This window comes from Rhipicephalus sanguineus, chromosome 2 (assembly GCF_013339695.2).
Source record: "Rhipicephalus sanguineus isolate Rsan-2018 chromosome 2, BIME_Rsan_1.4, whole genome shotgun sequence".
In the NCBI taxonomy this organism is placed as follows: domain Eukaryota; kingdom Metazoa; phylum Arthropoda; class Arachnida; order Ixodida; family Ixodidae; genus Rhipicephalus; species Rhipicephalus sanguineus.
Window position 1 is genome coordinate 40,949,780 of NC_051177.1, and position 144,179 is coordinate 41,093,958.

At 45.4% G+C, this 144,179-nt stretch overlaps 3 protein-coding genes and 1 long non-coding RNA gene across 4 annotated transcripts in view; 2 read left to right on the forward strand and 2 right to left on the reverse strand.

Annotated features, from left to right (window-relative positions):
- LOC119381550 (inverted formin-2) overlaps positions 1-2,373 on the forward strand; it is a 13,173-nt gene extending 10,800 nt beyond the window's left edge. The window contains exon 12 of the mRNA XM_037649325.2: positions 2,264-2,373. Coding sequence (XP_037505253.2) covers positions 2,264-2,373 — 110 coding nt within the window. The remainder of the gene's footprint in view (positions 1-2,263) is intronic.
- Positions 2,374-11,108: 8,735 nt separating this feature from the next.
- Positions 11,109-69,530, reverse strand: LOC119382796 (inverted formin-2). Its single transcript, XM_049412324.1, has 16 exons — positions 68,856-69,530; positions 56,888-57,163; positions 53,772-53,944; positions 40,108-40,187; positions 34,570-34,813; positions 33,400-33,832; positions 32,588-32,647; positions 32,342-32,536; positions 31,379-31,542; positions 29,552-29,716; positions 28,376-28,633; positions 24,195-24,373; positions 23,468-23,588; positions 22,869-23,033; positions 22,154-22,235; positions 11,109-11,312 (listed from the first exon to the last, which is right to left on the reverse strand). The coding sequence occupies exons 1-16, from the start codon at positions 69,217-69,219 to the stop codon at positions 11,203-11,205; spliced, it is 3,069 nt and encodes a 1,022-aa protein (XP_049268281.1). The 5' UTR covers positions 69,220-69,530; the 3' UTR covers positions 11,109-11,202.
- Positions 69,531-106,050: 36,520 nt separating this feature from the next.
- Positions 106,051-106,863, forward strand: LOC125757482 (uncharacterized). The gene is made up of 2 exons (XR_007415257.1): positions 106,051-106,282; positions 106,781-106,863. It is a non-coding gene; the product is annotated as an uncharacterized LOC125757482 (long non-coding RNA).
- A 6,128-nt stretch (positions 106,864-112,991) lies between these two features.
- Positions 112,992-144,179, reverse strand: part of LOC119382797 (sterol regulatory element-binding protein 1) — a 41,782-nt gene continuing 10,594 nt past the window's right edge. The window contains exons 5-17 of the mRNA XM_037650653.2: positions 139,839-139,971; positions 139,382-139,505; positions 136,927-137,271; positions 134,589-134,767; positions 131,788-132,046; positions 130,614-130,786; positions 126,795-126,960; positions 125,567-125,654; positions 124,560-124,784; positions 122,199-122,364; positions 119,834-119,995; positions 118,946-119,069; positions 112,992-114,214 (exon numbers count right to left, since the gene is read on the reverse strand). Of these exons, the coding sequence (XP_037506581.1) occupies positions 114,009-114,214; positions 118,946-119,069; positions 119,834-119,995; positions 122,199-122,364; positions 124,560-124,784; positions 125,567-125,654; positions 126,795-126,960; positions 130,614-130,786; positions 131,788-132,046; positions 134,589-134,767; positions 136,927-137,271; positions 139,382-139,505; positions 139,839-139,971 (2,350 nt within the window). The 3' untranslated portion in view covers positions 112,992-114,008. The remainder of the gene's footprint in view (positions 114,215-118,945; positions 119,070-119,833; positions 119,996-122,198; positions 122,365-124,559; positions 124,785-125,566; positions 125,655-126,794; positions 126,961-130,613; positions 130,787-131,787; positions 132,047-134,588; positions 134,768-136,926; positions 137,272-139,381; positions 139,506-139,838; positions 139,972-144,179) is intronic.

The window sequence follows — 144,179 nt, forward strand, 5'->3', positions numbered from 1 at the left end:
GCAAGTGATGTGGGCTGATAACACTGTTTTGTGTTTTTTTTTTTTGCAAATAAGTGCTTTGCAATCTTTTTTTTTTTTGTCCACGTGCCGTTTCCTTATATTCTGTCTCGTTTCAGAAATAAAACTTCAGTTGTAAGTCAGCGCTTGTCTGTGATTCTTCCTGGTCCTTCGTCCTTTTTTGCGCTGTTAATAACATTCTACTCACATCTCACGCATGCAGTAGGGGGGGGGGGGTCAGTCCTGGCAAGAATATTGCGTTTTACTGGTCGAATTAGATTAGAATGGGCAAGGTTAGTGAGGACGCCCCCTCTCCTCCCCTTAATCATTTAAGTGAGGTGCCTAGTCTACCCCACCTTTACTCGGTCGAGACGCAGGTTTTTCACTAAATGGCGGCCGAGGAACCCTGATGTTGCACTTCAAGAACTCTTTACTTCCCACTGTAGCCCCCGGAAAGTCAGGGACCAATGGCAGGTCGCTGCGAGAAGCATGTCATCGCTCGAATTACGAAAATTCGAAAATTTCGAATAACAAATAGAATAGTGTTCTATTCGATTCGGTGTTCGAATCGAGTAGTGCGTATTCGAAATACCGAATATTTTTCGAATAATCAACGACGAAACATGCTTGAAGTAACGAGACGTTGGAGCAGTGAGGGGTAGCTTTTCTCGTTTTCGTCGTCGAATTGCCCAGATGCGTGCAGCCCACGTACTTACGGGACTATCGACGCTAGACTGATCACAGGATGAAGGCGTTTTTGCTTAAAACTCCGGTGTCGCCGAAACGACACTGTCATCAATCCACTATCTGATGTTAACTCACGGAAATTGCTTAGTGTCTATGTATCAGTTTCAGTTAAAAGGTGTTTTAAAAGTACCATCTTGAATACTGTAGTCACTTCTGTATTTCAGCCTGCAGTTACAAAATATTTCGAAGGCTCTTGTTGCTGCTGTGTACGAGTTTGCTCAGTTTAAATAAATGTACTTTTTGTCGGTTAAGAGTAATCGTGATGTTCCTTGATTAAAGCTTGTGAATATTTCTTTCAAATACGATGTTATAGAATTCTTAGGCTGTTTTGAAAATTGTTACCTTACCAGTCTAAGGCTGTTTTAAAAATGATTGCCTTACTACTCGAAAACTATTTTGAGCAGTATTCGGTTTGTATTCGTATTCGATTCGGTGTCATCACTATTCGATTCGATTCGATTCTGAAATTCACTGTTCGCGCACCCCTACATTCTGCATGTTACGTGCTAACAGAAGTTATACAAGCAAGGAACAAGACATTGATGCAACTATAGGCATTGATAGCTTGCACGTGAAGTCATGGGCGCATAACATGGCTACAACATGGCGGCTTAGGTGACGTCAATGCAGTATAATCACGATTTACTTGCTCCATTGTGATAACGACGTCGCTGGAACGTTATTGGGTCTCTGTGCGGGAATAACAAAGGAACCAGCATGCGATGTACTGATAATACTAACGTGACATCACAAAGTTTGCGTCCCACCATGCTGTTGCTCCCACGTGGCTGTTTCAGTGATGCCAGTGCAAGTGTATTGCGAGTTAAGCGTGATTTGCTTTAGCTGCTAGGAGCTGTAAAAGAATCAGAGAGCGCAGTATTAGGCAGAAATTCCCAAACGGACACTAAACAGAAAAATATGAATTCATTCGCATTAATGAACTACCAAAAGCACCACTCTTGCTGCAACGAGACGCTTTATAAGCAAAAAAATAACGGGCCGAAGGTGACGCTGTCTTGAAGTTTCTGCCCCAACTCGTCGTGGCGTCGTAAGTGAGCCTGCAATGATTTTTTCTAGGTGAAAACGAATTGAATTGAATTTGTTATAAGAAAGCCAGGGACTTAACATGGTAGTTTTTTTTCGTTATTATTTTCAATGGTGTCAAAATGCGAAAAAAAAAAGTTGGCATCCATGACGTCACTCAAACTCAGCTGCTGCGATTTCAGTGCGGAATTCCAAAACGAAACTTTTTTCCTATATTTTCTTTAGAATATTGAGCCTCTGATCGCAATATTAATGACAATAGAGTTCTCAGCAAAGTAACTTCTTATAAAGTGATTTATTGTTTCACACTTTATTGTCCTTTTAGGCGAGTAGAATCTCCTGCGTAGTTGGATTAGGCCTGACCAGCAACGACGTATTCAAAGGTTTTTCGTAAAGTATGCATGTGTAACCGGTAACTTAGAAAATTGCAGTGTTCCTACAACGTGACGCATTTTTTTTTATTTTATTTTCACAGGACACGCAAAGAAGCCGACTTCCTCCTTCGTAGAAGAGGACTGCCTCGTCGACCGCCTTCTCGCCGAAATCCGACAGGGCAGTTTCAAGCTACGCAAGACGCCCGCCTAACAACGCGCGCACGACGGCGGGCACAGCAGACTCAAAATTTTATTTATTTATGTTTCGCTCCGTGTTTTTATGCAAATAAACCTAATTCGTCTATCTTAAGATTTACCTGGCTCTTTACTGCCGGATTCATCTATACGGAAGTTGCCAATCGTAGATGCTTCTGCCCTTTGTCCTGACTTCCCTTTGTTCGTGTTCTTGTGCTAAACATCTTCACCCATAAACAGCTGAAGTTTACCGGTCAATCGCAACTATATAGGCGACAAAAATAAACTAGGTATTGGGGATAATGTGAAACGTGATTTTGTAACCGTAATTGTTGGTGAGCGAGGGCTCTTATCACATTCGTCGCTTCTAAACGTAGCGATAATAAACTTGTCCTCACCTGGTGCATTTCGTCTCCATCTAAATGCGACCACCGCGACCGGGATCGAACTCGTGACCTCCGGGTCAGCAGCCGAGCACCGTAGCCACTGTACCACCGAGGCGGACGAAAAATATACTGAAAAGGTGCGGCAAATGTGTTGGGTATATTTCCTGAGAGCTATCTGTCAGATAAGTGCCTAAGAAAATATCCCGGAAAGCGTCAGAGGACCTGGAATCATGCTGTCTCTCTTTGCTTTCTTTTTTTTTTTTTTCAACCTCCAGGACTCCAGTGTCCGCTTCAAAGCTTTCAGTCGAACTATCGAACAAAGATTCATGAGAGCGTTGGTAGAACTGTGGCTTACCTCGGCGTTTTCGAAGGTGGTGCTGGACACCAAGCATTCAGAAAGTCGTCCTGCTCCGCACACAAGCGCGCGCTGGAGCGTAGCACGAGTAACCCGCATGATGTTAGTCGTCAGTCGCGAAAAATGCGAGCTTGCGTAGCCCTCGCACGAAAGCAAACAGCACCGACACAATACGCGGTTGCGGTCAAATGAGCACTGAGGAGGAACAGAAAGTGAAGTCAACTACCTAAATTCACCCAAATCGAGAAACCATGAGAAACTTCCAGGGGCGTTATCACCGGCAACGATCTCGCTCGCTTCTTGCGACGTCATAGACCCTCGTGGCGTACATTCGACTGCAAGGGTGAAAGAGAAAGCTTACGCAGCATAAACTACCGACACGTGCCCAGATGTTTCGCACTCCTCGGTAAGCCTTTCCCAGTTTTCTTTCAAACCTGCCTCTAGCGTGCTGCGAAAGCGTCGGCAGAGAAGCACAGACGAGGCGGTATTAGAGGCACGGCGCCGTGACTCTGTTACAGCGTAAGAATAAAAAAAACTCAGATTTCCCCTTATGCATTCGCCTAAGACGACTCAAAGGCGAAAGCCATTTTCTTCTTGTTTCTTTTTTTTTTCAGTCGATGTACTGATACTCCCCCGTCCCATTCCGAAAGCTTTCTGCCCCTAACGTGGTTTTGCTCTGCCTGCTCTGCCTGAGTTAGTCGACTCGTGAGTGAGTTTGACGACCATAGGCGTATCTACCGGGGGGGGGGGGGGGGGGGGGGGCAAGGGGGCGCCAGCCTCCCCACTGAGAAAAGTTAGGGGGGTGGGGCCCCCCCACTTTCGACAGTGGTCACTGTCAGCCGCACACTGGGAAACCAACAACTGAGGCGAAGTTTTACTTCTACACAGCAATCACTTAATTATATAATGAAATTTATCCTGCGCTTCTGCTGTGGAGATTGTCTCCTGTGTAGCGATGCATAACTATCGATAGCACTATCGACATTATCGATAGTTGAGTTACTATCGAACTATCGATGGCAGAAAAAACTATCGATAGCGCAATCGATAGCAAGTTTGATAGTACGGTATCGTTGGTAGGAAATCAACTGCGAAAACTCCTTGGAGCGTAAATTTCGTTCCTCGAGTGCGTGATAAATGGTGGAGCAGGAGGAGGTGGCTGATGGGTAATAAAATTGACATGCTTGTGATCTATGACCAGAATGCTTGCTGACACATGATAATTAAGTTGAACTGTTCATCTGTAACGGAAAGGAAGCCATTACATATGGCGGAACTGCGTGGCTTCACATTTATACCATATCCTCTGATTTCAAAGTAAAAATATCAAGTAGTAATTGTTGGGGTTTTGTGTCCCAACATAAAGGTATCAAAAACTAAGTTTTTTAATTGTAAGATGTAACTGATTGTTCTAGAATATGAATTTTTTGGATGGACATGATCCGGCGTTTTCGCTGCGGAAATAATTTATTTCTTTTGCCAAAATACTCCTTATAAACGAACGAAGTATTGTTGATAGTAGGCTATCGTGAATGTTTTGGCAATATCGCCGGCCAACAACGGCACAATTACTCACAGCACTATCAATAATATTACCTGTAGTGATGCTACCGATGGTACTATCGATTTCCCTATCGACAATACTATCGACTGTTTATCGATAGTAGTACTATCGATAGTTTGCTTACACTATCGATATCTTCAAAAAAAGAAACTATCGATGCTATCGATAGTCCATTTACCGATAGTTTTGCATCAATACTCCCGTGTCTCAAGACCACGCACTCTAGGTTCTCTGCTGTGCAGGCCGCCTGTGCGGCGCTTTCGCGCTGTCCGCTACAGCATTGCAGAGAAGGCTACCGCTGAGTAGGGGCTCTTAAAGGGACACTAAAGGCAAATAACAATTTATGTCAGAGTGAAAGCCCAATGTATGACAACTTCTAAAACGGCAATATTATCAACAGCAGTGCCCTACTTACCCAGAAATTAAGCTAAATGTATCACATGACGAGCGCCACGAGTGGGACATTTTCGAAGTGATCCGGATGACGTAGGGAAGTCGGCCTACAATAAATCACTAGTAATCAAACTAGCAGCAGTAAAAAAAGAACATTCCGAGCATCAAAAGACGTAATAAAATGCTGTTTGTTCGTTTCCGCTTGATTCATGGAAAACAAAACCTCCGTGGCGTTGCCATGGGGAACGGCGCGCGTGGTTCAAAGGTTCCGTTTTCGCCGAGCTGTGCCTCGCCCGTCTCAGTGGTAGTTTCGGAATCGCGTACTGCCGTGCGTGTTTTGCGCGCTCGTGAAGGTCGCTCTGACAGAAAGTTCGACAAAATGCCGCATGCGTGTGATATTGCCGGATGCCCGAATGGTGCACAACGCCAGTGCTGCAGCAAGGAAACCGGTGTGTCTTTTCACTGGGTGCCGCGGAATGAACCCTTACGCTCGAAGTGGCTTATAGTGTCATGCCATTGCGCCTGTGTGCTAAACAGTCAAAACCTCTGCGTGTGTGCTCGCTGCACTTTCGTACTGAGGATTACGAGGCCAACCGCAACTTGGTGACGGCTTTGAATGTGCCCATCTGAGCAAGTCTTTGCCGCAGCGCCGTTGTTGCTACTGTGGGTCCCGCTACTTCCGCTCGGCTGCTACTAGTGTCGGCGGCCGCGCAGTAAAAGCGGGCAACGTTGGGCATGGCAGCAGTGACGTATGAGAGTCGTATTTTCAGGCGGGAGATTTGAAGCGCGCTAACGCGATGCGGACCACTAAAAACGTGATTTTATTTCAAAATAAGCACTTCCTTGGCACAAAAGCAGCGCTACGGGGTTTCTGGACCGCTATTTCAACAATCAACGTCGACTTAATATTTGCCTTTAGTGTCCCTTTAACGTTAGAGCATTCTGTGATGATTTTATTCTGCTCTGCCTGACCTAAAATTTACACCACTGGCGAAGAAAATACGGGCAGGAACCAGTAAAAGTTTTATGGACCGATCAAACGCTATTCCTGTTTAAGGAAATTAATTTTCTTTCATCGGAAAGGAATAGCATCACCGCTGTTCTATATCCCAGCTGCTTTAGTCTATGAGTGTGCAGAACTGTTGAGCGTTTTAGTTGGGCTGCATTGGGGGAGCTAAAGAATATTTCCATTTGGGTTTTCGATTAACCTGCCTCGCCTTGCCAACGTTTTTAGATTAATCTAAAAACGTTGGCCTTGCTTCGCGGCGGCTTGGAACGAGGCGAGGAATAAAGCAGTGGACTCGAGTACATCGGGAAGCCCAGCTTTGAAGCTTGTCCCGCAGCTTGATCTACTGTATCAGGGAAATGTTCACGGTCCACGGTTTTCTGGACAAAGAATTGTTAGGGGTTTAACGTCCCAAAACCACGATATAATTATGAGAGGCGCCGTAGAGGAGGGCTCCGGAAATTTCGACCACCTGGGGTTCATTTTAACGTGCACCTAAGTCTAAGCACACAGGTCTCAAGCATTTTCACCGCCATCGAAAGTGAGGCCGCCGCGGCAGGGATTCGATCCCGCAACCTGGGTTTTCTGGACTAAGGAGACTGAGTTGACAGCCAGGCTAGTTGGTCTTGAGTCATCTCGAGTTGACTTGTACAAGGCAAAATACAACTCGGACGGCAAAGATAGCGCTGTTTATTTCTCTCTCTCCGTTCCTCTCTCTCAGAAAGGATGACTTTACATAGTTGTACATGCGTACAAACAGCTCAACATCGTCATACTACAATCGAAAATATTTTTTATACTCATATGAGTCCATCTCGTCAACTGCTATAAACAGCCACTGCCAATGTGATCGGCGGGCAACCTTCTTGAATTACATTGAGAATGAGACACTGTCCGGCTATTCCAAAAGATGTTTACGTATTGTTCAGCATAGCACTGCGCTGTTCAGTGTGCACACGTCATTTTAACACCGCGACATTTCACAAATTTGTGACGTCGCGTAACAAGCACGTGATTTTAAAGCCCATCGAAAAATTTTTGACGAATGGCGAAGAACCAATGGCCAAAAGTATACCGTATTGAAAACAGTGTTTTCTCTTATGTTTTATGCAGTCGTGCATGAGCGGTCATCGCGCAATGGATCATTTTGGGGTAATTTGTTGCATCGCGTTATGAGTAGGTGCTGCGTGCATGACCCAGAAAATATCTACCAATCATAAACAGCTAACGACCAATGCAGAAGGAAACAATGCCGAGTAGTGTAACGTTATAATAACCCACATTTTTTCAAAGTAAATCTGTCCTAACACCGTTTGCATAGGCGTACTTCCTTGGAGGGGCCGGAGAGCCTCCCAAGCAAAGTAGAAAACAAGGCAATATATTGCTACGTGGCGCCAACGAAGACAAGACCAATACAACGAAGACAAGACCAATGAGGTCCTATTTGGTCTTGTCTTCGTAGTGTTGCGCTGTTTTCATAGTATGAAGTTCGCACGCTCCAAGCAAAGTTGCAAGTACAAATACAATGAGTATAAAGAACGTACTACGCCCCTAACGCTACACATTCTTACTTAAAAAGAACTTGCAGTTGACAAGTTAGCCGTAATAGTAATAACAATCCGCTAGAAACAATATTTTGACTAGGAGCAAACACGACAAAATATGAGATACGCAAACCTGAATATCTGCAAGAAAATGTAGCACTAATTACTGAAAAGAAAAGGTGCAGTCACTGTTACCTACATTAAAAACACGCAGTGACTGAGCAGCTTCTAGACGTTAACGACATTTCATTGAATGATACAAATCTATACTACTGTGGAGGCCGCCATCGACATAATTGTAGCTATGCATAAAGTTGTGTGGGTAATATGAAAAAGTATTGCTTGCAATACTATTACATGCATGACACGTACATGTATGGTTGTCCCAGTGTATGCTACGTAGAGCTGACTGTACTTTTCTATAATGTTCTTAAAACATTGCTAACCAAATTATCTCTCTCTCTCTCTCCCTCCCTATATATATATATATATATATATATATATATATATATATATATATATATATATATATATATATATATATATATATATATATATATATATATATATATATATACGGTGGGCGCTGTGGGGGAGCCTGGCCCAAACAAAACTACAAAAATAGAAACAAAAAATAGAAAAGTTTGAAGAGGCAATAACTTGAAAATGCATGGGAGTTTTCAGGGTACGGATTGTCTCTTTTCTAGCTTTAAGCTATTGATTTGTGGAAGACCTATTTGACGACCTTGCACCACTATGAGAGCATCTTTTTTTTTGTTTTTTATGCAAATAATCTCGCAGTTTGCAAGAAAGCGGAAAGTATGCAGGTAAGGAAAGCCCCCTGGCTTTCTTCCCAACGCACCACCGGTTGGTCCTTGACGCTCCAGCGGCAACGTCGAAGCCGTGAGTCGGCGGCTGCTTGTAAGAGATACCACGGGTTAAGGGCGCGTGGTGATAAACAAGCTCGTAAAAACGTGGCCGCCTTCTGATGCCACCACCACCTTCAGCAGCAGCAGCAGCAGTAGGGAGCATCATCCAGACGTCCCTAAATGTCCGCGGCGTCGGGAGCCACGCTTCTCCAAAGGAGGCGTGTCAACCGATGCGCGAGTAAAAGGGGCGAGCAGGCCGACGCATTAACGCCACCGAGCGATATTCCTGCTGGCAGCAGCCCTTACCGCACAGCGCGTGCCGCCCTCGTATGTGTCAAGTTGCGGAGAAACACGAGGTCACGGCGCGCGCCTCGCGTGTAATTGGCTCCCGGCTATGATTTACAACCGAGCCGGTAATAGGGAAAAACTTTCTCGACGACAAGACCCCTCATCAACCCCCCCACCGGAAACACTGCTCGTACCGCATTATATTTCTCGCGCATTTTTGCTTTGTTCGTTTGCGTGCTCGCGTTTGTTTTTTTTTTTTTTTTGTCCAGTGGAAGGTACTTTATTATTATTTCTTGAGTCATACCTCAAGCCCTCGACTTTCTGGGCTTTGCGTATCTTACAGTTAATTTTCTTGTACTTTATCAAGATACCAACCATCGTCATAACTGTCGTAAGCGATTGGAGAGTGCGTTCCTTCTAAATGTGTTCGTAAGTGGTACAGTATGCCTTAGTAGAGGCTTCCGTATTCACTTTTAACGCATACAGGTCTTTAACGAAAATCTAACCTAACTGCATTCAGCATTCATAAGTCGGCAGTTAACACGTTCTCGATGTTTTGAGCGGCGTAAAGCAGCATCCACTAAGCCACAGGATAACATTCAGGATAACAATTAAGTAATATGAAATCAGGTGTAAAGACGTTTTTATTTTATCACAAAGCCTTTCTTCTCCGCAGGGCCGCATGACTGTATAGAAATCGCTCGCAAAGAAGCTTCGTTTTCTTGCCCATCGCTTCTGCAAAGTAGCGATCGCTTCTGCGATCGTTCCTTCTAGAATGCGCTACGATTTACGTATTTGATAAGACAGGACACCGAAAAGTCTCAATACGTGCAGTGTTTACAGAAACTTAATAGAGAAAGCTTCCTTATGCATATCTGTTTCGATAAAAGCTAGAGAGGTAAACATTTCACATAAAGCAGCCCATGTTTGGTGTCCGCAATCGCAACCGCTCCGGCCAAGAAAAGAAGGGTTTCCGAGGACAAGGGTTCCCTCGGAAACCGGAAACCCTCCTCCATCATGCTCCAGCGTGGACGACTAGCGCCATCTCGGGGACAATGAGCTCCGGCAACGCGCGGCGGCGCGTTGTCAGAACTGGTCGCGGAGGCCACGCTTGCACACTCAACTTTTCTTTATTGTGATAGCAATTATATGGACAGTCTCGGCTGGATTTTGCCGTCGCGTCCGCCATCATGCACCGTATATGTATGAGTACGTATATATATATAAAAGCCCCAAAGAAAAATAATTCAGAAAACCGCTTCCCAAGCGCGGAATCGAATCAGGGACCTCTTGCTCCGCAGCGAGTGGCGCTAACCACTACGCCACGAAACGCAGATCCCCCACGTAGCTAACGGCGAGCGTTATATACACGCCCTTTACCGCTGGACGGACTCAGAGACGGCGGGCGCTTATAAGCGTTTCTTCATTACCAGCGAGATGGCGCTAGGAGCGCGACGGGCGCATTTAAAAGTCGTCGGCGAGCTCGCCAAGCTCGCTCGCTTCTTATATTTGCGCAGGGAGAACCTTGCCCTTCCGCTGTCTGCTCGCGCGGTTTTCTCGTGGCGAGGGGAAGAGGGATGTTTCAAGCTTTCACCGTGATGTCCGCGCTCATGTTGCGGAGCGTAGGAAAGTCACTCGAGCTCAAGGGACGCCGCTAAACGAACAAACAGAAGATAAGCGCGAACTATCAAGCGTCACAGCTCGACACTTGAAGCACGCTAGTTTCCTTCGCTGCTGTGGCCGCCTTTGAAACAGGAGCGCTGTTCAAACAGAGTGTCCATTGGCGAGCCTCACTTCGTATAGCATTAGTTTCTTGCTATCGCATTCATTGCTTTTTTTTTTTTTTTTTTTTGCATGGACGTCACGAGGTCTCGATCCTGTATATCTACGGCTTCACTGTAAAAAAAGAAAACAATCTCCAAAGAGCAATTATGGCACCGTATGCTACAAGTCGATAATCGCTCAGTAGCCGTGAATGTGAAGTGCCCGGTTCACTGACAATTCTAGCAAAGAAGAGAGAGAAGGAATGTAGGTAAGGCAGGGAGGTTAACTAGACAATGCGTCCAGTTTGCTACCCTACACATTGGGAGGGGGAATAGAGGAGTAAAAGAGGATAGACACATGTCATGTCAGAAATTATGTTTAACGCCATATAGGGTATGTATAACAGCATCCCGAATGGAACTTTTAATTTTTCTTTTCCTCATCTAGTAAAAGTAACCGGTTAACCTTCAAACGCATAGTTCAAGAACACGAAGAAAGGGAGGCAGGACAGGCGGTCAGTCCTGAAATCCAGGATCAATTTCCGTTGAGATGTATCGGACGCTAAGGAAATCGTTAAAGCTTAAAATTAAAAAATAAATTTTATTTGTTTAAAACCACGAAGCAAAAAAAATATTAAAATGTTGAGTCTGCTGTGCCCGCCGTCGTACGCGCTGTGTCAAGCGGGCGTCTTGCGTAGCTTGAAGCTTCCCTGACGAATTTCGGCGAGAAGACGGTCGACGATGCACTCCTCCTCTACAAAGGAGGCAGCCGGCTTCTTTGCGTGTCCTATGGAAATAAAAAAAAAGTTCGTTAGATTGCGAAAACACTGCACATTCATTTCTCAAATTAATTTAAAAGAATATGTCGTGGTGGTAAGGCCTAATACAGCTAAGTAAGAGAATATATTCGCATATGAAGGGACACTAAAGTGAGACGCTAAGTCAGTTTAGACTGAAGTTGGTCTTGAAAACAACTATCGTTAATGTTGCGATAATAGGATCAATATTAGGAGAGCAAACGAAGGTGAATATTTCATTTATGAATTTCACGCAGAAACAGAGGCGTAGCAACAATTTTTTTAAGGAGGGGGGAGGGGACGGTTTCAGCCAACTTATGTATGGTCTGCGCTTGCCTTTGTATGCGCATGTATATATATACATGTGCAAAACTGGAAAATTTCGGAAGCATTTGAACGAGCCCCCTCCCCCTCCCCGGTGCTCCAACGCAATAAACCCACGCACGCGAGTTACAGCGTGACGTCACAAATTTCAACTTTGATTTCGCATTTTGATCACATTGACTCAATAACATTTCTAACAAGCTTTCCACAAGTGTCTGGCTTTTTTATAAAACAATGCGATTCGTTTTCACCAAAAAAAGCCACGTAGGTCCCAGCAGACGCCGTTAAAACATATGACGTCACGGCTAGTTGGTGCGAAAACTTCAAGGCAGCGTCGCCACTTTCCGCGCCATTTTTTTACTTACTAAGCCCCTTGTAGCCGCAAAAGTGGTGTGTTTGGTATTGCGGAATGGTACTTTACTAACGCAAATGAAATCGTCTTTTTAGCTTTAGTGTCCCTTCAGAATGCCGCGACCTCTATTTCATCTATAGCTCCTATCAGCTAATGTACTTCACACTTCAATCACAATAATTCCTACAATCTGCATCAGTTTCTTGTTTCCTACTTCTATATAACTGGTGTTAGCACGTAGCATGCAGAATGCATGCATCCCAGTGTACTCATATGTTCCAGCTATACATCATTCGTGCCGCAGTAACACTGCATGCCATTCGTATACCACTTGCATATATACAAATACAAGCAACTATGCCACATATGTTTCACGTCACGGTGGCATGCACCCAGTTTACATGCATGTTCAACGATACTTATCTCCCTGTATGCTCGCTCTCCATCTCCTCATACACAAACATGCACTTTCCTCTCGAAAACGTCATGACAAATATACGCTCGCAAATATGTCACAATCAGCATGCAGAAAAAAGAAAAAATAAAAGAAACTGCGCCGTTCAGGGCGATGTCGGAACTGTAGAGACTGCAGGTCTCATTTCACCATAATAAGCATCATGACAGTTCCCTCACCTTACCTTTCATCTACAAACCACGTAGTAATTACCGTAATTACAGCTGTGCAGAAAATGCGGTTGATTCTTCAAGAACTAATGCACCACTTAGGATCGTATGTTTTTTAAGGGAAACCCGGCGTTTTCAGGTGACAGTCGAGACACAGACAGCCGTCGATAGGCGGCTCACGTTTTTCTGATTGCAAGTCATTGCAGTATGTCTTTTTTGCTAGTCATGCCGGATTTAAACGGTACCCCTATGTCTCGCAACCGGCACTGGAGGTATATTGTGAACCGTTTCAACCCATAAACTTGAAATAGTCTTAGACGTTGTTGATGCACCATTTACTATAAAAGTGCACAGCAACGTAGAACATTGTCATTGGCCACAGAATGAACAGGCCTCGATGTTGACAATCTGTTCGCACCAGATTTTTCAATGTGAACTCACAATCGTTCACCGAGGAAGCATCAAGCAAGTAAGCGTCTGATTTCTGCGCAGTCGCCTGATCAGCTTTTCAAGGTGATCCAGAAGACTTATGTTGGGAAACTGATAGAGCAGAGTGCCACGTAGTTTAAGCAAGAATAGCAAAGAAGTTTGTCAGCAAAGTGTGTTGGTACTGGACGTACGCGCAAAGCTTCAGCGTGCAGGTTGATTGCTTCTAATAAAACTCTCTACAATTGTGTCAGTGATTGATCGAATGTCATAGATATGCTCTGTCCCACAGGAGAACTAAAATAATATACCACCTCACTTACGCTTCAGTCGTTCTATACGCCAGCAATCTTCTTTACAGATGGGCATAAGAATTTAAAAACAAACAAGTAGAGCTTTAGACAATGCTTCAGTATTTCCAGGTATGCATATCGCCCTAAGTGAGCGATAAGACACGGAAACAATAACCTTTTTCTAAGAACTCACAATTCTCTGAATTTGCATTATTTCGCGGCAGCTTACATAATTTTACGCATGAAAACTCTGGGAAAAAAACAAAAACCGATTGCCGTTTTGCATATACTAGATAATTTTCTAATTCCTGTTTGTTTCATTAATTGATTATCTGATCCTTTGATCATTTATGGATCTAATGAATGCTTCATCGGTGTCCTTAATGATGTTCCAAACTTACAGCCTTTTAGAGGGATCGCTATAACGAGTGCGTTCGGTTGAGCAGAGGCACGCAGTTCAGATGCAAGAGAATCGACATGCATTTATGCTTGCTGTGGCTCAAGATAATTCAATTTAAAAGCTGGGTCATCAATTAAATAAGGGCTTCAATAAAGCTTATGATGTTAAGAATGTGGATATAACTTGACACTAGCTCCGTGGCGTCTAGGAGAGGGGTGATAATAGCACGGCTCATAAAAAAATGAATGAGCGCGGTAACTCTAAACCACCTGTTATTCAATGTCAACGGAATCGAAACACATATACCACTGTTAACGAATGTCGACGGAACACAAAATGGCGTGTGCACAACCTTACGTGAAAAGCCCCACGTGGTCAAAGTTGTAATGAAATTGTTGGTCACAATACTTACAAAATAAAACTATGCAAGTCTGAGACGTAATGTCTCAAATTATTATTAAACTTGGATAACACGTGCTCGATCACGCAACGGTGGAAGTATTTTGACTGGAATATCTAAAGTTTTGTAATACTAGGTTTTTATGCCCTCAGCAGCTAAGCAACTACCTCATTCTGCAATCTTCCGGTGTGTGAAATCGTGTTACCGCCACTTGGTGTCCCACACCTTGCTCCGCCTGGAATCTCGTGACGTCACATCACGCTATGTGCGCTACCCAATGACCACTCTTCCCTGCAGGGCACTCGTACATTAGCTTTACGACACCTCATCTCCATACTTCCTCTATTATTCCGCTCATACCACGATATTTTTGGGCACTGTAGGGCACCCGAGTAAGCATTATTGAATACAATTATAAGATAGCATTCATTTCGGGGGCGTTTATCACTGCGTTGTACTGTTACCATTCTGACGTGCCACTGTACATCGGCGGCTGCTAACATACAGGTGATACGACTTGTCTAACGTTAATTTTTTTTCAACGACTTGCAAGTACCACTACAAAAGCAACCACTGCGGTCAGTCAGTTTCGATGATAAGCCTTCCATTCAGACAGAAAGGCAGACCTTTGCTGTAAACGGCTGCCCTATTTAACAAGTTAGGAAATAATTACCTGCGAGTTAACTCAGTTTTACTTATAAATAAATTTTGTGGCCTATTCCTTCGTTTCACAGATACATAAGAAATTAATGATCGACTGAGCAACTGCGTACGACTAGTAAACTGGCAGCCTAACCTGAATCCTAGTCATGACAGCAGTTGAGAATACGGCAGATCCTACATGGACATATATCATTGATGTGTTAGTCACAAACGGTTACTGCAGACCCTGTAGAGTGCACAATGTTTAAAGATGCCATTTCTCGACCACAGTCATCTCGGTGAAAAGGAATGGTGTGCAGCGATCACAAGTTTTTCCGTTCTATGATTTGTAGATATGTATATTTTACATTTTAAACTGAACTCATCTGCTGACATTATAGCTGCAGAAGCACTGCTACAGTCTGTGTAACATTGATCAGATAATCAGTGTTACTCTAACAAGGTCTCGTTGTTTTATGTCAACCGGGCGGCTTCTTTGGGGAAGGAAACTGAAGTGCTTCTAATAACTCCGACGCCAAATTATTCACATCCAACAGCCGTAAATAGTGTCCAAATTAGCCTGAATTACTGTACTGATTGATCTTGTACCCATTTTTTTTTCTTCGCATGCAGCATTGCGTGCGTGTGCTACTTTCTCATTCATGGTGCCGGGACAGTGAGATGGTCATCTCTGAAGAAAATGAAAGCAAGACACGGGAGGATCGTGCACATAGCAAGCATCGAGAGTATTATTTGCGTGCAGGCATGCAAGAAATACCACCCACCAACCAAAGAGGTTACTGTTAGCGTCATACGTTTCTTTGAAGCAGCTGCATCAGAAGCTGGAAAGACTGTGATGGCTTTGCTTCTGCCGGAAGACAACACACAGCTTCAAAATATGAACGTGAACAACAAAATTTTAAAAACGGATGAGCACAGCTGCAGATGAAAGTAATAAATTGCCGCTTATTAAGACGTGTTACACGGAAGCAGCAGCGAAAGGCAAAACACTTACTCAGAAGCACAAGGCAACACTTACAACGTTGTTTGCCTTCTTTCCTACGGCAAGCGTCTAAATAAAATCAGTTCTCGGTATTTTTCTGTATTGGATGTCTGCTGCAGTTGCTTTGAACACACTCAAATCCACTTCCCTTAGCACTCTTTCGGGAAGGCATTAGCAATGCTGTGTAACAAGCTATAGGATCAACATGGTCACTTTTTAATATGAGGCATTCCGTATTAACGAGAAAGCGTTTCCTGGCTAGGGTGGTGAAGCGCGCCAGCTAGCGTCCGCAAAAGCCGTGTCCGGAAAGCACGTGACCTCTCTCGTAGTGTGCCTCATGACGCCATTTTTTGCCCCGCGTCTCGTGCCTCTCAGCGCAGCTGCCGTAGAGGGGTGAGACGCCGGTAAGAAGCCGTGGGCTAAAATATGGCAGCCGCGCCGCAGTAGACGCCGCAGATGTCCTCACCCTGGACAAAACGCGCAACAAAACGCGAGTCTCGCGGGAACTGGCGCCGGCGCCGCCAACAGCAATCACTTCCAGCCGCTACGGTGTAGTAGAAGGGAAGCCCCGCAGCATAAGTTGGGGGATACCCCAACTCGAAAGGGGGAAAGAACGCGCATAGAAACAGTCAGCGCACTACATAAGCGCGCCGACGTCAGCAGCAGGTGGCCGTCGACGTAGCGTATACAAAGGGAGCGCGCCCTTGTCTGCCGTATCAGTTGGCCTTCAAAACAACTGGGACAAACCACTATGCTTCACCACTCCGTAACAACAGCCTAGCCAAAGGAAACGCTTTTGTGTTCTAATCTCACAAGAATGTGCTTAAGAATCTCCGGCAACGTACATCTGATGCAACATTTATCCTTTCTCTGATCGTTAGTGCAAGGGAGTGCCGAAGAGTGTGAAAAAAAAGCAAGCAAGATCTAGCATCAATAATACATCGTTATTGTATAAATGTTTTATTGGTGAATATAACTTAATAAACAGTACCTATCGCGTTAACATAATCATTTGTTTTCTCCATATAACTGTTCCAGCCGAAGAAATGCACTTGTGCTGAATACAAGGCGGCCATCTAAGAAAGGTATCAACAAAGATGAACAAATGCCACAATCGTCCAGCCGCTCGCTATTGTAATCCCGCCCTGTAAGAACACCCCAATCGAGACTCCCTTTCCTGTGCCATCCGATTTCTAAATATAGCTCCCAAAAGCAATAGTACCATATATTTCAAAAACTCTAAACATGTTGTGATAAGGAAAGCTGCGACTGATGGAGAGGTATTCTCGAACATCCACTGAAAAGGTTCGTTACAGCAGTTGTAGAGCAAAAGCACACTAGCTATGATTTTAAATAGTCTAATACTATCATTATTATTAGTAGCTATAATGCGCAAGCCACTTTCGCTGTTTCTGTGATTGCCATGGCTTATCAACAGAATAATTTCCTGGGCAGGGCAACCTACTTCATGGACAAGGAGCTTCCATCTTCAAGACAGTTTACGTCGTGACGTGGCAAAGCACCGGTTGTAGGGCCTACCTATTGTTAGAGGAGCCTAACTTGCATAGCTCCTTCAGCATGATGTGTAAGGTTTACTAGTGTAGTAGTGTAGTAGCGCAGAAGACAACACACAGAACGTATGCGTTGAAATCATTAACACGCACAAAATTTCTTATATCTAATACTGCAAGACACAAAATAGGCGCGAAAATGTCACTTTTGCTCCCTGCGGATAATGACCATTTTAGTAGTGCGTGATACAGAAACCTTACTGCAATAGTAATCATAGGAACAGTCAAAGCGAAAATTTGCTGTCGCCGGGAGGCTCCGTATAAAGATGAGATGAGATGCGTGATGAGATGCTATCGTGCTCCGCGCGCAGTACGCTGTGAGGTCGAAGGAAAGTGTGCGAGGGAGTACTCAGTCTTCCCAGCGAGGCCAGGAGAATGTGGGGATGGGGGGATGTTGCAGTGCGCCGTAGGCGTTGAGCGCGCGCGAACGAGTGCGCCGTAGCGGAGCAGAAGGGGAGAGGCAAGAGCGCGCGCGCGGCAGAGTTTAAGGTGCAGGAAGAGCATGCGTCTAATCTGTCACCCCGGTCGCTCTCGGTCGGCCGTTGCTCCGCGCTGCGACATTCGCACCGTCTAACTGAAATGGCGTCACGTGCGCCAAATCCCGCGTGTAATCTGCGGAAACTGCAAAGGCTAGGTGAGCCAAGATCGCTGGCTATTTCGGGAGCGTGGTCGTCGAGCGTCTAATATTGGAGGTCGCGTTATGCCAAAGAAATGAGAGGCAACGCGACGCGTCTGTTCACTTCAGTTTCTGCTGCTTATCGCGCCAGTTTTTTGGCATCCAGCATAGGCGTGCGCACAGGGTGGGGGGGGGGGGGCAGGGGGGGCGGCCGCCCTTCCTCATCACCTAAGAGGGGGGGGGCGCGAAATCTGCCCCGTACATTGAACCTTCTAGTCACCTAAGGGGAGGGGGGCGCAAAATCTGCCCCATACACTGACTTAGTTGGGTGGGGAGGCGCTGCGATGAACCTTTGCCCCCCCCCCCCCCCCTGATGGGGAACCCTGCGCACGCCTATGGCATCCAGTGTTGTCGGTCGTCGGCGAGATGTGTTCGTGAATGCCTGTGTGTATGCGACACCGAAGTTTTTAGCTTATTTCGTATGCGAATGCTTGCTGCAATATATACGGTCGAAAAATTACGAATCCCTACTTTGTGTACGTTGTCTAACGCATTCATATCGCTAAAACGCTTCGCCTACCGAGTGAAGCTCTTTTCTTCTTTTCGACACTACGCTTGCTAACCACCTCTTTGAAAGGCCAGGCTGCAGCATGTATATGTTTGGACGCCATGAATACCAAATGGATTCAGATCGCCGCATCCATCGTGCTTCTCACGATGCGATTGTTTTCTTTGTGCTTTGTGGTATTCACTTGTATACGCGGCGAAGCTTCGTATCATCTCCTATAATATCACAATGAGAAAGGTCACACAGCTCTCTGGAACAAGCGTACCAGTAGCCGTCCTTCGAGCAACAGCTATAGACCCTTACTTTACACTGTGCCCCATAGAGGTTACATTGAGCGGTATGCATACTAAGCTTTACGATAAAAGGTACGGGATCAGGAAAAAAAGTGAACAGTTGACAAACGATTCAGCAGTTGTATTTGTCAGGCTCAACTTGTTTGAATATCAACTGTTGGAATAATTTGTTTGAATATGTGTGATTATGTACAGATGTATGTTATTTGATTTCGGGAGCCGAACATGGCAGTCAGACTAAATGAGTGCATTGAGACTGGAATGAAACATGGCTGATTTATACTGTTCTAGCTGCCATAAACTGGAACACCAGCAAACGTCTGACCTCGCTTGTATAATGATAAAACTAATAATTATGCTTTTTGAGCAGCTATAAAGCAAGGAAACCAGAAGCAGACACATGCGAACAGTTTTTGTCAAAGACATATCTAGCGGTGTCAAACCTTAGGCTACGTGGTGGTTAGGGTTGCAACAACTGATACGCATCTAACAACTTTTATTATCTACGAACCATTAGTGCACGAAGGATGTATGAACTCAATGAGTAACTGTTTACAATCTGGTGTGCTGGAGACAACATGGCCCAGATACTAGATATGGCAGTATGCTTGCAGACTACCATTATATAACTTATGATCCCTTCTCCTCAGTGTATTTAGGCCTAGTCACTTCAATTACCTCTTCAGAGTCTAGCAGTGCCACAATCATCACATCGGCCGTTAAGCGAGGCACTGACAGTAATAAGCATCTGTCGTTAGACGGCAGCTTACAGATAAAAACTTATGTCGATGTTTCCCACTTCCCAATAATATAAGGTGTGGATAACGTGTGTCCAGTGGCTTCCTCAGAAATTGCGAATGCGAACCTGGAGACTGAATGACACTGCTACTTAATGCGCATGCTGTGTAGATGGGGCAGATTTGGCGCAGCCACCGTTTCCCTTTAGTGGGCTGTCATCAAGCCTTTTTCAACTGACGAGGAACACCTGATTCCCTCAAGAAGAACAATGCGCAGGACTTCCAAGTGGCAATGCGCCTCACAATGTTAATACCGGAAGAAGAAGGAGAATTTTATTCTTGGAAATTCGCGCTTTTTTTATCGTACGAGGACGGACTGAGTACACACACAAACACAGAGAATTTTATTCGCCATTTAAGCTTCAGTTGTCACTACGGTGCTATTTGGCATAAGCATTTCCGGTGCAATGTATGAGTTACGGAAAGGTTGACTGTTGCTCAATCTGAATATCCGTTAAAATTGAAAATCGTGGCGATCGTCAGTCCCTGCTGATGGGCTAATTTTAACAATTATGCGGATCTACATTTATATTGGTTTACATTAATGCACAGGTGCAAATTTTACATTACCAAAAAGATTTGTTGAGGTGAAATAGAAAAGCTGAATTTAACTGTAAGTAGCGTGTCACTTCAAAAAAATCCCCTCCGCAATTGCGGATGTATTACGGTTTTCATATTCACATTGAAGGGCTGCTTTAGTATACTACTTCAGTAAAAGAGTAACTTGAACACGATCTATTTCTAATGCACAATGGTTAGGAGACTGCGACACAGCATTTATTTAACCTGCGCTTGAAGCAAGAACTAATTATATGTTAATTTGAATAAAGCTATCGAATCAATCATCTAGTCTTCGTACAAAGCAACCCAGTAGCATGTCTGCACAACGGAAATTGACTAGACTTGAACATTGCAGATTAAATGGCTTTCTATTTCGATGGCGGCATCTAGTGTTTGCTTTCTAGTTCAAGCAGTCACGTAAACTTGCGGACAGCAGGTGTCAACCTTGCATTGACACCGAAACTGACCTAGTATGTGGAAAGTCCGACTATATTTCAAATTATTTAAGACATTCGTCATCGATACATGAAATTCTAGCTGCCAAACCTTAGCAAAATGGCTGCTCCTCTTCAAAGCTCCATGTGATTATTCGCATGAGAAGTAGTGCCGTATTGAGAGTCTGACAGCAGGCCGAATAGTGTGTGATGATTATGTTTTACTTGTCATAGTTATATTTTAAGGCTCCAAGGAACAGTAAGGAATATGTCTTGCCCCTAAATGTTTGAAAATAGAGTGTGGTTCGAACTTGGACGATTGAGGTTAACTTCGGATAAAAAGATGATAAAGTTAATTAAAAATGATAAAGTTTACAAAGCAAACGCAAGCCAACTGCTGCGCGAATGTTCCATATTGATCACCTATTTACAGGGAATCTAAATAAGAAAGCCTGATCTTATATTACGTTTTCTCTGTTATTTTTTACTCATGAAATTGCCATCTGATGATGCACCGAACTTTATTCCAGTTTTATGAAAAAGACGCTACTGACAGCGACATTTTACTGACTTGTTCATAATACCACAATGGAGATTCCTCTATCAGAAATAGGTTATTGCCTCCTGGTTATGCTATTCTAGTATATGATCACGTTTGTGCTGTACACTAGAATGTTTAAAAAATGAAGTGTAATTAGAGAAATCTACACAAGGTGAATTGCGCTCTATGTGTGCAAACCCCTCATTTAGCCAACTAGGAATACGATGCCCGATTCGATCTCCTTGTCCTAAGGAAGCTTATGAAAATTTCTCCAAACCTGCAGGGTCATTTTATACGGACTTTCGTTTCATTTTACGCTACCTTGAGAATCACAGCTCCATATACATACACAAAACTAGCCCTCGCAGGCCTTCTACCTGCAAAGCCACTTGCTCTGCACCCAAACAACATATTTTTCCCGATCAACTCGAGAGAGAAGTTGTAAAAGCAGGGTTAAGGCGCCTCCGACAGGATAGCCGACGTTTCGATGCTTGGACCTATCTTGGTCAAAGATGCCTTGGCACCCAACCTTGGCGTGTTTCACAAATATAGGTCCACCAACCAAAACGTAGGTAAGCCTGTCTGAGGTATTTACTCCCATTGACAAAATTTCTGATGCCCTTTATGCTTCCATCCGTCGGTTCCCATCTTTACATTGGACTGTAAACTTTAGATAACTTAAAGTGACCGTGGTGATTTCCGTAACTGGTAAGTCATCGTGATGTATGAGATGCAGCGGGTGTAAGAGAAAACTATTTTAGAAGTGCCTACTGAATTAAGTCTTATAGCCCAAACATATTGTAAATGTCGAGCTTATAGGTTAGACGTCGCATAAAATCAATCAAACATATATCTGTTATGATAATGCCACTTTAAAAATTATTTATCCAGTTCGATCAATAAAATGCGGTAATGTTCTTGCCAGGAGTGTCCCCCTAAAACTGCGTTCGCGAGATTTTAGCAGAATGCCTTGCATGGGAACGTACCAGGCTTGCTCTGGTCCGTGCCCATCCGTGTGATCTTGAGCTTCTCGGCTCGCTCCTCCAGCTGCCTTCGTTCTTCATTTTCCTGCGGCACAGAAAAGACATCACAAAAGCCAGAAAGTTAGCTTCATCCAGTAGCCATCTCTACGGACTAAATTATGAAAATGGAAGTAGAGATCCGTTATCGAAAAGTTGCGGGAACCTGCACTAAAACTTGCATCGATAATTCATCCGAGCTTTCTCATATCAAATACTCTTTGATGTTTCAATAGTAACTCATGTATATCATTGTAGTCTAATTTCATGGCAGCGCAAACAATCCCACCAGCACTCCCAACCCACCCGCTCAAGACATTAATATATCTAAACACATTATTCATACACATATAAAACTTCTGCCGTCTTTTTCTATAGTGTTCCAAAAAGTTGCAAAAAGCTAATGGATAAAATAAATCGTGAAAAAGAAAGAGCCCTTGTGAAAAGCTACTAAAAGTAACTGCAATACTCAAGATAACTGAAGCTAATGTTTCAGCAAAGAAGGGCAATTCTTACGGTCTAATCAGTGAAAAATTAAATACTACATAGAAGGAGAGGTATGAAGGATGTTACGTGACTACTGATACTTCAGTGTTGTGCTGTTTACATGTGTCATGTCCACTATTTCACCCCATACGGTTGAGCTGCACTGGGCCGGACACTGTCAGGCACTACGCCTTACCTTTTGCGCCAGCTTGACTTTTTCGCAGAAGTTGTTGAAGATGTGCAGGCACTCTTCGACTGAGAAGCGGCCCTCCTCCTCGCAAAAGTGCTCAGCAAGCCTTCGCGAGAGCTGTCCAATTTGCTCGAAGCTCGAAGACAGTTCACTCAGCTGTGCCTTGGCCGCCTGCACGAAGGGTCGTCATACAGTGATGAGTTAATAGCAGCTTGAATGCCCATAGGCAGGCATTGCATCACTACATTAAAATTTAAGTGTAAAAATGGGACAATTAGAAAGCAAATGCCGCGTCTGACAGCATCTGCCAAAACAGTTCCTCTTGCAATGGAACGAGTATTCACGATGACTCATGTGCTCGATACCAGTTAGAAGAAGCGCACATTCAGGGGCGCAGCGCGACACAGCGTTTTCGATATCGAATGTGAAGATGAACAGAAGTTCAATACAAGCGTAGTACAGTGCTATACGTTTGCATGGGATTTACAATAAGATATTAGAACTGTTCGACATACACTGAATTTACGATTACCTTCCACTCGCACTGAATCGAAAGCGAACACAGTTTCTGTTCAACGCCACATTCAAAGTGTACGCCTTCTTACTGTGATAAAGGCTCCAAAGTGTTGTTTGAAGTCAGCGTCGCCTTGGGGAAGGTGCCTCTCGAGCTTTTCAATACCAGTAGACAGCTGTTTCAGTTCTGCCCGCATGCCATCCAGGGACAGCCTGTAAGGGACAAAGGACAGAATCGCTCAACACGGGGCGTTTCTCACGATATTATTAACTATACGTGCTAATTTAGTTTACGAAATGCTTCGCTCCAAATCATTTTTCAGAAAATATGTTAAAAGCAGAGAGAGAAAGAAAAAAAAAAGAAATTGTCGGTTCCTTAACATTTGTTTCCAATCTTAGGCACTTTCATTTTCGGCAATGTGCCTTCCCTTTCGCCCTCATTCTCAACTTCCACGTGCTTTATTTCCACAGATGTCTGTCAACACCAGTGCTTATTCTTTTTGAAGTGCAAAAGTACCTGATCGAGGCAATGACATTTATCTGCATCACATCCACTACCACTACCAATACATTCAAAACGTTGCGCGACTACAGACAGACAGTAGAAGAAACAGATTACGTTGATTTCCGGCAAAAACGTGGTCAGTGCCCTTGCAAGACGCAGAAATCGAAAGATTTAGATTTTCTTAAGCTCGCGTTTATCTCACGATATACTGAGATATCTATATCTTAAACAAATCATCATTGACTCAATTCTACACTCCGAGCTCGTTTGTTCAGGCGACCAAAATTAGTGTTGCTTTCTTTTAAGGCATGTACCTGGAACACTGGGCGAGATGTCGAAGATCTTTGGTGAAGGACAGCGTCTGTGCCTGTTCCTTTTCAGCGATTTCGACTAGGAAATGAAGAAGTGTCATGCGTGGCTTGTTCGAACGTGTCTCGAGCAGCTTCGGAAGCGTATTCAGCCGGAAACCAAATGCGTTGCCCGCGTAACTGCCCTGAAATGGACAGGTTGACCATTCTGAACTGTGGCAATAACAGGATAACTATCTCGCAACTGTGACAAAGCGTCATGAACCATATTAGACATCATCTCATCGCACGCAGTCTATTAATTGCTTAGAAAGTACTAGCTGTAGTATGGACTTCAGTTCCTGAGAGAGGTTTGATTCGCAGATCATCGAAGAACTTCCACAACCATGACATTCAAGTGAACACAGCTTTAGCATGGGTAGTCAGAAAGTCCCCTTCATGCATTGATTGCATTGCAGTATATCGCGAATACATGTTTTACGAAATTGCTACTAGCTGTAGTATGGACTTCACTTCCTGAGAAAGGTTTGATATAACAGTGATTAATTTGCAGATAACTGAAAAACTTCCACAACAATTAACATTCAAGTGAGCAAAGCTTTAGCGTGGGTAGTCATAATGTCCCCTTCATGCATCGATTACATTGCAGTGTATCGCGAATACATGTTTTACGAAATTGCACGGCTTTAGTGTTAGAGGAATGCCATCATAGGACATAACTTGGTACTGTAAATAATGACGTTGGTCGGACTTCAGTGCTGAAGCTCAACAGATACAACTTGAGAAAAAAGGCGGTAAATAAATACAGTTGCAGCTTTCGCCCAATAGGCGCAGCAGTGACAGTGATTTGCAATGCATCAGACTAGACGAAGTAAGATTCGTAGTTTTCATGCGACAGCGTTAAAGAGCTCGTTTCGCAGAAATTCCGGTGTCGGCGTCTTTGGTTGTGAGCGAAAAAACAGCGTTGGCCGTGAGCGAAAATTCGAGATAGATGCAAATAAAGATATCAGCCGGAGGGCGTCCGCACTTTGGCTTTCGTTGCGGCACGGTTTAGGTCTCCACCGAGAAGCAAAGGCAGGCTAGCGATTGGGAAGGCGATACGAACACGGCCCGATTACGCTATTACATTCTACTCCTGTTGGCGCCGCTTCCGAGAGAGGCGGGCCCGCTGTGTGGTCGCACCATCTCTTGGAGGCATTGCGATGGTGCGCCGCGGTTTTCCCGTCGTTTCCAAGAGATGGCGTGGCCACACCGCGCGGATGTTCCATATTTTTTTACAAATACGTAGTGGGGGCATTGCTAGTCACCCATAACAAAGGGCACACACATTTGTGCGCGCATTCTCTTACACACATCTACAGGGCTCACCGATAATTCGAAAACAATGTCATGCGCGTAGACGTTCCTTCACGCCACTGGGCTGTGGACACGCTCGTGATAGATTCTGTGCATTCGCAATGACTGACTGCAGCGCCTGAAAGTGCCAGTGCAGTGTGTGTGAGTGTGTGTGTGTGTGCGCGTGTGTGTGCGTGTGCGTGTGTGCGTGTGCGTGTGCGTGTGCGTGTGCGTGTGTGTGTGTGTGTGTGTGTGTGTGTGTGTGTGTGTGTGTGTGTGTGTGTGTGTGTGCAGTGAGTGAACTCAACGCGTACGAACGCAGAGATAACACAGGCGCAGTCTATAGGCCTAGTGCGCTGCAGCTTTGAACCGAACAGGCAGCGCCACCGGACGGCCGCGGCGGAAAACTTGGGATTGTCGTTTGTCGCTCCCGTGCCCACAGTCACGGTAGAAACGCATGGCTCCTCGCCGAAAGGACGTAAAAACGTCGCAGAACTCCGGTAATTTTCCGTACTTCTGCGTGCATGGCTGGCACAAAAGCTGTAGGAACACCGTTCGGAAGCAACTAGCTTTAAAATTCTGCGGGTTACCCCATGCAGAAGTCGTACGAAAATGAAATACAACTCTACCGCAGCTGTGCGGGGCTGCGTAAGCAACGCCTCGAATTCCGTCCATAAGTGTCCCCACTCTCGTTCGTTTTTTTCCCGCCTTTTATTATTTATTTTAAATGTATACACAACCTTACAAGGTCACAAAGAAATAGGAAGATAGCAGGCTGACAACGGCCACAATGTGCCTGTCTGCGTCTTCTGCTCTCACGCGTGATTTCTTGCCAGCCAGAGCGGCGAGCAGGGGTAGCCGGTGCGGAATCAGACACAAATTTGCCGCGTCCTCTTCGTTGGGAAAATAAAACAGTTCGGTATGGCTCAGCGCACGTAGAGCACGGAAAAATCAAAAGCTCACCCCACTCGTACGTCCTAGTCCACGGTTTACGATTGCACTCTGCATTTCCCAATGTCGGAAGATTCCATCGCGCACATCAATTCTTCTTTCAGACCACACACCGACCACTCGCGTGCAACTTCGTACCAAGCGACCAAGAACTCCTTTTGAAACACACGTTATTGCAATTTCAATCCTGCGGAAACCGCAGAACAACACATGATCGTCGCTTCTTGTCCTCACGTTCACGCGCGGGCTGGCGGCCATGGCTGGCGATGCGCTTTCCTAGCAGACGACAACCAGTGACGAACTGATGGGCGCTTGCAGTCTCACTGTCTGTAGTGCGCTCGCTCGCCTGCGTGTATGTGTGTGTGTGTGCGTTGTGAGCGTGTTTGTGTGTGTGTGGGGAGGGGGGCGGTATTCTACTGTTCCCCGCGTGGTGACCAAGGGACGGAAAAGAACTTGTTTCCGGCGCAAGAAGCTGTGTTTTGTCGGCTTTTTCTTTTCTTTCTTTTTGTTGGTAGGGCTCGCAGTTCGGTTTTCAGCATAAAGACGGACTGAGGGGGGCCTGTCTCTCTCGAATGGCTTGAGGCAAAAAGGGGACGAGGTTTTGTTGAATGCTTACGTTAACAAGAGTCGCTGCAAGCTGGTTTTTCGGCTACAGCTTTAAACGGCTGTAGTTTGAGAGGTTTTTCAGACAGGAAGAAAAACAAAAATAAACATAAGTTAGCACAGCGTATTTACACACGCAGGCAGAAAAAAAAAGTACTACGGTGGCCGTTCTTGGAGAACAGCGGCCGCCGCAACCATAGCCGCCGCCTTGAAACATGCAGACGGGCCCGTAGGCGGCAATCCTAACAGTGCGCCGCTAGCCCGATAGAGGGCGAGAGCAGTAGCGCCATCATACCAGCTCATGAGGTGTATAGTTTGCCCTAACAGTGCACCAGCGCACAATACTCGCTCGTACTTTGGACACACAAAAGACTGTTGTCATAAAGGTGCTGTTGAAGAGGGCGGAAAACTTTACCTTTACTATAGCTACGTCGTGTGTGTGCGTGAGCGTGCGTGCAGATATTGCTGTCGCGTTCAGCTCTTAAAAGCGAAGCTTAAGCCCCCCCCCCCCCCCAAATTTTATCGATCTTATGTGATGCAGTATACCTCCGCCTGATAATTAAATTAACAAGCATAGTAAATCATACGCGCAGGCGGAAACGTATCTCAGTCGGTGACAGTGAACCCGGAGTCACAACGCTGCCTTGATAATCAGCGCCGTTAAAGGGGGAAAAACGCATCACGTTTCCTTTAACCTTGACGAGTCCGCAAAACCTTTAAGATAGGGTGACATCCAACACTAGACGTGCGGGGGAAAAAACGCAAAAAGCACTCAAAGCCGCCATCTAACTCGGCCCCAAGACTTTGCAAGCGACGCATATCGCCGCAACGATAGGCACCGAGGCTGCCAGTGTGCTGATCTACTAAACGGAGCAAAGCTGCGAATTAAAATGCGAGCGGGAGCCCTCGTCGTATGTTTATATTCGTGTTATTAAAGAGTACAGCCGCTGGGAGGCATCAGACGTACACAGCGCGCATCTTATTCCAACAAGGCCATTAACCTGCACGAGTGCGAAGTCTACAAGCGCGAACATATTGAAGGCGAGCTTCTTGCAATGGCTTGACACCATTCACTTGACCACAGCCACGCATCTTACGTCGCTAAAATTAACCACATGACCAACGTTGCGCTTAATGAGGAGAGGAGCACAAATATTCACTGTGGTTGCTCCAGGTAAGGAAATTAGCGAGGCAAATGACTCAAGGGCTCATAAAATACTATAAAACGGCAAACAATGAAAGCTACGCTTTTATGAGACATAGCAACCTAACATATAAGCATGATATCGCTTGTTCACCGAGTTGATGAAGTTTCCGGTGATGAGAATGAGCTTGAGGAATTCCTTGAGGCTGCGATTGGTGAGTATCTCCTGGCAGACGCCAATGTAGTTGTCTAGCTGTGGCTTCAGCGCGTCGACGCTCGGCCTAAACTCCTCCATCTGCAGCATGCCGTCCACGTAGAGCGCGTACAGTCGCAAGTCGCCCAGCATCAGGAAGAACTGCTCCGCCTGGCCCAGCTTGCTCCGATCGCCCGTGTACGACCTCAGCATGCTCAACTGGAAAAACGACCGGCATGAACCTCTACAAATGTAATACATTTCTTTTCATTTAACTCGGGTAAACCCTAAGCAACTTAAAATGCATATAGGTGGGCTACATGGTACTGCTTTCTTCGTAAAGTACTGAGAAAGAGCGCAAGAAACACGACAGACAAAGAAGGTTTCACGAAATACAGACGAGCTGTACGCAACCTCTTTCATTTGCAGTGTTTCCTGCGCTTTAGGTTCTTTACGAAGGGAACAAGCGAAGGAACGACATAGCATGTTGGTAAGCGTTAATTTGTACACACAGAACGAAATATGTTTACAATAGATGACAGGGGATCCCGGTGTTCCAACGATCAACGCTCGTTTCATAATGAACGCGTGAAGGTTAGCTTTAATTACTTATTTTTTTCTCAAACATCTTAAGGAACCAAGAGCCGTAGAATGAACTAAAAATATAAAAGTTATTAGTATCTTCAAGTTCAGAATAATGATATCCACACTTGAACAATGATTAGCACGTAAGAAATGGAATTAAACGTTATGCATGCTGTGTGCGTGAACAAAGCCTCGCCGTTTCAGAAATGTTTAGAAAAATCGTTGTCAAATACGGCCAAAATAAGAGGCACCACATACTGGCACTCCTAGCAGACACCTTAAACTTGTATTTGTAAGAACCATCGGAGTCATATTTCCACCATTATTCCGGCTAGACATGTTCGTCCGAACCAGCAAAGCTCCAATAATCAATGATAACCAATTTCAGGGTCGAAATAAATAAAATTATGATACATACCCACCGGCAGAGACTATACAGCCCGAATAGCATTAGCGGAGAAATCGGGTAAGCTAGCCCGAGTCAAAATGAAAGAAAGGTATGCTGTATTGGCGTGTGGGGAATTGTGGACGCAGACTTTGAAGGTAACGTACCTCATCTGGCTCTGGTAGTATCTTCTGCAACATCCGCAAGCGTTCCGCGCCGATTTCCTTAGACTTGCAAGAGCGAATCATGGAGACGATTTGTTCAGGCCCGGACTTGAACTGCTTGAGGAAGATGCAGACATTAAGGCTTCTTTTTCCATCCAGGAGGCTGAGCTGCATGCAGAAATCAAAACGCTATCAATTGTTGGTAACGAGAGGGCATCACGTTTAATATAACGCCAACATCGAAATCCCACCCACAATATTTTCAATGGAATGCGTCTTATTCGTCTCCAAGTATCCTGTCGAAATCGTAATCATGTGTTGAGTGCTCATGATCGAGCACACGACTGTTTTCTTTCTTGCTTTTGTTTCAGGAACTCACGGTGATATGAAAACCTTTCAGCGGCACTGCAGTAGTTGTTCACTAATGCAACCATTAAGACACATCCACATAAGAGCAGTGTTCAACTCCTTACACAACTTTCTTTTCAAGCAGAGCGGAAGTGCGTTTTTACCTGACGAGAAAGGCCCATGATCTGTTAGTTTTACTGCGATAACAATTATATGGACACACTCGAAAGGTTTTTGCCGTCGCCGTCGGCGTCGCAGTCGCCGTCATGTTCTTTATAGATTCCAAGTTGATAAAATCGCCCCCCACATCGTATGCTCTACCCGCAAGTAAAAGCGCGCGAGCGAGGCGACCAACGCGGCTAAAGCAGAGATGAAACGAGCCGGCTGTGCTCGCCGCAGGAATGGCGCATGCGTTATCATCCCACGAGCGAGGCCTCCCGTCGATTGCTCCTTAAGCAGGGATGAGACGCCCTGCCCGTCTTTCCTCGGTCGAAGGAGCGTGGACCCCGGAAGACAAGGCGGGAGGGGGGCGGGGTGAGGGCTGCGTCGCTCAAGCATCAGCTGTGCACTTTGATCGTGAGGTCGTGGTCACGATCGCTGGCGCGCACGCCATCTCGTCAATGTTCTCTCAGCGCGAAGAAGTACAACACGTAACTGAATAGAAACACGCACACACATGAAGCGCAGAAGTATGTCATGTTGTTGGCCTAGTTCATTCATAGATTCAGCGGACAAGCTTAAACTGCGCGAAGACAACACACAAGAACATAGAAACGCGCACACTCGAAGTGCATTGCGTGGGTGCGTGCTCCTGTGTTCTTGTGTGTTGTCCTCGCGCAGTTTAAACATGTCCGCGGAATCAATGAACCAACTAGCCCAACAACATGCCATACTGAAGCATCGTCCGCAGCCCTGCGAAGGAGGGTGAGGAGGAGGGAAGAGAGTGAAGCACAACATAGCCTTGTATACTATATATAGCAAGGGGTGGGAAATGGCAGTGAGGGTGAGAAGGAGGGAAAGGAGGAGGGAGGGTATAGCACAGTGTATAGTAGGCGAGTGGAGAAGGCAGGCGAGTCGGTGGTTGGAGGCATGCAGGAGGCGTGCCTAGCATTGCATCACTTTGCATATCATCGCTGAGGCTTTTCGTCAGCTCAGCTGTACGTTGGCCTTTACGACGTTAAGTCAGTTAAAGCGACCTATAAATTGTAGAGTTACGCGAGATCGAATTAAAAAAAAGCCAGCTGCTAGCCTTACTTTGTATAACATTACAATTTGTTGCTATCGCATTCAGTGCTTCACCCTTGCTGCGAAACTGATTTCTTTTCTTTCAGCTGAGATTTAACAGCCAAATATCAATTGTCTTCTTTTTAGATACCACGCATATGGAGATAGATGGAGATAGCAATAAACCCAGAACGTGAGGGCAACACACAAGTTTAGAATTGAGAGTATAAATTATGGAAATTCCGGAGAATGACTTACCAATGCTGGCTCCCGTTTTTTCTTCTTGTCTGGTGGAACCTTCGGTTGCGCTGTGGTAGCCGTCTTTTGGCAGAAGAGCTCTTCGACTTGTTTAAAGTTCAGCTTCCGTTCAACGTGCTCTTCCTGGGCTTCTTTGGTGACGTCGCTCCAGATGCTCTTGCCCCCTGAAGAAAACAAAATGTTCCCTCTGTGTACATAGTGCGCAACGCCGTGCACAGTAAGATGATGCGAACGTGACCGCATCGTGAAAAAAGGAGTCGATGATCAAAAGACATTGCAGAAGTTTAAGCACGACCCCTATACGACCTTTGTTACACTTCAGTGCACAAGGCTTGAGCCGACGAGGGTACCAATGCGGGATCGTTGGTTTGGCATTATGGAATTACTTGCAGCATACGCAACAAGAAACAAGGACGCAAGAGGAAATGAAGAAACGACAAACTAACATGAGCGCTAACTTTCAACAACACTGTAACTGTGTACGTTTGTCAGTTCTTCTTTCGTCCTTGTTTCCTGTTGCACTATGCGCCACAAGGCCATTCATAAAGGCTTCAGTAACTTCTCAATCTCAGTGTAGACTTCAGAAAGGACTTATGATGGCCAGCGCAAACAGGAAGCAGTACGAGAAAAGAAAAAGATGACAAAGCACGCTGTGTTGAGTTTCCTGCAGTAACATTTGCAGCATTAACGGTGGACGATCCTTTTCTAGTACGTAACTCAGAAGAGGTAGTGGAGGTGTTGGCAGAGCGCAACCCTTCAGGCTGCTTGCAGCGCCTGTGTCGTCTTTTCCTTTTCTCGTACTGTGTCCTGTTTTGCGCTGGCCATCATCAGCATCTTTCAACTCGCCCACTTTGCTACTCTACTCCAGAAAGCAGACAACGGTGGAAGGAGCGGGGGGACAGGGGGTGATAGTGAGGTGTTGTTGAGGTCGCCGAGAAAATCTCGGCCTGGATTAATGCTCACCACAGACAAGGGTATCCGGCACCTTAGTCCAGTTGAGTGTCTTCATCTTCTGCTGTGGTTTAGGCAGCGTGTGGAAAGGCCCAGGAGAGGCTGGTCCACGTGGCGCTGCTTGGAGTTGTGCCGCCTTGGACGGCGTGATTTTGGTCGCCAGGCCATCACCATGCGGGTTCTGCATACCTGGCAGTGAAGGAGGTGGTGGCGGTGGAGGGGGTGGCGGTGGTGGCGGCGGTGGTGGAGGCGGTGGAGGAGGTGGTGGTGGTGGAGGCGGAGGCGGTGGGCCGGATGGTCCACTCGCAGTGGCTGGCGCTACATGGAAGATGGAAATACAGTAGAATTTCAGTTATACTAATATGGTTGACGCATTTGGCTTAAGCATTATACGAATACTGAAGATTTCCACGAGTAAACTGTTGTATCGATTGTAAATAGTTTCGGCAATGCAAACATTCTTGCGTGCCACTCGTATTATACAACATCGCGCCCACCAGCTGCGCGACAAGTCAGACAGATTAACTTTTATCCTGTTTTTTTTTTCTTTTGTACTGCAGCAGTGAAGAGTGAAGCTTTCACAAGTGAATAGTAGATCCCTTCGCTGTTCCTAAGGCAGTTCTCGTCACTCAGTTGGCTATGGTATATGACATTAACATATCTAAAAAAAGCAGGAGTCAGCGGAAGGTGGAAGCTTGCGATGAGAAATTGGTAAACAGGGTTCGTGTGCTGGAGTCGACGTTCCAACAAGCGGACTTGTCTTCTTCAAGGGTGAAATTATCTAGTATATCAACGAGAGAACTTTGTTTAGTGTTCGTATATTTATGTGATATGGCGACTATCTTTTTCGTCTTTCTGTATGTTTTATAATCCCCTTTTTCGTAGCGACGTTCCGTAGCTCACATTTTTCTCCTAGTAGGTTGTACTCTCTTAGCCGCACGATTTCATGCTGCCCTGCGTACTAGGGAGTCCCGGCTCCACAAGCGGTCCTGATAGCTTCTACCTGTCCTCCTAGTAACATTTTATTGCCACGGAACAAAATTTAAATTTCAACATGCAGAGCGCCTTGCCTCCATTGACGGCTGGAGCTTGAGCTCCCTTGAGTTCTTGAGGCTCACTGGGTACCGGAGGCGCAGGTAGGCGTCCGGTGTCGTTGACGTCCGGCTGACCCCGGATTTCAGGCGACGTCTTGCACGCAGCTGCGACGACCGGCGGCTGGCCATCGGTTGACGAGCGAAGCACCGAGGAGCGCGTCAGCTGCGTCGAGCGCGGGGACGAGCGCTGCGAAGGGGAGTGCTGGGGCGAGGCTTCGATGCTACGCTTCGTGAGGTTCGTCGAGTTAGGACACCGCTCGACGCCGACCACTTCCTGGTTCCGTCGGACTACGGGCGACGGCTGAGAAGACCTCCGCGCCTGTGTAGACTTGGACCTATACGACGTAGACCGCGACAGAGCGGACACCTGCGCGTCCGTGCCGCCACGTGCTGAGCTCTTCTTCAAACCCTTTAAAGAGCAACACGAAATGCGCGCGCATAAGCAGAGCATCCAGCACCGTCACCTAAGCGCCCATCCTATACCTCAGTTCCGGACGTGGTGCACCATATTGGGGAAATGTGCTCGGTAAGACCAATCCGAGGACGGTAAGACCAATCCGGGATTTTCTCGGTAGGGCTGCTTTGCGTCTTCATAGCGGCAAAAAAGAGATGTGCTGGCATGCGGATGCGCGTGATGGCACATGCAGCCTATCATGCATATTCTCCCTCAAAAGACAGAGGCCTAAGAGATCCTCCACTTCTTTCCTCACTCAAAAATACGTTCAACGTTGCAGAGCTGTAGGCTGTCATGCTAAGTGTTCTGTAAACTGTTCTGTACGCTGTTGAACATCCCGTAAAATACCATGACTGGCAGCTGCAGCATGCACCCCTCGATTGCAAGGCTCAGGCTCATAACTAATTCGCACTCCTCGATGTTTCCATTGGCGCTAGCTGTCATTATTCCACAGGCAAAGCAAGGCAAAACATGGCAAAAGCAGGGCATTCGCAAGGCACAAGCAAGGCACTATCAAGGCACCAGCAAGGCACCAGCGAGGCACCAGCAAGGCACAAGCAAGGCACAAGCAAGGCACAAGCAAGGCACAAGCAAGGCACTAGCAAGGCACAAGCACGGTACTAGCAATGCAAAAGCAAGGCACTAGCAAGTCAAAAGCAAGGCACAAGCAAGGCAAATCGCCCTATGCGTACCTGAGTGATGAACTTGAAAATGTTGAGCCTGTTCTTGGGCGGCGGCGGGGAACGGTCGGCGAAGACCTCGGACTCGCCTTCGCTTCCACCGCGGTGGCGGCTGCAACCGTTGTCCAGCCGCTCCATGGCTGCCAGCTCGGGAGGTGTCGGGGTCAGCTTGGGTCCCATCGCGTTGTACAGGGGCAGCACGGGTCCCGAGCTCAACTGCTGCGACAGCCGCTCCAGCAGTTCCCAGGCAAGGTGGCTGCGATGGCGAGGGCTGCGGCCAGCTGCCCAAGGCCACGCACGGCGCGCGATCTCAGCGACCGCGCCTATCGCACAAGTCGCGTATGCGCTGCGCTATTCTTTGCGCCCTAACGTCGACAACTCCGGAGATGTTTAAGCATGCCATTGCAGTACCTACCGAAGTTTATTTGCTGGGGTTCTTTTTGTTTTTCTCTGCCATGCTACCCAGTATATAACCCGATTGCCCAAACCACTGTTTAATCAAACCTTCCTTGTACTTCCAGAAAAAATCAGCTTCACGTGTTTTGTCGTCGCGCCGCTGGAGCTTTGCTCTAAATTAAGAATAGCGGTCAAGTTACTGTAGTAACTATATGTGTTAAAATGCCACATTAGCGTGTTTTTCACAGAGAACACGTATTCGTAATCGAAGGGGCCTCGTTAGCATCAGCATAGGAAGACGTTCAGTAGACGCCAAGGAAGGACGCGCACCATGTCAGTAGTTAAAAAATGACTGCGCATGGAACAAGTGTGGCCAGTATCTGTGACAGTGTTCGCGTAGCACTTGTACAGGTCCGCAAGCATCTCTCTGTTTTGTTCTTTGTTCCTTTTCTTGCCAAGCAGTCGTGAAGACAAGGATAGAATGTACCAATCAAGGATAATACAGATGCGCACGTAAACTTATATTGGTGGTTTATTCATGTTCTCGCAAGCAGATTTCGAGAACATTGACACTTTCTTTAACAAGGGGGCCTCTGTATACCGATGTATGATGTCGTAAACACTACGCCACTACAGAACGGCTAGACATACCCGGTACTAAGACTCTCAAATACTTTATTAATTTACTGTGGGCCATCCCGTCGTCAAAAAAGGCTTATCCCGTTCTTAACGTGCCACTAACTTAATATTCGAGCTGACCCGGAATAGTAATTATGTCCCTGACTTGTCTTCAGATGCCATCGGGATATGGGACGCGACATTCTGCATTGCACGTGCGCGTGTCGGTTTGCCTAACTGTAGAACGAAACATCACGACATCAACAGTCAGGTCCCATTGTGCCACCCTAGCAACTTGTTCCACAGAACTAATTTTCACTTGTATCGGTGGCCTGAAGTCGTGTCCATATATCGAGAGGCCCAACACCTGGTTTTATTTGTGTTATTATTTTTTCACCGAATCTACGTGTATGGACAGGTGACATACTAACAATATATATTTCAGAAACGAACACTCAAGAGTTGTTATGAAGATTGCCAACATAATGCTTTCCTGTACACCTGCCAATAAAAGACTTTGGAATTTGGAAAGATCACGGGTCTGGTACACGTGTCAATCGAGAAGGTGAGACAGCCGGAATGCCGCAGTTTTTTTGTTTTTTTTATGTCAGCCTGAAGGTTAGACAGATTCGGTTCAGATGTACATTTCCTTCTACTGTCATTTTATTTTAGCCTCGATAAATTGCCTCTTTTTTAATGATTACAGTCAATTTGCCACAGTCCCTAAAGCAGAAAGTGCACAATCACTGTTCACTGCCACTATTAACATGCAGGGCGGAAACTTTTTAGCATAACAAAGAAACTCGAGGAGTCAAAAACCACGCAACGTACAATGAAACGACACATTAGAGTCATAACATTAAGAGACAGGAAGAGAGCACAGTGACTCAGAGAACACTAAGGTACAGCCGACATTCTAGCCGGCATTAGAAGAAACAGTGGGCCTGGGCAGGCAACATAATGAGAATGGCAGATAACGTAACTTCCATTATATTATGTTGGCTAAATTACTGCTAATACTGGCTAGTGTTGGCTTAATGATGACTAACAGGTTAGCTGTTGTGCTGGATAAAGATGGTTCAATCGATTGCTAGTGTTAGCCATTCGCTGTTGTATCATCTATGTTACCTTCACTTAATCTAAAAAGAATGAGTCAGTCGTCATATAACAGATTTGTAAGGGCAAATTGGGAAATGGGACGACCCACAAGAAAAGCCAGAGAAAGCTAGGACGCGCGAAGTCTTTGATGACTAGCTCCATCTTCCGGCGCTCTATCGGCAATCGACCTTTCCGAGTCTTTTTCTTGTCCTGTTTTCCAATTGGCGCTCTTAGCAATCGATCATTCGAGGGGACCAAATAGTCCAAGATATTTCACTTGATTGAGCCGTCGAAAACCATGTTCTGTTTCCAGTTTTTACCAATCAAATGCTACACGCCCAGACATCCTTATCGGGAAGTCGGGAGGGGGGGGGGGGGGGGAGGGTCAAGCAGCCTTTATGCATGTTCGCGGGTGTGTTTGTATGTATATGAGCACGTACATATACGCACGCAAAATTTAAAATTTTCGGAACGGAGGAGGGGGGGTTTAAGTCCCCCCCCCTCCTTGACTACGCCAGTGCTGCTCGCGTTTCATCTGACTTAGTAGCACCACTGGAAGTTAGCACGAAATGCACGGCCTTTGCTCCTCGCGTGCCCTGTCACCGGCACGAGGCGCCACTAATGGCCTGGCGTGAAAAGACAGACGCTGACAGCTATGTGACTGCGCTGAGTGCACAATACGCCTTGCAAATGAACGCGACAACTCGTCGTTCCCGTTTGGCTCGAGTCCATCGCGATACAGATTGCGCCAGGAATGGCGCGGGGTGACTCGGTCGTCGAGGGCGGCGAGTTAGCGGATGGCGATCGGTGTTCTGCTCCATATAAAGAGTACGGTAAAGCTAACAAGCGAGTAAAACCTAAAATCATTCGCTTTTCCGGCTAAGCCGGGGCACTCCTAAAGCAACTGCACCTTTTGGGGCGTCTTTCTGTCGCACTACAGTAATCTTCATCTGGTATGCTTGCGTTTCATTCCTCGACTTCTTCTCAACCTCTCCTCCCCCTCCTTGAAAGCTCACTGCTCGCTACTTTCTTATCAAGAGTGCTATGTCACGCTGATGGCATGCACCACTCGCGACGTGGAAGTACCAGGCGTGCGACTTTTAAGCAGGAAAAACACGCTAAATACAACATTTAGTGTGATGGTAGTGCGCCCCAAAGGCGCGAGTGTTTTTCAGTGTGTGGCTCCTCGGCGCTCTCCAGCTTCAACAATGAGCTATGTCCTAGTATTAACATGTGTGTATGCTAAATTCATTAGGCACACCATATCAAGACAAAGTGGTCTGAATAACCTTAACCGAATGCGGCGACCGCATTACGTTAACTCTGGATTTTTTTTTCGCCATGAAGCACATTATCTAGATCGACACTGCAACCGTATTACTTCTTCCCTTTCCGGTCTTATTCCAAAAGTAATTACTCTAAAAAAATATACTCAATGAATCCAATCCAATGAGGCTCATTCACTTTCATTAACTATTTAGTTTACAGGAACACTGTACCATGATACAGTCTTCCTTGCCGCGAACCTCAATAAATGTAGCTGTGCTCACTGGCATTGAGTGTTTTGCGATAAACAGTTGTGGATCACACTTTGCGTAATTCTTTTTGACAAATGTAACTGCGTGTTTGCTTTTACGCCTGTACTTCAGTTAGTCTACTTTTCCGCTTGTGATAACCACTACCTATTGTGACCCCTCATTTCCTCTGTAATACCTGGGTGATTGAGCGTACTTGAATTTGACAGCAGTATGAATTAGAAATTGCCTAGTAAATGTTTGTAACACACCCACCATAACAATGTAGCAATGGCCTCTCCATTGAACAGTTTGTGGGACCGGAATCACTACCAACGGCCTCGAGACGGTTCTCTCGCTGTTAGTATGGCGTAACTCAGTACGGTAGTCTTTGTATAAACCCGCATACCGGTTTTTTTTTTTTTTTCGTGTTTGCTAGAAGCGGCTTCCTGCACAGTGAGTGATGAACCAAACGAACGGAAGGAGCCCAGACGACGACAAACAAAGCCGACTGACTGCTTCGCGCAGCGAACATTGTATTACGCCAGATGTTTAAGCGACGAGAACCTACACGGTTCTTGGAAACAGCGCAACGGAGATAAAAGATACAAGGTCGTTCTAGTGCGGCATTTCTTACATACGGAATGCTTTTGGTCACGACGTCTGCCAAATATATGCAACTCGGAGGCCTTAAATGCGCCCGACATACGTTCTGCCCAGCATTAATTCATGTTTGCTTCGTTAAAACTGTGCACTAAGTGGTTACACTGCCAATTAGCTTGTTTCACCTGTTGTTCTGCGCATATATGTAACCTTTCACCCATTAAACATTCAGTTGTGAGTCAGGCCACGTCCAGTCTTCTTCCCTCTTCTTTGTCCGTGCTTGTTAGCGCAGTTAAAAAGCCTTTACGATGGCTACACTGCAACCAGCGACAAGTTCATGGAACAAAAATTTTCCTTTAAGAGCTCTTGCAGGAATTTCCGTTAACAGATGTGCTACGTCTGATGCGTAAGAAGAGGAGCCCTATCCAGCTGCTCAAGGTTTTCTCAAAAACCTTCGAAGAGACGTCAGCTGTCTCCATTCAGCCAAATTCCTGATAGCAATCGTAAATTCTGCCGGCAGTGTTCATTCGAGCGTGCTATCTGCAAGACAAGCTCTTTCTTGTTGCCCTCAGACGAAAAAGTTAATCAATACATACGACCTACCCATGCTTTCAAGTGAGATGTACCGAAGTGAGCACTATTCATTAAAATGCCCATTTAATAACCTTATCGGTTTTACTTCGAACATCGAATCACCGACAGATGTCTTGTTTGCTGTGTCATAAGACAAATATTAGAACACGAAGCTCTACCTCTAGCTAAGATCCAGCTTCGAGGTCTTTATACAAACAAATGAAAAACTGAGAAATGCTTTTATGAGGCAACCGTCGAACCGATTTAAATAATTTTTTTGAATTCCAGATAATTTTAAGTTATAATGAACTAAATGTTTGATAACTAAAGGTTAATAACTGAAACATTGATTTAATGCTTACAATAGCCATCAAGTTTCCAACAATGTCTAAGCAGCAAACATTTGAAGCGAGAACCCGTAGCTTTTTAATATTTGGGGTATAACGTCCCAAGAGAACCCGTAGCTGTACACTAAACTAGTTATTGTGGCGTTGTATTGCATCTTGTATGTTAGGGCATCTCAATCCCACAAACTCGTATGAATTTACAACTAACATGAAATCTACAACGTCTACGAGGCTTTTGCGAAAGCTTACACTGCAGCTTTCGGAAGCAACACTGAAAACAGCCTTATACTGTCAAATGTGCAGTGCCACTATTTAGCGAGCCTGAATCACTTAAACCGAACTAATCAAGCACGGCCATGTCCTCCCATAAGACCACAGCCTACATCGTGCAGTTTACTCACCTAGCTGTGTCATCGGGGTCGAGCTTCTCGAGATTTCGCAGGAGCATGAGGAAAGCGATGGACTGTGGCTTGCCATATACCTGCACGAAAGGCGGGGCATGCGTGTCTGGCACAGGTACGGTGACGCGGCTGAGGAGATTCGTCCGCCATGGCGGACGCCCCGGCGCGACGATGGCCGAGGCACAGTATCATACGTGAGCTCATTGGGAACCGCTGACAAACCTGCCACCGCCGACGCAGCCGGAGGTCAGGGGCGATAATAATGATATTCCTACACCACATGGCATGAGCCGGAGGCCTCCATCATCTTGCCCTGCCACTTGCGTCGTCTGTTCACGGGCATCGCATACGTGTGTTCTCACGAAGTCTAACCTCGTTCCGGAAAATCCTTGGCTCACTCCTCTTGCAGGTGTACACCATAAAGTGTGTCTGTGGCTCCCTGCTTCTCTCTTTCTCCACTTATTCCCAATACCTCAAGCGCTCCCGTTCCCCAGTATATACACACACACACACACACACACACACACAAGTACGCGAGCGTTTTACGTTTACGTGATCCCAACTAAGTCAATCCAGGACGACTTGCCGGGCTGGATTCGCGTCGACACAGTGCGTCTAGCCGAACGAGCGTTGACGCAAAGTCTACAAGCCCGCTTGGTAATGATGCATGCCAGAACGTAACTAATCAAGGTGGACGATTGGGCGAGTTGGTGATTCATGATCGACGTATGTAACTGCGCGGTAGTAAACACGGACGACAAGAAGATACAAGGACAAGCGCAGTCCTTGTATCTTCTTGTCGTCCGTGTTTACTACCGCGCAGTTACATACGTCGATCATGCCAGAACGGTCGAGTCGGCCTGGGTAAGCTCAGCTCCTGACTCGACACGCTCAAGTCGAGTTGACGTAAACGAAGCAACACGCCCAAGTATTAGGAGGCTCACGTAGCCAACATTAAAGATAAGTGACTAGACGATAAAGAAATCCACCAGCGAGGCACAATACTGATGGTTTCAGTATATTATTCAGCTCATTAAAGTGTTTTCCTTATCGAATCGCAGTGCAACGTGAGATACCCATACATCGACACCCAAATGCGACGTATTCAATTGTCGTGGACAAGTTCACTGGCGTCTTGTAGAAGGCAGCATTGCATCACATGATATTGCAGATGAAGTTTGTTTGAAACGAGTTGCACACGTAAAGTTGTGACAGGAGGTGTTTCCCTCTACTTCCGTCCTCTTCTTCATGCAGTCTGCACCGCAGGATTAATATATTAATGTTGCTAAGTAATAGTGCTTGCTAAGTAATATATTGCGACAAAAAGCGAACATACACAGGAAGGTAGGTAATGTGAAAGATGCGTTCCAGTTCAGAAAGAGTTTGTCGTGCTGTTACAAACGTTTTGCGCGTGCGGAAAGGTTTAAGAAAAAGAAAATATGAGTATGCAAAGTGGTGACACGCACTCATGTTAAAATTCGCGAAGCAATGCGTGCCTGAGTAACAGTGATTTAGCCTCATGAAGACCGAACCCTACCCCGCATGTGATCCCTTAAACAATTTGCCTCGTTTAGTTCTAGCCATAAAGCCCACAGACGCGTAAAAGAAATTACAAAAAAGCAGCTATCTATAGTTAGTGGTATATAAGCCCGTAATTAGCTTGCTGAGCTATACACAACTTAAATCGACCTTCGGCAAACAAAAAGATATGCTCCTATGGGACTCATGTTATTTCCCATGCTTAAATGAAAATGGAGATATTGAATTCAAGAGCGTTAAAATTTAAGAGTCGCACTTTATACGATTAGTTCGAGGCTTGAAGGAACCAGGGCATAAGCGGAAGAAGACACTCCATGTTTTCCTGCTACTCCCGGTGGTTTTTTTTTTATTTTTTTTTTGGCCCCACATAGCATGATATCATAGTATTGAGGGACTATGACGATACTGTTCTGCCCGGGCTGTTTTACGCTCGCATCTCGGGCAGCACGAATGAACGATGACCTTGGCGTTCTCCGTGTTCGGGAGCCCATAGCCGTACGTGCGGGGTCTGCGTTTCGTCTGGCAGCAGAGGAACAACATTGGTGGCTCTGTTTAGAGAAAGCCGCCCTACGCAGATTCCTCTCGGCCGCACTTTAAAGCTATCTGTTTTCATATACCCAGAAAAGGGGCTGCATGTCTTTGTGGTGTCACTGTTCACGCATGTGTTCCACTTACTTTGTATTGCTGAATAAACACACATGTGTCTAATCGTAGACACTGAAAAACTGGGTCGTTTTCTTTATTGACTGCTGAAGTATATTGACAAAAAATCGCTTTATCGCCTGGCGAAAAATGGTCGAATTTTTACCCTATAGTATTAAACAAGAGACTGCTTTGATGCCTTCCATTGCGTTGTGGCAGGCAACATTGTAGCACTTCATGACGTGTTGCAACACGTAACATTTGTGTCAGCAGACAAAACGTGCATTGCTGTAGACGCTAGAGATAAAGGAACGTCCTGCGCTGTGCTCGAGAGCGATCACGGAGCCCCGCTGGTACACAATAGCGTAATCGATGATGAAGTGGTGAGCAGTGAACAAGAAAACCCTGAGCAAGAAGCTAACGATTCGTGATGGGGACTTTTTTGGGTGGCTGCTGAGCAACGCTATCACGCACGCCTGCTAAGGGAGCCTTATCTTTCTCGTGTTACTGTCTGATTGATTTGTTAACTGATTTATTGAGCGAGGGATCAATTTATTGGTGATTTATTCGCTGGCTGATTGCCTGTTCGAATGCCAATTCATTGAATGATCATTTGACTGACCCACCGATTGGATAATCACTTGGCTTACCCATTGACTGAATAATCATTTGAATGACCAACTGGCTGAATGTTCATTCCATTATTTATTTATTTATCTATTTATCTATTTATTCATTTATTTATTTATTTATGTATTAATTAATTAATTAATTAATTAATTAATTATTATAATTAAATAGTTGATTGATTGATTGATTGATTGATTGATTGATTGATTGATTGATTGATTGATTGATTGATTGATTGATTGATTGATTGATTGATTGATTGATTGATTGATTGATTGATTGATTGATTGATTGATTGATTGATTGATTGATTGATTGATTGATTGATTTTGTATTTGTACTTACGAGACTGCTGAGTAGGCCTATACCCAGCCTGTCGTGAAAAGAAGTGAAAGTGAAAACACACATGCAGGAAGAAACTAATTGTCGAAGAAACACAGATGATACCAGCAGATAATGTTGCGAATGCTAAATAATTAAAGAGTTTTGCAACGGTTTCTAACCACTAATGTAACCAGTTATGCAACGCGCCTGAGAGAATCATACTTCGCAAATGCGTTCTAACATCCATCTGGCAAGTCTGGCAAGAATTCGATTCGTTTTTTTTTTTTTCTTGGCATTCTCGTGGGGGCGATCAAGCCTTAGATGGCAAGCAACCGTGTACAATTTGTTATATGTCCCTTCATTGTGTGCCTGTTCTACTACCTAGATTGATGCTTTACTGTACAGCTCATTGTTCTCTTGCACGCTGAATTATGGTCTTCTCGTTTAAGATACGGCGGCGGCGAGGAAAAAGAAAACAATATTAGTAAACCAACTGTCAAGGCTGTCCAGTGAAAAGGAAAGTCGACGAGCGGCCGTGCTTGCTGTTGCACGTGTAAAAGTGAGTCATCGCATTGGTTTGTATTTTTGGCTATGCCACAAAACAGAACTCCTCGGGAAAATACGCATTTTAAACGTTGTGCAACTGCATAGTTTCAGGCTTCCTCGTTACACCAGCGTGAATTAATTACATTACTGCATAGAATAATTGGCAATCTGATTAACTTTCACGAGAGGCGACGACGCTACTACAGCAAAGGCAGAACGCAAGAAAAACAGAGCGCACGCTGGCTGTCAGGCGTTCATCGAAAAAAGAAAGAATAAAAGCGAGATTACGGAAACAAATCAGAGAAACGCGGTACAGCATGAAGTTGCAAGAATGCGATTACGTGCCACAGTTACATTGAGCCCGTGGTAGACTATATATGCTTTTGCAACATATTCAAATTAATAATACTAATAGTTGGTGTTTAACGTCCCAAAACCACGCTATGATTATGAGGGACGATGCAGTGGAGGGCTCCGGAAATTTCGACCGCCTGGGATTCTTTAGCGTGCACCTAAATCTAAGTACGCGGGCCTCAAGCACTTTCGCCTCCATCGAAAATGCGGCCGCCGCGGCCGGCATTCGATCCTGCGACCTTCGGGTCAGCAGTCGTGCACCATAACGTACAAGACAACCATGGCTGGTAGCATATTCAAATTGTTGGACAGTATCAAAGAAAGGTACTTGACAAACATAACAACACCCCCCCCCCCTTTTTTTGTCAGATATGAAAGGCTTCCACGCGATCCTGGTCTAACGGTTCATCATGAACAAACCGTTTCACTTGTCTTCCTTCTCATAGCTATTTCTTTTATAATCTTTTTCATTATTTCATCGACTGGTCAATGCTCCAAACGCATTAGCGTCATAAATATGTGTGTTTATCAAACAGCGATGTGGTTCACATGACGCAGTCAACCCATGGGCACATATTGCACAAAATATTTAGACGAGCGCTATCAATGAGACGAATTCTAAAACCACTGCCTCGCGTTTTCACGATATATACAAGCAGCGCAAGCATTTGAAAAAAGCGAAAGCGACCTAGACATACTGAACCACAGAAGATCGTACATACGTAGAAAATCACACATGCGCCATTTCCTCAAGAAAAATTAGTAAGCTTGTGAAATAGCAACGTCAGAAAAGCGAAGTCTTACCAGGGCGTAGAGCGCGGCAAGTAAAAAGCGCATCGCTGTTAGAACGGTAGTCGAGAGGATTACGTTACCAAAGTGTAACATGTTGCCATAAAAGATTAACTGAAAATTGAACATGAATAAAGAAGTAATGAATAAACAAGAAAGATTCGGGAGATCGCAACAAAGGACTGTAGAGTAGTTTGGTCCTGTTAACTGTGTTTTTTACCATATACGCAATTAGATGGGTCAATTTGACAGTGCCGCCTATTCCAGCGTAGCACGCTTAATATGAAGGGCCCGAGCAGCGAGCAGCTTTGAAACGAACTGAAAGATCAGAGCTGTATGTTCCGGGGTATCGCGTTCGCAAAAACAAGTTTCCGGTACAATAGTGCGTAAGTTAGTTTTTAGATTGCACAAAAAAGTTTAAAAATGAGAAGTGGGAATAAGGTGGAGTTATATGACAGCCGAGGCATTTTTCAGTCTGAACAGAACGAGGATATTGCACATGGGGTACATTCCATTCGCAAAAAATAGCGCCGTTAAACGAATAACATCGTGCGCAGTTTTTCCTCTATGTCCCCTTTCTGTCTTTTTGTCTAATTCCCATCGTGAGAGAAATTTGAAAGCGGATTAAATCCGAGAACTTCTCATTTGTGTCGAGCCGAACTGCTTTTGCGACAATCAGCTGTTTGCGATATATATATATATATATATATATATATATATATATATATATATATATATATATATATATATATATATGTATATATATATATATCTGTTCACGGCCACGTCAATCACATGCACTTCGCGTCGAGCGTCCAGCTTGTTCGTTTTTTGTTTTTGTTTTCGTCTCGTATTTTTTTTTTTACAGACTCGGCGCCACGTGTCATGACTACTATTATTCACAAGAGAGAAAAGAAATTAAGATAAGACTAATTAAATGTGCTTGTCAAAGATCGTTCCTACAAAGCCGCAAATGCTGTCCGTTGGGAAAAAATATAAGAAGTCACAGTTTCGCCGCCAGGGCGAAGCAATGAATGCGATAGCAAGAAATTGAAATGTCACACGAAGAACCAGAAGCAGCTCGATACTTGCAGCGCGCCGCTGAAGCACAAAGAAGGACGCCGTAAATGAACGCACAGGTCAAGCTTGAACTAACAACTGCCACAGTTGTTACGCCTGTTTGCTTAAGCAACGCGCTGCTAGTGTCGACAATGGAGAATCAGACGCCCTTAAATATTTCTTTATCTTTTAAACTGTGGCGCCTGGATTGACCCCCTGCGTCTCCAGCCACACGGGCGTCTGATGCGTTTGATGCGAAGTGTGCCCGGTGTTCTTAGTTTTAGATGCGAGGAAGGTTTTGCTCGGCGCTGTGTCCGTCCTTCGGCGACCGTCCGCTCGGGAACAGGTGTGCTGGCAAGCGCTAGCGCGTTCGGGCCTGTGTAAGGGGCTGGGTAAGACGGTGTGGCCTCTCCCCCTTCGAACCACGTGTGCTGGCACGCACTAGCGCGTTCGGGCCTGTGTAAGGGGCTGGGTAAGACGCTGTGGCCTCTCGCCCTTACACTCTCTCAGCAAGCATGTGATGGCGTCGGGGAACGAGATTCTGCAGACGCGCGATGAACCAACGCGTTGTATCCTAGTAGTCAGAACGCGCTGGCACGCGCTAGCGCGTTCGGGCCTGTGGAAGGGGCTGGGTAAGACGCTGTGGCCTCTCCCCCTTACACTCTCTCAGTAATCACGGAACTTTAAGCAGGTGGCTTTGCTTTAAGTCGACCCATGCGCTGCTTCGTATCCTCACCTGGTTCCCTTTAGTGGGAGACGGTGTAACTTTTTTTGTTCCTTCCACATCACGAGTGGGTACAGAAAATGGCCACTTTGTCGTAGGTGTCTGAAGGGCAGTACTAGAATTGAAAGAAAATTAGAAGCGCTGCGTCTGCAAGTGTTGACAATGCAGAATCAGACGCTCTTAGATATTTCTTTTTCTTTTAAACTGTGACGCGTGGAGTGACCCCCTGCGTTTCTTGCCACACGGGGGCATCTGATGCAAGGTGTGTTTTAGGTGTGTTCGGTGTTCTTTGTTGTTGTTTTTTTTTCCTTCCACATCACGAGTGGGTACAGAGAGAGAGAGAACAACTTTATTAAAGAATAAACTAAGGAGGTTAAACCTCCTTGGAATAAACGAACCCCAGTCCGGGTCCACTGTGGGTACAGAAAAGGACCACATTGTCGTGCGCGTCTCTAGGGCAGTTTTAAAATTGAAAGAAAATTAGGAGCGTTGCATGATAGAAAACACGCTCACGATCCCCCGAGATCTGCTTACCACCAGCGGTACATGGTGTATATAAAATAGCTCGCCGTTATTTCGCCGGCGTATACATGGCGTGTGGTTGAGTTGTTTAACGCAGCGCGCTGGGGAGCGAGGGGTTGCTGGTTCGAATCAGCGTTCGGGTACTTCAGAATTTTTTTTCTTCTGGTTTATCTTTCTTTGTGCCTTTATATATATATATATATATACACACATATATACATATCCGGAGCATGACGGCGACGGCGAAAATCAGCCGAGAGTGTCCATATAATTGGGTCATTCCACACCAAACGTCCCAGACATTGCGCTCGACCCTCTCCAATTGTATTGTAAAAAATTGTGGACGTTCATATCAGTGCACTATTTGCCCTCGGAAAGTATTTTTTGGAAAAAAATGTTTCTTGTCTGTTACAGTGATTTGAATTTTGCCGTAGTGGGTGAAACATAGGTTGCGAAAAAATACTCTCAAAAATACAATACTTTACGGAACGCCTTAAATATCTGCTGTTTACTTGAAAAGGAATGGCACTATCTTATTATCACCCATTGACGACCACTACTTTGTCTCAAGATGTGCTTTGTGGTGAAGCAATGCGGCTTTTTCATACAACCTTTAACACCTTTTTTCACTTCACCCGCTGTCATTTTGAACCTCACATTCGCGCGCAAAGTCATACAAATTCGCATGACTCTTGAGCTGAATTTAGCCTCCACGTTACTGCGCTATACCGTTGCAGGAAATAATCAAACGCCTGCTGTCCAGGAAAGTCCTATTCATTAATGCAGAAGCCTATGCAGAAGCCTTGTCATATGGTACAAGAGTGTACTTCCACACTAGAAGTCGGCAGGTTATAATTTTCAGGGGCGTAGCCAGAAATTTTTTTCGGGGGGGGGGGGGGGGCTCAACCATACTTTATGTATGTTCGTGCGTGTGTTTGTATGCGTGCGTGTATATATACGCAAGCAAAATTGAAAAATTTCGGGGGGGGGGGGGTTGAACCCCCAACCCCCCCCCCCCCTTGGCTACGCCCCTGATAATTTTGCATCCAAGTTGGTTTTCTGTACCGCCATCATTCGGCACCTGTCAGCTAACCAATTTCAAAGATTTTCTTATGCGTTAAACGGACACTAAAGAGCAAAACGATTTTTCTCATATCAGTAAAGTACTCTTTCACGATACCAAAAACACCACGCTTGCGGCAAGAAGACGCTTAGTAAACGAGAAAACGCGCAAAACAAAATGTGGGTGGCGACGCCACCTTGAGGTTTCCGCACCATTCGCCGTTTCGTCACATGTTTTGACGGCGCCTACTAGGATGAACGTAGTTTCTAATCGGTAAAAATGAAGTACGTTGTCCTCTGAGGGGGCCATAGATTTAACATACCAAGTTTGGGGTAATTTTGTTGAGCGAATGGCGTGAAAATACGATAAATACACTTTGAAATTCGTGACGTCGCGCGGGGAGATTTCGGCGCGAAATTTAAAAATGAAACTTTGACCTTGATTTTCTCCTCTGTTAATAAACCTATGATGGCGAAATTGACATTAGAGTTCTCAGAGCACAATTTATCGATCTAAACCGATTCATTGTTTCCCTTTAGTGTCCCTTTAAGAGAATTTGCACCGGCGAGAGTAAGGAAATACATGCTCGTAACAGTTAACCTTTAACCCACTTAAGCATTAAGCATCGATTATGTATATGTTCAGCAGACCAATTTAAGTGTTTGAACATGCTTCTAAATAGGTGTTCTTTTACCCGTAAGATTCGGTACTGTACTGTTCCCTGAATGGACGTCTTACCTGCTAAGAATATCTATCGTATAGGTCTATATCTATCTATATCTCCTCTGTATCTATCTAGGTGCGCATGTGCTAGGAAAATCCTCTCCCTTCCCTCCGGTCTTTTCCCTGTTCCATAAGCGCACATATTTGCACCGCAAAAATAAACGCATTTGTTGGTAGTCAGTGCTGGTCCTGTTTCATCTGTCTCGTCCTTGTGTTTTCGCACTGTTTTTTTTTTACTATGAACATCTATCTCGTTCTCCATACATGCGCATCTCTCTAGGCTTTGCTTACACTTCATTTTTTGGGAGCTCTAGAGAAAGAGTGAGAGAACGTTTATGGAGGACTGAAGAGTTTAACCTTATGTGACAGCTTGTAATTCTACTCCGGATGTAATTTACGATGAGGAATGAAAGAAACAATAACAAAACACGAAAGAAAGAAAGCTAGCAGATGCGACGTGCTAACACGGGAAGTCAGGGGTATAACGTAACATGTACCGTTACATTGTAGAAGTCATCCTATCTTATTGTTTCGATACAGCTGGTCGCAGTTAATCTGGGAATTCGCAGTGACTCGACATTGTCTTCCCTATGCGCACTTCAACTTAGACGTGCGAAACTTCAATGACCTATAATACACAAAGAATACTTCGACTGCGGCACCGCTCCGCTTTTACAATGTTGAAGCGTTAGACATCCCTTTGCGATTCCAGCTGTTCCGCTTGCTCCCTATATAGCGACATGTGCTGGAATCGCCACACCAAAGGAATGTTACGTACGTTGTCTGTCCTTTTTTTATCTTTCTATCTCCTCCTCTAATGAGTTTTCGGTTGTCAAAGCTATCCAGCTGAAACTGCCCTCTTGTGTGCTTGGCAAAAGCATTGTACGCGTGCCTTGCGTGCCTATCTGTGCCTGCTTTTAGGCGGACTATTTCGCAAGGCCGAAGTATTCGGGTCCAGGTTAACACACGTGTTGCAGCTAAGCAGCTCGCTGGGTAGTGGATGTCGCGTCCGGAGTTAAGGGTACTAATAAAACAAAACTCCTATTGAAGGATAGGGAAGCAGGCAAATTGGAAGCGATCTATTGTAAACACTTTGCAAAGGGACAAGTCAAAATTTATTCAGGGTGTGCGCCATCACCCATACTTCCATAATGCCGTAAACAGAGGAAACAGAGGAAATATGTTTTTAAATGCGAAGCATTTCTTAGCGAACCTCGGGCACTTTGGCAGTTTCAATCTATCTATCTATCTATCTATCTATCTATCTATCTATCTATCTATCTATCTATCTATCTATCTATCTATCTATCTATCTATCTATCTATCTATCTATCTATCTATCTATCTATCTATCTATCTATCTATCTATCTATCTATCTATCTATCTATCTATCTATCTATCTATCTATCTATCTATCTATCTATCTATCTATCTATCTATCTATCTATCTATCTATCTATCTATCTATCTATCTATCTATCTATCTATCTATCTATCTATCTATCTATCTATCTATCTATCTATCTATCTATCTATCTATCTATCTATCTATCTATCTATCTATCTATCTATCTATCTATCTATCTATCTATCTATCTATCTATCTATCTATCTATCTATCTATCTATCTATCTATCTATCTATCTATCTATCTATGCCTGGGCGCTCTCCTGGTCGTCTCCATAACTTGTAATATACCAAAATTGGCCTAGCAGGGGATCAGTGTATGACGAACACGATTCACTGGCCATTACATGAGTAACGCAAAATACCTGTCGCGTACGTCATGAAACCCTTTCTCTTAGTCACGTGTGGCACATACCCGTAAACAAGAGTTAATGTTATGCGGGTATGCGCCACAAGTGATACAGGGTCTCAACCATCAGAATAACCGTGAACACACACATTGACACGCAAGGAAAGTGATAATAATAATAATAATAATTGTTGGGGTTTTATGTCCGAAAACCACGATATGATATGAGAGACGCCGTAGCGAAGGGCTCCGGAAATTTTGGCCATTGGGTATTCTTTAACGTGTACCGAGATCGCACAGAACACTGGCATCTAGCATTTTGCCTCTATCCAATTGGGACCGCCGCGGCCGGGATTGAACCCGCGACCTTCGGGTCAGCAGCCGAGCACCTTAACCGCTACACTACCGCGGCGAACGCAAGGAGAGTGAGGAAACTGAAGACAGAACACCGCTGGAAGACGCTCAAGTACCATCCACTCGTCCACATGGTCCGCAACGTGGACCACGGGGATTACGCAAAAACCGGCGTCACTGCTTCCTTCAATAAATCTGCTGAGACAACCAGGCCTCTCATCATTACCGGTGTCTTGAACATTGACTTATCAAGACCCAAAAATGCTTGGTCCTTATATTGCGTGAAAGCCGGATTGGATGTGGAGCGGGCCTCAAAAGACCTCGCTGCCGATTCCATGACAGGCGGCATCGTAGATCATTTCATCGTCAGAGGCATCCAGGATTTCCAGCAGCAGTACTATACCTCGCGCTTAACTACACTTAGACCCCTCGTAACAGCGATCACGAACGGATCCGATTAACAAGTCCGGTCCAGCTGCTGGTGCTCACTGATCACCGTGATGATGACCTTGTTCGAGTACTGTCAAGAACCCCTATACACATACACACGGGTTCGCGAAACGTGCGTGCCTTCTCCGTCATAACGGACAATTATAAGCATTACAACTGTAACTGTGACTGTAACGTACGTGCAGTGCGCCTGCGCGTGCCATTCGGCTGTATCTAGGGAAACTTTCCTGAATGAAGCTTAGTTGCGACTTGCGCCTGTCCTGTGCGTCTGTGTTCCTTCGCTGTCCTGTTCGGATTCGCGCTATCCAGTATTGATGAATATAAGCCCTACATATCAGTTTACTGCGTCTGGTGTTGGTAACACCCATGCGTCTGTTGCTGTCGCTACGCAACTGTAAACAACTGGCTATATAATAGATATGCGACTCTTCAACATATGAGTGTGCGTATACCACTTCCATATTTCTCTGGCGTCATTCCGTAACGTTTCGTTCAATGTGTCACCATCCCGCGCACGCTTCGCATAACATCGATTCCCACGACACGTGGGATCTGCCAAATTTTTTTCTTCACAGCTCCGTTTCTCGCGACTGCGAGTTTGTCGAGCTGAATTAGTCAATTTAATAACTACGTTAGGCATAAGGATGTTGCAAGGTTAGCCTCGCCTGTTTGAACAACACATTCACTCAGTTAAAAAAATAGAGACATTAAAAAACCAATAGCTATGTCAGGCGGTAACGTGGCTGCATAATCGAAACTCAGTGCCTCAATTTCCTATGTTAATTCTTACGTTCACTATCACCATTCAGTATTAAATTCCTATCACCACTTATCACCTAGCCCCTGTCACTATTTATTTGATTTTAATAACTTATCTGGACGGTTAATTGGCCCATTTCTGCACTAAACTCATGTACTTGTGTTGTAGATATCGTATACAACCTTTAACACCTTTTTTCATGTGTTATTTTTGTTTGGTATTTTTTCGTTTACTTTTCTTTTCTGAATTCATGGGCAATCTCATCGGTGGTGAATCTAGCGTGCTCGCTAGGTGCTAGTGCCATAAAAAGCAAGAGATATAAGCGCTACGCAATGCCACCCTGTACTTTTATTTTCCTTCAATTCCTTTCATTCTTTTTTTTGTAAAGGACCGTCTAAAAGTGAACATAACTCTGCCTACTCACCACGCTTTAACACGTTCCTTCTAGACAGTCTTTACTGGCGTTTGTTCTTGTTCTTGTTCACCTATTACCTGTGGCTCACGCCCGCTATGGTGGATTGGCCAGGAATTGACTGGCTTTATAAATTTTAACGCGATAGGGTTAAAGACCCCATGTCGCAGAAATTCTGGTGTCGGCGTCGTTGGTTCTTAGCGAAAAATCACCATTGTCCGTACGCGAAAAAACGCCATGGATGCAAAATATTAAAAAAAAAAATCATGTGCCCGAGGAGGAATCGAACCCTGGCCATCGGCGTGGCAAGCAGGTGTTCTATCACAGAGCCACGCCAGTGTTTCTTTTTTTTTTTCTCCTTCATGGTATTCATTACAAATGAGCATAATTAGCATACATAGCGAACAAGATACTCGAGGCGGCCTCTACAAGCGTACACCAAGCCAATGCTTGGAACTGCACCGAAAGTAACTTTCATGATTCACAAAACATACGCGTCCTGTGTACAGGTGTCACAGTACGAGATGTAATATCGCAGTAATATCGTGTATGTAATATCGTGGTACAACTAGTAACGCGTAAGTAGTAATATCGTGGTACAAGCGTACATGGCCAACGGGCGTCACACCTCGTGAATTGCATGACGAGTTGGTGATTTAAAGCCTGCCACCCATTACAAAAGGCACCGAACGCGTAGTCAATGCATCGCTCTATCTCGTCTATGTGTGCATCTATGTCGTGTGTGTGTGTGCGCGTGTGTGGCTGGGCGACTGAACATAATGACAAGCGAAACTGAGCGCGATGAGGATGGGGCTGGATATCGCTATCGCGTTCAACTCTTAAAGGCGAAGCTTAAGCGTCCCCTTTTTTTTATAAAACTTAACCATATGGTAGTTTATAAAGTAGAAAAGTTACGAAATTATATAGGAAATTCTGGTGCTTGTAATGCAAACTTCGTTATCCTTCCTGCCGTAGAGTCCCACCAGAGAGCCCTCAAGAAAGAGGCGTCGTCTCACCTTGTTCATGACGGCGGCGAAGGCCTCGTAGTGGTTTCCCGAGGCAGTGAGTCCGAGGCTGAGCGCGTGCTCGTCGTCCGCCTCGCGGGTAGTCTCGAACACGTGACACTGAATGAACAACTCGTCGTCTCCCGAACGACGCAGCGGTTCCACCAACTCCAGGAAGCCCAGCCCTGAGCGCGAAAGGGAAACGCCCATAGACCAGCTGTGGACAGTCTCATCACGCAAGACCTTTACGGTGACAGTTGATGTGGCCTTCCGAATATAAAACCTGACAAAACCGATCGCATTCCCCTAAAGGCCTTTACGGGAAAAGGTTTTCGATCGTTGGCAAAGTGCACACGACACAAACCACACCGACGCGTACGCTTGGTCATGTCTGCATATGGTCCCTGAGGTGTCTTTCTTTTTTCGTTTTTTTTAGCTTTTCTTTTCTCTCTCTCTCTCTCTCTCTCTCTCTCTCTCTCTCTCTCTCTCTCTCTCTCTCTCTCTCTCACGTGCCATCAGTGCTCGGAAAAGGACATGCCGCGAGGCTATTCTGTTATTCTGTGACAGGTGCGGTGCCGCTGCTCATACAAGGAGCGTCACGAAGCCTTCGAACGCCGGGAATAAAACATTTCAAAAGTGCGATATCTTGACAAATGCTTGTAAACAATCAGATACACGACGCGTGTCAGGGCCAACGTATGACGCTGCAACATCCAGAAAAAAGTCACAGTTTCGCCGCAACGGCGAAGCAATGAATGCGATAGCAATAAACTGTAATGTAACGCGAAGAACGGAAAGCAGCTCGAAATTGCCAGCGCGTCGCTCGAGCCCAAAGGACGCACGAAAAGAGCGCACACAGGACGAGCGCGAACATGCGTCACAGCTCGACACTTGAAGCGCACTGCTCAAACATAAAGCAGGACGCACGAAATGAACGAACAGGTACACATACACAAGTCGAGCGCGAACTAATTGTCACAGTTGTTACTTATTTCTGTTTGAACAGCGCGCTCGTTTCGCAAACGCGGCCGCTGCAGCGAGCGATGCACCCCACCGGGCGCCCCTTCTTTCCTCGAGATAAGCGCACGAAAGCGACCACGCCCTGTAGAGCGAAGAGCAACGGCGTTCGCAAGAGCGGAGCGACGATCTTTAAAGTGCGCCTTACGCGCGCACGTCGCGCCATCTATGTGGCCACTAAGAAAGCATGCTTAATTACATGGTGTATATAAATAGCTTGCCGTTAGCAGGCTGAAAGATGGTGCTGTCGTGGCCTAACGTCTAACGCGGCGGGCTGCAAAGCGAGAGGACGCCCGTTCGATTCCGCGCGTCGGAAAAAATTTCTGAATTATTTTTTTTTTGTGGCTTTTCTATATATATACATACTTATACGGCGAATGACGGCGACGGTGACGGACATTTTCCAGCCGAGACTGTCCATATAATTGATATCGCAATAAAAAAAAGAAACAAAAGGACGGCGCCGCACAGACTGGGTCGAGAAAGTGGTATACGCAAAGGGAAACCGAGTTCACGAAGGGATGCTATGCAGTGGTTATAATTTCGTATTATGAAAACCGGTGACTAACAAGTGGGCGTAGCATGCACTGACGTGAGCTTTTATTTCCCAGCCCACAGATTGAGAGGATATGCGACGTTTCGTTCTATGCAGTGTCTGTCAACTTACTTTTGTAGCGACGCAGAATAGTCGAACGAAACCCCTAGGCTGCAAAGATTTTAGACTCAACTAGGAGGTAAGGATATGACTAAAAAAACGTGAGGTAAAGAGAAATTCGACGTCACTGCATGAAAACCATTTCTACAAAGCGGTTACCTTGTTTTATTTCTCTGCTATCAGCCAAGGTTTGCGTTTTAAATCAATCTATTCCTTCTGAGTATGCAGGCAACGTTAAAAAATTGTGTTATCTGTGTGTTATGGTGTCTAAGAGGGCAGAACTGCTTGTACACGGAAGCTGTACGAACGCTATAAGTTCAAATCACATTCTAATACCGAGGTTCAAAGGAAGTGTTTAGGGAGCTTAATCACTGGAACAACTACACTAATGAACGTTAGGGGGGGGGGGTGCTAGCACCCCCTGTAAAGTCGTTTGCGCCTCATGGCGCACGCGCGTCTCGCGTATTCGCCGCAGTTTGGATTAACAGCCGCCGAGCGAGATGTGGCGCTGTGTTTGCGCGATGTAGGCTTAGCGTGGTGGCGCCGGCAGCGCCGCCTGGGAGGTTAGGCCGGCGGGCAGAAAACAGCAGCGAGCCTCTTTGGGGGTTTGTAGGTCAAGGGAGTAACAGCGCGAACACACACCCACAAGAGAGACGACACGGACACACAAGCGCTGGTAGCGTGCGTGGATGGACGTCTCCCGCAGTGGTTCCGTGGGGGACGATACCGCGGCTCGTTTACCGCGGGCCCCTCGTGGTGAGTCGAACATAGGCGACGCCGCATTCGTGGTGCATTGTATGTCTTCTGCTGTCTTGGGTGTGTGTTATGTTTTCCAGTATTGGCATTGTATAAGATTACTTAGCGGGTTACTAGTTGTATATTAGATTCGGCCGGCGAGCTCGTCGTATGTAAAGGTGTTTAATAAATGTACACGTGTTGGTTGTCGCCCGACGGCGTGAACTGTCTCCGTGTGTTCCAAGAGCAAGGACATCTTCAGACCCCACAACGTACGACTCTTTGCCTTTTCGCATTCTCTCCAAGGTTTTTTTTTACTTCCCCGGTAATTACTGATGGGACGTCCGATTCCTCTGCGTTACTACAACTTCTTACATTATCGTCCTGGTTGTCCCGGTTACTGTACAGATCTATGTAATTCTCCTCAGCTATTTTATCCTATCTATATTAGTAGCGACGTTGCGTTCTTTGTCCGCTGGTCATTAAAGGTAACGGACTGGATTCCAAGATGAGACAAAGCACGCGAGTGGGAGATAGAAAGTTAGGTGGGCAGATGGCTCGCGGGTATAACGTGACCGCAGCAAGCACAGAACCGGCTTGATTTGCGGAACGTGGAAAATGCCTTTGCCCTGCAGTGGACACAGTCAGGCTGCTGCTGATGACAATGACGATGATGAGAGCCCTGCGCACGCCTATGCTCTTGAGAGCGTGTGATACTCACCTAGAAGCTGGTTGCGCAGGCGCAGCCGTTCGCGGAAGTCGTCGGTGCTGATGAGCACGCAGTTGATGAAGGCGAGCACGGTGGCGGCGTACGGCAGCACCTCGGGGTGCGACAGCTCGTCCACGAGCACGCTGAAACGGTGCTCCCTGCCCGTCGAGGCGCGCAGGTGGTCGAGTGCGTCCAGCGCCAGAACCTGGCCGCCCGGCGCGTACACGCACACGGCAGACAGGAGCTCCAGCACTTGCTTGCGTACCACGCGGTTCGGGCTGGCCAACGCTGCAATACGGAGTAGGAAAAAAATAAGAATCGTCACACAACTCAGTCATTAGATATATATCTATAATCAACGTTTCATTTCTCAGCCTTCTTTGAAATATTGGTTGCTGCGTCGTTATTCGTTAAAGTTGTATTATGACCGAGTCGTTCAGTTTTCCTTAATATTTATGACCGAAGAAACTTTGCGAAAAGCGTGTTACAAACGGGTTTGATTCTCTTCTTTAGAGCAAACAATCCTGCGTATCTTGCTCACCTTGCTTAGACTTTTTCCCGCAGTATATTATAATGATTACTTAAAATAATAACTATAATTTCTTGCTTTATTTTTCACTTGCATTTCATTATTTTCTATTCTCTTATGCGTCGTTATGCTTCGCTTCTTCATTCTCTGATTATTTACTTTAGTTCTTTACTTCTCTTGTTTTTCTTGTCGTTTTACTTCGTTCAGGAATATATGACCGAAAAAACTCCCTCGTAGTACGCTCTCAAAGAAAAGGCAGAGATAGGCGGAGAAGTGAACCAGGTCTCGCATGATTTGCTACCCTAAATGGGGGAGAGGGAAGGGGACGCAGTAAAACGATGAAGGGCAGAAAGGGTAAAGCGTGCACACACATACCGGCGTTAGTGGGGCAATCGCAGACGACCTTAGAGCTCAGCAGTCATTGGGAAGCGCAGCAATGACCCGCATTGCAGATGAAGGTCGAGGCCATGCTCCTAGCATTTGTTCTTAGGTGAACGTTCTGCCTGATATTGTGCCTGATTGCCGATTCGGGGGACGTTTAGTTCAGGCAGGTTTAGGTGCCTTGAGGGATGCGTAAACACGAAGTACGCAGCAGGGCGTTCCCCCTACGCATGCACGCAGAAACAGACCAGAAATTTTAATTTCTCCTTTTAGGCACAAATGGAGCGCTGTAAATTACGAGTCTCAAACACGCGGCCCGCGGATCTTTTGCTAGCGGCCCGGCCCGCACATGACTGTCTTCGTCCCACATTTTTTTTTTCTCAATAAGTATGTTCCTGAGCTACACAGACGCGACAGGTATCAAGGATTTTTTTTTTCATGAGGCACGTGGTCGCCATGTTTTAAAAAATAACCGTTGAACAAAAACTATATAATCAGTATCGGCGTCCTGATTGCAATCACTCTGGAGATCACTATCCGTATGTTTCTAGAGTCCTGTCGTTAAATCCTCTACAGAAATGACTCATATATGAGATATGGAAAAGGCCTTTCAAATTGGCAGTGCCAGCTGGAATCTTTTTCAAACTCCTCCTGCCCCCCCCCCCCCCCCCCCCGCTCCAACCTGTCTAATCTTCTTTGTCACGGCCATTGCGAGGGGCTTAAATTCATGGCTGTGGCCGGCTAGCTGAGGTGAGTTCGAGAGCCCTGCTGTAGAGGAAAACTCAGTAGGCTTAAGTTGCAGGTACAGCCGCCCAAATCTTTAACGTGCGCGAGCGGCGATTTTTCTGTGCGTCAGCGCCATATGACGGTGCCAAGTTAACAGGGCAGGGGTACGCGTATGCCTACGAAGCGCGCTTAACTGGGCCCGTCGTTTGCTAGGCTGTTCCTTCTTGAGGACATCGCCCCATATTAGCGCACTTCAGACGAAGAGGCAGCGCGAGTACGCGATTGGTTTTGCTCGTATTTTATGTTCCGAAGGTGAGCGTAGCAGCAAGCTATCGAGGAAATGAAATTTGAAAGATACGCCACACGTCCCCACTCATGAGATGAGCCGATAACCTGGTTCGCCTGAAGTGCGCCACTATGGAGAGACATCCTCAAGAAAGAACTGCCTAGCAGACGATGGGCCCGGTTGAGCGCGCTTTGTGGGCATGCGCGTATCCTCGCCTTGTTTGCAACTTGGCTCCGTCATACGGCGCTGACACACAGAAAAGTCGCCGCTCGCGCACGCTAGTCAAGCATTTGGGCGGTTGTACATTTGTCGAGTGTGATGTGTAATTCGGTATGGATAAGACTGAAGCTTTCTGTGAGCTGCGTATTCTCAATGAACAACAAAGAAAAAAGAAAGCGAACGTGAGAAAGCAAGGACCACTGCAAGCAAAATCCAAAGTTTTTCTTCAGCTGCGAATCTTGCTCCCTAATAAACCAGTGCGGGGTTTCTTAGTAGCATCATGCTATAAAGATGTGTGGATGAAAAAAAAAAAACAATTTTCATTTTCATATCTTGCTTAGTGTAAGTGTCATTCTCAGCGTACGTCTTCGTAACGATTTAAAAGCGCAACAAAATGCACTCGCGAGTTCAGTTTGAAAAGAAGAGGCACCGTCGCCTATCGAGCTGCTTTCGCCGTTTATCCGTTTATCATCCAAGGCGTTTCGTCATCCGCAGCCGCACGTCAAGAGCCGCGCTCCGTTCCAACGCCAACAAACGCCGCAGTCCTCTGAGCGCCCGCCGCGGTAATCACTGTAAGCAGGGTTGCCAATGGTGGCTACTTTTCGCCAAATTGGCGAATTTGAGAGGCCCGTGGCGACCTAAAATTATAAATGGCGACATGGCGAATTTTTGGCGATTTTCAGCTTAGGTCTCTACTGAGTTATGCATCCTAAGCTCAGTGCCTTCTCAACGAATGAGCGGCACTATTCTCTGTATTTTTCTGGGTTTTGAGGTGCACATTACGCGCCGTTCTGTATGTCCGTCCTGTAACTCGTGTGTATCTCCTCAATTCATCTAGATGCTTCTAACTCAATTCATCTAAATTCATCTAGATGCTTCAGAGCTTCGCTAAAGTTTCGCTTCTGAAGGGGGTAGATGACGGGTCGGTCGTGTGTTCCGGCCATTTGTTCCGCCAAAGCTCCAACTATTCTGAATAGCTTGGCGACCTATTCACCGCTGCGGTATCCCCTAATCGAGCTCGTATAGCGAAGATGGGCGGATACGCGGGTGTTCGTGCAATAAAAAATTATTTATTCAGGCATTTTCTACTGTTCTCGGTGAGCGTGTGCAATGAAAACAATTGCTATATAACATTTTACAATGTCTACCTGTTCAATTATAACGCACTGGATTGACGTGGGTAGATATAAGTGATTATATATGAAAGGGACAGTGGCGTCCGGTATCATATTAGTTCACACTGAAAGGTATAAAACTCACTAATGAACGATACCTGTAAGAATTCTGTCTTACTACTTTCACATAAACCTGTTAATCCTTTTTTTTTTTTTCATATGAGGGGATGTAAAGCTGTCTACAAACAACGCCTTCGCGGCTTTCGCCCAAGGTTTACCACACTTTTACCTTTGAAACGAGCGGACAGGGATGGAAGGATATCATGAGCGTTTTATCCTTTCATATTTGCGCCTCCGCGCACGTCTTGCGGCTAGTCGGAGAACCAGGTGCACCAAGCACTCCCATGGTGAAGGGGCGATGCGCCTGGCATTGAGAAATGTCAAGATACTTTAAGGGCTTTGAATGGCACTGTATTCTAGGGGGCTATACATCAGTGAAAATTCCTATTACTAGGATATGCCGCACACATCTAGAATGGCGACTTTTTCGGCGAAATTTCTAAAAAAATGGCGACTTTTGGCGACTTTCTGCTCGTTTTTTGGCGACATTTACTCGAAAGTCAGTGGCAACCCTGACTGTAAGATCAGTGACGGAGCCAGCCACTTATTTTAAGAGGACGCGGTTGCTCGAAGCAACACCAAAGGGCGGAAAATTCTGACTTTTTTTTGTATCTAGGAGTTACTGTTATCACAAGGCTGCCATCGTAATATAAAAACGACTGAAGCACGAGAGCCATGTTCACTAAACGGCGTGCATCCGCGTGTGATATGTATCTCCGCCTACATATACTACCGCCGCGGACGCACCGGTTGATTGTCTGCACAAGTACGCAGTGAAACAAGAAATGGCAACTCATTAACCTGAGTGCAGGAACTATACGTCATCGACAGCAAAACTAACTTCAAAGCGAATGCCTCCGCTGCCGGGATTCTTGGTTTAGTTGGTTGGTCTTACAAATGAAGGGACAATTTGGTATTGACTATCTTTAGGATCGGCCGTATGCCTGGACTAAACATATGCGCTGGTTAGCGGCTCTGTTTTCTGCAAAACTACACAATAGAATAAAGTGCCCCAACCGCAAACAACAATAATATTAATCTGTGGGGTTTTACGTCCCAAAACCACGATATGATTATGAGAAACGCCATAGTGGAGGGCTCCGGGTAATTTCGACCACCTGAGGTTCTTTAACGTGCATCTATAGGTACACGGGCCTCTATAGCTTTTCGCCTCCAACTAAATGCGGCCGCCGCGGCCGGGATTCGATCCCACGACCTTCGTCGAGCACCATAAACGGTAGACCACCGCGGCGCGTAACTACATATGCGCTGGTTAGCGGCTCTGTTCTCCACAAAATTGAACAATAAAATAACGGTGCTCGCACCGCAACAAGTACACATTATCATGTGCACCACTCATTTAATATGGCGAGTAACTTGAAGCGTTCGGCTATTCACATGCATTGACATTCATCGTCGATGGCTTCAGTACAATCTTTTTTTTTTTTTTTCAGTGATGACTCTACCGTCTATCACAATTGCCTGTCGTTCCGTTTTCTTAAAGCGATACATCCGCTCACGCCGCCTTACTTAGGGCGTAAAGGAACGAATATATTGCTTTGGTTTTTTTTTTTTTTTGACAAACGTTCATTTTTGCAATCGCAGCGGTTCTCTTGTTGATTTATATTTCCTGGAAGCTTTCCACTGAACCGCGCGGCTCTCCTCGGGTTTCAGTCCTGGTGCGACACGCTGTCATGCCTGTTTTGCACTGCGGGAAGAGCATACACACATTCTTGAGATATGCCTCTGCAAAAGGACAGTACGCTGGTTTCTGGACAACAGGATCTAAGCTATCTCCAAGGGGCCTCGAAATCTTATCTTACCCGTTCGGTCCCTGCGATCACGTAGTGCCGCTTATCGTGGTACACGTGTAAAGGCGACTCTTAACTTGAAGATAGCCCAGAAATCAAACATGCTTCTCGAAACAACGCTTTGACCAGCGGGGCTTTCTCCTCTACGTAATATTTATACGCCATCGAACTAAATACTATTGTTATTTTATTTTATTTTTATTTTATTTCATTTTGTTACACTCAATCGCCGAAGCTTTACAAAGGGAGCGGGTTACAACATGAAAAATACAAAACAACGAAACAAGAAAAGTTGGCTGTCGAATGCTCGTTCCTTAGAGATCTGTGCACTTTCCTTTTGTTTTTACAGCGTTATTCTGTAATGCTTCAATGGCAAATTTTGCCTGCCTCACCCGCCACGGTGGTCTAGTGGTTACGGAACTCGATTGCAGACTCGAAGGTTGCGGGATCGAATACAGGCCGCGGCGGCCGCATTTCGATGGAGGCGGAATGCTAGAGGCCCGTGCACTTCGACTTTGGTGCGCGTTAAAGAACACCCGATGGTCAAAATTTCCCGAGCCCTCCACTACGGCCCTCCACTGCAGCGTCGCTCATAATTATATCGTGGTTTTGGGACGTAGAACCCCAACAGTTATTCGTCTGCATTATAATGCCAATCTCTAGTTCTAATTATCTATCCCGTTCACTATACAGCGAGTAAATCCTGATAATTAGTGTAAGTTTACTGATGAGACGGAATACTTATTTCGTCACAATATTTCTGCCATATGTGAATGTTTAGTCTGTTATTTTACCTTTTAGTCAATCTTGACATCGGGCTACGAAATGTCAGCTACGATTTTAGAAAATATGTATCAAGCGTCTTTAACAGCGAGGCTTACCTTTGGCGCATAAATCTTCCAAATAAAATGCTTCGTAAGGTCAGTAGCTAAACCTTATGCCAATGTATACTCAAACTTATACATTCTTTCAAACTTCCCCGCTTCATCACAGTCAATAGGCAACAATGGCGAGTAACCATTTTCCGCTCGACCAGTGCGTCTTTCATCGCATGTACGCATACTTTGTCGCAGCAGATACGCGTTCCTATTTTCTCTTTCCGCACTGCGCACACAATGAGCGATCGAGAGGGTACGGGGAAAGAAACTACGTGCGCACTGCTCGTTTGCTCAGCAAAACGAGCTATCTATTGTGCGCACTCTGTTTCCACGCTTGCCGAGAGTCTGGTCGCCGGGAAACTTGCACTGAACGCATTGTCCATGCCAAACAACGGGCAAAAAAGAATAGACTAATCATGGGAGGCGTGTTTCACTTAGATTGCTGAGCGTGGCGCGCGTGTCCACACACGAGGGAATAAAAAAGGAACCCCGCTACAGTGGTCTGGTGGTTATGGTGCTCGCCTGATGACCCGAAGGTCACGGTATCGAATCCTGGCCGCGGTCGCCGCATTTCGATGGAGGCGAAATGCTAGAAACATGTGTACTTAGATTTAGGAGCACGTTAAGGAACCCCAGGTGGTCGAAATCTCCAGAGTCCTCCATAATCATAGCTTTGTTTTCGGACGTAAAATCCTGACAATTATTATTACACTATAAAAATACAGAAAGTGACGTAAAATGAGGAATACGAACTTCTAAAAGTTAAATGAACGGAAACATAACGGACGAATCCTCATGGAATAACCTCCGATCTGACCAGCAGCAAGTATGCTTGCGCGACCACTTGAATGTCCATGACGGATGCCCTCTATCAGCGTGTAATTCGATTGTAGTGCCTTGATAAGAAGAGGCATGTCGTTAGCATCTTAAGCAATTTTTGCGACTCTTGAGAGGACAAAGGTGTCATGCAGGTCTCATGATATTTCCCGTTCTCGAGGGAAGCTGAGAGGAGCAGGAGGAGGATGGGGGGGGGAGGCTGGAGGATCGAAAGACGAGCTGCGTACGTGGAGGGCATCACATTTTAATGGCGTATTTATTACGGCGGCATAAAAGCACCGGCGACATAGTACATAAATGTTACAGAAGGAGGCCCCAAAGTGAAAACCATCAGGGGGACCTCCCGTCGATATTATATAGGTTAAATACAGGGCAGGTCAATCGACGAGCGAACTGGCGAATAATGGAAAAGCATAATGCAAACAAGTAAATTGATTGGTTCCCTGAAAAAGTTCACTTACGTGTCTACAACAAAATACAGCTAGCAATAATGGTTGATAAGGTATGCAAGGAGGGCCCCCTTCTTTCCCGTAACTGACGCATCCGGTATCGTGGATTTTATCACTAAGCGACAGTGGCGTGTTTAGCAACGTTTCCTCAGAGCGTTCCGTTTCTTTTCGTTTTCGGCAAACGAAGCGTACACCAGTCATTTTATTCTTGCAGAAACGTTCCGACGGCAGAGACGGGGTAACACTCGCCGCTGTCGGTCACGATTTTCCACGTTCTTGCACAAACATGTCGAAGCGGCATGCGTGGGCTGTGCTGCATAAAATAAGCGGATGCAAGTTGACAACATGCCGCCAGAGTCGCATAATTGTGTGTCTGCGCGGACTCTTCTTGCGAGAGGAAATCGGTGGGCGGGTATCCTCGCAGAAGGACTTCCGGATGTCCCGTGCGAGGTACTATTGCAAAACATCTGCGCATCGTTCCAGTGACGCAGCACGCTTACACAGCACCTATACTACACTGGCCGTGAAACCACAGCAGGAGTGAAAGTTGCAATGCAAGTAATCCTCGGGGGCAGTGGAGCGTGTGCACACGCAACCTCGTTCAAGGCCGAGACACGTCGTGTCGTGTCTGCCAATGCTGCGCGCCTAACTGCAATCTACGATTTATCTTGTCTCGTACGCGCGTTGCCTGCAACCGATTCAGCGGATTTTTCTGCTATATTTTTCCCCTGCCGAGTTAGCAGACCATGCAACAGCCTGAAGGCGAAGACGCGAAGCTAAACTTGAATGCGAACTAGTACGTGTCGTGGTTTAATGAGAATGCGCGAACGTCGCGGTGCACTGCACAAAGATACTACGTACTTCTAGAGTCGTGTTTTTACTCCTTTTGCGCTACATAGGAAAGCGTAGCAAGTGACTGACTGGATGGCAAGACTTGTCACCGGACTTCATCTCAGATGACAATGAGAGGCCATGGCAGACTGAACGCTGCAGTTAGATTGTGCATGTGGATAAATCGATGGTACGATGAAACTAATTCAGCCTTTCATTCATTTTGATTGAATTACGTCTGAAAGGCACATCCTGGCCTTGAAAAGCGTTGCAACGGGTACATTTTAACCTCAGAATTAATTCAACTGCTCTTGTTTTTCTTTTGTTTTTTTTAAGAGGGACTTCGCCCACAGAGAGAACGCTTGCAACCGCATGCCTGCTGAAGAGCTAGATGATGTGATAGAGGCAGAGCCATTTCAAACGAGAATACAAATGAGAAACGTTTTCCTTGTCTTCCTCGATGAAACTAAAGACTTCAGCGTGATGGCACTTTTGTGCTCCGTTCGTATCTGAATGCGTCCGGCAGTGCTGAACCGCGACCTCTTTCTTTGCTCCACATCGCCGTGGTCTCCGAGCAACCGCGGCGCCGCAAACACGCGGCAGTGTGGCGCTAGCCAAGAGGAAAAAAACCTCGTCTCGGAGAGATATAACATAAGCACTCTTGCTTTAACGACTACTATACAGTGCGTTGTGTGTTCAGGAGGGCAATGGCACGCGATACCGGGGCCCTCTTGTACGAACTCGCTTCGCGGGGGCTAGGCGGGGTGATTGTGCGGAGGAGGAGCACTGCAATTTCGTTTGAAAAGTAACTACTAACTTTCGCTTCGTGCGTCTCAGGTCTAACGCGTCAGCGTTAAAGAGCTCAATTCGCAGAAGTTCCGGCATTGGCGTCGGTGTCGTTGGTTGTGACCAAAAGACCAGCATTGCCCGTGGGCGAAAATTCGAAATAGACGCAAATGAATAAATAATACAAATATTCAGTTAGGGCGAGAGTCGAACCCAGGAATTCTGCGTGGAAAGCAGGCTTTCTAACACAGAGCCCGTGCTCGAAGTTGCTTCGGAAATAAATACTATACGAGTGTCATGCAGCGCAAGGAGTGTCATTAACGCGTGTAATATATCGTGGCGGAAGCGTACGACCGCACAACGCGTCAAAACACGTGATTTGCGCAACGAATGGTTGGTTTAAAGGCCTAGCAGTTACGAAGCGCACGGGCATAATTAATCATTATCAGCAACAGCATCAACCAAGTGCGCGGCTGCGCGTGTTGCCTCACAGACACGTAGTAGGTGCTCTGCCAATTCGCAAAAAGCAAAAATTATGACCTAGTGGGCCCTTCGGAACTGTATTCGCAGTAGGCATTTTAGGATATTTAGAAACAGCCACTGTTAAGCGCACAGACGTTCTTTTCCTTGCGGCGCGGCGTCTACCGAGAGGTGCAGCCAGGCTAGCGATTGAGAAGGCGATGCAAACGGAGCCCGATTGCGTTATCGCGTTCTGCTCTTGAAGCAAGCGTCCTCCAAGCTTTTTTTTTTTCGCTGTCTATGTTTTCTTGTTTTTCTTTTTGCGCTTCACCTCCCTCCCTGAATATGTTACCGTACCAACTAGCTCGGATCAAGGTCCTAGGTCAGTGCATACCTTTCAGGCGATTTAAGTGTGCGTATCTGTATCTGAGAACCAGCCGGTACAGTACGCAGTCACGTATCAGCCGGTTGTGCGGTGCAAAGCGCACTCTGACCCACGTAACGTATGAAATGTACGGCTGTACCCATATAATGTCAGTTCACCTTTTCAAAGGGCCACGGACTTGGCCCGGCAGTGGCAGGCGTGACTTGGAAGCGAGGCACGGGAGAATCAACTGGCCCTTCTTAACCACGCTTGGCGAGCCACAAGAGCCAGGGGACAATAATTGGAGTTTTACGGCCCAAAGCATCGATATGATTATGAGAGGCGCCGCAGTGGAAGGCTCCGCAAATTTCGACCACCTGGGTTTCTTTAACGTGCACTTAAATCTATGCACACGGCCCTCTAGCATTTCGCCTCCGTCGAAATGAATGCGGCCGCGCATTCGGGATTCCATCCCGCGACCTTCGGGTCAGCAGTCAAGCACCGTAACCACTAGATCACCGTGGTGGGTAAAAGACAGTGGAGCCCTGGACTGAGGGCCCAACCCGGACCTGCGGTCGTGTCAATTACCTGTTGAATAAAGCTTTTTGTTTCTCTCTCCCTTTCGAGGCAGACGGGTAAGTTGTGTACCACGAGCCTTTGAATGAGCGCTGACGTATTTCCGAAGCTGTTCAAACGCTATCAAGCTATATATGGTGCCACACCTAATGTGGGACAATGTGCACGCTTATGGATAATAGCCTAAGTTACGTTCCCATCTACTGTCATGAATATTTTATATCTTTAGTTGAAAACGTCAGAAATGAGGTGAGACAGATGGCTACTCAACGCAAAGTGTCTGGACTGAGGCAAAGAATTGTTAGCTGCCGTACAGCGGACACGCCCATATGTCGCCTTCCCCAGCATGCCTCCGCAGCGCTCAAGAAAGACAAGAAACGAATTATTAACTGATGTTACTGCACCTGGCGGCTGTAGCTACAACGTTTAATCGGTATAATTATTAAAAATCAAGGCTGCATTGCGACTTGGACGAAGCTTCGCATGGAAAGTATTTCGATTAATTACGATAACGAGACTATAGCGGTAGTCGACAGGTTTTGTCCTTTTCGTACGATTCTCATCGTGATGCGGCCGCGAGATACGCTCCCGAGACTTCACGTTCTACGGCGAAACGGGCGCAGTTAAGAGCCTCGTTCTGAGCCAAGGAGACGGATAAATGAGGATAGTATAGTTCGTGATGCAATCGTCTAGAGACTCCGACGACAACTTCCTCCGCTATGAAAGAGGCCGCTCTATTAGACGCAAAGTGCGCATACAAAACGCTCATTATACGTCGACTCTAGCTGCCGTCGAGCGAACGCCGACAAGGAGGCTCGCCTGAAAAGCCCCGAGGTATCGCGAGGCGTCGCCGCGCAACCGAGCTCTCTATTGCGACGCGGACGTCACGCGCGTGCTCGAATGAGCGCGCGAAATAAAGGTTCTCCGGGGCCGGACCGCGTGCACCGCGCCAGCTGTGGCAGCTGGCCGCGAGCTCGGCGTGTTTCGCAGAGAAGAGAGCGAAGCAGCTGCGCGCCGCCGTAAATCGCTCGGCTCCGCGGCCGCAGCGAAAGAAAGTGCACCCTCCACGACCGAGCTGTCACTGAGCGCGGCGCAGCACGCTCTATCAGCTGATGAGACCGAGCGCCAGTCGTCCTCGTTGTACTGCGTTCTGCAACTTTGCGTCTAATTGTGACGCCAGACGTCGTTGGCGACGTTAACCCATACCAGCGCGTCATGTTTCGCTGTAGCTGTCGCAATTGTCACAGGCATACGAAGAAACTTGACAGGACGTTCCGCCGCCGCCGTCTTTGATGAGCCGTAATAAGCACCCTGTAAGCAACGCTTTGCGCCACAGCTGCATGCCGAGTGGCAAAAGCCTCGAATGCAAAAGACACGTCGTTTGTATATCTTCGGCTGGATCCGTCGATTGTGTGCGAACACGGCAGCGAAACGCCTGTGTCGAATCATTGTTTTGGGAGTCCCTGGGTACCTATGGTGTTGCAGAGCAGCACGCGGCCTATGCACGTAGCACCAGGCACTACGCTAAGTAATAACGAATGCGCTCCATCGTTTCCCGTCACAGGTTCACAAGCGCGCGGGGGAACGAAATGCTCGGGAACGGGTATACTCACCTTCGGCCAACTTGCGGGTGTAACGCGGCTGCTTCACGATATGGTCCAGTCCCGTGCGCGCATTCATCAGGGCGCGCAGACACTCGACGCAGTGCAGTTGCAGCACGGCATCCTGGAACGATGCTTCGTGGTGACCGCTGAACGCGTCCAGCGCGCAGAACAGGGCGTCCAGGCCATCCAGCTCCAAGAAGCGCGTCATCCACGACGAGCTGGCTCGGCCCAGCTCGCGCTTGACGACCGTGAGCCGCGTCAGGTCGGGGTTCGCGAGCAGCTTGACGCACTCGTCGGGTTCCCACGGTCCGTCGCCGCCGGGCCCGGAGCCCAGGCGGGAGCGCGAGGCCAGGCTACGCCACCGCAAGGACATGTCGAGGCAGCGACGTGCGCGGTGCGCTGCCGCGCGCTATGTAGTGTGCACGGGCCGAAAAAGAGCGAGTCGGCGGCGCGCTAGCGGCAGCAGCCGCCACAGGCCGCCGGCGATAACAAGCGCACTTCTGCGGACAGCGCACAGGTGCCCCCGGTGGCGTGCGGGCTCGCTTTTGTCGCCTGGGATCCCGTGTAAACCAGCGACGTGCCTTCGGTGACAGGTTCATCCGTTGCTTCGGAGCGAGCGGTCTTCCCGGAGTCTCCGGCGAGACGCAACAGTTGGAGAAGAAGACGACGCGGCTGCATGTGCCTGCAACACGCCTCACGCCTCGCCACCCGCTGCTGCTGCTGTTGCTGCCGCTGGGGGCACTGTTATTCAAACAGCCGCGGCGCGGAAACCGGTCTTACGAGATTGCGTCGACGCCGGGACGTAGCTCGTCGCTTTTTTTCTAAACAAGCCACATGCCGCGTGCGCGACTCTGCTCGCGCCCGGAGCGCCCCTGTAGCTGGAGAGCAGAATAAACACATGTGGCAAAGACGACTGGCGTCTGCATTCGACGAAGCCGCTTCTCCGATGGCTTCGAGAAAGACTTGGCGACAGGTCAGCCGATCCTCACGGAAACTGTAACAATGTTGTCATCGCTTAAGCTCGCTGTCATCGGAAGAATCGGCACGAAAGTTGGTTCATCTTGCTGCCTCGGTGCTCAAGAAAAAGAGCGTACGCCTTCATACTGCGATGAATAACGTCCTCATTTCACTCAATAACTTCAGCGCGTGTGTGACACTGGTCGCGTTCAGTGATAGAAGAAAAAAAAAAAAGGTCGCATAGCTGTCCGGCCATTAGGGCCTTAAGAAACTTCCGTGTATACGTCATGCATTCATGCGTAGATAACTAATAATAGATATTACTTCCCAATACCAAGAATTTTATTATGAGGGACACCGTAGTGGAGGGCTCCGGAAATATGACCATCTGAAGTTTTAACGTGCACCTAAATCTAAGTACACGGGCCTCAAACATTCCCGCCGCCATCAAAATGCGGCGGCCGCGGCACGGATTCGATCCCGCCACCTTCGGGTCAGCATCTGAGCACCGTAACCATTTGACCATAACGGCGGGGGGATTCATGCACAAACTAACTCCAATATTGCGTCGGTATACGCAAATTGGACAGAAATCGTTGCGATCCCCATTATTGTTTTTTTTATCTTTGCCCAGTTACCTAGCTGGGGAACGATGAGCCCTTGCAGACGGCTGACACAATGCCAAGCATGCCCGCTCCCCTCCCCCGCCTGTAACAATGTCCGCAGATATTCATTGTTATACTCCATTCTTAATACGACATTGTTAGGACGATCTGCACACATGACAAGGTTAAATACGCTTAGATTAAAGAAAAAAAAAATTCGGCAGATCCCACGCACTGTGAGAATCGATGTAATGCGAAGCAGCCAGCAAAGAGCTGCATACATCGCCTTGTTTGTCTTTGAGCCAAATGAAATCATTCATGCCATGGCATCTAGTCCACCATATATCGCATGTTTGCCATGCACGCATGCATGCACAATCTAGTGTACACCACGCCAATGAAACGCATATTCTGGTATATAAATGCATGACCTGTCGTTTATGTTCATCACGCACTCGTGTCATGCCATACCAATTTTGGCATATATCACGTTAACAAAACGGCCGGAAGCGCACCATGACAGTGGCATGTAAATCATACCGTACATGACATGCATAACATGATTCGCATGTCAAGACCTCATTTATGTTCGTCATGAGTGTGTTCAGATAAGAACGTCGGTGCATGTCCGTCGACCCCTTGTAATTTCGCCGAAAAAAATATAGTTCGTTGTCCGCGTCCCCAAGACCGCAAAACCACTTTTAGTCTCGCGAAAAAAAATTTCACCTTCCTTAAAAAAATTGAGAAGTCTCCACTGAGCCGCAACCGCCTTTTTCGAATTTCGCGGAAATGGGATTTCGATGAGATGCCACAAAAAAACTATTGCAGCTGTAGGTCTGACAAATTTTCTCTACATACTACGGATAGTTCAAGTTGACGAAACATTATTACTTTGCAGTTTTAATGCTGTTCTTTTAAGAAAAATATTCGCAAAATCGGCACAATGTTCAATAATGCTCAAATTTAAGATTTTTTTTCTCCGCGCGTATAAGCGTCAGACTTCCCAAAATTTTTGAGAACATTGCCATATGTTAGCTTAAGAAATTTGCTGAACGAAATCGCTGAGAGTGACTTGAAACATTAACGAGAAATGTTCAACGGAGCACAAGTCTCTAAAAATGCAATATTTCGAAGGTCATTTAAAAAAAAACACCATCTTCGATTTTCTTTAAACTCTTCATAACTAAAGCCAAGCACGTGTCTAACTTAATCTGTAAAAACATGTTGCATTATTTGTGTGAGGTAGGAGTTACGAAGCACGAAAAGTGGCCAAATTGACGTAAACTGAGTAAGCACAACATTGAGCGAGCATGGAGCAATAATTTCCATTATCATTATCTTTAGGTCGTGAATGTGTTTTATGGATTGACGGATTGACAGAAAAAAAGAGGAACAGTTGGTTCTGAAGAGCAAATTATTACTACATTTTATGCAAATCACAAAAACTTCTACATGGGTCCCAGCTACTGAGCATGCCGCGATGCTGAGTCACACGCTTCGCAGGAATCACTTTCAAAAATCTTTCGCGCATGCGAACCTGCGTACGGCTCACAAAGGAGGTGGCTGGAGAGGATCCACGGCTGGATGTTTATCGCTTCCCATGGCGCGTCGGTAATGTGATAACGCAGACGGTGCGTGGCGGCACAAGCGGCGCTCGCGCGCTCCCTAACAAAAAAGAAAAAAAGAAAGAAAAATAATGCCTTCAGGGAAATGAGAACAAAGAAGTGGCAGTGCATCCGTCCAGTGCATGGCATTCAGTCGCGGCACATGTGGCAGTGGACGCGCGTCAGCCAAGAGCGCAACGAATTGCTTGTTGCAAGAACAGCCGAATGTCCAAAAGGGAAAGTGCCGGATTAGGTGCTGTGTTTCAGCGCATGAAACAAGAATTACTCCACAGCGGAGCTTCTTCAGCTAAAAATAATTCTCTACAAAATGAAAAACGTTCATTACGAAATCAGGTTAATTTTATTGAGTGACAACCATGCCTCGTGTAAAGAAGCAGGAAGCATCGTTCCGAAGAACGCAGTGATACAGGCGTAACAAAGAAGACATGACACTGAACGTCACCAACAATAATGCACATGCTAAGTGTTTTTAAAAAGTGTTGTGAACTCTTGTGGGTGGTACTCCATGTCACCCTGGATGCCACTAACACTTAGCGCAAGGCGCCCCCCTTGCCGCATGTAATCAAGATCACAAGGTTGCTTCACCAGGAACAAAAAACACAACTGCTTCAGGGACGTGAGTGACTGTCTAACTTGTATGACTATGACTTGTCACTCTGACGCCCTGTGTATACATCAGGGGTAAATAAACTGTTCCTTCCGAGAGCACGACTCGACTACATTTCTAGAAATCTTGCGGTTAGTTCTTACAAACATCGACGCGTGCACGCACGCACATGAACAAATTTGCACTTTAAGGCAACTCATTGGTTTTCTCTGTCAAGCTCTTGTCCCTCGAGCACAACAGAACACATTGAGGACCTAAAAATAATGATAACGGAAACAATTGCTCCATGCTCGCTTATCTTGTGGTTACTCTGTTTACGTCAATTTGGCCACTTTTCGTGCTTCATAACTCCTACCTCGCAAAAATAATGCAACATGTTTTTACAGATTAAGTTAGAACACGAGCTTGGCTTTAGTTATGAAGAGTTTATGTGTTTTACATTCTTTCTTTTTTGTTAAGGAGCGCGCGAGCGCGGTCGGGCTCCAGAAGCGCCGCTTGTGCCGCCACGCACCGTCTGCGTTATCACATTACCGACGTGCCATGGGAAGCGATAAACATCCAGCCGTGGATCCTCTCCAGCCACCTCCTTTGTGATCCGTACGCAGGCTCGCATGCGCGAAAGATTTTGAAAGCGATTCCTGCGAAGCGTGTGACTCAGCATCGCGGCATGCTCAGTAGCTGGGACCCATGTAGAAGTTTTTGTGATTTGCGTAAAATGTAGTAATAATTTGCTCTTCAGAACCAACTGTTCCTCTTTTTTTCTGTCAATCCGTCAATCCACAAAACACATTCACGACCTAAAAATAATGATAATGGACATTATTGCTCCATGCTCGCTCAATGTTGTGCTTACTCAGTCTACGTCAATTTGGCCACTTTTCGTGCTTCATAACTCCTACCTCACAAAAATAATGCAACATGTTTTTACAGATTAAGTTAGAACACGTGCTTGGCTTTAGTTATGAAGAGTTTAAAGAAAATCGAAGATGGTGTTTTTTTTTAAATGACCTTCGAAATATTGCATTTTTAGAGACTTGTGCTCCGTTGAACATTTCTCGTTAATGTTTCAAGTCACTCTCAGCGATTTCGTTCAGCACATTTGTTAAGCTAACATATGGCAATGTTCTCAAAAATTTTGGGAAGTCTGGCGCTTATACGCGCGGAGAAAAAAAATCTTAAATTTGAGCATTATTGAACATTGTGCCGATTTTGCGAATATTTTTCTTAAAAGAACAGCATCAAAACTGCAAAGTAATAATGTTTCGTCAACTTGAACTATCCGTAGTATGTAGAGAAAATTTGTCAGACCTACAGCTGCAATAGTTTTTTTGTGGCATCTCATCGAAATCCCATTTCCGCGAAATTCGAAAAAGGCGGTTGCGGCTCAGTGGAGACTTCTAAATTTTTTTAAGGAAGGTGAAATTTTTTTTCGCGAGACTAAAAGTGGTTTTGCGGTCTTGGGGACGCGGACAACGAAATATATTTTTTTCGGCGAAATTACAGGGGGTCGACGGACATGCACCGACGTTCTTATCTGAACACACCCTCATACAGTCACATCGCGCAATACCAATTTTGGTGTATATCAAAGGAGCGAAATGGCCGCGAGTGTACCATGAGTAGAGCATGTAAATCTTGCCATACATGACATGAATATTATGGTTTTTCATGTTACCACCTGTTACTAATGTTCATCATACAGTCTCATCGCGCAATACCAGTTTTGGTGTATGTCAAGCTATCGAAACGGCCGCGCGCATGCACCATGAGCGTGGCATGTAAGTCATGACATACATGGCATGCATATCATAGTTTTCATGTTACCACTTGTTATTCATGTTCATCATACAGTCACATCGCGCAATACCAATTTTGGTGCATATCAATCTAGCGAAACGGCCACGAGTGCGCCATGAGCATGGCATGTAAATCATCTCGTACATTTCATGCAGGTCATGATTATCATGTTACCACCTTTCATTTACGTTCGTCATACAGTGGCGTCGCGCAATACCAATTTTGGTGTATACCAAGCTAGCGAAACGGCCGGGAATGCACAATGAGCGCGGCATGTAAATCATGACACATAACCTGCATGTCATGATTTCCATGTTACCACCTCTCATTTACGTTCGTCATGCAGTCGCGTCGCGCAATACCAATTTTGGTGTATGTCGAGCAAGCGAAACGGCACGAGTGCGTCATGAGCATGACATGTAAATCATGTCGTGCATGTCATGAATGTCATGATTTTCATGTTACCACGTCTCATTTACCTTCGTCATACAGTCGCTTCGCGCAATACCAATTTTGGTGTACATCGAGCTAGCGAAGCGGCCGCGAATGCATCATGAGCGTGGCAATTAAATCATGACATACATGACATGCATGTCATGGTTTTCATCTTACCAACTGTCATTCATGTTCTTCGTACAGTCACATCGCGCAATACCACTTTTAACGCGATAGCGTTAAAGTGCTCGTATCGCAGAAATTCCGTCGTCGGTGTCGGCACCGTTGGTTGTGAGCGAAAAATCATCATCTTGTCCGTGACCGAAAAATCGAAAAAGCTGCAAATAAAATAAATAATAAAAATGTTGGGTCCGAGTGAGAATCGAACCCAGGCCGTCTGAGTGTCAGGCAGATGTTCTACCACACAGCCACGCCTCTGCTCAGAGCTGCACTGAAAGTAACTTTCATGCTTCCCAAAAATACGCGTCCTGTATACAGGTGTCACAGTACGAGATGTAATATAGCAGTAATATTGCGTGGTACAAGCGTACATTGCCATCGGGCGTCACACCATGTCAATATCATAACGACTTGGTGGTTTAAAGACAGCCATCCATTACAGAAGGCACACGCATTACTGCGCGTATTACCTTAAGACCACGTAGTGGGTGCATCGCAACTTCGAAAACGTTTCTCGCGCATAATTGCCCCTGGTTTAAAGCATGCTACCCATTACATGAGGCACACACCTTAGTGCGCGCATTCTGTTAAACACTCGTAGTGTTCAAAGTGCGCACTAGGGGCAGGATATCGCTATCGCGTTCAACTCTTAAAGGCGAAGCTTAAGCGTCCCCCAATTTTTTTGTGTATATCAATCTACTGAAACTGCCGCTAGCGCATCATGAGCGTGGCATTTAAATCAGGTCGTACATGACTTGCATGTCATGATTTTCATGCTACCACGTCTCACTTACGTTCGTCATACTGTCGTGTCGCGTAACACCAATTTTGGTGTGTATCACGCAAGCGAAACGGACTCGAATGCACCATGAGCGTAGCATGTAAATCATGACATACATGTCATGGTTGTCATGGTTTTCATGCTACCACCTGCTATTCATGTTCTTCATAAAGTCACATCGCACAGTACCAATTTTGGTGTATATCAATCTAGCGAAACGGCCGCGAGTGCGCCATGAGCGTGGCATGTAAATCATGTCATACATGACATGCATATCATGATTTTCATGTTATCACGTGTCAGTTATGTTCGTCATACAGAAATGTCTCGTCATACCAGTTTTCGTATGTATCCCTTCATTTAAACTGCCGCGAGCGCCCCGAGACCATGTCATGTAAATCATGCTGCACATGACATGCGCGTCATGATTTGCATGTTAGGACCTGTCATTATGTTCGTCATGAATTCTTGTCACGCCGTACCAATTTTGGTATATATGAAATTAACGGAACGGCCGCAAGAGCCCAAAGGCCGTGGAATGTAAATCATGCTGTTCATGACATGCGTGTCATGATTTTCATGATATGACCTGTCATTTATGTTCGTGATAAGGCCATGTTATGACACACCAATTTTGGTACACATCCGATTAACGGAACCGCCAGGGAGCCCAAAGGCCGTGGGATGTAAATCATGCTGTTCGTGACATGCGTGTCATGATTTTCATGATATGACCTGTCATTTATGTTCGTAATAAGGCCATGTTATGACACACCAATTTTGGTATACATCCGATTAACGAAACGGCCAGGAGAGCACAAAGTCGTAGGCGGCTAGATAGATAGATAGATAGATAGATAGATAGATAGATAGATAGATAGATAGATAGATAGATAGATAGATAGATAGATAGATAGATAGATAGATAGATAGATAGATAGATAGATAGATAGATAGATAGATAGATAGATACGCTCAAAGTCGCAGAAGTTCGCTAAGAAATGCTTCGCATTTAAAAACAATGACGAAAAAAGCCAACTGTCATCTTATTTCTTAGCATTTCCTGTCATCTTTCTTAGCATTTTTACGCGGCGCTACACCCAAACCTACAACGAAAAAAGCGACAGTTAATTCATTAACATGTTTTTGTGTGTGTGTCTGCGTGTCTGCAATAATTATTTTTTAAGGCACCCCCCTTACATATATATATATATATATATATATATATATATATATATAGTATGGTACGTAGATTATGAAGAGTCTGTCTTCGGTTGCCGTAAAGTAATTAGGAAAAAGGTATACGCTTCTAAAAAACTGTTTATTTGACAACGTTTCGATCGGAGACCGATCGTTATCCTGATGAAGATCGGTCTCCGATCGAAACGTCGACAAATAAACAGTTATTTAGAAGCGTATACCTTTTTCCTATATATATATATATATATATATATATATATATATATATATATATATATATATATATATATATATATATATATGTGTGTGTGTGTGTGTGTGTGTGTGTGTGTGTGTGTGTGTGTGTGTGTGTGTGTGTGTGTGTGTGTGTGTGTGTGTGTGTGTGTGTGTTGCCGCATTTTTGATGAATCTTCCTCAAGAGTAGGCATATGCCACTACTGTTTCCTAGTGAACTCTTTTAGTGACCACATGCCTCGGCACACAACTTGCCTCATAAATAAATAAATAAATAAATAAATAAATAAATAAATAAATAAATAAATAAATAAATATGTTCGTAAAACTTCTTTTTATCTCCTATTGCGTCTCCTGTCTGCTGCTTCCCACCTTGGCTTTCGCGTACCAATAAAGGTACACCTGGGCGGCATGATATGTCCACACAAGACCCCCCCCCCCCTTAAAAAATCTAGAAGCCATACGGCATATCAGATTAGACGCTTGGCGTAATTAATGCATGCTTTATTGGAAGCCCATAAGCCAAATGGAAGCACGAAATTCTCGGACACAAAGCCTTCACCCACATGCTTAGCAGCGCAACAACTCTGTTGCTACAGGCAACAACTACGTGAAACAGTGAAATGAAACAACGAAAGGCAAGAATGAAATCTGGCAATGCGACATGACAAGCGACCTCGATAAAAAAAAAAACGGATTTTCATATCAGAAACCGCCGATCGCGTACAAGCCCATGATCGAGACAGCATCAGTTATTGGAAAATGTCGTATACAAACACGCATGTGGCCGGCACGCCATCGAGAACCTGTTTGTGTGCACCCACATTTCTGTACACTCGCCGGCGCCGAGTTTTTCGCAAATGATGCCGCCGCCGCCGCCACGGAAATCTGGGACTCATAGAAGCTTCTCGTAAAAAGTTGAATTTTGATATAGTGCAGCAAGAGCTGGCCGGGCCCTCTTAAATAATTTCGTCTTCCATCCGTGCTTCTCTGGGTTAACTTTTTTCGGCAGGAAACTGCGTTTCTTAACGTTGTTTTAGCGATCATATGCAGCATATGACTGAACGTCCTACGGTGCCAGCGAAGTTTCATTTTTTTTAATGCCTAGAATCGTTTATTTCTTTAAAACTTACAAAGCTACTTGTTCAAAGTTAAAGCAGATGAGCCGAACAGCCTCGATGTTCTAGTGTGATTGCTATCGCGTAGTGTTGCCTTTCCGTATTGGCTTCATTGGCAGACACTCCCTGATTGCTTAAAGTTGCGTATTTTTGTTTAACCTGGACAATTTACTGCTCTTCTATAGAGTGCAGTCCATAGAACACTCAAACGCATGCACTTTTAAATGCGGAGCAGTTTAATGCGGAGCCCTGTTGTCATCGTCTCATGTCTTGCGTTGGCGTCACGCACGTCCCACGCTTGGCACACATAAGGAAAACAGGCTGCACGTTTGGAACGCCAGCGTCGCCGAAGAGCTGATTCGCTGTCCGAGACAGCCAAATGCCAGCGTCGGAAGGTACACACATATCTACGCACGAGTGAAGCAGAGGCGAAACGCCAGCGCCGGGAGTTAGACGTATCGCGCTCGGAGCAGCAAACAGTATAGAAAGGAGACCACGAAACGGAAAATATTTATAATCGCTAGAGAAGAACAGAAAAGGATAGACAATATCGCTTAATCGCAGGAAAAGAACAGAAAAGGGCGCGAAAGGGTAGATAAACAAAAGAAAAGACGAGATGAACAAAACATAAACACAAGAAATACAAAGGCTAATCAATGCTCCACAGTTCGTACAGCTTTCACTTGGGGGGCAAATGCTTTAAAAAATTTTTCAATAAGCATAGCTTCCCAAGGTGCAGCTGGGCACAGCTCCTGCTTACTAGAGAGAGAGAGAGAAACATTTTAATGAAAAAGTGGAGATGTTAGCTTGGCTATTCGCCTGACATGCTACTCCGGGTGCTGGGTGACGATTGTGATATATACATTGATAAGCGCATAACACATACAGCCACACACACGTAGACTACACTGTTTACAAAGTTTCGTTCAGGAACGTGGCCCGCAAGAAAGTCAACAGTGCTCTCGTGGCACGTAGCGCACAGGTGCTGCTTTGCCATGGGCCCAGAATATGTCGCAACTGTAAGCACGAGCCCCTTTGAAGATGTAAGGCCGCCTTCAGAGACTGTCTCGTTGATACGTATCGCTTGCATTCACAAAGAACATGATTCAGATCTCCTGGGACGTTACATTGAACTCGCAAAGGTGAGTCCGACAGTTTAATCTTACTCCTAAAGTAGTTAGCGTATGCGACGTTTAGTCTGATGCGGTGCAAGCGTATTTCCTCTTGTCTGTTTAGATCCCTCTGGACAGATGCTAGTCACCAGTATGGCCCTCTTTACAAGATCGATCCATCTTACCAAAATACATAACACTGTTTCATATTAAGTGCGTAAGCATTTCTTTGGCGACTGAACGAGAAAACTGTCCGCCCGTTCTTCTTTCACGTAAGACGAGTTGCTATAAAGAAAAATTTGCAGTGGCTTAGCTCGGCTATGCCAGGATATACGTAACGTTAGCAAAGGTTCAGCTGATTATTCTTAGCTTTCCAGACTCTCTAGAATTATTAGCCTTCTTCTGTTCATTCTTCGTACGCTGTACCGCTAATTGCCAGGCAACTACTTCGGGATCCGATGAGATAAGCTTCTCGCCTCTTCTGCGCCGTTGAGCAGCATTTTCGCTCTCCTTCTCCATGGCGTTACCCACCTGCAAACGCCAGTCAGAGGCGCTATCAAGCTGCACCAGCGCATTGTCAGACGGCGACTGCACAGCGAAGGCGAATAGCTGCGCGCGCGCTGGCGCCAGTGTGTCTACCATGGCTACGACGTCACTCCTCTCGAATGCGCAGACCAACAGTGGCGAGTCGCGTGCGGCGGTGGCGGAGAGCGCGGAGAGCGGTGAGCCAGCTGTGTGACATCACTGAACCCTGCGCATGCGCAGCACGGCTCATGAGGATCCACGCGAAATCGGCTCCGGCTAGGCCAGTGTAGCTAACGCTACAAAAATAGTCACATGGTCTCTCATGTGTTCCCCTCAGACGACTCGAAGGTGGAAGCCATCTTGTCCTTTATCTCCTCAATTTATTGTATGTATCCTCCCTCGAAGCTGTCTGCACCTGACGTGATTTTGCACTGCCTCCGGAGTCAGCCCACCTTTGACGAAGCGACGCTGTCGTGTGATGATGTCATTATGACGTCACCAATTCTGGCTATCTATGACGTCGTGTGACATTGAGATGGTGTGAGACATACATTCAGTTGAGTATCATGTCACTTTTCAGCGGCCTTTATTACTTAGTTTGTTTTTTGTTTGCTTTTTTGTACCATTTGTGAAGTCTCGTGCAACTTCCTCGGGTCTCGCAAGATCCCGCACTCATGACACATATAAGGCTTTCGCCTTAATAAGTACAAAAAATGTAAGTTACTTTAGCGGTGTTCGGTTTCGAACCTATTTTGAGGCGCCACGCACCCAACGCGAGTGTCTTAATCGTTGGGCTAAACATCCATGCTTGCAAAACACGAATATTTCTCAGCCATATGAATGCATTTTGCCGGCGTTAAAAACAAATGTAAAAGGAGGACGCTTTCTGTGAAGGCTTTGTTAAATATTTCATGGCGATTGAATAAGAGCCCTCTCTATAGGACGGCATGTAAAGTTGTGAAATAAACATGTGAACTGTAAAATAAATAACCGAATTAATTAATTAATTAATTAATTAATTAATTAATTAATTAATTAATTAATTAATTAATTAATTAATTAATTAATTAATTAATTAATTAATTAATAAAAAACGCCATGCCTGCGCTGAAACCGCAGCACAGTCACAGCGAAAGCTGGAAGAGCGGCGTTTCTAGAGCCCGTTGTAAGCTCTCTTGGGGCTACAGTACAAGTACTCTAGAAAGGTACCCACCACGCCATAAATCACAATTTCTGTGAAGTTGGGAAGCACCTACTAAGCCAATATTCTTCATTCTGCGGAGAAGCGAGGCACCAACTACACGTCTGTAAGGCATTATGTGCAGTTTGTTGAAGCGACGACTGATGAGGACGAAAAAATATGGCTCAGTCCTTTGTAATGGGTTGGAAGCTTTAAACGGCCCACCAGTTATGTAATTTGCATTGGGTGATGCTCGGTTGCTATTTCCCTATCCCGTCATGCTGTATAACATACGTTGACGTGGGAGAGAGACGGTAGGGGGGGGGGGGCGAAGAACTTTACTGAGGCCCCGAGGAAATGGGTCATGCGCTTATGGGCTTCCTTGGCAACCAATACAAGTGCACTTACGAGGAAACCACTACGCTATAAATCATTGTAATTTTACTGAGACCCCGAGGAAATGGATCATGCGCTTATGAGCTTCATTGGCAACCAATACAAGTGCACTTGCGATGGACCCGCTACGCTTTAAATCACTGAAATTTTTTAGAAGTAGGGCAGCAGGCACTGTGCCATTTTTCGTCATTCTACGGAGAGCCGTGGTACCTGCTAAACGCATGTAAGGCATTATGCACACTTTGTTGATGCTGTGCCTGATGACGACGAAGAATTATGGCAGAGCCCTTTGTATTGGAAGCATTCAACAACCTACTCGTTGCGCAATTCGCATTGTGTGACGCCTGGTTACCGAATTCGCGTTGTGCGACGCTTGGTGCTTATTTTACTCTTCTACCACGCCATATTGCATATGCTAATGTGGTTCTTTCCCGACATGAAGCCTGTATAGGACCTTTTTGCAAAGTAGTTTCAAGCACCGGCGTGGCTCAGAGGTTGAATACTGGGCTCCCACGCAGAGGGCTCAGGATCGAACCTCGTTCCGTCCTGGAATTTTTTTCTTATTTCGTTTTTTTTTCTTATTTCGAGCGATACTGGTTACGGACACCGGCGGCGGCGGACAACTACGGCGCCAAAAACGGCCGGTGAAATGATCTCATAACAGCTTTCGCTGTAATAAATAAATAAATATGCTACCTGAGTCAACCACATGAAAAGATGTACCATAGAGCAGCTCAAGTTGCCTCCGATTAATTACAAACACTTTGCACTGTAACCCTTAGCAAAAACTCCGGAGTCCTTGTCCTATCGAGAAAATGGAGGCAAGCGAAGCCTGGCGTGCTACTTTTCTTTCTTTCTTTTTATAGCATTGTGCAATGCTCCCTCCCAACTGTTTCCTTCTTCCGCGCAAGGAAGTGGACCGTCAGCCACGCCAGGCATACACTATTAATAATAATAATTGTTAGGGTTTAACGTCCCAAAGCCGCAATACGATTATGAGGGACGCCGCAGTGGAGGGCTCCGGAAATTTCGACCACCTGGGCTTCTTTAACGTGCACCTAAATCTGAGTACACGGGTCTCAAGCATTTCCGCCTCCATCGAAAATGCGGCCGCCGCGGCCTTCGGAGCAGCAGTCAAGACCCATAGCCACAAGACCACCGTGGCGGGTGTGGACATACACAATTAAGATCAGTTCACCGTAATGTACATGTGGTAACGTCTTATATTCTGAGGAATATCATATTGAATACAGCTCATCCGGATTCGCGTCCTTGGCGTCCTTGGCGTTGCGCTGCTGACCTTAAGGTCGCGGTTTGAAAGACGGGCGAACAGAGCCACCTCGTTTAAAACCTGTTAGGAGTGCTAACGCAATAAACATCCCAAACATCGATTTTTCTTTTCGATAATTGAGCTCATACAGGGCAGCAGTATTTATGGCGGACCCTTTCACGGCTGCAAACGTTACGATTGGATAATGAACTTCACTGTTTTCAGATAGAGAAAGTGCATCTTCATCACAGATTATCAAAGCAAAGAACACCGACTCGAGCAGTTTTCTGTCAGTGCAACCTACCGTGACGGCTTACAGTCGCTAAGGCGTCCAACTGCTAAACAAGGGTCGTGCGTTCGACTCCTGTCTGCGGCAGTCGCATTGCCAGTCACCGATCTGGCGACGAGGTTGAAGCTGAATGGGCTGAGCTGTACGCGTCGTGAAACTAAAAGCCGGATTTCCTCTTTCTTCTTGTTTTTATTTCGAGGTCCCCGCATACATGGATACTTGTTAGTTCACAGCCATTGAAACGAGCCTTCAGTGATACACGTGAACACGTTCATTGTGTGGTCAGCGTGCGACTCGATTCAATGGCGAACGCAATTTCTGGTACATTATGAGCGCTAGAACAAGCATGTGTACGCACATGTATACCGAAGAAGCACTTCGCTGAAGCTAGTTAAATCTGTGTCTGTTACTTGCGTTAACACCATATAAGCGTGCACCGGGAGCGGCAGTGGGAGGGACACCATAGGATCGGCGGCTCCCCAAACCCCAACTCGCCGGTTTGATATTCATCACAAAATATAGTAGGATCAAAACTCCGGGGTTTATCTCCGGCTAGACATGAATTCCGGTTTCATATTTCACAGTAGTTGCAACGCTATACATAGGAACAGCAGCCAAAAGCTTTTCCAAGCTGGTATATCTAACACAATGGAAAGGCACTTTCTTAGCGCTGGTGTAGACGAGGACACACAGGAAGAGACACTAGACACATGGGCGCTACTCACAACAATAAAGTTTTTTCCTTGATCGCTTCGAACAGAAGTGCCTTCACTTGCACGTCGCAAAACCATGTGACCTTCGTGAGATACAAGAACCAGACAAAACCGGACGAATGAACAGAAAAAACACTACAGCGGAATCGGACAATAGATAAAGGTTTACGGTTTACGCAGGAAACTAATTTCTTCGTCAGACAGCGTTAGCGAAGTCTTGCTGATAACGGAGCTACCGTAATAGTCCATCTGCTCACTTTCTATTATCAATCGGGTGACTTCGCAGTTGCTCTTTCTAACAATGACAGTTTTGTCAAACAACGGCACACACGCGCATTCTTGGCAATGTATTGCCAGAAAACCATCTGCGGGCGTCTTATTGTACTTATAGTGGTGTTCTCGAAGACGATCGTTCACGCACCTTCCTGTTTGTCCGATATAAAAGCGCTGGCAAGATAACGGAATGCGATAAACAACACCTAATTTGCACTCAACAAACTTTCTTCTGTGGTTCTTATTGCAGTTGTCATTAGTCTTCGTTGGATTAGTTTTTTTACACCAACTTAAGAGTTTCTTAGGCGCTGTGAAAACAACCTGTACATTGTCCCGAGCCGCTGTCCCGAACCGCTTTGTTGAGTGCAAATCAGGTGTTGTTGCAGATACTACCAACGCTTTCAGCGCCTGTCGTTTCAACTTAAATATAAAAGCTTCCACGCGCTCCTTACAAAATAAGAGTTACGAGACCCAGTCGATAATAAGAGTTACGAGACCCAGTGTGGCCACGCTCCCGCCAAGTGCAGAGCATTCCCCATTTAGTCTATAGCGCAGCTGATCGCCGTCTGTTGTAACAAAATGCGTACGCACGCAAGCACTGGCAAACTAAGAGTTACAGATAACGTCTGCGTATTTAAACTTGATGAAGAACAGCCTACCAGGTATGTGCCACAGAATTTAGATAGATAGATAGATAGATAGATAGATAGATAGATAGATAGATAGATAGATAGATAGATAGATAGATAGATAGATAGATAGATAGATAGATAGATAGATAGATAGATAGATAGATAGATAGATAGATAGATAGATAGATAGATAGATAGATAGATAGATAGATAGATAGATAGATAGATAGATAGATAGATAGATAGATAGATAGATAGATAGATAGATAGATAGATAGATAGATAGATAGATAGATAGATAGATAGATAGATAGATAGATAGATAGATAGATAGATAGATAGATAGAAACTCCTGAGAAAGGCATGTGAGGGGGGAAAGCTGAGTGAAAATGCATTGTGCTATATAAGCAAAATACTCAGACAGTCCAGTGCTTGTTGTGTCTACATACCTTGTTTATGTCTACGTGTCTATTCGAAGTGCTCATTGTGCGTTATGAAGCGAAAACAAGTTGCACCTCAATGTGCGCCTACCGTGACTGAAAGGGCAGTAAAAGGGGCCTCGAACAGTTCGCACACAGTCTGCAATGGTAACGTAGCCCTAACACAGCGCTCGTGTTGCGTCTGCCTTTATTTACATTCCATCTGCGGGTGCTCAGTCTTTCTTTTTTTTGGCTCTCTATTCTTTAAGCGAGATATATGATCTACTGGTGAAACAAGCCATGGTTGATGGACAGGGCTCGGGCGGCGACAGCAAACCACGGTCATCTGGATTGAGGAGGCTACCAACCATTGAACTGAAGTCGGAGAAGTCTGATCAATCGATAAAGCTCATTTCCGTCTTTTCTTCATTTTTTTCTCTCGGATGTAGACTCTACGGCAGCCACGCCGCACCAGCATCATCACAATGGCTATGGGGGGATCGCCTGATAACAACACTACAGGCTCGAAAGACGCAAATTTCCCCGCCGCCGCATGACAGTTTAAACGGGAGCGAGGCCGTAACCTGGGAATCGAACCCCGATCCTCGCACTTAGCAGCGCAGCACCATAACAGCTAAACCAAAACGGCAGGTGAGGTAACGGTACGTCGACATGCAATCAAAGAAGAAGAAGAAGAAGAAGAAGAAGGTGTTTAATGACAAGATGGAGGAGAGGTCGGCCTCGAAAGCGGGTTTCTAGCCTGCTACTCCTCCTGGGAGTTTGGAAAAATAGAAAGAAAGAGGGAGGTATGATGATAGGAGACTATGGTATGGCACAGTGATTCACTGCACACTCTGTCCTGCGCGGGGACAGCACACGCGCGAAAGTCTTTATACCGCACATGCTGTAAAGACGAGCATGCAATCAAGGTGTATCAAGTACCGTGCGAGTCGTTATTTCATAATTTCCCTCGAGACGCGGGCGGCTGAGACCAACGTGTGAGTCACTTCATTGCTATCTCAGCTTCTCCGACTGCTCTTATGTCTCGGCAGCAACTATGCACACATATACTTTGATGTGTTTTATATTTGGCCATCACATTACTTTTTTTTAAAGCATCACAGTGGTATACCATTCCACGTCAATCCCCGTAGTGGATAAGCATCCCGGCTTGAAAAGAACAACAGTGCATTCTTTTAGTTGTCATGCAAGCCCTCCGTAGCATACCAGTGATGAAACTGAATCAACGGACTGCTTTCTTTGATCCGTCTACCGTTCCTCAAAAGCGGAGATACTTCTCCAGACTTTTCTTCGCTAAATTGGACTAAATTAGAGGCCAGAGATGCTTGCTGCCCAGTACTTGAACCACTGTACGCGAAGCAAAACGTTTGTCGCGTTAATTTTATTGCGCTCTATCTAAGTATCGATCCACTGTCTATTTATACTTCTAATTATTTTACGCAACGGTTTTTTGCTTCACGCCTTGTAACATATTTTCAATGGCTCAGGCTGGGTGGTTCGACCAAACACGACTGCGCTCTGTTCTTGAACTTGATGAACTCCCACCCAATTTAGAGAATTGGCCAAGAAACGGACAGATAAATTGTATTACTTTCAATACAATTTCAATACAACACAGATAAATTGTATTACTTTCGAAAACACTTTGGAACAATAGGAGTAACCTAATATTGGTCACTTACGAATTTAGATCAATACCGTCTTCATTCAATTAAGATTTTTTCAACCACGGAGCAAACACCCCTTTGACAATGCCCTAATGAGGAGGCTCCCAAGGACACAATATTTGACATAGCTAGATACAATCCCATTTGAGTAAATACTGCTTTGAGGACTTTTTGCCTTAGTAAACGGAAGCGATTGACTGCATGATGAAAACCGTATTAAATTAATTCGTCCTTGTTACAAGATGAACACAGAGGGGGAGGTGCCAGATCGGTTCTATGTATATAAAAGTTGAGTTTAGGGATGCGACAGGGTAATTTTGAGAATAAGACTTCCTCTTTTTGTGTAGAGAATAAATTCCTGCGTCAAGCGATCAAGAGGGGTCGATACTCGTTTAGATGAATGATTAAAGAGTTTCCAGAACCTTGATTTATCGCATGCCTTCTGAATCTATCCCCAATTATGTCTTGCTTTCTTACTTCTTTCCTCTTGTCCTTGTTTTTTATCTCTTTATGTCATCATAGCATACTCATTAGGCTTCTGTTTCCTGTTTCCACCCAATTCTTGACCTTATGAAGTGGGTCCGTTCCATATGTAGTTGAGAACAATTATCATCTTCGTCGATCCAGTTCACGCTGTGCCCGACTGACACGACAACGGCCTTCTAAGGACAAAGGTGAGCTTCTCGGTACGTATAGATCACCACCAAGCTGTTACTACGAGCCCAGCAAACTTTCAACAGCGACCCCATCACGCACGCAACGACATACATAAACTCCAAATGGATGTCGTGCGGCTGCCGGTTCGCTATGCCTACTGCGGGGGCACATTTTATTGCGATAGCAATTACATGGACACTCGAGGTGTATTTTTGCCGTCACCATCGCCGTCATGTTCCGTATAACGTCCATATCGATAGCATCACCCCGCGCGTCGTATGTTCTATGTGCGAAGGATAACTTGCGAAGGCTGCCGACAGGCGCGGCTCAGGGTGCCAATGGTGAGGGGGGGGGGCATCGCTCAGGCAGCAACTGAGAACTTTGATCCAACACGCGCGGTCGCGCATATCAGCAGACGGCTCGTACTTTTGTACGTGACGTGCTCTCACCGCACACTACGCGTTGAAGTGACAGACAGCACGTAAACCATATCGCTCGCTGAAGTGGCCGTATTTGCTTACGCCAGAGTTTTGAAGAGTTACGCCAGACCCGATCTTAAATGAGTTAGCTGCGAGCCTTACATCGTATAACAGTCTAATTTGTTGCAGTCACATTCATTGCTTCGCCCTTGCGGCGAAACCGACTTTTTTGGTTACGCTGCGTTAGTAAATTAAGCTTCACCAGTCTAGACGCCACCCTTATGCCGGTGTCACATGAACACTTTTGATCGCGATCAACATGTGTGCCGCTGCTACACGGTACAGCCTAATCGGGATTTGACTTTGGCACGGACGTCAGCGAAATCGCGACCACGAAGCCAGATCGCGATTAAATGTGGCTGTGTAGCAGCACCTGATCCGGATCGGCCCTGACCGCGATCAAAAGTTCCCGTGTGACACCGGTATTAGTGTGACAAGCGGCTCTTTAATTCAGGAAGAAAGCGAAAGGAAGAGACGAGGGCCCCGATGTTGACCTCACGTTTTCACGCCAGCTCGCTGTGACGACAGATTTTGATAGGGTCAGGCCAGTTCTGGTTAACTGTTCAACAGTGAAGAAGGACTTGCGAATTTGGAAAGCCTTTCATGCGCCAAAACTGCCAAATGCTAGAACTACGTCAATTCGTGACGTACGCTGATACCACGCATACAATTATTTCGACTCGATATTCTAGACCATGTTCTAGACTACGTCGTCCATTATAGTCGCCGCGAGATCTGGCTACAGGTGGCAGCACCGTCGTCACGCTAGTGTGGAGGCGGTCGGTGGCACGCATCCAAATGTACACAGTGGCGCTTCACTGTGAGGGGTTTGAGCCGATTGTCGACTAATAAAGCGCATTGGCTGCACCCTAACGGTGATATACAGGGTGTTTTTTTTTTAGAGAATACAAATTTTTTATAAAAATCCTATGACAGTAAGGCTCCTGTCGTTTTCGCACACGAACTCCACGTCATGGCGGAAATACTTTGCCGCAGTTATAATGACACTGTTGCGAATCATTAACAAAAACTCGTTGATCAAAATTTTATTTATTAACTTGAGGGCAGGTGTTTATATTACAAAGTTGTAGTGCGTGCCAATTTATGGCATGCCTATTTTTTTAGAAATTACAAAAGTTGCACGTAATTCTAGATATTCCTCATCGAACTTTATGGGCGAAATCGAAACTGATCGCGCAAGGCGCGCACGAAACGCGACCGTTCTGTTACGTCATAACGGAACTACCCGTCACATGGCAATGACGAAATTTGAATGACGGGGCGCCGCGGCCGTATGTTTTCGTGAAAAGCTGCAAAGCCGTCTCACTTGTGCCCGCGCATCACCTTACTTTTGCGCGTAGTGTTTGCTGGTTGTCTGCTTCTTTCGTACTGTGCACAAGCAAACCGCAATATCAACCTTTTCTTTGTCTTGGAAGCACAAAAATCAGGGGCGGCCTCTGCGGCGCTTCTTCTTGCAGACAGGTGAAATAGTTTTAAACGCCTCTTAAGAAAGAAACAGATAGGCACCACCCGTCGTGCGCAAACATTAAGCTGTCTGCTTGTGTATTTCAGAATGCTTGCCGATATTTTTGACCAGATTCTGCTTTGGCGCGCCTTCATTCAAATTTCCTCATTTCCCTGTCACGTGTCATTCCCGTGTTCCGCCGCGCTTTGTATACGCGCCGAGCGCAATCAGTTTCTATTTCGCCTATCAAATTTGATTATGAATATCTCGAACTACGTGCAACTTTTGTGATTTCTAATATACATGTATACCATAAATTGGCACGCACTACAACTTTGTGATATAAACACCTGCCCTCACGTCACTAAAAAGTTAATTAACGCGTTTCTGTTAATTAGTCACGTCAACGCCATTTTAGCTGCGAGAAAATATTCCCGCCTCGACATGTAGTTTTTGTGCGAAAATGACAGGAGCCTGACTGCCATACAATTTTTATTAAAAGATCTGTATTGTCTAAAAAAACACCCTGTATATATGCCCTCCATTGCCCCATTAATGCACGAAACCGGTCTCATCTTCGTATTAGGTTTGAGAGAAGCGCAATCTGTTAATCAACGGGGTGCTGGCCTTCGGTGACAATCGTGTTTTGCACTGTGCTGCATGCTGTTTCTTGTTTTATTTGTACGTGTTTAGATTGCGGTCTGCCTATACTACAATATAAAAGGTGTTGTCAGACTGAGCCAGTTAAGTTTAATTCCTGCTCTAGCGGCTACAAAAAAATGAAAAAAAAGGTCTGTGTTTCTGCGTAATTAGTTGAAGCAGAACTTTTTGCACCCTGCTTTTCTATTTGCATGAACACGTGTACCGCTATAGAAGTACGTGGCTTGAGATCTTTCTTCTTTTCTTTCTTTTTTTCTTTTACCGCTAACCGGCCTTTGCAGACGCTAGTTCATGCTTTGCGGTATACCACGATGATTTTTGAAATCACCAGCACCTCTCGAGATGGTGTCTCTAAATTTCTGCTTTCATACCTCGACATTTAGTGCTTCTTTTGTTTAGGACGACGCCAAATGCACTGCGATGTGCTTGTACAACAAACTGGCACCCACATTGAAAAGATTTCGGCGAATGGATGGTACGATGATTACACCTAGCGCCATACCGACACGTGCATGCACTCACTTGAGTGCATACAAGCCTCGGAAGGCGAAATGCTTGCGTATATCGAGGCATGCGTACAAGCATCTGATACTGCGCTAACGCACGTACGCACACCGTGTACACATGTACAGCTACGTCGAGATGTCCGACAACGACGCCAAAAACCCAGCGGAAGCGTTTACCGGCGACGGAGAGATGAAAACACCGACGGAGGTGTTTTCCGGCGAGGCAGAAGCGGGGGCAGGAGTGGTCGTACCGCCCGTCGTGCCCTCCCAGGAAAGTGATGATGACGCCGGAGGCGAAAAGCGCGCCGTCGCCAACTCCATCTTCCAGGCGTGCACGGCCTATCGCCAAAAGTGAGTGTCCGTCGCATTTTGGCAATTCTACCATATTTCGCTTTTTTTTTTTTTTTTTTGCTATCGCAAACGTTCATCTTGCGTGTCTGAAAGAGAAAACTTGGCCTCGAACCATGTCCACCTCGGTCGTACAGTGGTTACGGTGCTCGACTGCTGACCCGAACGCCACGAGCTCGATCAAGGCCCCGGCGGTCACATTTCGACGGAGGCGAATTGCTAGAGGCCCCTGTAATGTGCGATGTGAGTGCACGTTAAAGAACACCAGATGGTCGAAATTTCCGAAGCCCTCCACTACGACTTGACTCATAATCATATTGTGGTTCTGGCACATAAAACCCCAAATGTTATTATTATTAAGAACGGCGAGACATAGTGCTACCAGACTTGGCAGTAATGAAATTAAGGATATTAAGTTATTTTTCGTTGTAAAGAGGAATGTAATGAGATGCTTTCGCGGGCAGGTAATTTAGTAATGTAATGAATCACTTCAAGCGAGTAATTTCAAGAAAATTATTCATTACTTTACCAATTACCTCGGTCTAAAATATAGCATGTCCACTTCACTGATGGCACAAAAAAAATTACCAGAAAAAGAAAAGAAAAATAACATAGACAAGTTGACCTAGGTGCCAAACCTCATGCATAGGAACGAGGCAGGCCCTAACAAAAGTCCAGCTGCTTCTGCGATGCAACAAAGATGTCTGAGATTTCAATGTACATGAGCTCTAAATAAAGTGTAGTTTCATGAGTTACTGCATGAATGTATTAAAGTAATTTCAAAGTAATTTCATTACTTTTCAAGAGTAATAGTGATTTAATCTCTTCACCTTCGGCCAGCTGTAATTTTATTAACGTGTAATGCAATTTAATTACTACATTTGAAAATTTCAAGAATTGCAGTAATGTCAAAAATTACATTTAGGGATAATTTTGCCATCTCCGAGTGACACTAAGCATAACAGTGTGCATGACGCACTAAGCACACCAAGCATGACACTAAGCATAAGTTGTCTTTTCGTCCACTTTAATTTCTTCACATTTACATCATAATTACTACGAATAACGACCCCTTTACTTTCCTTGGGTTGACTGTCTGCTGGTTCTCATTAAATTTGTGTCTAACAACAACAAAAAAGACGAGTCCTCAGATTCTCCTCCTTTCATTCGTACTAAGCAAAACGTCATACAACGAGTACTACAAAATTGTGAGCCAGTCCACTCTGTGAAGGTGGACGACCGGCGAAGCTGTTTGTCACACAACACAGAGGTGACATGACGAAGGCTAGTTTGGTATTAAAGGCCAAGTTGCGAACGTGCCCATCAAAGTTCAAACCACTGTGCAGAGTCTAGCGCGACACATCGACGCCGCCATCGAGGTGTACATTAGGCGACGCTGGCTCGCCAAGCCCACCTACAAGACCGCGTTCTCCGCATCGCGACACACGTGCACGACTTCATTCTTTGCCAGTATAGGCATCACTGCAGCACATAATGGGGGCAAGCCAGCTTACAAAGACTGTGCTTACAACGATCTCCTTAAAGTCCGTTTCAATTCTAAACACAAATGAATTGCTGCGAAGACATTTTTCGTAGGAAATATAAAGCGTCATCAATATGACGGCCCTTAAACAGCGAAGCCTTAAATGACTGTGCGCGAACACCCCTATTGTGCTGGTGTGTGCCACAAAAATTGGGCAACCCTCACTACTCACCACTGGTCCGCTAAAAATGAAGACGGGGACACTCATGAGCGGCAAACACCAACGTAAGTGCCACGCAAATTGAGCAAACCACTCAAGCGCATGCTGCAAGCCAGACAAGACGACGCATGTCGCGGCAAAAAGACGCTTGCTGTCTCAAATGGAAAATTTAAAAAAAAAAGCATGCTGGCTAGATTCAAAAGAGACTTTCTGGCCAGACATTTTCCATTTAGTTGGAAGGTATGGGATCGGCTAAAGTTCAAAATTTTCTGTGGCCTCTCTGTCGTGTGCTAAATAGCTTCGCTGTCCATCCCCCTTCAAAGAGTGGAATGACTCCTCAATTTCTTAATATCTTATTAATTGTTTGTTGTTGCCGCGAGACGCGCTCGTGTCCTGGCAGAGCGAGGTTTGTGGAAAGGTGTACGGTTACGTGGCTTACATTTGGGAACTCAGTGGTGTGCGCAAAGTCAGAAGTGAAATCGCGAATGGACGTGACCCAAAGGACTGTGGGACGCCTCGCGTTGGGCGCTCACGGGAAGACTACAAATGAGGCTGTAAAGGGCGATATGGGATGGGCAAGTTTTGAGGCGAGCGAAGCTCAGATCAAAATAAGGTTCGAAGAGAGGCTAAAATAATATGAGAGAGAGTAGATATGCAGAGATGGTGTTCCGGTATTTGTATAGGATGAGCATTGATTCAGAGTAGAGAGAAATTACTAGGAGACTCACCAGCAAGTATACGATGGGCAGTGTAAGTGATATGGCAACAAATAGCGTTAAGCGAAAAGTCAGAGAGGTGGAGAGGATTTATTAGATAGCAGCAATAAAAAAAAACTGGCTCACAGTAAATACCGAAAGTTCAAAGACGAAATAAGGAGGGAGACATTTTATGATAATTCAAGGGGAAGCGCTTTACTGTTTCAAATGAGGCCGCGTTGCCTTAGAACGCGCAGCTGTTCAGTAAAGAAGAAAAATGGACATGCTGTAGGGAAGCTAAGGCAACGACGGAGCATGTTTCAATTGAATGCGGAAATAGCCACCCAAGTGTAATTTTGGGCATTAGCCTACGTGAAACCTTGAGTTGTAGGGACAACAACGGAAAGTTAAACACGTCCGCGATAAAAATAAGAGACGGTTAGAGGATCGGTGGCGGAAAAGTAGACAGAACGGGCAAAAATAAATAAGGGAGAAAAATAAGGTCATTCTGCCGTAAGGAGCAAAAAGTCGGGTTGTGAATTTATGGTCTTTTTTTTTCTATAGGCACCGTCCCCTGACCATAGACGTGCACATCGCGATCTTCTCTGACCCAGTCTCAATATTGCTCCTTTATTGTGACAGCAATTATATGGACAGTCGCGGCTGGTTTTTGCCTCCGACGTCATGCACTGTATATGTATAAGTATGTATACATATATAAAAGTCCCAAAGAAAAGTAATTCAGAAAAACGCTTCCGAAGCGCGGAATCGAACCAGTGGCCTCTAGCTCCGCAGCGCGTGGCGCTAACCACTACGCCACAAAACGCAGATCCTTCAGGTAGCTAACGGCGAGCGTTATATACACACCCTTTAGCGCAATACTCAGAGACGGCAGGCACTTATAAGCGTTTTTTCATTACCAGCGAAATGGCGCGAGGAGTGCAACGGGCGCATTTAAAAGTCGTCGGCCAGCTCGCTCGCTTCTTCTAATATTTAGCAGGGAGAACCTTGCCCTTCCGCTGTCTGCTCGCGCGGTAGTTGCTGCCGGGGCCCGTGATGCTTCTGCAGCGTAGTAGCGCGTCCATCAGGGGCCGCTTTTCTTGCTATCGCATTCATTGCTTCGCCCTTGCGGCGAAACTGTGACTTTTTATCCGCTAGGCTGAGCGCTCTGGCGCTGCAGTCACACTGAACTCCATGCACGGTGCCTATATAGCAAGATCGATTTGGTTGAAGTAGACAACGCATTAGGCTGACTTAAAAAAAAACAGCAAAGTGGGCTTTTTTTCTGAGCTTGGTGGCACACAAGTCACCGCCCCGTTATAAAGGGGACGCTCATAGCATCCATCCATCCAGCTAGCCAGCCAGACGCGGCAGCTATTTTCATCGAGCTCCCGCGTGGACGGCTACCGCCATCTCGAGCAGCGTGATGAAACTATACATTTTGCTCGCAAACGTCACGAAATCCCGGATCTTTGCCACATACAGCTTGGCTGTAAATGCAAAAAGAAAAAAATTTGGCGCAGCTACACACTAGTGGCGCGAAAGCTGAGGAATCAGCGTAGCTGGTGACGTTCCTTCCTCTTTTTCCTCCTCCTTCTCGCCCTCACTTCCCTTTCCCACTAATTCATATACTATGCATGGTTATTCTATGCCTCACCCTCTCCCCTCCTTCTTTCCCTACTCCTCAACATCACTTCTCTTACTCACCCCCTTGCTATACTATACTATGCGTGGCTATGGTATGCTTTCCATCTCTTTCTTTCTTTCTTTCTATATCTTCCTTTTATTCTCTCTCTTTCTTTCTTACTCTCTGTTTTTTCTATCGCTTTTTGCGTGTGTTTCTTTCTATCTCTTTCTCTCTGTGTGTGGTTCTTTCACTGTCTTTTCATCTTTCTTCGTATTTCTTTCTCTCTCTACTTCTCGCTTCCTCTTTCTTTCTATTTATTTCTATGCCTTTCTTTATTTCTCCACCTTTCTTTGGCTGTGTCTATTTCCCTCCTAGTTTGTCTTTCTCTCTTGCGCTCTATTTTTTATCTCTTTTATGGGTATACTTCTTTCTCTGTCTTACTTCCCTTTCTTTCTCCCTGTTCCTCTCTTTCTCTTTCTTTCTACCCCTCTCCATCTTTCTCTCTCTCTGTATAGTCCTTCTTTCTTTCTCTCTCTCTATGCTGTACGAGGCTACGCTTGCTCTGCTAGCGTGCCTGGATAGCCGAGTGGTTACGACGCTCGCCTTTGGATCGTGGGTACGCGGGTTGGAATCCCGCCTCACTACGATTTGTTTTGTTTTTTTTCGCCAAGGATTTCTGTCTTTGTCTTTCTTTCTCTCTCTCTCTCTCTCTGTACTCGTCCTCTCACCCATCATAGTTATTGCATCCCACGTCGGACAAATCGGTGCACGTGTTCTGAGATCGAAACAGAAGAGGATGAAGTGGACGAAGAGGAAGAAGAAAACGAAGAGAGCGCGTGCCAGGCTCATGATGATGATCATTTCTGTTCGCACTACCTGGCGCAACGAAAAGCATAGACAGCTCCGCTGCTAAAAACACTCGACGGCTGGCGTATGCAAGCTGAGGGCAAGTCATGTACCGGGACTTGTCTGTCGTCACACGTAAACCCTGGAAAAACGCCTTTACCAACTATTTAGTCGAACAGTGTATCACTCTGTTGCAGCCTCGTCAACCAGCTGCAAGGCGACGCGATCTCGTGCAAGACGATCGCGCTGGCTTTGGGCGCAGCGTTCGGCCTCCTCGTGCTGTGTGTCGCCATCATTGTCATCGCCATCCACAGCTTCTGGGACGGCAGCGACAAAAATGACGGTGCGCAAGTCTTACTGCTGCCTCTCTTCCTCTTAAATGGGCATTCACACGAGGGCGAAATCCGCGGGGGACACGGGGGGATTGCGGATCACGTGACAGCGACGTCACGGATTAATGAGTTAGCGCGACCCCCCCCCCCCCCCCCCGGGTGCCTCCTCGGAGGAGAGGAGACGGGGACCTTTTCCCCGACAGGACAAACGATCCCCCGCGGTGGGGGAGGAAACGGATTTTGGGGCAGGTGTTTGGCGAAGTTGCTCCTACTGCAGCAGCCGTTTTGCAATCGCTTTGCGGGTTTATTGGGCGCAGCCACGGCAGCCAAACTTAGCGAAGATGCCACTTTCTTTTTTTTTTGATCGTCTGAGGACATGCGTCCGAGGCCTGCTAAAATTGAATGCTATATGTGAGAGGTGATTTTCAACCAAATGGCAGAGCGCCACCTCGACTATGGCCCATATACCGGTCACTGATATCTGTGTTTTTTTTATATCTTTTAACTTTTTTTGCCGAATGGAGTGAACTTTATGGGATCTTGAGGTTGCCAGTTTTCTTGAGCCCCTTCAACCGACGTCGCCGGTTTTCTTGAAATAACGACTTAACAAAAAAAGAGCATAAGTATGTTTGTAGTAGTATATTAATGATGAAAAGAAGTAAACAATACGTTGGAACGAACTTTCTAGATGTTTGGTGGAGCGTCGCTTGCTCTCGCACGCTACATAGTTCTCATGCGGAAGGCGCCGGCTCATTATACGTAAATTTAGAGCTCTCTGTCAAGCATCAAGAGGCGACATCTATTCCGTTCTCGTGAAAAAAAAAAACTATGATAACTGCGCTTCTTCGTTAGATAAGAACCAAAGTTGACTGATCCGACAAGCTGCGCACAATTTCTCCATCAGAGGGAAAAAAAATATGCCGCCGTCAATGACCTCACGAAGAATGGCACTTTTTTTCAGTCCAGGCTCGCGATAACAAAAGCACATGAAATACTCAGCGTCGCTATTTTTTTACGCACATTATTTTTTTACAAGCCACCAGAGCAGTGTGGTCTCCCTCTCCGTTCGCGTCGTCCGTGTGAGCGGGAACTTTTGAGGGGCATTGTCCCCGTCAGCTGACGTCACTAAGCTCCGCCTTTATACCCCGCGAATTTCTCCCTCGTGTGAATACCGCTTTAACAGTGGCGTAGGCAAACATTTGTTTCGGTGGGGGAAAATCCTTAATCCAAAGTGGAGGCCGCTCAGGCAAGTGTGGTCGAGTGTCACTTTGTGCGCTGTATCCCATGACAAAAAGAGATTTCGGGAAGGGCACGTACACCCGGGGTGCCACCACCTGGCTATACGCCACTGCCTCTTAGCCACGAGATCGCGGCGTTTATGCTCTCATAATCAGATCCTGTGCAAAGTGCAAGCTATACCCAGGTAACGAGAACTTTTGATCTAATTTACTGGCTATATCTAGCACTTTAAAGCAGGAACTGATTAAGAGTACGTGATAGTAACATTGATTCTATAGCAACTATGGTCGGTGACAACGCAAGCGTTGTACCATTGTCCAACTCAAAGGAAGTTCCCTTCGCGACGTCAAACGCTTTTGCGTGTTTAAGACAGATGAACCTTATGTAAATCTATCTTCGTGTTGTTCGTTTTAGGTTAGAACATGAACGTCCTGCCATATTTCAATGAATCACTAGAAACTGTGAAATCCGAAATCTGGTCAACCTCTGACAGCCTTTCTTTCTTAACGCTTCCAGAAAACGATGCCTCAAACAAAAGTGAGTACAAAACTCTGTGCGTGTCTGTGTGCGTGAGAGAGAGAAAGAGAATCGAAATGCATGCGGCGAATGGAGCCACTCGATTATGATCATGAGTTAGCAATTTTTACCTTTGTGTATTCCTCTGCAGAATAACGAATTAGAATATTGCTTTCTGAATAATAATAATAATAATAATAATAATAATAATAGTAATAATAATAATAATAATAATAATAATAATAATAATAATAATAATAATAATAATAATAATAATAATAATAATAATAATAATAATGCTTTATGCATTTCTACACGAAGATAAGAACGGTAAAACCATATAGCACTGATAATTTGGCGTACAGTGACTTGAAGTGTCGTGAAAATTATGAGCCTAGGCATAACGTCGTAGGTAAAACATTCAGAACAATGCATTCACACCAGGCCTTTAAATCGGCAAATCTGCAATAAAGTTTACATTCCAGACTTCCAGACTATGTTCTACTCTACGTTAATTGCGTGACGGTTTACATCGGCTATCAATTCCTATTGGCTAGCCTGCGTCGGCGTTGTGGTAGTCACGCCGAAACACCAGTTGCTCCCAGAGCAGAGCACGTGCGGGAAATGTGCTGTAGATAGACCTGTTGGTCGGGTACCTCGATGCTCCTTAGCTAGCCGGATGACGTCACCCTTGCCGCCACTCCGGCTCATTTGGTGACCCACGCGGGAGGGAAGGAAAGGTGCTTCGCGCGCGCTCGGCAGGGTTTCTCTCGCTTCAGGTTAGTCTCCCAGTTGGGATGGTATGGCCGTGCGTCGTGCGTTCTGCCGAGGAGCAGGCGGCGTTTAATCAACAGCAGCGCGAACGCACCCCGGGAAAAGGCTCGTAGTCGACGTGCATACCCTGCATGAGGGCTGTTCAAGCCGAGGCCGTACGTCAACGAAGAGCGACGGATTCCGGAGTTGAGGGAGCACGAAGCCTTCCCGTTGATGCACTTGTCTTTAAAAAGGTGTCATGAACCGCCCTTCGGTCTTGGTGAGAAAACACATCCTGCGGATAGCAGACACTGCTGTGAACACTTCAGACGAATCCTGCAGCAGTCGTGCGCGGCAATCAGAGTTTACAAGCGGAGCGCGAAGTTGCCATTTCTCAGATGCCCACTTTTCATGCAGAGACCTGTGCTCACCCTCTTCGGAGGTGCCGGCGCCTGCTGTTGGACGTCGAACAACAGATAGAATGCTATTGGCCAACAGCCGACATAAATCAAGAGCGATGTTTGGATCAATTTCGCTTCTTGCCACGGGGTGCCGCCACGTGCCGGCGCAGCGCTCCACAGCTCGTATTACACAGTGGACCACACTCGCGCAAAGGAATCACAACGGGAGCGTGTCATCACCCGTGCTCAACTTCGTGACGTGCGCTGATCTAACTTCCTTCCCCCGTGCCGCCCCGCCCTGTGTAGCTTCCAGTGCGTTCGTCGGGACGAGCGAAGAGAGGAGACCTTGAAGCGCGCGGCAAATCCCTGTAACTCCGCTCGTTCTTGACGCATTCGAGAAATTTTTGCTCCAATCGATTCGTGAGGCAACGAACTCCGGTGCTGACGTCATTCGATGATTACTTGGAAAAGTAGTTCATGTCCCCTTTATTGTTTCTCTACGTGCACAAGTACGAGGAACAGTAGTACGTCAGCGGATCCCACGACAAGCTTAGCTTACCCCCATTTTTCTCCACAGGAGAAGGGCTTGTAGTTTTTCTTTCTTAAAGGACTCCTTCAAATGTGAAAAGGTATTTGGTTAAATTTTGTGCATCGGCTGATTTTTCAGCCATGTACACGGCAAGAACGGGCTGAAGCGTCAGTGACGCAGAAACCCGAACTCGTCAACGGTGGGCCGCGTGGGCGAGCCGCGTATAAACCTATAACTTTTTTTTTCTACATTTTCAGCGTCTCTAAACGACAACAACAGCGGGCTGCTCGTGCTAGCCCATCCATATCCAGACGGCTTGGTTGGAAAAGGTATGGGCCATATTTGTGACAACCAGCGCTAACAATTACTAGCGTTACTTTACGATGATAGTAGAGTGCACTAGTATAGGGCTATTAGTAGACTTGCGTATTTCGCGCGATGGCGGTGCTCCAGTCGCGAAGTGAAGCACCCCAATTCCACAATGATTAAAGTGGACGCTAGGAGCATAAACAATGTCATTTCAGATTATTGACCTCCAACTGCACTTGCTTTTCTCCCCACATTCCACGAGAACGCATCCACAGTCCGCATGGGTACATCGGCAAAGGCCGACTTGTATGCGTTCCGCAAGAGTCAGTTTGCATGAATATGGCTTCGCCGCAGTACCTTACCATTATGCGGTGAAACATACTTATTGCAGTAGGGAATGCATTTGGGCTGGTTGGTTCATCATTACCAGGTCAAAAACGGCGCTGAAAAGAGAGGACGAAGAAAGAACACCGGCCACGGCGCTGTCTAACAACCTAATGTGTTTATTCTTCCAATCAGCACCTATAGTATACTACGCCACCCTCTTATTGAGATAGTGGTGGAGCACATTTATGCTGACTGGAAGAAAAAAACACATTTGGTTGTTTGTCAGCGCCGTGGCCGGTGTCCTTTCTTCGTCCCGTCTTTTCAGCGCTGTTTTTGTACTGGTAATACCTAGTGTGTTGCGGTGAAGCATATTTTTGATGCAGTGGATTCATTCAACATTGCAAAGGGGGCACTGTCACAGGGCACAGTGAGTGTTACCTGCCGCAAGCGCAGACGCAGCCTCTGGTCACAATACAACCACGGTGACGTCTATTAAGCTATAACGTGCCTTCTGAGCCGTTTGTGATGTCGCTGTGCACGATTTAAGTCCTCACTTTGCCCTTCTTGCGAGTCCTCTAAATGAGACCGCAAAGGAATGTACACAATGTTTAATTATACACACCTCCCGTCACATCTACGTCACAAGCACATATTAATGGCTGCCAGAACACAGTCCTTAGATGTTTCGGTGCTCGTACTGTGACCCAAGAATGGGTGCGCATCTATAATTGAGTTATCGTCTCCTACACTGTGCGCGAGAGGTGAACCAAACAATGACCTTTATTGTCGAATACGCGTCAAACGTACACACAGCTCTGAAGGCCTACCAGTAAGCATATTAGACGTGTTGGTTTTCGTACATGTGGCCGGAGATGGCCGCACTTATACGTGCAGGGGCATTTCCAACTTGAACTCTCCAAGACTCCAACAATATAGCACGCGTTCATACAGCACGCGAAGGCTACGTGCATGCGTAGCAAGACCCTAGCTTTACCGCAGGAAATTCTCAGTAGTTTGCAGCATAACACATCTGTTTTGGGGTGACAAAGCTAATTATGGAACAAGGGAAAAAATTTGGCGCATATGTCCACATATACACAGGGATAGGCCTTGCCGTATCCAAATCCTCTGCGCTAAGTTCTTCCAATCAATACAGTTTAGTTAACCCAACAGCCTAACTGAAATACACTAATTATAAGAAAATTAACATTATGCAACGCTTATGTAAGACCTTCTCCCGCACATCGTGATGTTTCCAATATCATATACGCAGGCGTAAACACGCTACATTGTACTACAAAGGAGCAAACTGCAGCCACATGAAGCACCTTAACACGGGCAGTATTACTTTCTGCACAGAATACGACCTCTACGGAAATGTTGGGGCGTTCGCCGAAGACCTATTTCTCCACGAGGAAGGTAATTTCATCTCTGCGAGAGCTGACATGCATTCTCACGGTTTGTCTTGACTGCAGCCTCACCACAGGAGCCGAAGAACGCGTCCGGGCTAGAAGACAGCTATCTGAACGCCTTGGACGCCGTTTGAATGAGGTTTATTTATTTATTTATTTATTTATTTATTTATTTATTTATTTATTTATTTATTTATTTATTTATTTATTTATTTAGTTGAGTGGCGTGAGGAGAGTGCGCTGGGTGGAGAAGGTGGTATACTGGGTGTTTTTTTTTAGACAGTACAGATGACAGTCGGGCCCCTGTCTTCTTCGCAGACGATCTCTACGCCAAGGAGGGGAAAATATTGCCGCACCTAAAGTCACATTTAAATCAGTAATTAGCAAAAATTATAAATTAATTTTTAATTGTTACTTTTATGGTCATTATTTATATGGAAGTGTTGTAGGATGTAACAATTTATGACAAGGCCCCTATCTAGGCGAAACCGAAACTTAGCGCACCGGGAGCGCAGGAAATCATCCATCCATGTTGCGAAAGACCGGAAGCTCAAGTGACAGTTTTTGAAAAAAGGCGCGTTGCAGCAGAAAGTGGTCGTGAAAAACGGCATGCCGTCTCAAACACCCAAATTGACCTCTTACTCTTTGCGTTTAGTGTGTAGTGCTTCAATATTCTACAGTGGTAGCTTGTACGTGCTTTTAATTGCGAAGGCAGGGCGGAAAGCCCCATTGAGGAGCCCGCTTTCACTTACTCATGTTAGTTACTGCCAGCTCTAGAAACAGGATTTGTCTGTAGAAGACGCTGACTGCGGGCATCTTCGAAGTTATATTTTCAAGGACCCTGCTCGGATTTCCGTTATACTGTCAATCAAGTGTGTAAAACTTGTTGCGCTCTCAAAACCAAGTGGACTCCCGACGCCCACCTTGAGTGAACTACTTTGACAAGCCGAGTTTCAAACAATGTGGCGCTAATCACGCGTCACGTTGTCGCCCGAATCACGCGTAACCGCCTGATCCTGAATTTGCTCTGAACTGCTTTGCTTTGCTCACTGACTACAAAATTATCTTCGTTCGCCTGTTCGCAGGATACCTGCCTGCCGGAGGCCCCGCTTGGCACCAGACTGCCGCAGTCGTCAGGGCGCGCGCTAGCGCAAAGAATCATTAGTGTGTGAAGAAGAAGCCTTCGAACAGTGATCGACTATACGAATACGTATAGATTTCTTGAAAACATTCTAATATTATTGCTCATTTCACATATCTCGATGATACGCGACTTCCATTTCCGATAAGGCCGCGCTGCCTCACAAGTTCAAAGATTGCGCATGGCTTCCACGAGCTTTTATTTTTACAAATAAACGATGTTCTGTCACTTGGAGGTGATCCCCAATAAGAAAATATCATTTAGTTGTTGAAATAAGGGCAACGTGAAGTCATGCGCAATCTTTGAGGTCGTGAAGCCACGCGCTCCCGTGTTGCAAGTCATATTGAGCGCGACAGTTTGTCGATCGCTCCTGCTTGGAACAATGGACCAACATACGTATATGTACTGTACGGTACATATACGTGGCCTGAATTGCGCTGACGTCGCTGAAACCACTATGATGCACTACTAACAATACTTAAATTTCAAGCGGCGTCGTTATCACATTGAAGCAAGTTATAAGCCACATGATTATGCTGCCTTGACATCATCAAATATGCCATGTACAAGTACCTTAATGACGTCATGCTCGAGCTATCTATACGACAAGTGCTCAGGGTTATGTGCGAAACTACGTGAAGTAAATCCCCGGGTTATGTCGAGTGCCGTCTATTCGTTCTCGACTGCTGCATTGACACCATGAACGCCAGTAAAATCATGTTGGACAGGTTTTTATTCTTTATCGATAATCGAGACGTTCCTGGTGGCTTGAAGAATAATGTCTTAGTAATCTAATTATATCGTGTATGGACGAATCCATCTTTCTCTCTTTCCTCCAATTTCGCTAGCATTAGTTTACACTATACCAAACTGCCGCCCGTATACGACACGACCAGGGATTCATTCATAATTTCGTTTATTTTATTTTTTTGCGGGGGTGGGGGTAGGGGGGGGGGGGAGGTTGCAGAGCTCCCTGGACACGACCAAAATAACAAAGTTTTAGTCTCGGAAGCCTTTGCTTCGATCGGGAGACTGCTCGCTCCATTATGATCGAGCTAAATAGAGCATCAGAATCGCACATATACTACGTACCGCAGGAACTGGTATAAGCGAAGCTTCGTCCAATCACTCCGCCGCCACTGCCATCTCACCGAGCAACATGCCCAGAACTAGGGATCGTCGATTAAAATTTTTAATCTATTAATCATTAATCGATTTAGCCTTTAATCGATTAATTGCTTTCGGTGGAATCTTTTAATCGATTAATCGACATTTTTAATGGGCGCTTTAAAACCGATATCTCTTTGTTTGAGAGGCATCGGTCGTGTTTAATATGGGCTCAAATCTCTTTATTAGACGCGTTGACGATCCAAAATTCCCACTTTCGAAAGTGTCGACGACGGGCCACATGAAAATGGGATGTGAATTCCCAGCTGGAAATCGGGTTTCCAGCCTGGTTTTCAGCTGGAAACGGCTCTTCAGGCTGGGAATTCTCCATTGCCAGCTGGAAATGGTATTTCCAGCAGTGAATGAAACCCATTCCAGGCTGGAAATGGTATTTCCAGCATGGATATGGAAATAATTCCCGACTGGAAAGCCATTTCCAGCTTGAAGTTTCCAGTTCCAGTTGGGAAGTCATATTTCAAGCTGGAAATTTTTCCGGCTTCAGTTGGGAAATAATTTGCTCAGCATGCAGTTTTCCTGTTTGAGCGAGGAAGTGGTATAGTTGACAAAAGGAATTCCAGCCGCCCAAAGATTGATCTTCATACAAGTGACAGCAGATTAAATGTATAATGCAGACCGTGCATTTAGATATGACTTAGAACAGTGGTTCTCAAATGGGGGTCCGCGAGGTCATTATGGGGGGGGGGGGGTCTGCAAAACCCAAGTTTGCAAAAAAAAAAAAAAGTTTTTTGAGGGCACACTATGTCCCATGACAGCGGCCCCTTCTGGTTTTTGGTATGCTTCACCGCATAACGTGTCTGCATTGCGACGTAGCTGACTTATGTTTCTTCCTCATAAGGTGGCTGTAAAGTTTCTGTTGCAGTTTTCTGCAACTTATGCGAGCATGATTTTTCCAGGCTTGCATATTTGAAAAGTAAACATCGCGATGAAGAGGTTCAATGTGGCTGCAGGCTAAACAATTTATGGAAACATTGCCACGTAGAAATAAAGGGCACCTGCATATTGCGTATTCACACGCTGCATATTGCGTACACCCCCCCCCCCCTCTCCCACTGACTCATTTTGCAACCGTGATCTTCCGCGCCCCGTACGGCTGGGTTGCAAAATAATTAAAAAATAAACTTTTATTTGACCTTTCCAGTAGTCGTGCGCCCGGTCGACACGGCATTACAACCAGGTGCTTGTTCAGTTGCTCATTGAGCCGTTGCGCCAATAGCTAGTGTTTGAACAATATTAGTTACTTCCTTGTGAAAAGGAGCCTTATTTTCAACATTTGCCATGGACTGTCACGATCGAATAGCAGTGAACTTTGCTAACTTGCTCTGTCCGACGCCGCGGCCATGAAAAACGCCGCACTGCCGCGATGTTTGTTGGCATCTCAGGAGCTCTATTCTCGTATCATTTCTCGGTGACTTATGACGTTAATGCTAAATAATAACCTACTCTGTATTATAAATACGGTATACAAAAATTGTATTCCTTTTTTAAGGTTAATACCGTTAAAGACAACGGTCCAATAGACCGCATAAATTATTCTGTCGCCGCAGTCAGCCACAGTTTCGAACAGCACATGGCGGCCAGTCGTGGTGATCATAGAGTTTCCTAAAATGACCTAGAGGGAACTCTGGCGCTGCGATCGTTCAGCCACCATGGGAATGATGGGTAGTACACGGATTTGCCTAGTCTTCGTGCTTGTGGGCTTCGAACGCACTTGTGGCTTTGTTTATTGCTATATTTTGGTTTTCTTTCGGATAAAAGAATGGATCGTTGTGAACTTCGTGACCAGATTTGAATCGGTGAGCCTAAAGAAGTTAAAGTGGTGAAGTGAAACTGCTGATTTTTGCTTAACTTCGTTTTGCGACAAAGCGGATGCAGGCGACGCGGAGCCAAACGGAGCCGAAAGAACGAAGTTTAGACAAATCCGTGTACTACCCATGATTCCCATGCTGGCTGAAGCGCGATGCATTGCAGCTCCCATAGACACTAGCGCCAGAGTTCCCTCTAGTAAGTATTGTAGGAAACTCTATGGTGGTGATATCTGTACGTGTGTGTGCTCGGTGTTCGCTAGTCTAGGGTGTTTCCTTGATGAATATCTGTGTGACAGTTACATTAAATGGTTATTTTTGGTCAGGTTTATCTCTGGAAAGTGTTACGAGTGATGACCAGCATGTTCGAGCGGTTTTAATTGCCGTACTGTGTGCGATGTCTTGGATACACCAGCGTTGATCAAGGGACAGCGATTTTCTCAGCTCTGATTGTTCCATTTGGAGGTAAGTTGCACTTATATATTTCAAGTGTAAGTGAACATTTGTCCCGAATGTTTGTGGGCTTCGTTATCACAGTGTCATGTTACCTGGCTGTGTGTAATGTTTATATATGCGCGAAGTACACTACAGGCCGGTTTGCGTAAGCAGCCTTTGTCTCCAATGGCCCTGTGCCGTGCACTGCTTGTACCTAATGGTGCGCATGCGTCTATGCAACAAATGCCAATAATTACATATGTTCGAGTGAATTCATTGGACGTCTATTCGGAGTAGTTGAAGGTCGATATAAATAATCGTTACATAGCACCTACAGTATGAACCGCAGTGCTCATCAGATCTTGCTCACCTTTGCTTTGCACTGCATTGACTTTGTATTGTGGTACTGTTTTTGAAAGCGGTATTGATGCTGTTCATGTGATTTGGTAAAACTATACTTTTGCTAGAATTGCGTTTTATGGGTCATTGTGGTTTTGATGTTCCCTCACTATGTATAAATATTTTCAGGTGGTGTACAAGGACTCATTCCACATCTCGAGATATGTTCCAACACTTGCTACAAGCGTTTAAATAAATGCTGTTAAATTTCACCCCCATGTTCTTTGACTGTGTGCAGTTCACTGGACGAACAGGTCCTGTAGGAACCATGCTAAGACGCATGCGATGTAGCAGCGAGGTGAAATCTGGAAATTCTTCCATTTCTAGTTGGGAATGAAGAATTGCAACTGGAAATTTTGCCATTTCCTCCTCGGAAATATTTGCTGGAAATATTTCCATTTCCAGCTAGATTATGGAACTGGAAATTTTTCCAGCTAGATTTTTTCCCAGCTGCAGCCTTTCTGCTTTCCAGCTAGATTATGGAACTGGAAATGTAATCCAGCTGGATTTTTTACCAGCTCCTTTCCCAGCTAGAAAAAGGTCCAGCTGGGCAAAATTTCCGGTTCCATAATCCAGCTGGAAGTAAAAACTTTTTCATGTGGGGCCCCTTGTGTCCAGTGTGCGAAAGTGTGAATTTTCGCACACTGGACACAAAGGGCCCGTAGTCGTTGGTTGATGTCGCGGATTCAAGAATCTGCGGCCATCATCCCTGGACTATTCGGCAGCAGGTCGTATTTTCTCGAAGCCTGCCTACTCGAGCTCATCGAAACCGGAGGAGCGTTCGGGGACCACACTGGTTAGTCGCAGTTGAAACATGCAGTGTGGCGGAGGGTGAGGAAATCCCGAGAAAGGTAAAAGAAAGACGAGGAGAAATTAAATAAGACGCTCGCTCTAGTAAGCAAGGCATCTTTTCTCTGTTTGTCGGTTAGATATTGTGGAAGCCCTACATAATACTATAATTGCGGACTGACGCGATCTTTTTCTTGAGGTCACCTATGCAGAGATTACAAAGAAATATACTGGCCTCAAACAGACCATCCGTACAGGCAACTGCGGGAAATAGAAGGAAAGAAGATGACATTTAGGGGCTCGTTTTTCTTTGTTAGACACAATAATAATTAGAACAGACAATATTGCCAAGAAAAAGTATAGGGGGTGTTATTTGTAATAATTGGGATATAAATCTGAAGAAAGTAAAGTGGACGGAAAGATAAATTACCGCCGGAAGGGACCGAACCTGCGACCTTCGAATAACGCGTCCGATGCTCTACCACTGAGCTACGGCAGCGGTCATCCCCCCGTCCACTTCATAGGGTATACGTGTGCATTTTTAAATCTAGGAGTGTTAGCGCCGATCGCAGCCATGGCGGCGAGTGTGGAACACTCCTTTTCTGCCTTTTGGCGCGTCACGTAGCACGTGATCTTTTTACGAGCTGGCAGCTGACCAATAATCCCTCGCATACTACCTGAAGGCATTAAGTATGCGAGAACGAGACCCTCGCTATGAATGAAGGAAAGAAGATTACTTTTAGGGGCTCGTTTTTCTTTGTTAGACACAATATTAATTAGAATTAACAGACAATAATGCGAAGGAAAGTATAGGGGATGAAGGGCTCAGCCATAATTCTTTGTTCACATCGACATCAACCGCCGCATCTACAAAGTGCCCATAATGCCTTACAGATGCTGGTGCCTCGCTTCTCCGAAGATTGACATAATGGCGTAGTGATTTCTTCCCAATTTCACAAAAATTATGATTTATGGCGTAGTGGGTACCTTGATAGTGTACTTGTATTAGTAGCCCTAAGAGATTTTATAACGGACTCTAGAAATGCCCAGCTTTCGTGGTGACTGTGCTGCGCTTTCCGCGCAGGCCTGTCGTTATTTTTTTAACGCGATAGCGTTAAAGAGCTCGTATCGCAGAAATTCCGCCGTCGGCGTCGGGGCCGTTGGTTGTGAGCGAAAAATCATCATCTTGTCCGTGACCGAAAAATCGAAAAAGCTGCAAATAAAATAAATAATAAAAATTTTGGGGTCCGAGTGAGAATCGAACCCAGGCCGTCTGCGTGGCAAGCAGGCGTTCTACCACACAGCCACGCCTCTGCTTGGAGTCGCACTGAAAGTAACTTCCATGCTTCCCAAAAATACGCGTCCTGTATACAGGTGTCACAGTACGAGATGAAATATAGCAGTAATATTGCGTGGTACAAGCGTACATTGCCATCGGGCATCACACCACGTCAATATCATAACGACTTCGTGGTTTAAAGACAGCCACCCATTACAAAAGGCACACACATTACTGAGCGCATTCTCTTAAGACCACGTAGTGGGTGCATCGCAATTTCGTAAAAGTTTCTCGCGCATAATTGGTCCTGGTTTAAAGCATGCTACCCATTACATAAGACACGCCTTAGCGCGCGCATTCTGTTAAACACTCGTAGTGTTCGAACTGCACACTAGGAACAGAATATCGCTATCGCGTTCAACTCTTAAAGGCGAAGCTTAAGCGTCCCCCAATTTTTTTTTTAGTGTACTCCCCAAATACTCATTTTTCTTAAGAGTGATAAGAAAAACGGGAGTATATGGAGTGTCTTTTTGTCATGCAACAGTAATTGTCATTTGGTCTGCTTTCGTTTCTTTTCTAGAAGACTGCGCTCACTGATTTCCCATCAAAAGTGCTATGTCACGCTGATAGCGCGCACGTAGTTCATGACCGGCAAGTCCCGCGAGCGCGCGGGGGATAACGCAAGCAAAACATGCGAGATGATTATTCTTGTGCGACAGAAAGACGCCCTAAGTACGCCTTTTTTGTCGGAGTGCGCGCACTACCGACCGCTACATTAGGAAGTTTTCGAATAAGGGGTCTCAAAAGTTTGGAGCACCAAAGCGCTTTGCGTGTGCGGGCTTTCCGCCAAGCAGGAGTTAAGAGCTTTCGAATAGGATATTGCCGATCAGCGTTTGCGTCTTGCGCTTGCTGCGCCACGACGGCCACAACGAAAGAAAGAAAGAGAAAATTTCCACAGATCCCACGCCTTGTGGGAGTCAGCTGCATACGAAGCAATCGGCGAGTAGTTGTCTATGCTGCATTTTTTGGCTTTGAGCCCAGCGTTACGAGGCGTGTTTTTGTAAGCGTAGTTAGTTGTGTATGCACATCGTGGCTTTACAAAGCACGTCGACTACACTGCCGTTTAAAGGGCAACTTATAGTCTGACGTAACATCAGCGCTCTCTTTAGAGCACAGACATCAGTATTATCGACAAGTGCACTTTACTGTGCGGTGATGTGAATATAATACGCAACTTTCGTCAGCGTATTCCTCGACACCTCTATGTTGATTGCTAATTGTTATAAAATTGGATAGCCAGCACTACAACCACAATTGACGTTGCACCGACATTCGCCTGCATAAGGTCTTTTTCCGAAGAAGTTTGAAGAGATGTTGTGGCGCTGTGGCAGAATATCTGACTGCCACGCAGAATACTTGGGTTCGAATTTCCTGCTGGTATCCTGATTTTTATTGCATTCGTCGGGTGAACACTCACTGCCGATGATGGTTTTTCTTTGCGCTCTCCCATTTAAATTGCGAATGTCTGTTCTCGCTGCTCCTCCATGGTTAGATACAAGCTGTCAGTCGCCTGCGGCGCATACCTGCACACCGCGGCCCTTGATAAACGTGTATGTGCCACAGGTGTCTGGAGGGAAGGGTTTGACGACGTACGCGACAGGATTTTCATGTTATTCATGTCATGACCAGACAGTCATATTCGTCATATGCCAATTTTAGTCTACACGAAGCTAAGGAGGCGACCACGAGAGCACCCAGACGTAGGTGGCTAGAGATACGTAGATAGAAACGCTAAGTGCCTTGGGTTCGCTAAGAAATGCTTCGCATTTAACACTGGGGAGCGACGAAGCATGTAGGGAAGCATAGGCGTGCGCAGGGTTCCACTTCGGGGGGGGGGGGGGGGGGGGGGAAGGTTTAGCGCAGCGGCCCCCCTCCCTATTAAGTCATGTATGGGGCAGACTTTGCGCCTCCCTCTTCTTAGGTGACTAGGGGGGGGGGGGGGGCTGCCCCCTTCTGCGCACGCCTATGTAGGGAAGGGTGTTTCAGCTCCACTAAAGTGAAACCTGGGGAGGGTCGAAGAATGCAGTTTGCACCAGTGTTTCCCACAGCAAAATCTTTACTCTTTACTGCTTTACTCGCCACCGGCCGTCCACTAACGCGCACCATCACAGATATGTTTCAATAAGTGGTGTTTCAAATAGATGACCTTACCGTAGAGATGCACGTTTGTGTGTCTGGTTTTAGATGAGAAACTTGAGCGCCTTGATCAATTTCGTCGAGGGTTCTGACACCGCTGCTAAGCCAAACATTGATTTAGGCAGTAACGACGAACCTTTAACTCATAATATGCATAGTATGGACTGGTTGCGAGTAGTGGGATTTACTCAATTTTCGTGGCGCATAGCCGTTTATGATGGACTGTGACGACGACATGACACGCCGACAAGGCGAGACCCTAAGGTGCTTCGCCCCTAAAAGGCAAATTACCATGACTGATAATTAAGACATACACAGAAAATTACCTTCGGTAGACATTTCTTTAAAATTTTAATATGCAAAGTGTAGTGGCAATGAATTCGATGGCAACCTCCATCGATTCCGAGTCCACATTCTTGCCGTCATCAGCCAAGACAATCCAACTTCTAGCAACCCTAGATGCGTTAGGCCTACGAGCTCGCAAGTCGACGAATATAATTTGAGCAAGTGTGCAGTCCATTAAATCTTGGTATTTTATTTTGACATTAAAGTCAAATTTTGTATGGCGCAGCTACTGACATCGACACTAATGTGACGTCAGGCTACCAGTATCAACTAAGAACTCTAGTACCAACGGTGACTTCACGAACGAGTATGTCCCAACACCACCTAGACTAGGTGGTTATAAGGTGGTGTTGGTATGGGTAGATGCAATGACGTCAGGTTCCAAACATACAAAATGGCCGCTTGTACGTCGTCATTGAAGCGGAGCTGCCGTGGATACATATCTTGAGGAGCAGGTGACGCGAAGCAAAATCTGGGTACAATAGGAACCGACCCCAGCTTTTAAAAACATCAGATCAATTAACTTTATTGATTGCAATGCGAATTGGTGGAATGGGCCTGGATCCCGCCTATGCTTCGGCCAGGGGTTGCTGGCCCTTGGCGGCTTCCTCGGCTCGCTGGACGGCCCATAGTTGGTGCTCCAGCTCTGAGCTGAGCAGCGCAGACTCCCAGCGCACTGAGGCTGTCGCTGTTTAAGGCTGCATCACGGCTATTGTTTTTTATATCTGGACATCCCCGTAGTATATGCTCTAAGGTGGCTCTAGAGTTGCAATGTCTGCACTTATCTGTCGTGTACAAGTCTGGGTGTATTACATGCATGATAGTTGGATTTAAAAACATGTAATTAATTTTTCAGAGTGTGCTCATGCTTACCCGTACATTTTCTAGCCTCTAGAGGGCTTAGCCCTTCATCTAGCGCGAAAAAAAAAAAAAAGCAAGGAAAATTTTGATTTCAGTGCCCCTTAAGAGCCACTCAACTACTTTAAAGATCCCCAACTCGCCAGACAAAACATTGGTTTAAAATAGAAACTTTACTGGAAACATCTACATAAATACTATATGCGTGAAACACATTTCTAATTTACAACTCTACAACTATGTATTGCTCTATGTTCATAAATATGTCAACAACTGCACAAATGATGTATACAAGGTAACAATCTAAGTGTATACCTTGTGTTGCATTACATAGACAACTGTGCAGTTTGATCTGGTCCCAGTTTCACATGCAAAATGAAGTGGATAAGCCATGAGTGAAGTGTACAAGCCACTGCTTTCACTTTCAACTCTTTGGACCATTTTCAACTGTGGCAAACCACAGTCTAGCCTAACTCTCGGGTGCAGGTGTTATGATGCCAAGCAAGCAACATACTAATACTCATCACAATCTATTTGCTTGTGATGAGTAGTATGTTGCCGGTGTCACACACACACTTTTGATTGTGATCAGGGCTGATCTGGATTCGGCATGATCCGGATCAGGCGGTGCTACATGGCCACTTTTAATCGCGATCAGACCCGATCAGAATGAAGACTATAGCAATCGGCGTATCGCGATCGTGATTGACGTATGCACCAAGCTTGATACGGATTAATTTGAACTGCGTAACAGCGACCATTGTTGACTGCAATCAAGAAATTCGGTCCGGACTGGCCCGGACTGCTATCAAAAGTGCCCGTGTGACACCGGTATTTGTCGTATACTGAACATGCATGGTCACTACTACACTCTTCAGAGAAAAAGGAACTTTATTTTTCACCTTTAATGCACTCACATTCTCAGTAGTCATCAATTTCCAAGCACAGGGACAATTGCCTTTCGTGATATTAGAAACATGCTGCACCTTATCTTAGAACATTTTTATTTAAATTAAAGGCAACCACAAGATGCAACAAAGCTCATTTACCTGGGAAACAACAATGCCAAGGGGTAAACAATCTGTGTATATATAATATTTATTACTTCCACGAAAGTGGGGAAAGAAGTGAACAGGTGTTTCTAATTAAAGTAGCATTGCTTTTTTTAAAAAAACAACATTTGTTGGACACATCAACAAAAACATTGAAAAGGGCCCGTAGCTTCAACATCGCTTTGTCATTATCACCAGGTTACATGTCATCTGGTGTGCCTTCAGGCCATATTAAGAATCTTACAGGGGACGTCCTGTACAATTATAACAATAATAAAAAAACGACATCTGCACTGCTGAGTCACTATCCCCAACTACAATCCTATAATGGGAGATCCTGCAGCAAATATATATTTCTCTTTCAACACAGCACAAATTAACCAAATATACAATATTTCATAATGCACCAGCCTGACCATTTACAAACTTGCACATTGCAGCAACGCATAGGGTGAACACATAAGTTGGATGAATCGGTGAACCAAACATATTGGATAAAGATTACACCAAACAAAAGCTGTGGCAGATGAAATGAAAGTTGCAATGAATGCGAAATAATGAAGTGGGCCTCACACCGTGTAGGCGATGCAAAAGAAAAGGGCTTCTACTGCTTCACAATAATTCTGATTTCTTTCGTGGTAAATTAAATACAAGCAAAAATAAATGTGCCTCATTTATCTGACATATGTACACAACGAGCAGGAGAACTTCACTACCATTAATAAAATAGCTTAAAATCAAGTACGATCACATGAGAACACTGCATCACACTACTTGTCAAATATGGCTATGTACAAGATTAAGATAAACTCTGCTCTGCTGAAAAGAGTCTCACAACTCAGCAAGCAGCTGAGGCGACTGTGGGTGCAACCATGAGCCTCTGGCATTGGTGCAGGGCGCGTCGGTGTCCCAGGGCTCCCAGAATACTTGCGGCCTCTGCGAGCATGCCGTCCTTCTGATCCCTGCTCGTGAGGGACCCTAAATGCTTGCAGGACAGAAGCAAAGCGTCGGCCTCTTCTTTCCTCGGTTCATTCTCGGTGCTCCCTGTGACGAGAAAGAAGCGGCTTTTTACGACCAAAAACTGCCAAAAGAATCAATCTATTCATGTTATCTTTGGATTCTGCCACTGCTAATGCATAACCTCCCCAATTTTCATGTATCCTAGATCAGAGCTTTTGCCATATCAGCCTTTTATATCGCATTAACAACTGATGGTGTTTTGTTCTTTGACATTTTCCCTGTTTTGTTTATTTTTAACAGCGAAGCTGTTTAAGCTATCGGTAACTTGTGCTCAGTAATCCAAAAATCCACAGATGGGCATGCACCACAGGAATTGGACACGCCCCACTACCGAGTACACCAGATGTGAGCGTTAAAGGGACACTAAAGGCAAATATTAAGTCGACGTTGATTCTTGAAATAGCGGCCCAGAAACCTCGTAGCGCTGCTTTTGTGCCAAGGAAGTGCTTATTTTGAAATAAAATCACGTTTTTAGTGGTCCGCATCGCGTTAGCGCGCTTCAAATCTCCTGCCTGAAAATACGACTCTCATACGTCACTGCTGCCGTGCCCAACGTTGCCCGCTATTACTGCGCGGCCGCCGACACTAGTAGCAGCCGAGCGGAAGTAGCGGGACCCACAGTAGCAACAACGGCGCTGCGGCAAAGACTTGTTTGGATGGGCACATTCAAAGCCGTCACCAAGTTGCGGTTGGTCTTGTAATCCTCAGTACGAAAGTGCAGCGAGCACACACGCAGAGGTTTTGACTGTTTAGCACACTGGCGCAATGGCATGACACTAAGCCACTTCGAGCGTAAGGGTTCATTCCGCGACACCCAGTGAAAAGACACACCGGTTTCCTTGCTGCAGCACTGGCGTTGTGCACCATTCGGGCATCCGGCAATATCACACGCATGCAGCATTTTGTCGAACTTTCTGTCAGAGCGACTTTCACGAGCGCGCAAAACACGCACGGCAGTACGCGATCCCGAAACTACCACTGAGACGGGCGAGGCGCAGTTCGGCGAAAACGGAACCTTTGAACCACGCGCGCCGTTCCCCATGGCAACGCCACGGAGGTTTGTTTTCCATGAATCAAGAGGAAACGAACAAACAGCATTTTATTACGTCTTTTGATGCTCGGAATGTTCTTTTTTTACTGCTGCTAGTTTGATTACTAGTGATTTATTATAGGCCGACTTCCCTACGTCATCGGGATCACTTCGAAAATGTCCCACTAGTGGCGCTCATCATGTGATACATTTAGCTTAATTTCTCGGTAAGTAGGGCACTGCGGTTGATAATATTGCCGTTTTAGAAGTTGTCATACATTAGGCTTTCACTTTGACATAAATTGTTATTTGCCTTTAGTGTCCCTTTAACGAAAACTCTGCTCGGCGAAGCGAAGCAAGTGAAACACATGAGAGAGAGAGCGAAAGAAAGAGAGAGAGAAAAAGCGATAAAAGGGAATAAAGATATAAAAAGATAGAAAGACAGAGAAATAGAGAGAAATCAACAGATACAAAAAAGAGATAGAAAAGACAGAAAGCAACACAGGAAGAGAAATAAAGAAAAACAAAGAAGCAGAGAGAGAAAGAAAGGGGAGAAATACAGATAGAAAGAGCGAGAAAGAAATAGATAGAAAGTAGGGGTGTGCGAATATTCGAAATTTCGAATATTTTTCGAATAGTGTTTGCTATTCGATTCGATTCGCACTGGAATTTTACTATTCGAACTATTCAAACTTCGCAAAAACAAATATAGTCAACGTCTGATCGAAAGTGACCCCTTCAAACTTTCAATATGCTTCACCTCATCACATCCCGGTATTGCGGCAAAGCTGCCTTTCAAGCTCCATTACGGTCGAACTTTGCCAAGACACAGTCAACGTCCGATTGGAAGTGGTCCCTAGATTTTCAATATGCTTCACCTCATCCCATCCCGGTATTGCGGCAAAGTTGCCTTTCAAGCTCCGTTACGGACGAACTTTGCCAAGACAGTCAACGTCCGATTGGACGTGGTCTCTAGATTGTCAATATGCTTCACCTCATCACACCCCGGTATTGCGGCAAAGCCGCTTTCAAGCTCCGCTATGGTAGCAAATGTACTAACTCAAGAAAACGCTGGTTCCAACATAGAGATGAAAGCTGTGGCAGATGTGGGGGCTCAATTAATGCTGTTTTGGACCTGAAATTTGGACAGGAAGTCAGAAAAATCGGAAGCTGAAGCTTTTTAGCATCCAAAATTTCAGATGTTCTTATAGATCGACGTCTAGGAGGCAGATTTGGAACTCCGGACTTGAAGGGAGCACACCCTTGTCCGCCACATCAGTTGGGCTCCCACAGAAGTTGGAGGAGGAGAGGCTGAGGAAATGGCATCTTTGCCTATCACGTGTAAAGTATTGTCGGCAACACTTTGATTGCACCAAATTATGTACATAAATAGAATTCAGCCTCTACATCGCCTCATTCTTGATAAGACAACTATGAAACACCACCCCGCCAGTGCTTCACCAACCTAGCGAAAAGAAACACTTTCATGTTGCTATCTCATAAGAATATGCTTAGGAATCCTCTCTGACTTTTTTTTCCGCAATTTCACTTCGAAGTATTCGAGAAATATTCGATTCGATTTGCACTCACACTTCAACATTCGAATTTGCTTCGCACCCAAAATTTTGCTATTCGCAGAGCTCTAATAGAAAGAGAAAGAAAGAAATAGAAACAGACACAAAAGAGATCAAGGAATAGAGAGAGCCCTTCCTTCAGGCTTGGCGCCACTGGTGCGATGTTGCCATAGTTTTATTCATGAGCTTACAATCTTCTGAAAAGCTTTTCTCAGCTTTGGCACGCACTATTTTCATCAATATTCGTCTTGCTGAAGAGCCGAGTGCTTTGTGGTTGCATTAGGGTGCTAAATGTTACTCTGGGAAGTTACAGATTTTTAGAAAGGGTGAAAGAAGAAAAATGCTTCTCTCTTTTTTTCAGTCATTGAAATGAGAAGCTTCATAACTTTTGCTCTAAGAAAGATAGGACCATAAAGTTATCCTTGTTGCTCTCTTTGACACCTGTAGAATCCAATGACATTTCATTCAGCGAGATATAGATCCCCAGTTCAATAAAAACGTGATCAAATTAAGTTATCATGAATAATTCATTTAAAAATTAATGGTATGGTTTACACGAGCACATGGAAATGCATAAGTTTTCATCATACTAAAATAATAAAGCACAGCATGTCTGAAGCTTTCTTTTCTCCTTAAAGGAGACTGCATGAATGCAGAGTGCAAGCTAGTTTAGCAATGGTTCCACATTTAATCTTGAAATTCCACGTCTTCAGTCTTTAACAGTTTCCTTACCGTGTGAAATCACAAGAAACCTTGCAAAGTTTTACAGAAATGCAGTGCAAGTCAACCACGTGTTCAACGCAAGCATTCAAACTGCTCGTGATAAAGAGAAGTACGGTTCAACCTCCACGTAACGAACTTCAATATATAATGAAATTCTCAATATAACAAAGTATTTCGGTTTTTCTAACTTCATGTCCATAGAACACTATGTATTTAAATCTCAGTATAACAAAGCTTGTTTATCTGCGCTTTCAACTTAATGAGTTTCACAGCTACGGCAGAGGAATCCACAGCAATAATCCACAGCTGCAATGAGGACTTCACCAAATCGGCATGAACTCATGGTCACCAGATCTCAGCTTAAACAAACATTTTTACGTAACTGAAATTATCATTTTTTTTTTACTGCCAAATTATCCGAACATTCTTGCGTCATTTTCCACGCAAAAACACATCCTTCGGTGACTATACCTGAAATAAAAAGCCAAATTTCAATTTAACGAAGTTTCGATATAGCAGTGAGGTAGTTGCCAATTTTACCGACGCGTGCCTTGAATGAGTAAGTTGTCATCAAATTATGATAACTTCACTCATTAGCAGTAGAGAATAAGCTGAAGCACTCCTGAACCACCCAGAGGCCGAAATTTAGCTGTGGTGTTGCAGTCGTGCATGAGCCTACAACGAACACGTAGCTGTGAGAATTTTTCGAAACAGTGCCATAATAGCGGAGTCGATGTGTTTGATGATCCAAAAGCGGCAATGGCTCATTTCACTCATTCCTTTGCTGCGCTCCTTTTGTTGGCTCATCTCTCCTGCTGGCCGAGTGCAACTCCTCACACAGGAAGAGCAGGAAGCGCGCGTACATCAGAGCAGAGAAACAGGTTCTCTTTGTTGCCAACATGACCACATGTACATAGCGACGTCACGACCAATGCTGGGGATACCGAAAGGCTTGGAGAGGAGCACGAAACTGTTTTTCTTTTAAGTTTGTGGCGCGCCTGCGGCTCGTAGCACTGCCATGTTTTGCCCCGTCGATTGTGACAGCATTCTAAATTCGATGCGCGTGTTTACTTGGAATGTTAGAAGAAATATCAGCCGTGGTTTAGGGGTGCCTTAGCACAATACAGAATTTTTTTCTAATGCATTTCTTTCCTACACGAACATAATACAGAATGATGGAATTGCATGCAGACCTGATTCCCTAGGAAATTCAGCTGGATGCTTACGCAACTGCTGACAAGAAGATATCAAAGATCTGCGTAACTTCCAACACATAAACATCCTGCAGTGTAAACAACTCCCTTGTTACCATTCCAAACGCACATACAATTCTACATCATGCACAGCTCACATTAGTGAAATCAATGAAGTGATTTTTTTCCTTTCAACAAAGGCAGTGATCTAACGTGAGATATGATGGCCTCTTACCCTTGGCACAGACAACAGAGGGGTAGTGCGAAAGACGCCTCCTCAGACACCGATCCAATCCCAGCTGAGTCTTCACAGGGTTCGCACCAGCAACGACACGCTGAGTGGCTTCATACAGGTGCAACTGCATGGGCGCACACAAATCTCCACGTTAGAAGTGGTTGAACAGAGAGGTGTTTCTACTCCGATCTGATACGATTGTTTGAGAAAAACTAGCTTCGAATGCTGATATAAACACCAATTATTTCCCCGAGCCTACAAAAAAATGAAGTTTTAACAACACAAACATGACAAGGTCCCCCAAGGAGAGGAAAATGGTATTTTACAAAAATACTGCAAAAGAGAGCAAAGTGATGGTGGAAGGCGATAGAACAGACTCATGCACAATGATAATATGCATCATGCTACTGCATTTCATAAATCCAGTGGCCCAGTGTGTTTGTGCAAGATGCTTGAGTAGCATGATGGGTGATCAATCACTGTGATTTACAGATCACTAATCAGTGCCCTGATCCAAGCTTCCTGACATTCTTTTACATTAGTTCTTCATATAATCGTAACTTATTGCTTTGGTGTTGTTTTTTAAGCTGTCAGCAATCCCCTGCATCAGCGTAATATTTATGGTTGCGTTACGTTTGTGCAAAATACGGCATCTAACCTCTGGTTGCCGCAGACCCCAAATATGCTTAATTTGGAGAAAACAAATATAGTTTAACGTCACAGAAAACTAAGTCACTAAGACCTCGTGTGATGACTGAAGCCAATGTGTCTCATGGTAAGGCACATGGGGAAACATTTAAAGTTCCAATGTTTACACTACAAAAACCACAGAACTCGCAAAGTTGTTCATATGGGAAAAGAGTAAAAATGTCTGCACATCCCAGTTACCTTTAGTTGCAGGTTGGGCGAGTTCTGGGCCAGCCGTCGGAACAGTGCCAAATCCCGATGAAAGCCATCAATGTGGGGCCCCGATGCGGGCGCTTTGCCCATGCGCTCCCAGAGTTCAGTTCGGGTTTGCAACAGCCACTCACAGCCTGCAGTGAGCAGCACCTGCCAAGAGAAACTCCATCACAATCTGCATCATCTCCCAATGCCCCACAATAGGCATTAAAAGTCTACACAGACCCCACACAACTTACACCGGTGATCTTGCGTTCTTTTGACTGACTGACTCGACACCTCGTGGTGCGATTTTTTATGCGTTCTTAAAACGAACTGAGGCGGTCCGTTCTACACAGCCACATCCGATTGGTCAATGTAGGGCCATGACGGTTCACATTGACCACTTGCATGCGGCTGGATAGAACGGACTGCCTCCGTCCGTTTTAAAATGCGTACAAAATTGCGCCACAGACTGACCTACCAACAGGATGACTGACCACCGAACGAATGACTGCCAACCAGACGACCGCCAGACGATCGATTGATTGATTCCAACAGCTACCTAGTTATTCAATATACACATCACATGTCTCCGCTTACAAGCTACAGTAAAAGCTCGTTAATTTCACCTTTGTTAATTCAGACGCGTTCCCTGGTCCTAGCCAGCATTTGCATTGTTTAATGGCATCAAACTCTCTGACCGCAACCCAGTTCATTCGGACAGTCCACGAAGTACACCAAGCGCCGCAAAAGAGCAAAAATGGTGTTCACAGACAACCGAAAGGAGGCGGCACTGTGCACGTCACAATCTTCATCAGTTAGCGACCACGATTTTGTCCCATGCGGATCCGGCACTCAGCAGCTTCATTTTAACTTAATGCAATGCGCGCACAATGACACGAAACTCAAACATGGCGGAAGCTGTTGAGGATGAAGAGCTTTCGGCCGCGGTCGACACACTGGCATAAATCTCGTTCGCTACATCGTGATGGACGAATGATCAGTTGCCGACCATTTTGCCTGCGAAAGAACTATCGCCATGTTCGTGTGGTGGTGATGGCGGTGGCAGCGGTACATAATAAGGGAGAGATGAAGAGCATGTTTGGGGCGAATTAACACACGGGAGCATGACGCCGTGGTCACATTGAGAACAAAGTTGCAGGATGACAGAAATTGCAGCCTTTACACTGCTCTTACGCACAATAAGTACAGGATTTACGTACACGTCAAGAAGATGGAAGTGTGTTGACGTAAGAGACATTTGTTTAATGTTTTCTTAATACTTTCGATAATTCGGCATTCGGTTAATTTGGACATTTTTCCCGGTCCCGTTAAATCCTGATGAACGAGCTTTTACAGTATTGCTTAAACCCAAAACTATAAAATAATTTTTTTTTAATCACTTAAAATCACACCTGTTTCTTCCTTCTCCTTCAGTTATTACACTGTCCGCAGATTCCTTCATTTCTTTCGTCTTTCTTTTCTTTCTCTATCAGTTCCTTGCCACCAGAACAATGCATGCAGACTTTCAGTACATTTATGACAAAATTACCTATAAACCTATAGTCGTTCGATGTTTTCACCTAGATGACTGCGAAGCATTGAAGTAGGCAAGTGATAATGGGTACATGTATTCAATATTACTTGTCCTAAGAATCTCTACCACACACTTTTTCATAAAAAGCAGGCTACGAGTCGTCTGAAGCATGGTGTTGTGCGCTGCAATGTGTTCACGCCTTCCTGGAGTGATGTTGCAGCACAGACCTTGCGATTGCACTGCAGAAGCACTGCACTGTACAAACAAACATGCAATGCAACTACAATGCACCGCAAAACCAGGCACTCTTCACCTCCCGTGTCCCTCGTGTGTGTCGACACGTAATTTGCAGCGTGAATCCACACACAGGTGCCGTAGTGGTCAACTTGGCATACATGATAATGCATCGGCAGGAAGCTACTGGTGAGCACCAAGTCGGTTTTGTCATGCTAACTTACCAGAATGGAACGCTAGCAGGAAAGAACAAAACATTACACTTCTGTTTCTAAATTACTTGAAATAGTAACAAATCAGAAGGAGAACCGATGGGTCCAATTAAGTCACAGCCATACATAGTGACAGCACGATGGAAGCAGCTGTATTAATTGCAGTGTAAAAACGGTAATCTCAGGGAAAGTGATAGCAGTCGAAAAAGCAACTTTGCAATGCCTCAAACCAAGCCTGCATCCTCCGTATTCTGCATGTGTTGCACTACCAGTTGAGTACTATAACGGTAGCTTTCCCTTGTCCACATATGCATAGGTGTGGTTGGGGAAGTGGTCACTGAGCCATCACTGTTATACACAGAGCACAAGAGAAAAAAGAAACACTTGCCTGCGAAGTGGCATTGGCAAGGTGCTTGGGATGGCTGGCACAATCCCACAATCGCGCACTAGCTCGACTGCAAGCGTTAAGGGTGTCGCGTGACGAAGGCTGCTGGGCTGCCAAGAGTCCCTTGCGAGCCATCATAGCAGAAGCCACCGCCCAGGGCAATGGGTCCCTGCACAGAAATTTCACACACATCACACTTGGTCATGGAAATGAGTGCTCAGCACAGCGTAATTTCATCTACATGTCCAATATACCGTAAAATTCTGAGCAAACACCCCTACCGGAGCAAGCACCCCCACCAATTTCATTGCAGATTTCAAATTCCCACGCCATTCCGGAATTTAAATACCGTACTTACTCGCGTAATGAACCGACTCGCATAATGAACCCACCCCCCACTTTGGTCCTCAGAAAAAAAAAAAGTTCTTTTTATTGTGTGTATATGCTGATTTGATTTTGGTTTGATTGATAATGTCATTGAAGATCGAAACAATGTTAAATCACGCCATTATATCTCAAAACGACGACGCTACAAAAGTTAAAAACATTGCTTAACAACAAGTTGCAAGCAGCGCGAACTTCCAATTGGACGTTGACTGTGTCTTGACCAAGTCCGACCGTAACAGAGCTTGAAAGTTAGCTTTGCCGCAATATGACTGTAATGAGGTGAAGCATATTGAAAATCTAGGGACCACTTCCAATCGGACGTTGACTGTCTTGGCTAAGTTCGACTGTAACGGAGCTTAAAAGGCAGCTTTGCCGCAATACCGGGGTGTGATGAAGTGAAGCTTATTGAAAATCTAGGGACCACTTCCAATCGGACATTCCAATCGGAGTGTGATGAGGTGAAGCATATTGAAAATCTGAAGAGGTCACTTTCAATCGGACGTTGGCTGTATTTGTTTTTGGGAAGTTCGAATAGTTCGAATAGTAAAATTCCAGTGCGAATCGAATCGAATAGCAAACACTATTCAAAAAATATTCGAAATTTTGAATATTCGCAGACCCCTAAATGTAATTTAAAATTTCAAAGTACTTGAAACAAACGGACGTATATTTGACCACATGTAACCTCCCCTGAAAAAATGGTTTCCCTGCAGCATGAAGCTGCTATGCTGTGAAACCACATATCCATGAAAAATCAGCACTGCCACAAAGCCACACTAAAAGGCTGAATGTACATACATAAAACCTACACCTCAATTAATTATTCTTTTGGAAATTTAAGAGCATGTTATACGGGCTTATACGAACTAAGTATAGCAAGTTTTGCAATGTAACATATTTTACTAGGCTTGTGCGATTATTTGAGCACTTCGAATATTTGAACGAATAAGACAGTATTCGAATTCGCTTCGATTCGAATTTAAATTATTGAAAATTTCGAAGTATTCGAAAGGAACGAATAGGTGTATATTAATCCGCTTGTAACGCCCCTGTAGAGGTGGTTTCACTGCAGTGCAGGGGTGCTATACCGTGAATACAGCTTTTTAGAAAAAAAAATCCGCACTGTCCGCTTGTAACTTCCTGTAAAGGTGGTTTCACTGTAGTGGAGGGGTGCTATACCGTGAATACACCTTTCCAGGGAAAATCCGCACTGCCGCGAAGCCCCGCTTCAAGGTTACATGAACATATTACCCTCACATCGATTCATCATTTTTTAAGTTTAAAATCTTGTTGTACCAGATTATATGCTCCAAGTGTAGTAAATTTTAAAACGTAACATACTTTACAGGTTATCACTTGCATTGTACCGAAAGCCAAATCCTCCTACTATTCAAAGTTGCTTCCACTTCCTCTGAACCAAAAAGAATGACATTTGCACATGCCTTGTGAGAATTAAAAAAAAAAAACATTGTGCAGGTTGGTTGGGTCATGACAAATATGCTCGTTTTTCATTATAATGTGTGATATATACTATTCAAATTCGATTTGAAATTATTCGACCAAAATCACTATTCGCTTCGAATTCACTTCAAACCTAAAATTTACTATTCGCACAAGCCTATATTTTACCGCTAATAGCTTGCATCCTATTGCTATTCAAATCTTGCTACCATTCAAAATTGCTTCCACTTCACTTTGAGACAAAAAAAGTGACATTTGCACATGCCTAGTTCCAATTCTTAAAAATATTGTGCAAGTTAGTTGGGTCCTGAGAAAAATTATCTTATAATATGTGATATATGCTATTCTAACTATTCAATTCGAAATTATTCGTCCAAATCACTTCGAATTCACTTCAAAGATCAAATTTACTGTTTACTGTTTGCCCGTCCCTAATCTCTACTAAGTTACCCTTCCCTTTCCCTCCTTCAATTCTCTAACACACAACCCACAGAAGCATGAATGCAAAGCCCTTACTTAGTCTGATCCCAGTGCAGATTGCGCAGGGCAGCCTCGGCCTGGACACACTCCTGCTGGGCGGGCTCTCCACGCACCCACAACAATGCGACACGCAGCGCCGCAGCCCACCAGAGGGCGGCCTCATCATGCTCTACACCAGTCAGGCCGCCGCCAGTCATGCTGGAGCTGCAGCTCGCACCTTCCAGCAGTTCCACCAGGTGCAGAGCATCAGGGCCCCCACGACTGCAGGGAAGACGAGAACAAGCACTGTTTCGGAGTGGCTAAGAGGCTCGTTTGCAACAGTTAACAGATTAGATTAATGTGTGCCCGTGTTGCCATTCCCTTCTTTTGTCCCTGTTTTGTACTGCACCCTATTTTTTGCATTTATGATGAATCGTTACCAACTAGCCCAAATGGCTGTTTTGCTAGATCAGATTAGGCAGTTAAACTTGTAGATTGCATGACAGTCAGATTGACTGACTGTGTTAAAGCCTAGGCACCCGCCACGGTAGTCTAGCGGTTATGGTTTCTGACTACCGACCTGAAGTTCGAGGGATCAAATCCAGGACGCTGTGGCTGCATTTCAATGGGACGCCAAATGATAGAGGCATGTGTGCTTAGATTTAAATGCACTATCAACAACCCCAGGTGGTCGAAATTTCCGGAGCCCTCCACTATGGCGTCTCTCAATCATACTGTCGTTTTGGTACGTAAAACCAAAAGAATTTATTAAAGTCTACGCTTTGAACCGTCATAGCCGGATGACTTGTGTTGATAATGACTAATCCATTCTTTGTAAAGTCCCTAAATCTGGATACTTGAAGAGCTTATCAAAGGCGTGTTCATGAAAGTATTTCTTGCCCTGCTGTCTGAAGCACCTCCAAGAAGTCCACGTGTATTACCAAACATCTAATTCAACTCTTCTACTAGAGGAGTGCTAATGGATTGAGCCTCTATTACACTGTGGCAATGACAGCTAATAAGTGGTCATCTCCCAATCAAAAACATTAGCGCTTTGCACAAACCTCGGTCTGCCCGATGTGGCAAGTGCGGCAACGGCCCTGTGCAAGAGGTGTTCCCGGTACAGCTGTGAAACTGCAGCAAGTAGTGAGCCTGCAAGATGACAAATATTCCTGGTTACACATCTCCCCCTAAGGCAAGGTTCACCCCTGCATCATGGTTCAGGCTTCTATACTAATGAGAATCAGTTCCAAACAATGTGTAGGAATCCGTTGTAAGCAACCCTGGCAAAGCAACTCGTTTTAAGCAATTCTAGCACTATAAACAGCCATGAGCAATGTAAAACCCACACCACTTAATTCTGTGACATATATTCACAGAATTCTTGATGCCACAATAAATCAGAGAAACAATGCCAAACCAAAGTATTCATACAACAGAGGACAAACCTGTAGCATGTACAGTACTCATACATTCAAACGTGACAGCAACTTTTTCAGTAGAACGACTGATATGAACAATTACTTGAGATAAGCGTGTCATGTCGCGACGAATCTGGTCTCTAAAGATAGTGTCGACTCTGACCTACATGTTAGAGTCGAAGTTACGCTGAGATAACCTGAACTGACGACGGTGGAAACGAAAGTATGTGCGTTACTTAGCCCTAAGTTGTCCTGTTTCAATCCTTGAGTACTGTACACTACCCCTTCATAGCACGTTTGCAAAAAACAATCACATTAGCTGACTTAGAAGAGTGCAGGTACAGGCCAGTTGGGAATTCATGATTAGCAAAGGAAACCGCAGAACACACGGGACACAGAAACACACAAAACAAAACCGCATGAGGCACACCGCTTTGTGTTGTCTCTATGTCCCATGTGGTTTTGCGGCTTCCATTGCTAAACATCAGCTGAGTTGGCAAGCACACTATAGAGTTTACTTCAAAATTTTAAAGACTTTACTCCATAATACAAAACTGTAGTAAGCATTTATGAACAGCTCCTTTAATTTTCAAGCTTGGCATCGTACTTTGCTCTAAACATGAGTCTTTCTGGGGCCAGAATTAAGATGTGAAAAAAAATAATAACTTTTTATTTTCCTTGTATTCTGGCAATCCCCTGGCCCACATTACGCTATCCTCTCCCGTCATTTCATTGCACGCATCCATTCAACAAAATGTTTTCATTGTCAACTAGCCAGATAAACGACAATAATTCACCAAGAAAGCAACATTCGTACTGAAGCAATTAGTCCCCAAACAAAAATTTTAAAAAATAAAATAATGACGCTCACAGCAGTCTCCCCTCCGAGTGAATGCGTCCTCTGATGGGCCTTGCAGTGGAATCCACTCTCGACTGAGGAGGAAGCTGCGGCCATTTTCTTCAAAGACCCACTTCAGTTCAGCAGGCACTGCACTTGGTGACGACCACACACGCCGAGCACGGAACAGCAGAAGCCTCTGAATATTACAAGGCGACCATGTTTCAGAAACAGAGGAATTGGTCTGTGTCAGTCTGTCCACTCTAGGAGACAAGAAGTTCATTGATTTTTAACAAGCTAAATCAACATCTAGACCACAAAGGATGTAGGAATGTAAGCCTCTGGATGTATTACGACTACCAGGTGTTCTAGACTTTACTAGGCACCTAAACCTAAGTACGAGCACCTCTGTCAGAGGTGCTCCTGTACTTAGATTTGGAGACCGAGATTTGAAGCCACAAAGCCACAATGTTGAGCTCGGCACCAGGACCCCCCAGCCACTCGGCTACCAGAGAGGGTTCCAGTGAACGAGAGTCGTAATTTAAAGCTGACAGAAGTACAGACAACAAGAAAAGGTCAAAATTTCCTGTCCAGAAACTCATAATTCTATGAAACAGTACCACAACAAAATTTATGTGTAGGAAGATAACGTCCTGCCACTTTTCTTCGTGTTGCCATGTTTTCACTACCATAAGGACACTCTCTAAAGCTTCAGTTACAATACTAGAATACCAAGCAGGGAGATATTGTTGAGGGCACAACCCTGCATAAGCCAAAAATAGTGCGAAATGTGAATACAGTCGAACCCGTTTATAACGAACTCGAAATTGTCGCGAAAAGTGGTCGTTATATCAGTAGTTCGTTGTATACGGACTCGCCCTTAAAACGTGCGCTTAGCGGCCAAGCCATTTTTTTTTCTTTGTGCACTTTTATTAAAGTGCTAACAACCCCTTCGGTGACAAGCTAAGCCTTTTCACGTCGTGAAGCGACGCCCGCTGCGTGCTCACGAGTGAATTAACCGCCTTTGCAATGAGCTGAAACCGTTTCACCGAAGCGCGGTACCGCGACGTGGAGCCGATCATCCGTGGCTAGTTGCGTGCAGCGCGTCGCCTACTCGGGTCGCGGAGTCACTGCCCGGGCCGCTTGCTGTATGCCGTATGCGCGCGTTTGTACGTTCTTCGTGCTTGCTACACTCCGGACCGTACATGGGTGCGGCAACTAGCCTCTTCGTTCAACGCGGCGAAAACAAGCATTTTCCAAGCAACGCGCACTCTATGTGTCCGCGATGCTCTCGTGGCCCTGCACGACGATGCGCGGCACACTTCAGTTGTCACCTAGTCAAACACGCTGTATACGCTCGCTGTCAGTGCATCGACGTTTCTCGGTGCCCGCGCCGCTCAACAACAGCAAGCTACTTTAATTTCTACAAAGCGACAAGCACTTTAAAAAAAGGCGGTCTCGCACGCCGCAGCGGCGGCGAACTTGCAAACGGCAGCATGGCGCGCTCGTAACGCCGTCAATCCACAGTGTACGGCGTACGCCACACGCAAAGCCGAGTATATACAGATGACTGTGATAAGGTTGTCGGCTATAGGGCATAATTTCATGTTAATCGACGGCCGCCACCTCGCCGCAATCACGCGGAAGTCGTAATCACCGATCAACCGGTCTCTGCCGTTACCAAAAAGACGGACGACTTTTCACGGCACATTGTGGCGTCGACGAGTTTAGGGACGCAGTGAACCTTTTTGCGATGGAAAGCTATCGTGGTTATCACTTCTTGCATTTATGCCTTCTTGCGTTCCAAGGCATTGTTTGGTTCATCGCAGGCGGTCGTAGCTGCACAGAACGGCGTCAGGAAAGGTTACCGTGCGAAAGCTGACCGCAAGGCTTCATGCTGCCTACTATTTTTTTTCCCCTCACTGCCATTCTATCACTGAAGAAATGCCTGGAAACTGAGCGACCTCGCTCGCAGCATCCGAAATCTGCGTGCGGTGCTCGCCGATCCGCCGATCTGGGTATCTTAATCGCGAGTAAACTGGAGCGGGGCACGTGCGAGCGCGCGCCCATCACGCTTTAGAAGGCATGTCTTAACTTTTTTTCACTTCGTATGCGCCATGTTTTTACCACGACCGTGTCCGAAGTGTTCGTTGTAAAAGTAGGAGGCTTTGAAAAATGTTCGCTATATCCGGACGCAGCTTCAATGGTTAGCATAGCAAAATCGTAAGTGCACCCAAATATGGTCATTATAACCGATAGATCGTTATATGTGGGATCGTTATAAGTGGGTTCTACTGTACTATCCCAACACTTCTTTATCGGAGACCGACAACATCACATAAATTGACGTTGGCTCAAGAAAACCATTTACAAGTACAAAAAGATTACATTGCATTGAAAAGTAAAAACAGAATCTGTACACTTCAAGGCACTTTGCTTTGGAATGGCCCGTCGTCCACCAACAGCACCAGAGTCAGTAAGTGAGTAAACTAATTGACACCACAATCTTGCACTCCTCTGTTATACACAGTGCGCTTGTCAAGACTGATAGACAAGTGGTCTTTTGTTGTACAATAGGTGTGTCTGACATTTATGGCTTTGTTTTATCGGCAATCAAATCTTTTCACTAAAGCACCATCGCACCTTCATTTTAATTAGAGCTGTGCGAATAGCAAAATTTTGGGTGCGAAGCGAATTCGAAGTGTGAGTGCGAATCAAATCGAATATTTTTATAATATTTCTAGAATATTTTTCGAATACTTCAAAGCGAAATTGCAGAAAAGAAAGTTGGAGAGGATTCTCAAGCATATCCTTATGAGATAGCAACATGAAAGTGTTTCTTTTCGCTGGGTTGATGAAGCACTGGCGGGGTGGTATTTCATAGTTGTCTTATCAAGAATGAGGCAATGTAGAGGCCGAATTCTATTTATGTACATGATTTAATGCAACTAAAGTGTTGCCGACAACACTTCCCACGTGATAGGCAAAGATGCCATTTCGTCAGCCTCTCCTCCTCTTTCAACTTCTGTGGAAGCCCAATTGATGTGACAGACAAGGACGTGCTCCCTTCAAGTCCGGAGTTCCAAATCTGCCTCGTAGACGTCGATATATAAGAACATCTGAAATTTTGGATGCTAAAAAGCTTCGGCTTCCGATTTTTCTGACTTCCTGTCCAAATTTCAGGTCCAAAACAGCATTAATTGAGCCCCCACCTCTGCCACATCTTTCATCTCCATGTTGGAACCAGCGTTTTCTCGAGTTAATACATTTGCGACCGTAGCGGAGCTTGAAAGCAGCTTTGCCGCAATACCGGGGTGTGATGAGGTGAAGCATATTGAAACTCTAGGGACCACTTCCAATGTGACGTTGACTGTGTCTTGGCAAAGTTTGACCGTAACGGAGCTTGAAAGGCAGCTTTGCCGCAATACCGGGGTGTGATGAGGTGAAGCATATTGAAAATCTAGGGACCACTTCCAATCTGACGTTGACTGTTTTGGCAAAGTTTGACCGTAACGGAGCTTGAAAGGCAGCTTTGCCGCAATACGAGAATGTAATGAGGTGAAGCATATTGAATATCTGAAGGGGTCACTTTTAATCGGATGTTGACTGTATTTATTTTTGGGAAGTTCGAATAGTTCGAATAGTAAAATTACAGTGCGAATCGAATCGAATAGCAAACACTATTAGAAAAATATTCGAAATTTCGAATATTCGCACAGCCTTAATTTTAATAAATCAAACCATGGCAAAACTGCGCCGCCATGTGCACTCCCCCTCCTTCCTTCCACTGACACCTAGAGCTGACCCCCACAGCTCCGGTTAACCCGGCTTACAGCTGTCATTGACACTCACAGGTGCGAAGAGGAGGCGCACGTGGCAGCAGTCGAGCAGACGCAAGGCAGCCCCCAAGTAGATGTGGCAGAGGAGACGACGGCCAAGCATTTCCACACCGGCCACCTGAGCCCAGTTCACCGATGCCAGAGCATGCGCCACACCTTGCCAGCGTCCCCAAGACATCACGTGACCTGCATGGCCAGGCAAGTTGACACAGTAGAAGAGGCACACAGCGCATGCACGCACACATTGATGCAACTTCTCCCTCAATTTTTGCCTGAAGCTTGATAAACTATTCTCGAGATGACACTTGCAGGGTCATGACAAGAGAAGCAGAGTGCAGCCACATACAGCGGCAAATGAAGTAATAATAATTACTGGGGTTTTACATCCCAAAACCACGATATGATTATGAGGGACACTGTAGTGGAGGGCTCCTGAAATTTTGACCACCTAAGGCACCTATACCTAAGTACCCAGGCCTCCTGCATTTTGCCTCCATCGAAATGTGGCCGTGGCGGCCAGGATTTGATCCCGCGACCTTCAGGTCAGCAATCGAGCACCATTACCACTGGACGACCACGGTGGGTCATTGTGCCATACAAAGTAAGCAAAACAACCGACATAACCAAACTCTTGCACGCGTGACATGCATTTCCGATATCATGCGCACGGGCAACTGCCAACTACGGAGGCTACATCTTCTTCAAGTAGCGAAGGTTGCGGGATTGATTCCCAGCTGCAGCAGCCGTATTTTAATGGAAGTGAAATGCTAGAGGCCCATGTACAGCTGGCATCAAAAGTTTGGAAATCCCTAGATCCGAGAGAACCATTTCCAAGCAATTTGTGACTTTATTCGGTCGAAATGCACAGTCATGTTGGTAGCGTGTTTAAGAACAAGCGCAAAATCTAAATTAAGGCTGTCTGCCAAAGCAGCGGGATTATTCCGCTTTTTCGTGTGTCTCGGGTTCCTTAAATTTTAGACGCTGACTGTACTTGCATTTAGGCAGACATCAAAGAACACCAGCCGGTCAAAATTTCTGGATCCCTCCCCTACGTCTCTCATAATCGTATTGCAGTTTTGGTACATAAGACACTAACAATTACAATTATTATTAAGCTACAATGACAACAGTGCAACAGCTAGGCCAGTCCTCGACCTTGTCCAGCCTCCCACACCACACTTACTAACCGAGAAGGTGCAGCTCGCTGAGCTGGTGGTGGGCGAGAGCCAGTTGGGCAGCCGTGCGTGCCCGCTGTGCCTTGTCCAGTTGCCAGCCGCCCATAGCGTGGCGCTCCAGCCAGAGTCCCACACGAGCCGACTGCAGCAGCTGCCGCAGTGTCTGCCAACCCACGGCGCACAGGGCCTCGGGCAGGCTTCCACCAATGAGGGGCTGACCCAGAGCACCCAGGCAGGCAGTCAGCTGCTCAGCTGCTCGCTCTGGCCGACCCTGCAGCATATCAACGCCAGTGTTAAAACTGGCTTTCTCACAAAAAAGAGTTCAGTGTATGTAAAGCTAATGAAACCAACAGACAATTAAGTCAGGAAAGAATAAGAAACATTACTTGTAGTGTTAAGCCTAAATTGAAATTAATTAAAGTGGACAGAAAATCGCCCTTTCCAATGGTGGGATCTGAACCCACAACACTGAAATTATGCATAAATTGAACGTTGTGGGTTCAGATCCCACTGACGGAAAGAGTGATTTTCCATCCGCTTTAATTAAATTCAATTTAGGCTTAAACTATAACACTACAAGTAATGTCTCTTATTCTTTTCCTGACTTAATTGTCTGTTGGATTCATTAGTTCTGCCTAACAAGCAAACGAGCCCCTCGAACAATTACCCTTCTTTTATACTGCATATGTAAAGAAGCACTAAGAATTGTGCAAGTTTCAGGCATTGTGGGAATCAATGTTCTGAAAAAGCATTTGCTCTTATATCCATATCCAGAAGTACCACATTAATATCCAGAAGTACCACACGAACGGGGTAGGGGGAATGGCATGCACTAAAGCCCCCACATTTTTTTATCTTCCTTGCTAAGTGCCGACAACCATTGAAGCACCACCGACGAATATCATTGGCTAACACTCGTTCTCGGTAGCCATGTTCTTCCTAACGCTTTTTCAGCACCTGGTAAAACGCACCTCCCGCTCACAAGTGACGGGGACTAGCAGGAGGAGAAAGGCGCATCGCGTTCGCATATTGTGATTGAAAGATGCGTGGCTAATGTACTTACCGTAAAAACCGAAATATAGGTCGAATATTTTTTTTTAAAAACAGCCCTAAAAAGTCGACCCCCGTCTTATACACCGGTCATTGGCAGAAAAACTTCGCGAGTCTGGCCACTATGGGCAACTGAAGTCAACAGTCTCCATCGCCATTGCAATCATCGGCATCGCTTTGTTTACCACCAGCCTTGTGCCATGGGCGATCTCATTTTGCGTTTTTGTTGTCTTATGAATCTATTTGGACTCCGAGGTGCTTTTTTTCTTGTTCTCGACCAGTGGCCGATGACAGTTCACCGTAGCATTCAACAAAACAGTGATCGAGTTCGCGAAGGCACGTAGAAATCTGGTCTGAAGTGTGTGAAAGGTGTGTTGGGATGCTAGCGCTCGTGAACGCGAGCAGGAGCCATGAGTCACAAACAATAACTGAAAGTTTATCTTTGCACGGCTCGCTCTTCCAATATCGTCGGATACTGTTTCTTTGTTGCTTCCTGCGATGCCAGCAGCTCTGGTTACAGCAGCACGTATGGCTATGATCAGCGGGCATATCGAGTGCACCACAGAAGCATTCGCTACTGGCCCATGCTTAAGGATCACATCACGACACATAGCGATCAGAAGAAAACTGTTTCGGTACCAGACCGCAGTGTATCTAGAGGTGGAAACAAAGGTTGCAGAGTTTAACCGGGAGCCGCGCTCGCGTCGTGATTGCTACCGGTGATCTCAAAGTGCATCCAAATTAATGCTGTCAAGATGTTTGTGACGTTTTACGAAGATAATGCTTGAGCCCATCCTTTGCCTTTCTGCCATGTGGAACTTACGTGTAAATAAATGGCATTTTCAATGTGCACCATACAAAATTGTGTTTATTACGCGGTAAAGGCACGCACCTTCCGATACTTTGGCTATTCCATGTACTTTTTTTTTTCGATTTTCAGTAGTTAGAAGTGGGGGTTCGACTTATATTCCGGTTTGACCTATATTCCGGTTTTTACAGTAGATGTATACGTGGCTTTGTAAATCTTCCAAGTTAGGAAGAACATGGCGGCAGATGCGGGCTGCATGTGAGAGAGGGTCGGGAGAGGAGGCAGTTGTCGGTACTTAGGCGAAAAGGGAGAAATCTAGGGACATTAGCATGCGCCTTCAGAAAAACTTTACCCTCGGTATTATTATAACTAAACCTATAGAGAACAGCGCTTTGAAGAGCATTGCAACATGAGCCACCGCTAGTCAACTATGACCAGAAATGAGCAAGAAAGACCCTTTTTATAAGTGTGAAGCTAGCTTTCCTGCGATGCAGTTAGCCCAACTAATGGCTGCTAGTCACTTCTGCAAACAGCTTGCTCAAGCGCAGTTTGCTTGTGCTATGACGTGGAAAATGTAGACTCAGCTCTCTTGATATAAACATGCATATTAGACAAACGTCAGCCCATGCAACCAGTACATCTGCACTTGAAGTACAACTGGTGCCGCCATTAGTTGGGCGAATATGCAGCGCAGGGAAGCGCACTTGTGGATAATGAAAGGCGTCTATCACTGAAATGTAACCAATTACTTCTACATTACTTCCCCCAATAAATAACATTTATTTAATTGTACACATAGCACCCAATATTATGCCAATACACTAAGTATAATCACCTGACCCAGCTATATCACTGGATTCTTTAATTAATTACGAGACTGCCACAAATGTGACTAATTAAAAGTAATTAATTACATGTAATTCATAACCTATAAGTCTGAAGACAAAACACCAACCTGTGAGAGATCAGCATCAGCCTGCTTGCGATGCCTCCAAAAGGCTGCGTTGGCTTTGCTGTGTGCTTGAGACAGTCCATCTCCATACAGCAAGAGACGCCAAAGGCAAGCCACAGTCACCAGGATATTTAGGAGCCAGCCCAAGAGAGACATCGGAGATACACCGAGCCAGGAGCTTCCTGGGATCCAAAGCAGAGTTAGTACTGCTCTTGACAAAGGAGAAACAACAGAATCTTACTGATCTGCGATCCAAGTCTACAAATGGAGAGTTTGTCTAGCCAATCATTACAACCTAATCCTCATCATTATGGCACATATTGAATTCCAAAGCTTATTCACTCCTTATGGTTTCCAATATGAGAGCATCATTACACAACAATTACTTGAATAGAAAAGAACACTGTTTCAAAACAAGGCTAAAGCCGAACAGTGGTACAGTGAGCCAGGACTTTTCAAATCATGCCTGGGTGGCAGTGGTCCAGGGTAAGCATTAACTCCAAACACACAAAGTCCATCAGGTGTACAGAACACCAACGCAACCTTCAGAATGCAGAAACCACGTCAACAATATCATGTGGGATTATGCTATATTGATTAGGGAAAAAAAATGCAAAAACACACGGGACACAGAAAGAGACAACACGACAAATGGCAATGGGCGTTGTCTATTTCCATGTTCTGTGTGTTTTTGCGGTTACTTTTCCTAATCATGAATCACCAACTGGCCTACAGCCATACTCATCTAAGTTACTTGTGCTTCGACAAACCCTATACAACCTCATTACAACGTATATGTTTACAACAGACATTCGGATATTACATACCAATTTGCGGCATTATGCCGACCTCCGTATTTGTTCCATTGATTGAGCTTCGTTTACAGCGGATTCTAGAACAACCGACAATCGGATATAATTGACTAAAATGTCAGGCCAGCAAGGCGGTCAGGACTCCTTTAGAGCGGACTTTTCTACCACGGACATACCAAATTCAATAACTTCAGACTTCAAACATCGCTTAGCATACTTTCGGGATGGGAACAGCACACCACGGATGTTGACGTACCGATTTAAGAACGAAGGCCACCGATCTCCGGTCTGTCAATGATCAGCTATGCCTAGCTGTAGCGACAAAAAATCGGCGCGCAGCGTGCTTGGTGTTGCGTTTGACCTGCGAAATTTCGAGCTGCTGCCACCGTTTCTCCAAGCGGTCGCTGCGCGGCGAGATTGGCCGAGGGGGTGAGGGGGGCGCTACCGATGCGCAAAATGCCCATCTGCGGTTCTGAGGAGCCAGCGGACGATGTGATTCATTGCTTGCGACGAAGGACATTGCGGCTTCTTTGCTTTCGCATGTCCCCTAGCGCAATGTTCTTGCCTGCAATTCGGATTCGTCTCGTACACCGGCACCGTGAGCGGAGTCAGGCCTAGCCACGACATCGAGTAGGAAGCTCGGTTGCGATGTGCCTGGCCGCAATGCCCGATGTTTCAAAGTACGTCAAGCTCGATCACGAGTACAAAGAGTTGTCCCACGGTTGTTTTCGTCATAAGCTCCTAAGTGCTGACAAGTGGAACCCCTAACAGCAGGTCCAACGAGTCAACGCTGTTACAGTCGCACGTCTGCAATGTTCGCGACGTTTGCGGCACGGTATCGTAATCTGATGATTGAGCTTCCGCTTGCAGCTGCCAAACTAAAGCGTAATTATATTCTAAATTATCGTCGACCCGTGAACACAGAATGAGTGCGAACGCGTCACTAAGCGCAATTTTGACAGCCATGACCTCGCGACGCACAAGCAGCAGACGACGCTCCCTAAGCGAGCATCACGGCGGAAGCAGCCAATCGGAGGGCTTGAATTGAACTTCATACATGTGCTTTTTGAACGCTTGTTACTGAATGGATTACCTAGCTGAAACGGAGGACTTGCCGAGCTGTAATTTTGAAAAACGCTGTTTTTTATTTTCTTTTTTGCTATTCCACAATTTTTGCCAAGTCGGCACACGCAAAAAATTTTTAGAGCACTTCTACATAGTTTTCAGTGAAGATATTTTGGAATGAGGTAGAAAAAGGGCTAAAGAAACTGAAAATGGGATTTTCCAAAAATTGCATTTTTTTGATCCCCTGTTAAGAATAGGACCATGTTTGTGACTTGTAATTCTCTCCGGTTATAAGAGACCCATTCAGTGTTTACATAAAAGTCTGTTGTAACAGTAAGTGGATTTTACATACTCCCTTTACAACAGACCAAAATCCTCTTCACTATGAAAGTCTGTTGTAATGAGGTTATACTGTAGATGTTGAGAATCCATGGTGGTGGCTATAACGAAATGGCAGTGCTTACCACTGTCACCTTCTGAAGACAGGATAGTGCGGCCCGCGGCGTGTGAAGATGCCAGCGTGTAAGTGTCGCCTGACCGACCTGCCAGCAGCCATCCAAAGGGATTCAATGCGAAGAAAGCAAACGTAAAGATGCACAGAGCCATACGGGAGGTGTGCATCATGGCACCCCTCAGAGAGCTTGGGAACTTTGTTTCCGAAGGACTCTGAGGTGGCGAGGGTGGCTCCGAGCTGCTCGTGTCCTCCATGGCATGATCGGGCGAGCTCATGTCTGACGAGGGTGGAGTGAGTGCGGCCTCCTGGCTCGTTTCGGCCATGAGGCTTTTCTGGTCCAGCAGCACATCGGACACTGCGAGGAGGATGCCAGCCCCATTACAACACAAGCAGCAAAAGTACACAGCTCAGTCGACATGACTTTATGGTAGAGCTGTGCGAATAGCAAAATTTTGAGTGCGAAGCGAATTCGAATAATAAAGATTGAGTGCGAATCGAATCGAATAATTTCAAATAATTTTCGAATATTTCTCAAACAGTTTTCGAATACTTCGAAGTGAAATTACAGAAAAAAGTTGCAGAGAATCCCTAAGTATGTTCTCATGAGATAGCAACATGAAAGTATTTCTTTTTGCTAGGTTGATGAAGCACTGTGGCAGGGTGGTGTTTCATAGTTGTCTTATCAAGAATGAGGCAATGTAGAGGCCGAATTGTGTTTATGTACATGATTTGGTGCAACCAAAGTGTTGCCGACAACACTGTACACATGATGGACAATGATTTCATTTTCTCTGCCTCTTCTCCTCTTTCAACTTCTGTGGAAGCCCAACTGATGTGAGGGACAAGGGTGTGCTCCCTTCAAGGCCGGTGTTCCAAATCTGCCTCGTAGACGTCGATATATATAAGAACATCTGAAATTTTGGATGCTAAAAAGCTTCGGCTTCAGATTTTTTGGACTTCCTGCCCAAATTTCAGGTCCAAAACAGCATTAATTGAGCCCGCACCTCTGCCACATCTTTCATCTCCATGTTGGAACCAGCGTTTTCTTGAGTTAATACATTTGCGACCTTAGCAGAGCTTGAAAGGCAGCTTTGCCGCAATACCGGGGTGTGATGAGGTGAAGCATATTGAAAATTTAGGGACCACTTTCAATCGGACGTTGACTGTGTCTTGGCAAAGTTCGACCGTAACGGAGCTTGAAAGGCAGCTTTGCCGCAATACGGGGGTGTGATGAAGTGAAGCAGACTGAAAATTAGGGACCTCTTTCAATCGGACGTTGACTGTCTTTTGGCCAAGTTCGACCGTAACGGAGCTTAAAAGGTAGCTTTGCCGCGATACGGGGGTGTGATGAGGTGAAGCATATTGAAAATTTAGGGACCACTTTCGAATGGACGTTGACTGTGTCTTGGCTAAGTTCGACCATAACGGAGCTTGAAAGGCAGCTTTGCCGTAATACGAGAGTGTAATGAGGTGAAGCATATTAAAAATCTGAAGGGGTCACTTTCAATCGGACGTTGACTGTATTTGTTTTTGGAAAGTTCGAATAGTTCGAATAGTAAAATTCCAGTGCGAATCGAATCGAATAGCAAACATTATTCGAAAAATATTCGAAATTTCGATTATTTGCACACCCCTACTTTATGGCTATTCTTGTACATAAGATCATTGGTAGCAGCTCGTCTGCATGAGAGACATGCAAATAAGTGGATTTTTTTTTACAGTTAAACTGTCTTCGTCGTCACGGTAGTAGTAGTAGCAGTAGGTGTCACGCATGTCACGTCACCAGAGGGGGGGGGGGGAGTGAATAAAGAATTGAACAAAACGAAATAAATTTCCTTGGCAAGGCGAGGTTTGAACCCAGGCCCTCATGGTCCAAAGGCAAATGTCAACCACTGGCCCACCCATGCTTGCAGAATCGGGTGCAAGAACGGGCATTTTAAATCTAGCGGCAGATTTACAACGCCACATGATCTCGCTAGCCAATCACATGAACTCGCCCACTTACAGCTTTGTTGTCCAATGGTTTTCACAGTGTGGAACTGGCTAATTTTTTTCTTTTTTGTTTTAATGTGAACATTTCGATATTTCTAACGGTGCATTTGACAACTATCCATTTTGGATGCACATACAAAAGAAATGTGCGCCAGCAATGCAGCCTACCAAGAACCCGAAACCATTACGGGGAGAAACCTCCCAAAGCCTGTGGGTTTAGCTTTTTACAAAACATTGTGCTATGTGCAAAACACACAGAATAAAAATATATAGACATAGTGTCCTCTTGATGTCCAAGTATACTCTGTGCACTAGAAAGCTAAATGGAACACCAACACACCCAAATTTACATTCCTTCAGGTACAGCAGCACACCAGAGTACCTTGCGACACCCAAGTTAGAAAGCTATTCTGACATCTGAAGCTTTACTATCCCTAAACACGAGTGCAGGAAAGAATTCCCGCTGTACTTACCAGTTGCACCCGTCTGTTGGACAGCCAACTTGAGCATAATGTTCTCCTGCTTGAGCTTGGCGTTGGCGTTCTGAAGGAAGCGCAAATAGTCTATCGCCTTCCTCAATACAGCCGACTTGTTTAACTGCAAAAATAACCAAAATTAGTTCAACGCCAAGATGCGATTTGTTCACAGGGAAAAGACAGTGCTCATTGACAGGGTTGTGCACAGATACTTTAAAATTGTATCGCGATTTGATACAAGATACTCGGGCAAGAAGTATTTGCGATACAAGATACTATGGCAATTATTGCATCCAACATAATACTGTACAACTGTATCTTAAGATACTCCGATACATTACTTCATGAATCGAAAATACAGATACAAGATACCCAAAGAGTATTAAGATACTTGTATCTTTGATACTGCCCAGCGCTGGTGCTCAAACAGTGGTTTCACATGCTGCAAACTCACCTTCGCTTCGGGCCCGACCACCATGTTCTTCAGCTCGACAATCTTGTCATTGATGCTGCTTCGGTAGCGGCGCTCAATCGCGTTGTGGGCATTGCGTTTTTCTCCCTTGTTCGGAGGCTTCACTGTCACCACCCTGTCATGTGAGCAAAAGAAAATACAGTAAAAGCTCGTTAATTCGACTCTCGTTAATTCGGAAAATCGGTTAATTCGGACACGTCATCTGGTCCCTGTAAATATACGCATCACTCTATGAGACTGGGCGCTCGTTATTTCGGACAGATTTGACCGCAAATCGGATAATTCGGCGACTTTCGGGCCGCTGGCGAGGCTCGAAAACGAAAAAAGAACAATTCGGAACAAAAGCGAAGCTCAAACGCAGCATCGCCATGGACATCAATTATCGACTTGGCTTGGATTGAGACTGGTCGAACGCCTTTGTTTCGCGTGTGGGTTTTGTTGCTTTGTTCCCGTTGGTGTGCTGCATCGTTGATCGCCGATTTATCGAGGAACGTTTCAGTACGGCTCCTTTAGCTTGATCGTTGCTGGTGCTTTTGTGCTGACTTCTCGTGTGACCGCACTCTCCGCCGATGGCAACGCCGGCGAAGCGGCCCAAGTACGAGGCCAAGGACTTCACCACCAAAGTAGAAATTTTGCGTGTTCTGAATAATGGGCTCTCCCGACAAGAAGTGATGAAGAGTGATGAAAGGGGATCCTTGTATCGGCGGCAAAAGAAACAAGGAACGAGTAACCGTACTTTTAGCCGCCAATGTGACGGGAACAGAGTGCTTGCCGCTTCTCGTTATCGGAAAGGTTCAAAAGCCACTCTGCTTTAAGAACATCAACAATCTTCCCGTGGATTACCGTGCCAACCGAAAAGCGTGGATGACGGGTGAAACTTTTGCGGACACTGCAGCAGCATGCGAGCTGCTGAGCACCTTGAAGGGCTCAGAAAAATTGTGTCCACGCGAATTTCTGCTCGAAAACACAAGCATCCGCGATTACTTTGTTAAGTAAAGGTATGTTGAAAAAACTCGTGCATTTATTGTGTTTATTTCGACCATTCGATAATTCGGACATTCGGTTAATTCGGCCATTTTTTCCGGTCCCTAGAAATCCGAATTAACTAGCTTTTACTGTATGTACGCATGACAATTCTGCTTCTAAGGCATGCTTATTATGCAGTAAAGGGCCTTGGTCAATTCACAGTGCAACAAACGAAGTGGGACTTCTGTGCTACATCTTTATAACACGAGTGGCTTTCTATAGCAAAACAAAAATGTGGGCCCACCCACGTCTGGTAACATTCGCAAGTGGTGCCAATCAGATAGACTGATTAACTTACTGAGAACATTTCAATGTAAAGAAGAGGCTGAGAGATGCTGCTGTGGAAGGCTGTTACATCTGTAGTAGGGATGGGCGAATATTCGGGCACTTCAAATATTCGAACGAATATCACAGCATCTGAATTCACTTCAACACCGAATTTAGCTTATTCGAAATTTCAGAGTATTCGAAATGAACGAATTTTTGTATTTCTGAGCACATATAACTCCCTTGTAAAGGTGGTTTCACTGCATCATAGGTGTGCTATGCCGTGAAACCACCCATTCAGACGAAATCCGCACTGCCACGAAGTAACACTTAATGGTTAAATGTACACATTACCTTCACCTCAATTAATAATTCTTTAAGTTTAAAAACATGTTAAACGGGCTTACATGCGCTAAGTATAGTAATTTTTAAAAGGTAACGTATTGTACCAGTTATAACTTGCACCCTACTGCTATATAAATCTAGCTACTATTCAAAGTTGCTTCCACTTCACTTGGAACCAAAAAAGTGATATTCGCACATGCCTAGTTCCAAATCTTAAAAATATTAACGCGATAGCGTTAAAGAGCTCGTATCGCAGAAATTCCGCCGTCGGCGTCGGCGCCGTTGGTTGTGAGGGAAAAATCATCATCTTGTCCGTGACCGAAAAATCGAAAAAGCTGCAAATAAAATAAATAATAAAAATGTTGGGTCCGAGTGAGAATCGAACCCAGGCCGTCTGCATGTCAAGCAGGTGTTCTACCACACAGCCACGCCTCTGCTTGGAACTGCACTGAAAGTAACTTTCAGCCTTTCCAAAAATGTGCGTCTTGTATACAGGTGTCACAGTACGAGATGTAATATCGCAGTAATATTGCGTGGTACAACAATACATTGCCATCGGGCGTCACACCATGTCAATATCATAACGACTTGGTGGTTTAAACACAGCCACCCACTGCAAAAGGCACACACATTACTGCGCGTATACCCTTAATACCACGTAGTGGGTGCATCGCAACTTCGAAAAAGTTTCTCGCGCATAATTGCTTCTGGTTTAAAGCATGCTACCCATTACATAAGGCACACACCTTAGTGCGCGCATTCTGTTACACACTCTTAGTGTTCGAAGTGCACACTATAGGGGCAGGATATCGCTATCGCGTTCAGCTCTTAAAGGCGAAGCTTAAGCGTCCCCCAATTTTGGGCAAGTTAGTTGGGTCATGAAAAAAATGCTCATTTTTCTTAATAATATGCGATATATACAATTCGAACTATTCGATTCGAAATTATTCGACGAAATCGCTATTCGCTTCAAACCTCAATCTTACTATTTGTCCATCCCTAACCTGTAGTTGCTTAAAGGGAAGCTGAAGCGCTTTTTAAAAAAAATGACTTTGGAGTGTGTAATCCATAGTATGATCCCTGCTGAATTCAAAAACCAATGTAAGAGTTCCCAGAAGTGAATGCAAATAGCATTTCTTGGCAAAAAACGGTGGCTGCAGCCGCAAGGCTTCTTGATGTGCTGAGCAAACGCGGTGACGTCACCTTCGGTGTGCCACGTCAAATTACGCCATCGACAACAATAACGTTGGTCCTTGTTAACAGCAAAGTTTTACCAAATTCTAAAACCACTTTAGCTTCCCTTTAATGTCTACCAAAAACTAAACACACAAGCCTTCTAGTATACTGCATCTATCAAAGTACAGCTGCCATAGCCACCCTAACCACCAAGTCACTACAAAAGCCTTATCAAACATATTCATGGAACTGCATAAATAAAATGCACTAGCTGGGAAACCATGTTAAAGTAAAGACAATAAACAAACTGTAAAGTGCCATCAGCAACATACTGCGGGGACGTTATAAGCAGAAAAATGTTATATGAGCAAGGAAACTATTAATAAGACTCCACCACATTAAAATGAATGAAATGGAATGATCTTACCACAGCTGATCAAAATAACCCCATTCAATGCCACAATCACAGGTCACTTTTGTTGATACTGTGACAAGTCCCCATAACATACAGATCTCTAGTTTGCGAGATCTTTGAGGTACAGTAAATACAGTTACCGACGGATTTTTCGGACTCCCAAAATTCAGACTTCATAAATGCACCGTCAAGGTTCCCATTGAGCTAATGAATTTTTGCAACCGATTTTTCAGACAAATTTACGCCCTAAAGTTCAATTTTTCAGACTAAATCGCTTGTTTCAAGCCATGTCGCTCAATTTTGAAAGTTGCCATGTTGGATTTTCTGCTGGCTTGGTGAAGTTTGGCTTCCAGTGGCCTGTTGTGTAGCCTCCAAGACAGGAAGTGCATACAATCTTCGAGTTTCGGAGGTCATGCCCGCTCTTCCTTCGCTGACAAACCACTTTAGGGAATGCTACTTTTTCTTTTTCAGTCAGCCTCATTGTCATGTTTATGTATGCACGTGTAACAGTGTATACAGTGTAGCCCATTTATAACGAACCCACTTAGAGCGAAATAGCGGTTATAACGAAGTGATTTTGATTTCCCATCCCAATTTCCGCATTTTCAATGCCTTTTGTCCACTTTCAACGAAGTAAAAAAATGCGGCTCAGCGGATATAGCAAGGTTTTTTGTCGAGAACAACAAAAAAAAATCCATCAAACCACCTTTTGAGTTTTCGCGTGAATCAACTAAGCCGAAACCCAATTCTTGGCTTCCGGCAGCCGCGTCGCCCCACTCGGCTCGAAAGCTTGCTTCACCGCACTACACGGTCGCCCGGTAGCCGTCTCGCGAACGCTTCCCATTTCTTTTTTCCAGTGCCAGGCGGGCCGACCGCCGCGATCTTATCTCGTTTCACGGCGTACTCCTATCTGGGCAGTTGCGATCTGATGGACAACGTTGAGCAACGTGTTCTGAAACGCACGCTCGCAAAACGCGTGCAAGGGACCCTTGATCGCTTTTTTCAGAGTCAATATATAGCGAAAAAGCGGTCATAGCGAAGTAATTTCAGATTCCCGCCAACTTCGTTATAATCGGGCTACACTGTATATGTAT

What these genes read in the sequence shown, in the direction of transcription:
- LOC119382796 (XM_049412324.1), bottom strand. Translation starts at nt 69,219, where the DNA reads ATGTCCTTGCGGTGGCGTAGCCTGGCCTCGCGCTCCCGCCTGGGCTCC. An exon ending in TCGCCGCCGTCATGAACAAG is followed by an intron (nt 40,188 to 53,771) that starts GTGAGACGACGC and finishes CCTTTCGTGCAG; the next exon opens with GTATATGGCAAGCCACAGTC. An exon ending in AGCTCCAGCCGTCAATGGAG is followed by an intron (nt 32,648 to 33,399) that starts GCAAGGCGCTCT and finishes TCTTCCATGTAG; the next exon opens with CGCCAGCCACTGCGAGTGGA.